The sequence below is a fragment of the Bubalus kerabau genome, chromosome 3 (genome assembly GCF_029407905.1).
Source record: "Bubalus kerabau isolate K-KA32 ecotype Philippines breed swamp buffalo chromosome 3, PCC_UOA_SB_1v2, whole genome shotgun sequence".
Lineage (NCBI taxonomy): Eukaryota > Metazoa > Chordata > Mammalia > Artiodactyla > Bovidae > Bubalus > Bubalus kerabau.
This window is the reverse complement of record NC_073626.1, coordinates 70,475,280-70,597,175: the sequence shown is the minus strand read 5'-3', so window position 1 is coordinate 70,597,175 and position 121,896 is coordinate 70,475,280. Positions and strand designations below refer to the sequence as shown.

General features: G+C 40.1%; 1 protein-coding gene, 1 long non-coding RNA gene and 1 other non-coding gene across 10 annotated transcripts; 1 reads left to right on the top strand and 2 right to left on the bottom strand.

Annotated features, from left to right (window-relative positions):
* Positions 1-824: 824 nt before the first annotated feature.
* On the bottom strand, positions 825-62,788 carry LOC129646202 (collagen alpha-1(I) chain-like). 8 transcript variants are annotated; one of them, XM_055572060.1, is made up of 4 exons: positions 61,155-62,788; positions 49,638-49,819; positions 49,031-49,307; positions 43,712-44,106 (listed from the first exon to the last, which is right to left on the bottom strand). In XM_055572060.1, the coding sequence occupies exons 1-2, from the start codon at positions 61,804-61,806 to the stop codon at positions 49,803-49,805; spliced, it is 669 nt and encodes a 222-aa protein (XP_055428035.1). In that variant the 5' UTR covers positions 61,807-62,788; the 3' UTR covers positions 43,712-44,106; positions 49,031-49,307; positions 49,638-49,802. The 8 variants fall into 8 exon arrangements, 6 of the variants coding, with proteins under 6 accessions (XP_055428033.1, XP_055428035.1, XP_055428034.1 ...); XM_055572061.1 differs by lacking the exon at positions 43,712-44,106 and adding an exon at positions 44,766-47,101; XR_008711753.1 differs by lacking the exons at positions 49,031-49,307; positions 61,155-62,788 and adding an exon at positions 60,655-61,040.
* On the bottom strand, positions 53,423-53,558 carry LOC129648075 (U8 small nucleolar RNA). Its single transcript, XR_008712669.1, has one exon. It is a non-coding gene; the product is annotated as a U8 small nucleolar RNA (small nucleolar RNA).
* Positions 62,789-67,906: 5,118 nt separating the features above from the next.
* Positions 67,907-77,828, top strand: LOC129647688 (uncharacterized). The gene is made up of 3 exons (XR_008712437.1): positions 67,907-67,991; positions 76,301-76,419; positions 76,777-77,828. It is a non-coding gene; the product is annotated as an uncharacterized LOC129647688 (long non-coding RNA).
* Positions 77,829-121,896: the final 44,068 nt, after the last annotated feature.

Genomic DNA, 121,896 nt, shown 5'->3' with positions numbered 1-121,896 from the left:
CAATTCTTTTCAACCCAATGGACCAGGCTTCTCTGTCCACGGGATTCTCCAGGCAAGAATACTGCCATGGGTTGCCATGCCCTCCTTGAGAAGAATGATAAGGGTTATGAAAGCACAAGGGGAGAGGGAGCTAATTAAAAATAGTGAGAAGAACTGCCCTGGTATTTCTGTGAATACCTAAAAACGTGCTGTGATCATCAAATTATTTAGTTCTATTTGTTCATCAGAGAAAAAAAGTCTATTAACGGAGGAGCCCCTGCAGTTTATGGGGTCGCTAAGAGTCAGACACGACTGAGCGACTTCACTTTCACTTTTCACTTTCATGCATTGGAGAAGGAAATGGCAACCCACTCCAGTGTTCTTGCCTGGAGAATCCCAGGGACGGGGGAGCCTGGTGGGCTGCCATCTATGGGGTCGCACAGAGTCGGACACGACTGAAGCGACTTAGCAGCAGCAGCAGCAGCAGCATGCTATATCTTCACTGATTGATTCTGATTTTGTTATCCATTTAATATCACTCAAAACTTAACATTCAAAAAACTAAGATTATGGCATCTGGTCCCATCACTTCATGGCAAACAGAGGGGAAGAAGTAGAAACAGTGATAGATTTTCTTTTCTTGGGCTCCAAAATCACTGCAGACAGTGACTGCAGTCATGTAATTAAAAGACAATTGCTCCTTGGAAGGAAAGCTGTGAAAAACCTAGACGGGTATTAAAAAGCCGAGACATCACTTTTCCAACAAAGGTCCATATAGTCAAAGCAATCATTTTTCCAGTAGTCATGTACAGATGTGAGAGCTTGACCATAAAGAAGGCTGAGCACTGAAGAAGTAATGCTTTTGAATTGTGGTGCTGGAGAAGACGCAAAAGTCCCTTGAACAGCAAGGAAATCAGGCCTGAATATTCACCAGAAGGACTGATGCTGAAGCTGAAGCTCCAATACTTTGGCCACCTGATGTGAGGAAAGATGGAGGGCAGGAGGAGAAGGGGGCAACAGAAGATGAGATGGTTAGGTAGCATCACTGACTCAACAGACAGAAGTTTGAGCAAACTCCAGGAAATAGTCAAGGACAGAGAAGCCTGGTGTGCTGCAGTCCATAGGGTCATAAAGAGTCAGACACGACTGAGCAACTGAACAACAATAAGCCCTTAACCAACCAAATCACGAATGCCCTGCACATTTGCAAATTCAGTGATCAATTCACAGTCCTCAGGTTGTTTGACATTTTATCAGTTTACGACACATTCAGGGGGTTCCCTGGTAGCTCAGCTGGTAAAGAGCCCACCTGCAATGCAGGAGACCCTGGTTTGATTCCTGGGTCAGGAAGATCTGCTGGAGAAGGGATAGGCTACCCACTCCAGTATTCTTGGGCTTTCCAGGTAGCTCAGACCTTAAAGAATCCACCTGTAATGTAGGAGACCTGGGTTCAATCCCTGGGTTAGAAAGATCCCCTGAAGAAGGGAACAGCTACTGACTCCAGTATTCTGGCCTGGAGAATTCCATGGACAGAGGAGCCTGGGAGGTTACAGTCCATAGGGTTGCAAAGTGTTAGTCACTCAGTCATGTCTGACTCTTTGTGATGCTATGAACTATATAGCCCACTAGGCTCCTCTGTCCAAGTAATTCTCCAGGCAAAAATATTGGAGTGGGTAGCCATTATCTTCTCCAGGGGATCTTCCTGACCCAGGGATTAAAACCAGGTCTCCCGCATTGCAGGCAGATTCTTTACCATCTGAGCACCAGGGAAGCCTATGACACATTTAGGAAATCCTCATTCTTAAAAATTATAATTCATTGGCTTGTAGGACACCACATTCCCTTATTTCTACTGTAAGGGTTAACCTTTCATAGACTTTGAAAATATTCAAGTGCTCCAAGGCTCAAACTTTGTACCTCTTCCCTTTATGCACTCATTTGCAGGATAATCCCATGCAGGTTCTTGGCTTTAAGCACTTTTCATACACCAACAACTTACCTATATATTAAATTACACACACTCAATAATTTACCTGAACTTCAAACTCATGCAGACCTGCTTATTCCACATAAACCTCTATCAAGTTGTCCACAAGCAAATTCCAAATTATTCTTTATCCCCAATTACTTGCCCATTTAACTAAACGTAAATTCCATTCGTCTAGTTGTTCAAGCTAAAAACTTAGGAGTCATCATTAGGGTCTCCATCTCTTTTTGCCTTCTACTAATAGACTTACAAATCCTATTTACTCTATTTTCAAATCATACCAGGATCTGATCATATCTCACCAATTTCATTCTAATTCAAGCAGGTCTTTTACCTGGAATGCCTTGGTTTCCCAAGGAACATTCTCTCTCATCTCCTAACCCCCTCAGTCTGTTCTCCCCATAGTAACGAGAGTGATTCTTTAAAACATGAACATCAGATCATACCTCTCCTCTGCTCACAATTCTCTGATGATTCCCCATTTCTTTCAAAGTAAAAACTAAAATCCTTATGACTAAGGCCATAAAGTCCAAGGTCTACCAAACCCCTGCAAATGTCTACAGACCTTCAATCTTCCACATTTCTCTCCTTCACTTAACATGCCAAGCATCTTTATGCTATTCACCCTTTGAGTATTTGCATCTGCTATTCCTTCTATTTGGAGCACTCTTTTCCCAGGTTTTCCCAGGAGTCCCCACATCAGCCTCTGAGAAGGAAGGCCTCCTCTGAGAGGTCTTCCATGACTGCCCTATAGAAAAGCCTAGCAACCCATCCCCCATCTTGCTTTATTTACTTTAATGTATTTTTTTCCATAGCACACATACCCACCTAATATGCATTTGAGTATTTGTCTATTTTCACACCCAAATAAAAGCCTCAGAACCAGATATATTTGTTTTATTTACTATGATAATCTCAAGGCCTATTATGTAGCAGGTGTTCATAAATATCTGAATATTTAGATGAAGCAGTGAATAAAGTATTTTTTAATACTAACTATGTGCCAGGTTACTGTACTGGGTGCTGAAATAGGAAATTAAGTATTTCACTCTGAAATTTTCTATGTAACTCAGGGTTCTTAGTTGTAAATAACAGGAACCAAGCTGGTGTAACTTTTTTAAAAAGGAAGTTATTGGCATGGTCAAGGAGAGTTTTCCAGTCTGAATGGGGAAAGAGAGGCAGAGAGCAAGAGGTACTTCCCTCTGCTTAGGTTTCTATATAGGAGATGAATAATTTCTCAAAAGACCATACTAAGTAAGAACGTCCCCAAGTACAAGTTCAATGTCTGTCCAAGGCACATTTTCCCAAATGTTTCTTATCTACCTACCAATACCAAGAAAGTGATCAAACAAAATATTAATACATATCTAAATAAAAGTTCATATTTTTTAAATATGAAATTTCATATTTTTTAAATATGAAATACTGATACCCTCCAGATATATGTGCTGTGCTGTGCTTAGTCACTTAGTCATGTCCAACTCTTTGTGACCCCATGGACTGCAGCCTGCCAGGCTCCTCTGTCCATGAGAATTCTCCAGGCCAGAATACTAGAGTGGGTTGCCATGCCTTCCTCCACGGGATCTTCCAAACCCAGGGATGAACCCAGGTCTCCTGCACTGCAGGCAGATTCTTTACCAACTTAGCCACCAGGGAACCCCAGATATAATATATTATACTCTATTTGTCATTCTCTGATTTCCATTTTTACAAGAAATGGACCAGGTATAATTTATGGAAGATTTTCTTTTTCTTTCTCTTCTTCATTAGTAACAAAATCTCAGAAGTATAATTTCCAGATTCTCTTGGAGAAACATGAACATATGATGTGTCCCAGATGGCACTTTCCAATCTTTTATGCACAAAAATGAAGCCTTCGCTGTGAAGAACAGTGGGCATTTCCAACTCTGTTGAAAGCATAATGACACATATCTGTCCTTCTAGATTCACAAACAGAAAGCTCTCAATGTCAAAATGACAAGTCAACTTCCCACCTTTCCATTCAGTTTTCCATCAAAATACTAATTTTTTTTCCTATTTGGTTGCACATTATTTCATAATTGGTCAACTATCACGATTGCTGAAAGTAATAAAAAGTAGTACAAAGTGCACAGAAAGAACATTTCCCTTCAACACAGCAAAATAAAAAGTTGTTTCTTGAATTTCATGATATATTCTTTGCCAGCTTCTCATCTGACCCTGTCGACTCAAGAAACATGTATGAAAAAAAAAAGAAATATGTATGAAAGGCAATTTTCTCATCTACTTACATAATCTCCTCAATATTCACTTTTGCATGTGAAATCACAGTAAGTTCATGAAGTGCCTTCTCTTAAACTTACATACAAATAATAAAAATCAGCCCATATCAAAATCATCAGTCTCACTCCAAATGCAATTATGTGAAGTAATTGGTTTGAGTCACCCACATCTAAGTCAAAGATCAAGAGAATATAAACTGAAGACAGAAAAGTCAGACATTAGCAGTGGAGAGAAAGAGAATGAGAGCTTAACTATATATATACACAAGCATTACCCTGTATTTGTGTATGTATATATGTGCATGTGAATTTGAACGGGTCTATATGTCAGATGGTGATTGCAGCCATGAAATTAAAAGACTCTTACTCCTTGGAAGGAAAGTTATGACCAACCTAGACAGCATATTGAAAAGCAGAGACATTACTGTGTCAACAAAGGTCCGTCTAGTCAAGGCTATGGTTTTTCCAGTGGTCATGTATGGATGTGACAGTTGGACTATAAAGAAAGCTGAGCACTGAAGAATTGATGCTTTTGAACTGAGGTGTTGGAGAAGACTCTTGCGAGTGCCTTGGAATGCAAGGAGATCCAACCAGTCCATCCTAAATGAGATCAGTCCTGGGTGTTCATTGGAAGGACTGATGTTGAAGCTGAAACTCCAATACTTTGGCCACCAGATGAGAAGAGCTGACTCATTTGAAAAGACTCTGATGCTGGGAAAGATTGAGGGCAGGAGGAGAAGGGGACGACAGAGGATGAGATAGTTGGATGGCATCACCGACTCAATGGACATGAGTTTGAGTAAACTCTGGGAGTTGGTGATGGACAGGAAGGCCTGGCGTGCTGTGGTTCATGGGGTCACAAGGAGTCAGACACGACTGAGCGACTGAACTGAACTGAATTGATATGTCTGTGTACCTTTTGGCCTGAGCAAAAAAAAGGAGACTATGTATACGTGTGTCCACCATGCAAGAGAAAGAAAATGTATGTGTTTATCTACCTGAGCATGAATGTCTGTTTGTGCCCGAGGAAGCAAATGTATATGGGAGGCAAGGAAAGAATGGTATACATGTGTGGCAGAATAAATGAGTATGTGTGAGTATGTGAGTGTGTGTGATAGGCAGGAAGAACTAGAATCTTTTCATTTCCTTATATACTGTGTAATAGAAATATTTTCCTAAAATCATGAAAGCACAGATAAAACTTTTTTACATAAGGGCAGGTACCTTCAAATGTCTAAATTAATAGAAATTAGATGTGAAGAATATCCTAAAACAATCTAGTGGAAAGACATGAAAAATTCAGTCATTTTAAACATTACCACTTTATAAGCTAACAGAGTGCTATTTTCCTTTCCGTTTAAAATAACCCTATATAATGAACTAATTTTTCCTTCACTTAATGGCTCTTTAAATCCGTATTACAATTGATTAATGTCTCTTGATTAAACATCACTTTATTTTAAATTAGGGTTTAACAGATAAATTATTTCTGAATGGTCACAATTAAATCCCTTGGTAGTATGTTAGCGTTTTATACGTAAACATAAAATGCACCCTTGCCAGAAATATTTCAACGTTTGAAACTGGGTACCACGTAGCACTGATGCAGTATGCTGGGTTATAACTGAATTTTGATTAGCCCAGCACGCTTCAGGTCAGTTCACTCTGCCTTGCTCCCCAGGGCTGACTGGAAGGGGACATACACACACAGGCCAATGAAAAAGATAGAAATGTTTCATCTTCAACTCTGGCCTCATGTTTGTCAGGTCTCAAACATCCCGAGATAAACCCGGAAGAACATCAAACTCATCCAGGGGAACTGCTCTTCCCCAAAATTTCAGTTCTTCAGTAGATGAAAGGTAACAAAGGTAGGTTTCCTTTTTAGAACTCAGCTACTATTTCAGTGCGTTTTCTGCCAGCATCTCATACACACACTACATAACTATATGCACATTTATAAATACACGCACACACGTGTAAAAATTGTCTCCATGATCTAATGTCATCTAATGCCACATTGTTTTATTTTTCTCAATCAAATAAAGCCTAGTTCCAAGTAGGTATTTACTAACAATATTTGTTATTTCATACTTCTTCCTGCCCTGGTCTTATAAGAGCACCAAGAAATTCAGCCAATTTATGGATGGGCTTACTCCTTGGAAGGAAAGTTATGACCAACGTAGACAGCATATTAAAAAGCAGAGACATTACTTTGCCAACAAAGGTCTATCTAGTCAAGGCTATGGTTTTTCCATTAGTCATGTATGGATGTGAATTGAACCATAAAGAAAGCTGAGCACTGAAAAATTGATGCTTTTGAACTGTGGTGTTGGAGAAGACTCTTGAGAGTCCCTTGGACTGCAAGGAGATCCAACCAGTCCATCCTAAAGGTCAGTCCTAAGTGTTCATTGGAAGGACTGATGTTGAAGCTAAAACTCCAATACTTTGGCCACCTCATGCGAAGAGCTGACTCATTTGAAAAGACCCTGATTCTGGGAAAGATTGAAGGTGGGAGGAGGAGGGGATGACAGAGGATGAGATGGTTGGATGGCATCACTGGCTTGATGGACATGAGTTTGAGTAAACTCCGGGAATTGGTGATGGACAGGGAGGCCTGGCATGCTGCAATTCATGGGGTTGCAAAGAGTCTGACATGACTGAGTGACTGAACTGAACTGAAATGAAGGCTTTCATTCTATGTGCACACTACTGAGATGCTGGTGTCTAAACTACAGACTTTCCTGTGGCTATGTAGGGGCTGCAGAATCTGCCTGCGATGCAGGAAACCACGGTTTGATCCCTGGGTTGGGAAGTTCCTCTGGAGAAGGGAATGGCAACCCACTCTAGTATTCTTGCCTGGAGAATTCCATGGACAGAGAAGCCTGGTGGGCTTCAGTCCATGGGGTTGCAAAGAGTTGGCCATGACTGAGCGACTAACACACACACACATAAATCTCAAAGAGAAAGGCAGGTGAGCTGCACTCCCTCCATGCCAGTGTAGATCCTGGCATCTCTAAGTGCCTAAAACACAATGGCCTCCCTCGTGATACCACTTCCCCCTCCACCACATCATCTAGCCATCACCCAGCAAGGTCTTATCACCTCTGAGGATTTCCCCCATGGGAGCAAGAGTGGACCCCTGTCACTTTCCTTTCTGTTTCATAACCCATAACTCTAAGGTGGGACCCTTCAGATTCTTTCAGGTCTCAAAAGCTCATTCTCTCTTGGGCAACCTAACTTAATGCTCTCTCTGAGGGTAAAATCCAAAGGTTCTTTAGTAGTCCCCCTGTAAAGGAGAAATATGAGATGCTCAGACGCTTTTCAAAAAATAATTTTGGCCTCCCCTTCCCGGGAAAAAATGGAAAATAGGAATGTTTTGTCAACAGCAGCCAAAATTTCTGAGATTCTATTAATCTACTATTTTTGCCTGTGTTTACAGATGTATGGATACTCTGTAGTATACTAATTGTACTGTTTTCAAATTAACAATTAGACATGTTGCTTCAGGTACTTATCCTGAAAATGTATCTAGAGGTTAAGGAAAAACGTACTGAAAATATTTTTTTAAGTGTAACTAGCATATTGTTGAAAACAAGTTTACTTCATGTCTCTAGACTTTTCAAACATCCTGAGAGAATAAATACCTGTATATGTATGTGAATGTGTGTAAGTATGTTTATATATCACTCAAAATTTTCCACTAATGTGTTTTCCTGAGGTGCAAGAGCTATGTTATAAAAACTTTGATATTTTTCTATAATATTTACTTAAAGTATCTTTTCCACTTTACTATGTAGCTTTGATTTTGTTAATGAGAATTAACATGCAGAAAGCTTCACCAAGATTTTCAAGTATATCTGTATAAAGTTACACAGGGTATTGGCATAACTCTTAATCTCTTTGGACTGTAGTCACTGTCTTTTCATTATTCTTAAATGTATTTATTTGTGTTTTTCTCACTCACTCCTTTTTACTCCATTGACTAAACATTTATTTCATTGTTTAAGTCTTAGATTCACCAATGCTACTATTTCCCTGCTTTCTGACATTAAATTCTATGTTTTTATTTATTAGTAATTTATTTTTATTGAATAATTTCAGTTTATTATTGTCTCTGCTTCAGGACTTTTTCCCCTCCCAAATATCTAGAGTTAAATGTTTCACTCATATATGTTCAAAATTTCTTAGGTTTTATGAAATTATCTATAAATATGTTTTTGGCTCACAGCATAACTGATGCACAATTTTCTTTTTTAATTACTTTCTTAAAAGTCTGTAGTTGTGTTTTTAATTTTTTCTTTGATATAGGGGAATGTTTTCTTATTCTGTGAATATTTTAAGTTTGGAAAAGAGTTTTGTGAATTGAGGGGGGGTCTCCATCTAAATGGCACCCCACTCCAGTACTCTTGCCTGGAAAATCCCATGGATGGAGGAGCCTGATAGGCTGCAGCCATGGGGTCGCTAAGAGTCAGACACGACTGAGCGACTTCACTTTCACTTTTCACTTTCATGCATTGGAGAGGAAATGGAAACCCACTCCAGTGTTCTTGCCTGGAGAATCCCAGGGACGGGGGAGCCTGGTGGGCTGCAGTCTATGGGGTCGCACAGGGTCGGACACGACTGAAGTGACTTAGTAGCAGCAGCAGCAGCTCCATCTAAAATATTAAAACCTTAATGATATGATTAGCCATTGATAAGCCTCAATTTATTACCCCATGTCTCTTTTCCATATTTCTAACCTAGAAATTGGGCTTCCCACATGGTGTTAGTGGTAAAGAACCTCCTGTCAATGCAGGAGATATGAGAGACTTGGGTTTTGATCACTGGGTCAGGAAGATTCCCCTGGAGGAGGGAATGGCAACCCACTCCAGTATTCTTGCCTGGAGAATCCCATGGACAGAGGAGCCAAAGCGTCAGACTCGACTGAAGCAACTTAGCAGGCGCGCAACCTAGAAATAAATACAAAATTTCCTATTTGTGCACTTCAGTCCAATCTATCAAAACAAATAGAAGATCTTAAACAGAACTTTTAGCACAAGATTTCTACATTTTTTTTTCTTTTTCACTCAAAGTACTTATTGAATGAAAGACTGTTCATCTTTGCTGGAAGCTCCTGCATGGTGCCATAACTGGCGAGTAGATCCAACTCCAGCTCGTCAGAGAATACCATTCTCACCCCCTGGAACACCCTCCTTCTTTTTCCATCTATCGTTTAAAGCAATGACCACAAGCTGAGTCATTTGGGGTAATTAATAAGATCCTCATGGGATAATTGGGGTAATTAATTAGATTAATAAAATTTGGGGTAATTTAATGCCATTTAATATTAGAAATCTTCATGTTAATCATTTAAAATATCCTGTTAGGTTTTTGTGTTTCCTCCACCAAAGAAGAATGGGGAGTTTAGGAGGGTGAACAGGGTTAAGACCACTGAGAAAATAAGCAAAGTCTCCAACTCAGTGGCCAGTTATTTTTACATCTTATACCCCTTGACTTAAAAACCACTCTAAAAACAATACTCTTGTCAAATGACTTCTACTTTTTGTGAGAACATGTCACAGCTTCACACATGATTCTTCAGTCCCCTGACAGAGATAGAAATAAAGAGCAATTTTAACATGTCATTCCTTAACCAGGAATTTTATTAAGATATACTTTAGCTGAGATAGACTAAATGACAACTTGTTTTCCCCCTGGGTATGTGTCAGATAAGCTAGCCTTCTCAGATCAGCCGTAACTATAGTTCTTATAGAATATGATTAATGATATATTCCAAGCAGAAGTCCCCAAGGAAAACATCTTCTCTTAATTCTTACTATCCTAATGAAATGGCATAGTTCATAATTCATTAATCTGACGGGAGTGACAAAACAGACTGCAAGGAAAAAACAGTGCCTCTATTGTGTCCAAAGAGATGAAGCTGAGATAATTCATCACTGATAACATATGCTCAAAATTCACTATGTTCTGCTGAATAATACAGGTTTCCTGTAGAAAAATAACAGCAGTACACATATTAAATTCCTCTTTTTGAGGAAAATGGTCACCTCCAAAGAAGCCTATATGATTCTATTAAGTAATTAATATTCTGGGTTGCCATGAAAGAAAATTTCCTAAACAATGGATTTATGAAATGCATATTATATGCTTTCCCAATGACTAAGCAGTAAAGAATCCGCCGGCAATGCAGGAAATGTGGGTTCCATCCTTGAGTCGAGAAGATCCCCTGTAAAAAGGAAGTGGCAACCCACTCCAATACTCTTGCCTGGACAATCCCACGGACAGAGGAGCTGAGGGCTATAATCCATGGGGTCACAGAAGAGCTGGAGATGACTGAGTAAACAACAACAAATGAGTTAAATAAAAATTGACCGAGCACAGTGATTCACTAAGGACAGTGTAGGAGGGTGGGTCAATACGATTTTGTCCTTCTCCGTCTTTCTTATGTCCCTTCCTCAAAGAGGATTGCCTGTCACTCCTGTTAATCATGTATCTTCCAAGTGTGAGGCCATTGCATGATTCATAGTTATTAAGAGATCTGGATACCAGTTTATTCAAAACTAGCTTTTCAATAAAGGCAACAGACTACCATGGAAAACCACTTTCTTTTGGCACTGTACTTTAAAGTCCAAAAATAGCATAGAGATATTGATGGAAATCAAAATAGTCTGTCTCATTCAGGCAGACATATAGAACAGACTGACAGACATGGTGGGGAGCAGGGAGGAAGGAGAGGGAGGAATAAATGGATCGAGTAACATGGAAACATATTCTGTCTCATTAGTGTAATCCTAATTAGCAGCAGCAGCAACATAGACATTGGTGGAGTCCTGTACTCATGGAAGGTACCATTCTTAAGTCTTGAAGGATATTTGTGTTCTGAATGTCATTTCTACCTACTGAACCCAACTTTTGTAGTTTTTTTAACTTTAATCAATAATTGAAGCTCACAAGTGAATACCACATGGCTATTAATATACAACAGAGTGCTAGACACCTTCTCCTGAAGTAAGAGCCCAAAGATCCCAAATCATTAATCCTTAAAAAGATCAGGTCATTGGAATATGTTTTCCATTCTAAATGATTATTCTCTTGCACACAAAAATAAACACATCAAAATAGGAATTCTAGACTTCTAGGAGCAAACCATCTATTATCTATAAAGCGTGACACCAATCTTAGACTTTTGGTAAAAAGTTTCTGAGAAAAGGACTGTGAAGTTTTGTGGTTACATAATGTTAGAAGTTGCAAGAGGAAAAAGCAAGTTCTAGCCTGTATATGGAAAATTTCCTCTACAGATGGGTTCTCTCCATTTGGGAAGGGGAAAAAAAAAAGACAATAAAAATAATCTAGTGTTCAAGAGCTCAAAATTCACAGTGAATCAAAAGATAACTGTGCACTGGTCATAAAGCCCTAGCCAAAGAAGTATTTCAATTTACTAACGTTGACTTCATAAGAGAGATAAAGTAGTTGAGGTAACGAGAGTAAAACCCATTCTTCTGCCTGGATCTTGTCCCCACAAATCAAATTCTTCAGTTACCATAGAATACTGGATACAACTGCAATGCTCCATTGCACGGCTGCAGGGCAAGCCTCACAAATAGGTGAATTTTAATTACAGATAAAAGGGGCTTCTCTTGTAGCTCCATCTGTAGAGAATCTGCCTGCAGTGCAGGAGACCCAGGTTTGATCCCTTGGTTGGGAGGACCCCCTGGAGAAGGAAATGGCAAACCATTCCAGTATCCTTGCATGGAAAATCCCATGAACAGAGGAGCCTGGTGGGCTGCAGTCCATGGGGTCCCAAAGAGTCGGGCCCGACTGAGCAACTAACACTTCACAATTACAGATAAAAAGATGAGGGACTTGCTAATTACAGATAAAAAGATGAGGGACTACACCTTTTATACCTGACTATCTTGTCTAGGCCACCCAAAGCCGCAAAGGTGAGTTCAATTTTTAACTACTTCTTAGCTTTTTGTCAAAATTGGTTCACTATCAAGTATGTCTGTAACATTTTTCTTAACACTCCTTTCTCCTTGTAACACGCCTTTCTCTTTGTTCCCATTGTTTCTCTTTGTACTGAATTATCCTGACTAGGGCGATTTTTCTTGCAGTTTTCACTCTTTATCTTGTCTCTTCTTCCCTAAACCAATATGCAGACTCAAAGACCTTCCTATATCAATCACAAAAATAGCCTGCCAGTCCTCTTCTCAAATAATGGTCCCAAATATTTGCAAATTAAATGGTTTTCAATTAATTTTAAATCTAGTATTAGTTAGGAAGCCTTTGGTTGCAAGTAACTGAAACTCCAACTCCAACTTCTTAAGCAACGGAAGTTATTAATAAAAGTTACTGCAGCAAGAATTATTTTCTACAAAGAAAAGTTATTGCTTTCTGGGACCAAAAACCCCAGGGACAGAATTTGGCTTTATCCAGAAGCTGAACAATATCACTAATACTGTGTTTACACCAGCACTTTAGGGTGTTGTACTCACTCTAAGGCTTGATCTGATATTCAGAGGATCTGCAGTACCTCCTAAAGCTACAGCTTCAATTACTTCCAGTAGGAAAGTCAGAGTCTGTTTCCAGTAGCTCAGTTAAAATGCCAGTACCCAATCCAGTTGTTCATGCCTGCACCATGAGAGGATCACTAATAAAAATAATGATAACAATGTGGCTAATGGGATGGGAAACACTGATTGTTTAAGCTAATCAAGGCCCTTTTTGGAAGCTGATGTAGAGCTCTACTTTGGTCTATGTTAATCAAACTTTATGGTTAGGGAACTAGGGGCACTGTGTTTGGAAGAGAGAAGAGTCAACCAACAAATGTTGACTCTAAAATTAAATCTTTCATAGTTATCAAGTTCTTCTTATCCTACACAGAACAGCATGACAGTCTCTGTCAGTTCAGTTCAATTCAGTTGCTCAGTCATGTCCGACTCTGCAACCCTATGGACTGCAGCACATCAGGCCTCCCTGTCCATCACCAATTCCCGGAGCTTACTCAAACTCATGTCCATTGAGTCAGTGATACCATCCAACCATCTCATCCTCTGTCATCCCCTTCTCCTCCTGTCTTCAATCTTTCCCAGTATCAGGGTCTTTTCAAATGAGTCAGCTCTTTGCATCAGGTGGCCAAAGTATTGAAGTTTCAGCTTCAGCATCATTTCTTCCAATGAATATTCAGGACTGATTTCCTTTAGGATGGACTGGTTGTATCTCCTCACAGTCCAAGGGACTCTCAAAAATCTTCTCCAACACCACAGTCCAAAAGCATCAATTCTTCAGCACTCAGCTTTCTTTATAGTCCAACTCTCACATCTATACATGACTACTGGAAAAACCATAGCCTTGACTAGATGGACCTTTGTTGGCAAAGTAATGTCTCTGCTTTTGAATATGCTGTCTAGGTTGGTTATAACTTTCCTTCCAAGGGGCAAGCATCTTTTAATTTCATGTCTGCAGTCACTATCTGCAGTGATTTTGGAGCTCCAAAAAATAAAGTCTGTCACTGTTTCCACTGTTTCCCCATCTATTTCCCATGAAGTGATGGGACCGGATGCCATGATCTTCATTTTCTGAATGTTGAACTTTAAGCCAACTTTTTCACTCTCCTCTTTCACTTTCATCAAGAGGCTCTTTAGTTCTTCTTCACTTTCTGCCATAAGGGTGGTGTCATCTGCATATCTAAGGTTATTGATAGTTCTCCTTGATTCCAGCTTGTGCTTCATCCAGCCCAGCATTTCTCATGATGTACTCTGCATATAAGTTAAATAAGCAGGGTGACAATACACAGGGCTTGACGTACTCCTTTCCCTATTTGGAACCAGTCTGTTGTACCACAGACAGTCTCCATACCATAGGTGAAATATGAATAGTGATATCAGTGAAACACAAACATACAGAGTATAAATGATGAGTATGTGTTTGCTAAACAATACACTTGAGAATCACAAGGTGAGAAGAAAATACAGTTTATGCATCAGATTTAAGCAAGTTTCACATTTAGAGAAACTGATTGTGACCACAGACCCATATTTTGCTTTTTGTTATTGTTTTTATATTCTTTTTTTTCACTACTAAAGAACCATACATTTTGAATGACATTTGGAAAGGACATTCGGTTCTCTAATACCCTAATTGTGATTTTACAATTTTATTGGAGGATATAAAATAAAAGTTAAAAAATATGACTTTTAAGTAGGGTGGTCATCCATGCTGGTTTACCCAGAAGAATCCTGGTTTATGCCTTTTCCCTGGGTAACTATTAATAATACCCACTTTTATCCTCCATATGTCCTGCTCTGGATAATAAATTATATAGTCAGTTTAATTTTAAATAAAAGTCAAACATCTATATTATATTCTAAAGAAATCTGGGACAAGAAAACTACCTAATTAAATAACAGTAAAGTTAAATAGGCATTCTTTGTGGGAGTTAAAAAAAGAAAAAAGACTTCAATTTATCATGTTGTTAGAAATACAGCATCACTTCTAAAGTCTGAAAGGAAACTCATTTTCAGCCACAACTGCTGTGCTTTAGGGATCTGGATTAAAACTCATCATTATCTTTCTATTAATATCCTTCCCCAGACCAGTCAGTGGTCATATGGTATTTACAGACGCTGGACACTGAGCTGTCTTGAATGGCCTTTGTATTGCAATACAATCAGATTATGCTTAATCTAAATGCTGTGTGTCCTTTATAGGACAGACAAATCCTAATCCCCCATTTACAAAAGCAAAGCCAGTCCAGTCTCTGATGGTTAGCTATTCATTTTTTCCTCTTTAAAAAAAAAAAAAAATTGAAGTGATGGAAGTTAAAATAAATTTTAAATTCACTAGTTTAAATTAGTCTAAAAATAAGTATTTGGAAGTTTTGAGCATCAGTTCAAGCGCTGTTTTGCTAGCCTAACATATGTTATTACAAAAACACAATTCTTTTCCTTCTAAAGAATGTAGATTAAAAAAATAAACTACTCCTACTATTCTAAAACAATAAAGAAAGCTTAAAACGCATCTTATTTCCTCTTCTAAATCACATGAGAGTTAATCTTGAAGCTCAGATTAGTTAGCCATACTTTATCAGTTAAACGGTAATGATGTTTTAAAGCAGAAGTCCCCACAAGATGACTCACCAAACCATTCTGAAATGAGCCCTTTGCCATTTTATTACACTGTAGTCCAGTCCTGCCTTCCCAGGAGCCTTTTGAGATCTGCTGTCATTTTCAAGGAAGTGCAGGGGAGCGGGGGATAAAGTGCAACTGAAGGCGACATTCCGTCCCTTCCTTAACGCACGGCTTTCACCATCTGCCAGCCCAACTTTCTTTTTTTTCACTTCTTTTTTTTCATCCCCTTCCTCCCTGGATCCCAGAATTCACTGTCAAAATCCCGATGCCATCTCCTCTCACAGCTTTGTGAGACTTCAGTGAGACTACATTTGGGGGAACGTTCCTTTCTAAATTTTACCTTGTCTCTGTGAGTCAGTCACATGACCTGGAAATGCGAGCCTAAAGTTAGTAAAGGATAGGTAGATAAAGAAGTAACTGAAGTACAAAACCCAGCTATCCAAAAGGTAGCTACCACCCTCACATATGACAGAGTTTGGAGTTTGGAATTGTCTCACAGGAATAGAGTTCAATGTTTAAATTAATATGGGAATAATGTTTTCTAAAGGCATTAGGAAGGGAAAGAGTGTTTCCACCAAGGCTGATAGCACACTAGCTCTTAAAATGCAACTCTGTGAAGCCACAAATATAACAACAAAACAGGCAAGGGCTTTGATGTACTCCTGGGTTTTCTTCAGGGTTGGATGTGAAAGACAGGCTTGTTAACAACAACAAAAAGATGGCATTTCAACTCTAACTTGATGACTGATTTCACTCCTGCTAAAATACTCAGACATCCATTCCCCAGCCCCATCCATCTCTACGAAGCAAAGGTTCTACGGAGAGCTCTGCTGAAAAGCAAATATACTCTTGCAAGGCGACTTTAGAATATGCAGCACCCTTCCTTAAAACAGGGGGTCACTGCAAAATATTTCTCCAATGCAAACAAGAGATCCGTATCTAAAATAAGCTGATGGTTAGTTTTGTTTTGTTTTAATCCACTTTAAAAATTATTGAGAATAAAATCTCTGCCTTGATTCCTCTCACTGGCTAGCACCTACTCAAAAATTGTATACTAAAAATAAATATCAACTGCTTTTGTATCTATAAATAATGCAATAAGAAAGGTAAATTTTGAAGCTAGAAATTCATAAGATATACATCAAAGAAAATTTTAGTTGACTTCTGGTTTATGGATCAATTCAAAACATTCAAATCCTTCAACCATTCAACACTTATTATGTTCCCCTCATGTTCTAAGCACTACAGTGGACAAGACAAATTGGAAACTCACCCTACCTTTATTGATATGAAAAGCTAATAGAGAGACATCTAATTAAGGTGATAAAATGATACAGCATACCATAAGTGGGGCTTCCCAGGTGGCTCAGTGGTAAAGAACCCACCGGCCAATGCAGGAAATGCAGTTTGACTCTAGTGTTGGGAAGATCCCCTGGAAAGGAAATGGCAACCTATTCCAGGATTCTTGCCTGGAGAACTCCAAAGATAGAGGCGTCTAGAGGACTAGAGTCCATGGGGTCGCAGAGTTGAACACAGCCAAGCATGCATGCACACTCTGAGAGCCTGATAAATGCTTCAAGCCACCCTTAATTTATTAACAGCCTGTTAGATGTGCCTGTTTTTAAGCTTCCTAAAAGTGAAATTATGCAGTATTTATTCTTTTGTGAGTTTTGTTGATTTTGTTGTGTGTATTTATAAATCATTCATTTCTATTGATCTATGGTATTCTATGAATACCTCACAGCTTATTTATCTAGTCTACTATAAATTGACATTTGAGTACTTTTCAGTTCACTCTACTACAAATGATGCTACAATGAACACCCTATGTACTGGAGACAAAGGTACATCACTTGTGGAATTGCCAGGTCTGACTTATATACTTATTGTTTGTAACATAGATACTTTCAAACAAAGCATATTTAAGATAGGTCTAGGTAGGAAATCACAAAAGAACAGAGTAAAAATACATCCACAGCTGGACCAAATGCAAACATTATTTATTAAATTGATTATTAATTCTTTCACTGTGAGTGCATCATACCATCATACCACATTCCATTTAGGAACAAAGGCCTTCTCACTAAAAACTCTTTATTAAAAGTACAACATAAACCTATTTCTACTTTTCAGTTTAAGTAAAATTTTAAAAAGAATAAACCCTTTATTTAATTTTATCTTTCAGATGATTTCTTTAACATTAAGCAAACCATCATACTGTGAGTGGCTACAGTAATGCTAAAAAGAAGGTAGAAAAGAACCTAAGAGGAAACATTTGGAGAAGAAATGGCTTAGTTTTCATGAAGTCTGAGAGTTTTAAAAACACATCAAGTACTTGAAAACCTGTCCTTTAAATGGGCCTACATAACCAAATTACTGGCAACTATATTTCTGAAAATGTTTCACAAAGCTTGCATGATTTGAAATATATGGGTTTTGTGGATTGTCTGGACTCTGTGCCTGGAATTTTTCCCAGTGATCATCTCACGTTTTTATTCCTAGGATCAATAATGTCAGATGATGTTAAGGCGTGTTAGCCGAGTACAGCGACTTAGAAGGAAAGAAAGAGAAAGGACGGGGAAGAGGGAGAAAGGGAAGGTGAGAGCAGGAAGGAAAGAAGAAAAGGGAGGGAGGGAGGGAGGGAGGGAGGGAGGCATTTCAACAATCCCCAAACCAGTAACTCAAACAATAGATAGATTAAAAAAAAAAAAAAGAAGAAGTTGCAAAAGAGTGAAAGCACTTCAACAATAACTATACATTCTATTGAATAACTAGGTTTTACTTAAGAAATACAACCAGCTTTAAATCATATGCACCATTCCATTGTCTTTCCAAAGCATCCTAAAATATAATAAAAGACCAAATACCAAAACACTTCACTGATAAACAATTCTGTATTGTTGATAATATTGCTCCAGATAGGTTAAGAGACTGTTTGCTGAAAAGGAATAAAATATTATTCCTGGTTTTCAGTGATTAAAATATATTTCTTAGGAATAATGATAATTTACTTACTAGAGAAAAATTAAATGAACTAGCAACTGGAAATCCACGTTAAAAAAATAAATCTAGATAATACCTTTCACAAAAATTAACTCAAAAGGTATCATAGATATAACTGTAAATCACAGAACAATGAGACTTCTAGCAGATAAGAGAAAATCCCAGTGATCACGGATTTGACGGTAGTTCTTAGATGCAGCACCAGAAGCAGGATCCATGAGGGAAAAACCTGATAAGTGGAACTTCATCGAACTGAAAAAAAAGTCTTCTCTGTGAAAATACTGCTAAGGGAATAAAAAGCAAGTCACGGATTGGGAGAAAATATTTGCAAAACACTTATCTAATAAAGAATTTGTATCTAAAATGTACTAAAAACTCTCTTAAAACTCAACAATAAGAAACAACACAATTTAAAAAAGGGTAAAAGATCTGAATAGACACTCTCAACCAAGAAGATATATGGATGGCAAATACGAATATGAAATGATGCTCCACAGCATATGTAACCAGGGAATTGCAAATTAAAACTACAAGATACCTATTAGAATGGCCAGATCTGGAACACTGACAATATCAAATGCTGGTGAGGATGTGGAACGATAGGAACTCTCATTCATTGCCAGTATCCGACTCTTAGCGACCCCATGGACTGCAGCCTACCAGGCTCCTCCATCCATGGGATTTTCCAGGCAAGAGTGCTGGAGTGGGGTGCCATTGCCTTCTCCGATATAAAATGGTAAGCTACTGAAAAACACAGACAGTTCTTGCACAGTCAAACACAGTCTTACCATATGATGCAGTATTTGTGCTTCTGGGTATTTGCCCAAATAAGTTGAAAACTTATGTTCACCCCAAAACCTGTATATAGATGATTGTAGCAGCTTTATGCATAATTGCCAAAACTTGGAAGCAACTAAGACGTCTTTCAATTAGTGAATGGATAAAGAAACTGGGGCATATCCACACAATGGAGTATTATTTGGCAACAAAAAGAAATGTGCTACTAAGCCACAAAAAGACATGCAGGAATTTTAAATGAATACTGTTAAATGGGAAAAAAAAAGAGTCTGAAAAGGCCACATACTCTATGACTCCAACTATAAGATATTCTAGAAAAGGCAAAACTATAGAAACAGTAAAAAAAATCAGTGGTTTTCAGTGGTTGGGAAGGGGAGAGAGAGATGAATTGGTAGAGCACAGAAGATTTTTAGGTCAGTGTAACTATTATATTTGATATGGCAAAGGTGGATAACAATATGCATTTGGCAAAACCCATAGAACAGTACAATACAAACTGTCAACCCTAATGTATACTATGAACCTTAGTTAATAGTAATGTATCAATATTGGCTTATCAATTGTAAGAAATATACCATACAAATGCAAGGTGTTAAGAATGGGGAAACTGAGGAGTGAAAGTATATTTAGGGAACTCTAATTTCTCCTTGATTTTTCTATAAGCCTAAAACTTTATAAAAATAGTCTGTTGATAGAAGAAAATTAAATGAACTGATTTAAGCTTTAATGCAGTTTAAATATCTGAAAATATAGTATGACATGATGAAATAGAAAACAAGAGAAAAGCACTTGAGTCCTGAATTTAAGAGGCCTGGTCTGTACAGACTTTCTTTTCCAGGCACTGTCAATAATAATAATAATAATAATGACAATAATGACGATGATGGCGGCGGTAGTGAATAACAGTTATTTTACATTTACAAAGTGCCAGGCACTATGCTATACATTTTATGCATTTTCTAATGTAATCCTCACATAACCTGATGAGATATGTACTGTTACCCTGGTTTTTCAAATAAGGAAGGAGGAGCTTTTCCAGTTCACATAGCTAGTAAACGGTGAGCAGGCACACATCCCACTGTGCACTCTTAACCACAGGGCTACTTCACATTTTACTGCAAAGGGAAGAGGCAATGAAATTATATGAATGTGCACCCAAGTTTCCAAATTTATCAGATTAGGTCATGTGAAAAAACACAGGGTAAAAAATGGGCTTATCATCTAAATTGTGTGTATTTTTTTTAAAAAAAACCTGTGACCTACATATACTTAACCATACTTGCATAAAATGAAACTATGATCTCTAATTTTCTACAAGTAGTCTTTCTTGAAAGCAGATACCAATGCTTTCATGGCCCAGAAATTTCCTCAAATGTTCCTTTCAAGAGAAAAAGAGAGGTCAGTTCAGTTACAGTAAATCATAGGTGTGTGGGCAAGGAAGTAAGCCCTGGGCTGAGAGGGGAGAGACCTGAATTGTGGTCCAAGCCCTGTCACTCCTGTGCCAAACATGTCTGTCTCTTGGGAACTGGACTTAAAGAGACTAATAATGAAAATCTCTGGGTACCTTCTAGTGCTCTGATTCATGTACATGTGACCTTGAAGATTATTAATTCTTCTGATGGAAAAACTCAGTCATAAGGCATGAAGAAATTATGATAGACCGGGGAGCCTGGTGGGCTGCCGTCTACGGGGTCGCACAGAGTTGGACACGACTGAAGTGACTTAGCAGTTAGCATAGAGTTTCATCTCAATTTAGGCAAGCCTGCCTTAGTGTAGCAGCATCCAGAGGTGGATCTGAGGTTCGGTGGAATAGCCTCTTTCCATAGGCAAATCTCAAAGGAGCAGAATAGTCAGATTAATTACACTGTGTCTGTAGTAGGAAGATCAGTTCCTGCTGGATTCTGGATAACCAGGCCCCTGTGCAAAACTGAAAAATAGAAAAAAAATTCTGGCCTGTGCTATGTTTACAAAGGAATCTCCCTCCTCGTAACAATGCACTCTACCCCTCCACTGCCAAATCCCTGCCCCTCTTCATTTCCACACCTCACGGGGCATTCCTCCCAGGACAGTCCTTGAAGTTCCCTAGGTGCTACAAGATATTCACCTCTTCTTCTAAAACTGCAGTCTTGCTGCAGCTCCTCTAGGATTTAGAAGGAAAATAAACAGATTAAAATGAATCAGACTACAGTATAAATGGCTGAAAGGAGCTTAACCCTTCCAGAGTCAGTATTCGAATCTTTTAATATACATAAACCTTTCAAAAGTGAAATTTGGATAAGAGGAAGTTTTGTGGGCTTTTAAAATTGATTAATTTTTAGGAGAGGAAATCATGCCATTCTGGGACCTCCTGTCTTTATCACCGACTGGACTTTAGATTAGCAAATCAGAAAAACAAAAGGAGACCCCAAGCAACCCAGCGCTCCACTTCTGAAAGACTGCTAATTCAAACCCAATCCACTCCACAAGATGCCAGGAAGTACATGTTCTGTGGGCTAACACTGAAATTGCTCACCTAAATTGTCAAATATACATTTTATGATGACCATCACACTCAACACTAATAATCAAAGCATCCAAGAATTACAGATATGCTGAGAGAAAATATTCAAGACATAATTGCAATTAATTTTTGTTTCATGAGTAAACAAACCATGCCAAGAGAAGTGATTTTGCTGCCATTACCTTCAACAAGAAACTTTTTATTCATTTGAAGTTTCTCTGGCTTGGGCCCCAAATAACAATGTTATATAAAAAGTTTTTCAAAGTTACTATACGGCTTCTCTAAAGTCTGTACAATCCATTATTTCACATTTCTCTAAGTATATCACGCTGGACAAAAAGCTGAAATATACATGTATATTTACATATATGTACAAAAATATTAAACAACCACCTGGTGTAATTTTAATTAATTTAGACCCAATTGAACATACCCTTTTCACTTTTTCACCCTTTTGTTTCCCCAAATGTGCTCATATTTTAAGTATTTCAGGAGAACACAAAGGAGAATCATATAAATAAAATGATCTTTTTCTTTTTCTTTGCAACTATTTTAGACCTCACAAATAAGACACATGAAAACCACTGCTCTATAGAAGATGACTACCAAAAAAAAAAAAAAAAAACAATGAAAACACACACATCAATATTCTCTCTCTCTCTCTCTCTCACACACACACACACAGACACAGACACACACACGGTATCCTGATAAAAATATATATATATAATTCTCAGCTATAAAGTTAGAAGATTAACAAGAGGGGAAAGTACTAATGCTAGAATCAAAGCAAGAAGAATTATTATTGCATGGTCCTTTAAAGTTCTCTGAGTGTATCGATGCCCATTATGTCACATTGATGAAGCTGCCCTATTTACTAATGGTAAGTACCTACCCTGCTGTCTCATAAGAGCTTAAAGTTAAAGATGACTAATGGTGTTTTTAAAGCTTGGAAGTACTGAATACATCTTTCTATACAGTTTTGACTTTTAAACCATGTTAATGCTTTATATATTAATAATTTAAATTTAAATAAGGATGGAAGAAACTGAATTTGGTTTGAAACACAAATAAATCTAATTGTATGTCAGACAGACAAGATAACCATACGAAAGAATGGAGGTAACTTCTGAATGCAGTATATGACTTACATCCTCAATGATATATTTTCTGTGGGCAAAAAGAAGAGTGGCATGACCTTGGACTTAATGAGTTTATTGCTGGTACTGGGATTGATATCACAATTTTAAAATTTGGGGGAAGGGGTTAATGTAACTACAAATTAGTAAATATTAATACATTGATATTGTTGGGAACCAGGAATTTCTCTGTGGGAGAAAGGAGATACAGAAACAGAATGGGAGAAGGAGAAAATATGCTGTCATGTTGGATTGGAATTCAAGGTATTAGTAAGAACTTACGATTCTCTGCATGTATCTACTAGCTCTGTCCACTGAATGCTTCCAGAAGCAAAAACACCCTCCCTCTGAAAACAATGATACGCTGGTAGCAATAAACACGTCTAGTTCCAAGATACCGGTTTCTAAATATCATTCTCCACTAAAATAAACCAGGACATTTGGGAGAAATCACTGATTCTTAGTCTAGGGAAGAAAATGCACAAAGTATTGCCTAAAATCTGTTTCTATACTGGAGAAAAAAAAAGTACTCAAAAATGGATCAAAATTGTTAGCTTGAAGGGGCGATCACTAGTTAAATTTGGGACAATTATAGCATCAAGATGTCTAATGACATGACTGGATTATAATGTGATTTAAAAAAAAAAATCCTGGAATCCATACTGATTTTTTTTTTAATGGGGATAGGAGGAGGAAAAGTTTTCTTTACAGAAGCCAACTAATAACTATAGAATGAACAAGAGAAAGTCATCATTTTCACAATCACCATAGTAACAACCAGTTCGAGAAAGATGCATCTGAAGATGCTAATATCATTAAGTGAAAGGCAATTAGGAAACAAGATAGTCATAGAGTCTCAAAGTATCTTGCCACAGATTACTTATTGATTGCAAAGGGAAAAGATACCCTTATAGTGCAGAAATCTGGCAGAGACACCTTTACCAGTGATTGAGTTTGATGTCATCAACATTAGGACAAACCACCATCATGAGCCACTTGATACACACCTATGGAGCATTCTCGACAAATATATTTAACCTGAATCTAATCATGAGGAAACACCAGACAAATCCAATTGAGAGAGATTCTGAAGAACTGGCTTATACTCTTCAAAAATATCGATACTGTTCTAAAAATCAGCTACAAAGGCCATGATTGGAACAATCTGAAAATTTTCAATATAGGCTACATAGTAGGTAAAAGTATTATATTGTTAAATTTCTTGGACATGATCAGATAGATGCTGAAGTATTTAAGTTCATGGTGAAAAGTTATAATGTCCCCAACAAACATTGAAATGCTTCAGCAAACCAAACAAAACCCAAGTGTGCACACAGAGAGAAAGGGATAAAGTGAAAGTGACAAATTACTGCCAACCGGTGACTACATGAGTGGTTTTGCAACTTTTCTGCATATTGCAATTTTTCAAAATAAAAAATTATTGGGAGAGGGTGGGAATCCTTAATGTATTTAATGGGATACTTTGCTACATGCTTTGACCCCAGAAGTCTATACTCTCTGTTATTCAAGTAGGACCACGTCTTCTTGGGGTATGCAGAAATAACAGGGGCACGACAGTGCCTGTGGGGTGCTGGTGAGCACAGAGGCTGGGAGAACCTCAGAAGAGCCTTCGGAGTGTGACACTTGCTGGAACGCAGGGCCTTCCTTACTGTGCCCTGCCGGGCCCTGCACCACCTGCCCCCTTCAGTTCTCAGCTCCTACTTCTCCTGCTCATGTACATGTTCCTCATCCCTACTTCCCTTTTTCTATTCCTCATGACCACCGAGCTCCCTCCTCCTTGGACTTGTGTTCTCCGTGCTTCCTGCTCAAGAGCGCTGCCTCCAGACCCTCATGCGCTGTAAACATCGTATCATGCAGGTCTTAGCCGGAGCATCCTTCCCGCCATCACCAGCTCTAGGGTGACCCTGCACTCCCTGCATGCACCCTGAGAGCATCTTTTTAAAGTTTCTCTGCATTCACTCACCCCATGGCACAAGTTAGAAATGATCATACTTATGCATTTATTTATTGGTTTGTTAGCCATCCTCCCATGAAGCAGCCTCATCTCTCCTGGCTACTGCTGTAACCCAGGGCCTCTATCAGTACCTAGTGTACTCCATAAACACTTAGGGACTTAATGGACCGGTGGTGCTAACACACTGCACAACCCTGTGGATTAAACACTGTATTCCTTCCCCACAGTATCTGCATTTAGAGCAATAAAATAAAAATGCAAAATGAAAATTTGAGTTGATAGCCTCTCTCATATTTCTCTTAAGACTAATTCAAGATACCTGAATCAATGCTCTTGTTTTCTAATGAAACATAAGAATATTTGCAAGCAATCACATATCATAGCAGAAATGAATCTTCCAGTCCTTGCAAGGATAAATGAATGAGGGGATGTAACTGCTGCTTCATCTGTCCACAGCACTCTAGTCACCAGCCAGAGGAGATCATTAAACAATTGAAGGTGGGAATCTATTCTGCCTTTTCACTTCATTAAATCATACATCATTTTTATATGTGAGCCACCAGGCTATAAATCATGTAAGACAGAATGAGAGCTAATTAAAGGGTCAGCTGAGCATATAATTTTGAATTCCTAGGTACCCAAAAACTGAGATTGACAATAAATATGATGAAACCCTGAATCATTTGCTAAGTAATAAAGCAAGGATTTTCAAGCTGCCAACTTCCTATAACAAATTTTCATATTTAAAAAACTCCATATTGAATGTAAGTCTTATATGGTAATGAACTTTCATTTATCCGGAGTACTTCATTAAAATATACTTAGATTTTATTTATTTTTTTTTTTTTGGTAAGGATTACAAGGTCAGAAAATACCAGTGAATTGCATTCTCATTTCAGATTGAAGTTCACTCCTGAGATAAGCAATATTATTGTTAATTGATATTTATACAACATCTTTCCTCCAAAGTATGTTCAGGGAAAGCAGGTTAGTATAAAGAAATTCCATGTGTCAAGAGGGAAAATGAAAATGGAGTTAGATCACGATGGCCAAGGTCACTAAACAAGTCAGAAGCCATTCTGAGAGTAGAACCTGAAGAGACACATGGCTTACAGTGGTTTTCCCTCCTCCAAATACACAGCTTCACCTAAACGGTGAGGGTGTTCAAGTTTTATGCATTTTACATTTGCATTCCTTACAACAGAGAACTTCCACATTAGAAAAAATCTCACTATCTTACTTAACCACTGTGATAAACATCAAGACTATTTTCCTACTTTTAAAGATCTTCATGGTTATAAAATAGACCTTCAGCTCTAACACACTGAGACAGCACAGTCAGGTATAAATAGTAGGCTACAGTTTTTAAAAGAAGAAAGGTACTAACCTTCTATCAGTACAATAATTTAAAACCTATAAAAATAAGGTACTTTTTGACAGTCTTGCATTATGATTAGGACTTTGCCAACTTTAAGTCTACTTCAGAATCACAGCTAAAAGAAACTAAAATGTTAAATAGACCAACAGTTTATTTACTAATTCTTTAACAATATAAATCTCCAATATTTCCTATTCAAGTCCCAGAGTAGAAAAAAAAGTTTCCCTCTGTGAATACAGAGGCAAACAGGTGGGAACTGATGAGGTATACAGTTCGAGGTTTCACAGCTGTACCTGTTTTTCAATCCTCTTTCCAAATAACATGATACACATTTCTCTCTGTGATCAAATAAGCACCAAAAAGGAAGAAAGAAAAACGTAGCTTGGACAACATATTCAAAAGATTACTTGGATCTTTTCTAATCTTATGCTCCACCATGAACCACTAATTACAACAACATTGGTACTTCAGTATGTACAAAACAAGAAAAACCTCACAGCAAACCCTGCTTGCACAATAGTGCGTCTTTTTCACCTCAGTCTTCAAGTATATGGAGTACCTCACTTCTGATCACATGGAAAGTGTGGCAAGTATTCTTTGCTACTCCTCACCCCAGCATCACTGTTATAATTCATAAGGTCCCATCCCGTCTGCAACTACAAAGGAAATGCTTATTGCTCTGCCATTTTCAAAAGAAGATTCCTCAGGAAAAGAAAAGCACATGCTTCCATGGGATGTAAAGCTATATATAGATAGATGTATAAATATCTATATGGCTAGATCTACAAGCAAAAAATAGCAAACAAGAATACTGGGAGCTTCAGGATATCTCTAGTCTATCACATTTGAGCACTATTCACTCTTTCCTAACAAAGAATCAGTAATTTGATTTTTTTTTCATGGCTAAATTATGGAAAGTAAAATTAACTTATATAAACTTACCTTTAAAGTATATATATATATATATATATATATATATAAAAACACACACATATTTATGTATACATGTTTTTGCTTCAAAGAATATTAACCAAAAAGAAACAGACTGAACTAAATATAAGTTATTATTGTAAATAGAAAAAATAGCATTTTGCTGTTCTTTGCGAATTTCACACTGAAGTCCTTTTTAGCTTCAGTGCAACATATTCTGCCCTAATTTAAAGAACACAGTGTACTATAAACCAACTGGAGGAGGAAGGCTTTCTAGAAATGACATTTCTACCTGGATTCTTCATGAAGACTCCTTCTCCTAGAGAAGATTCTCCCCTGACTCTAGAAGAGAACTGCTTACCTTGCAGTCAGTTAAAAGATTCTTTTACTTGAAAATCTGGGGGGCGCGGGTGGGCTCATTAAAGACCAGCTGCCAAAGCCATAGTCACTGAGCCATCTCAAGATTCTTACCTCTGTTGCCACTATTAACCTTTCAACACACCTAACCCTGTGGACCTCACCAGAGAGAACCATGTGTAGATGGAGTTTTTCCCACCACCCAAACCAACTCAAAGCTCTTGTCCATTAACTTTTATGGAAAATCATTAGCCAATGAAATGGAAATTTTTCCACACAATAAGTCACAAAAGAAATGGCCTTTCTTGAGGAAGTCTGAAGATGGGAGGTTCAAAAAGGAATGAAACAATAACAGCTTCAGAAAAATCGCTGTCTTTGAGGAGAACAGAGAATGAGGCAGGAAAAGTCTTCAACTAGATCAAGCCCTGAGCCTTTGGAGTGGGAGCACTGACTCCAAGAGCCTAGACTACCAGAGAACTAACCCTAGGGAGTATCAGATATGAGAACTCACACAAAAGAAACCACTTAAATACAAGACCCAGCATCGAAAACTGGTCAACCACTTGTAAAAGAATGAAACTAGAACACTTTCTAACACCGTACACAAAAATAAACTCAAAATGGATTAAAGATCTCAACGTAAGACCAGAAACTATAAAACTAGAGGAGAACATAGGCAAAACACTCTCTGACATACATCACAGCAGGATCCTCTATGACCCACCTCCCAGAATATCGGAAAGAAAAGCAAAAATAAACAAATGGGACCTAATTAAACTTAAAAGCTTCTGCACAACAAAGGAAACTATTAGCAAGGTGAAAAGGCAGCCTTCAGAATGGGAGAAAATAATAGCAAATGAAGCAACTGACAAACAACTAATCTCAAAAATATACAAGCAACTCTTGCAGCTCAACTCCAGAAAAATAAATGACCCAATCAAAAAATGGGCCAAAGAACTAAATAGACATTTCTCCAAAGAAGACATACAGATGGCTAACAAACACATGAAAAGATGCTCAACATCACTCATTATCAGAGAAATGCAAATCAAAACCACTATGAGGTACCATTTCATGCCAGTCACAATGGCTGTGACCCAAAAGTCTACAAGCAATAAATGCTGGAGAGGGTGTGGAGAAAAGGGAACCCTCTTACACTGTTGGTAGGAATGCAAACTAGTACAGCCACTATGGAGAACAGTGTGGAGATTCCTTAAAAAACTGGAAATAAAACTGCCTTATGATCCAGCAATCCCACTGCTGGGCATACACACTGAGGAAACCAGTAGGGAAAGAGACACGTGTACCCCAATGTTCATCACAGCACTGTTTATAATAGCCAGGACATGGAAGCAACCTAGATGCCCATCAGCAGATGAATGGATAAGAAAGCTGTGGTACATATACACAATGGAGTATTACTCAGCCATTCAAAAGAATACATTTGAATCAGTTCTAATGAGGTGGATGAAACTGGAGCCTATTATACAGAGTGAAGTAAGCCAGAAAGAAAAACACCAATACAGTATACTAACGCATATATATGGAATTTAGAAAGATGGTAACAATAACCCTGTGTTCGAGACCGCAAAAGAGACACTGATGTATAGATCAGTCTTATGGACTCTGTGGGAGAGGGAGAGGGTGGGGAGATTTGGGAGAATGGCATTGAAACATGTAAAATATCATGTATGAAACGAGTCGCCAGTCCAGGTTCGATGCACAATACTGGATGCTTGGGGCTGGTGCACTGGGACGACCCAGAGGGATGGTATGGGGAGGGAGGAGGGAGGAGGGTTCAGGATGGGGAACACACGTATACCTGTGGCGGACTCATTTCGAGATTTGGCAAAACTAATACAATATTGTAAAGTTTAAAAATAAAATAAAAATTAAAAAAATGTAAAAGAAAAAAAAAAAGACCCAGCATCACCCAACTACCAGCAGCACCCTGGGCAGGATGCCTCATCTAAACGACAAACAAAACAAAAATACAAACCCAACCATCAGGGTTTGTACACAGGATTACCACTTCACTCAGCCTTGCCCATCAGAGGAAAAACAAACAAACAAACGAAAACTCAGCACAAATCTCACCCTATAGGAAGCTCACACAAACCACTGGACCAACCTTAGGAGGGCAGAAACCAAAAGGAAGAAAGAATTCAACCTTCTTCAAGGAAAGAATTCAACTTTCCTTGAAGACTGGGAAAAGGAGATTTCAAACAATAAGCTAAAAAGAAAAGAAAAGAAAAGGCAGAGAAATACTGCACAAATGAAGGAACAAATGAGAAAAACAGAAGTCCAAATAAATGAAGAGGAAATAGGCAAACTACCTGCAAAAGAATTCACAATAATGATAGTAAAGATGATCAAAACATTGAAAAAAAAATGGAGGAAATGCAAGAATCAATTAACAAAGACCGAGAAGAGTTAAAGAATAAACATACAGAAGCAAAAAACACAATTACTGAAATTAAAAATACTCTAGAAGGAATCAATAGCAGAATATCTGAAGCAGAAGAAACAATCAGTGAGCTGGAAGATAAAATGTTAGAAATAACTTCTGAAGAACAGAAGAAGTAAAAGAATGAAAAGAACTGAGGACAGTCTCAGAGACCTCTGGGACCATATCAAATGCACCAACATTCGAATTATAGGAGTCCCAGAAGAAGAAGAGAAAAAAAAGGGTATGAGAAAATTTTTGAAGAGATTATAGGTGAAAATTTCCCCAACATGGAAAAGGAAATAGTCAATCAAGTCCAAGAGGCACAAAGAGTCCCATACAGGATAAACCCAAGGAGAAACACACCAAAACACATACTAATCAAACTAACAAAAACTAAACCAGTCCATCCTAAAGGAAATCAGTTCTGAATGTTCATTGGAAGGACTGATGCTGAAGCTGAAACTCCAACACTTTGGCCACCTGATGCGAAGAACGGACTCATTTGAAAAGACCCTTATGTGGGGAAAGATTGAAGGCAGGAGGAGAAGGGGACAACAGAGGATGAGATGGTTGGATGGCATCACCGACTCAATGGACATGAGTTTGAGTAAACTCTGGGAGTTGGTGACAGACAGGGAGCCCTGGCATGCTGCAGTCCATGAGGTTGCAAAGAGTCAGACACGACTGAGTGACTGAACTGAAATAAACTGAAACACAAAGAAAGATTGTTAAAAGCAGCAAGGAAGAAACAACAAGTGACATACAAGGAAAACTTCATACACTTAACAGCTGATCTTTCAGCAGAAACTGTGCAGGCCAGAAGGGAATGGCAGGATATATTTAAAGTATGGAAAGGGGAAAATCTACAATCAAGATTACTGTACCCTGGAAGGATCTCATTCAACACACAATCAAAAGTTAAGAGAATTCAGTACCACCAAATCAGCTTTACAACAAATGTTAAAGGGACTTACATAGTCAAGAAATACAAGAGAAGAAAAGAGATCTACAAAATCAATCCCAAACAATTAAAAAAATGGCAATAGGAACACATATATCAATAATTACTTTAAATGTAAATAGATTAAATGCTCCAACCAAAAGACACAGACTGGCTGAATGGCTACAAAAACAAGACCTATATATATGCTGTCTACAAGAAACCCACTTCAGACCTCAAGACACATACAAACTGAAAGTGAGAGGATGGAAAAATATACTCCATGCAAATGGGAAGCAAAAGAAAGCTGGAGTAGCAATCTTCATGTCAGACAAAATAGACCTTAAAATAAAGATTACAAGAGATAAGAAGGACATTTCATAATGATCAAGGGATCAACCCAAGAGGAAGACATAACAATTGTAAACATATGCACCCAACATAGGAGCACCTCAATACATAAGACAAACACTAACAGACATAAAAGGAGAAATGAACAGTCACACAATAATAGTAGGAGACTTTAACACCCCACTCATACCAATGGACAGATCATCAAAACAGAAAATAAGGAAACACAAGTCTTAAATGATACATGAGATGAGATCGATTTCATTGATATCTTCAGAACATTCCATCCAAATCCAGAAGAATACACCTTATTCTCAAGTGCACATGGAACATTCTCCAGGACAGACCACATCTTGGGTCACAAATCAAACCTCAGTAAATTTAAGAAAACTGAAATCATATCAAGCATCTTCTGGGATCATAATGCTATGAAACTAGATACCAATTATAAGAAAAAAAGTGTAAGAAACACAAATACATGGAGACTGAACAACACATTTCTAAATAACCAACAGGTTACTGAAGATATCAAAAGGGAAATCAAAAAATTTCTAGAAACAAATGACAATGAAAAAAATGACAACTCAAAACCTATGGGATGCAGCAAAAGCAGTTCTAAGAGGGAAGTTTATAGAAATACAATCCTACCTCAAGAAACAAGAGAAACATTGAATAGACAGCCTAACTTTACACCTAAAACAACTGGAAAAAGAAGAACAGAAAAACCCCAAAATCAGTAGAAGGAAGGAAATCAAAAAGATCTGAGCAGAAATAAATGAAAAAGAAATGAAAGAAACAACAGTAAAGATTAATAAAACTAAAAGCTGGTTATTGGAGAAGATAAACAAAATTGACAAACCTTTAGCCAGACTCATCAAGAAAAAGAGAGAGAAGAATCAAATCAACAAAATTAGAAATGAAAAAGGGGAGGTTACAACAGACAATGCAAAAATACAAAGGATTATAAGAGACTATTATGAACAACTATATGGCAATAAAACGGATAACCTGGAAGAAATGGACAGATCCTTAGAAAAGTTCACTCTTCCAAGACTGAACCAGGAAGAAATACCCAATTACAAGCACTGAAATTGAAGCTGTGATCAAAAATGTCCAAAAAAAGAAAAACCCAAGACCAGATGGCTTCACAGAACAATTATTTCAAACATTTAGAGAAGAGCTAATGCCTATCCTTCTAAAATGCTTTCAAAAAATTTCAGAGGAAGGAACACTTCAAAACTCATTCTATGAGGCCACCATCACCCTGTCACCAAAACCAGACAAAGACAACACAAAAAAAGAAAACTACAGGCCAATATCACTGATGAACATAGATGCAAAAATCCTCAACAAAATTTTAGCAAACAGAATTCAGCAACACATCAAAAAACTCATACACCATGATCTAGTTGGGTTTATTCCACGGACGCAAGGATTCTTCAATATACAGAAATCAATCAATGTGATACACCATATTAACAAATCAAAAGATAAAAACTATATGATAATCAATAGATGCAAAAAAGCCTTTGACAAAATTCAGCATCCATTTATGATTAAAACTTCAAAAAATGGGCATAGAAGGAACCTACCACAACATAGTAAAGGCCATATATGATAAGCCTACAGCAAACATTTGGAGAAGGAAATGGCAACCCACTCCAGTATTCTTGTCTGGAGAATTCATGTACAGAGGAACCTAGCAGGCTATATAGTCCATGGGGTCACAAAGAGTCGAACATGACTGAGCGGCTATCACACACACACACAGCAAACATTATTCTCAATGGTAAAAAATCGAAAGCATTCCCTCTAAGATCAGAAATAAGATGAGGGTGTCCATTTTTGCCACTATTATTCAACATAGTTCTGGAAGTCCTAGCTGCAGCAATCAGAGAAGAAAAAGAAATAAAAGGAATCTAGATTGGAAAAGAAGTAAAGCTCTCACTGTTCACAGATGACATGATACTGTGCATTGAAAACCCTAAAGATAGTATCAGAAAATTACTAGAGCTAATCAGTGAATTTTGCAAAGTTGCAGGATACAAAATCAATACACAGAAATCACTTGCATTTCTATATACTAACAATGAAAAATTATAAAGGGAAATTAAGGAATCAATCCCATTCAACATTGCAACAAAAAAGAATTAAATATCTAGGAATAATCTACAGATTCAATGTGATCCCTATCAAATTACCCATGGCCTTTTTCACAGAACTAGAACAAAAAATTTCACAATTCATATTGAAATACAAAAGACCCCAAATAGCCAAAGCAGTCTTGAAAAAGAAGAATGGAGCTGGAGGCATCAACCTTCCTGACTTCAGATTATACTACAAAGCTACAGTCATCAAGGCAGTATGGTACTGGCACAAAAACAGACATATAGACCAATGGAACAAGATAGAAAGCCCATAAATAAACCCATGCACCTATGGGTACCTTATTTTTGACAAAAGAGGCAAGAATATATGATGGGGCAAAGACAGCCTCTTCAATAAATGGTGCTGGGAAAACTGGACAGCTACATGTAAAAGAATGAAATCAGAACACTTCCTAACACCATACACAAAGATAAACTCAAAATGGATTAAAGACCTAAATGGAAGACCAGAAACTATAAAACCCTTAGAGGAAAACATAGGCAGAACACTCAATGACATAAATCAAAGCAAGATCCTATATAACCCACCTCCTAGAGTAACGGAAATAAAAATAAAACTAAATTTCAAGTGGGACCTGATTAAACTTAAATGCTTTTGCACAGCAAAGAAAACTATAAGCAAGGTGAAAAGACAACCCTCAGAATGGGAGAAAATGATAGCAAATGAAACAACTGACAAAGCATTAATTTCCAAAATATACAAGCAGCTCAACAACTCAATACCAGAAAAACAAACCCAATCAAACAGTGGGAAAAAGACCTAAACAGACATTTCTCCAAAGAAGACATACAGATGGCTAACAAACACATGAAAAGATGCTCAACATTGTTCATTATCAGAGAAATGCAAAGCAAAACCACAATGAGATATCACCTCACACTGGTCAGAATGGCCATCATCAAAAAGTCTACAAACAATAAATGCCGGGGAGGCTGTGGAGTAAAGGGAACGCTCTTGCACTGTTAGTGGGAATGTAAATGGATACAGCCACTATGGAAGACAGTATGGAGATTCCTTAAAAAACTAGGAATAAAACCACCATATGCCCAGGAATCCCACTCCTAGGCATATACCCTGAGGAAACCAAAATTGAAAAAGACACATGCATCCCATTGTTCATTGCAGCACTATAATAGCTAGAACATGGAAGCAACCTAGATGACCATTGACAGATGAATGGATAAAGAAGGTGTGGTACATATACACAATGGAATATTACTCAGCCGCAAAAAGGAATGCATTTGAGTCAGAGGTGGATGAACCTAGAACCTATTATAGAGAGTGAAGTGAGTCAGAAAGAGAAAGATAAACACTGTATTCTAATGCATATATACGGAATCTCGAAAAATGGAACTGAAGAATTTATTTACAGGGCAATAACGGAGAAACAGACATAGAAAATAGACTCATGGACACAGGGAGAGGGTAAGATGTATAGAAAGAGTAACATGGAAACTTACATTACCATGTGTAAAATAGATAGTCAACGGGAATTTGCTGTACAGCTCAGGAAACTCACACAGGGGCTCTGTACCAACCTAGAGGGGTGCGATGGGGAGGCAGATGGGAGGGAGGTTCAAAAGGGAGGGTATATATGTATACCTATGGCTGATTCATGTTGAGGTTTGACAGAAAACAGCAAAATTCTGTAAAGCAATTATCCTTCAATAAAAAATAAATAAATTTTAAAAAAGAAATGGCCTTTCTTGACCAGAAAATGAATATTATCCTTATTCAAAGTTACTTTTAAATTTAATATTCCATTTTATAATTTATGGTACCATTTGAAATGATGAGGTAAAATACAAAAAATGGACATTTTATGATATGTCTTTGTCTAATTCCTTGCCACGTAAATCTTTACCATTCACAGACACTCAAAAATCTAAGTGTTTCAGATGGTCAACTGCATCAATTAGGGTCCCAATGGGACAGAAATGCACCTTTTAGTTTGGGGAAATATTTGAAGAAGATTCACTTTTAAGGGACTACTTATACGTATATAATCTGGGCATAGTGGAACCATAAGGATATGCAGGAAGCAGGAGTTAAAGCAGAAGGGATGTTACCCCCACCAGGGAGAGAGCAGCTTCCCCAGCCTGGAGAGGAAGACCATGGGGTAGACCGCCTGGAGAGAAGCACTGGCCAGCACAGGACACGGCCAGACTGTGGGGCCCTTGAGAGAGGGATCCAGGGGATGTGCACTCTCATGTCACTCTACTCCCTCTCTCCTGTCTCCTGTTGGGATTTTCCACTAACAAAGCCCAACTGTAAGACAGAAAGCCAAGGGATACCATAGATTCAGTCCACTCAGGTCAGCCTCCCAGTGTAGAGAAACAAGTGAATAAGGGTGAAAGTGGATCTGGAGGGACAAAGAGAAGACCCCCACATGGGCAGAGACGGGAACACACATGCTCCCACTCTAAGATTAAATTATGATATATTTATAGGGCTTCCCTGATAGCTCAGTTGGTAAAGAATCCGCCTGCAATGCAGGAGACCTGGGTGCGATCTCTGGGTTGGGACGATCCCCTGGAAAAGGAAAGGCTACCCACTCCAGTCTTCTGGCCTGGAGAATTCCATGGACTATAGAGTCCATGGGGTTGCAAAGAGTCAGACACAACTGAACGACTTTCACTTTCACTTTTCATGATAGATGTATAAAACATACAGAAGTGAGGCATCCACATGAGGCAGGAGCAGATGCAAGGGCCCCAGGACAGCCTGCCTTGTCCCCCAGAGTCCCCAAAAGCACACAGCACATAGGTACTGGCTGTGCAAGGCAAGATCTGTTTAATAAGAGCTGCTGCTCATTTCTCACCACTCCATGGTAAATCCATATTCAAGAAGATTTTAACAAGGGCCTCTGAACACTATGAAAAGGAATCTGGGTTGTCTCTGTGCAAAACTGAGTCATAGAGGTTTTTTGATCACAGCAATGCCATGATTACATCTGTGTTTAGAAAGGCTCCTTTGGTCATTTTGTGATGTTGAGATTAGAAGACGCGCTGAAAGAAATGTAGGGGACCATTTAGAAAGCCATTACAGTAATTCAGGAGGGAGATAAGTCCAGGACTGTCATTTTGTGATTTGCACTTTTTAAAATCTCTGGTGCCTAGTACTTGGCGATATATAAAGAATGATACAAAATTTGTTCCTTCAATCTTGAAATTTCTATTATTCTCTCAATGATTTCTCCTGCTTCTTTACCTCCCAGGACCATTCATTTATCAAGTCTTGTTGAGTCTAACTTCTAACATCTCTAGGACTGTCCTCTTTTCTCCACCAATGCTTTGAGATAAAGGTCACACTTATCACACAGACTAGCATTTCTCAAAATTATGTAAGCCGTTCTTAGGGACTTCATGAAAAAGAAAAGCTTTCTGGTCAAATGCTTTGTGGAAGTTGTGGAATAAACAAATGTAAATGGTTTGTTTATACCCATGTGTGGATTCTTAGACAGGAGGGAATACATGCATTAGTTCTTCCTTTTCATAAAAAATCTAGTAACTTCTCTCCAGGGACAGTGGGATACCTCAGAATATAGACTGCAAAATGCTGACATGGACAAACAAAGGTTTTCCTTGCATTTCTGTAAAATTTCATTCAGCCTGCTGACTTTTCTGTATTTATTGCCCCCAGGACAGAGATCACACAGCATAAAGCAGAGGAAAAGGTAATCAATTCTCACAGTTTGTTTCAAATGTTAGGGGAACTCATGGGCAACAGATTTGGAAAAATATGATGAATAAGAGCAAAACTTCTTACATTCAGACTAGATAAAAGGAAGGGAGAGGGAAACAGCCAAAAGGTAAGCAGAGTGTTTCAACTTAAGTGGGTACCTGAAAAGGGGGCCACGTCCCAGCCCACTTAACAGCCCCAAACTGAGCCATGGTGGAGGGGAAAGTCACAACAGACACAGAAGGTCTGGAGGACCTAAGAACCAAGGGAGTCTATGCCTTACTGGGAAGATGGAGGGTTGGGAATAAAGCATGACTTTAAACGAAATGGCTGAAATGTAATTTCACATCTATGCTGCAGTTTCTCAACCTTGGTACTGTGAACATTTTGTCCCCACTAATTCTTTGTTGTGGGGACTGTCCTGTGTATGGTGGGATGTTTACTAGCATCCCTGGCCTCTACCCACTAGATTCCAGGAATGTAATCCCCACCCTCAGTTTGGGCAACCAACAACGTTTCCAGGCCCTGCCAAATGTCCCTGGGGGCAAAACTGCAGTTGAGACCACTGCTCTCAGTAGATGCAGTCCTAGACAGCCTCAACGAGTCTCTTACAAGTGTGGTACAGATTGTGAATAGCTGAATGAATCCTTCCGGAAGATCCAGAGCAACCTACATGAATGATGTCCGAGAACCAGATGGGATGAAGGAAAAAAATGCAACAGCAAGAGTTGCCAGAGAGGACTGATCATACTCAAGGACAAAATGGCACCCTCCCCATGGATGCTTCCACATCATAACTTCACTGGCTAAGAACAAAGATACTGGCACACCCTAGGAGGCAGGCTGTCTGGGTTCCACTCCTGCTGCCACTGCTGCTAAGTTGCTTTAGTCATGCCTGACTCTGTGCGACCCCATAGATGGTGGCCCACCAGGCCCCCCATCCTTGGGATTCTCCAGGCAAGAACACTGGAGTGGGTTGCCATTTCCTTCTCCAATGCATGAAAGGGAAAAGTGAAAGTGAAGTCGCTCAGTCGTGTCCGACTCTTTGCGACCCCATGGTCTGCAGCCTACCAGGCTCCTCTGTCCATGGAATTTTCCAGGCAAGAGTACTGGAGTGGGGTGCCATTGCCTTCTCCGGGTTCCACTCCTAGCTCTAATCATTAAGAGCTATTTGACTCTGGCAAAGTGCTCAATTTTATAGACCTAATACATAAGATAGAGATAATAATGGTACAGGTTATACAGGATTACTACAGTAATTAAATGCGTGAAATGATTAAAAGTCCTGCTCTCTCCATAATTAAGCATTGAGTAAGAAGTGGTTTTTATTATGTATAAAAACACTCCCCTGAAATTTGGTCTAATTCAGAGTAGGAGAGTAACCATGAATTAAAACTAAATTTTGACCATCAAATCAAATAAGGTTCACAATAAAAGCTGAAATTCATAGGTAAATGAAGCTATTTTTACATTTCCAATTTGTTTTTTTTAATTTATTTTTATTTATTTGTTTGGCTGTGCCAGGTCTCAGTTGCAGCATGTGGGATGTAATTCCCTGACAAAGGATCAAACCCTGGCCCCCTGCTTCAGGAACACAGAGTCTTAACCACTGGACCTACCGATTTGCATTCACAAATTTCTTCTCACTACCTTGGTTTCTTTGCATCCAGTCTGACATTCTCCATCTCTACCGCTCGATGCATATTCATACCACCATTATGGTCATCATTTTAAATCCCAAATCTGATCAGATACTGGGTTCCCAATTATCCATAGTCATGGTCACACAGAGACACCTCAAGAGTTCAAGGCTATGTAGGGGAGGGCATGGCTTGAGAGTTCATGGTTTCTCTGCAAGATTTGTATTATTTTAAAAATTATGTATGCTCCTAAGAAAACATTTGAAAACACTGGCCTATGGAGACTCCACCAGATGGCAGTCAAGACCACCCATGAAGGCCCTCGCCCATCCCTCCAGCTGCTCAACAACCTTGCTATCCAGATGAAGAAAGTCACCTGTGCAGAGTACATGTGCCATCAACTTCATAGTTTTACACAGGCAATTTTGACTGCCTGGAATAATTTTCTGCGTCTCCTACAGACAGGAAGTCACTGAAGGAACCTTTTTCTGGGAAACATGCTTAGATTTGCATTTTTGAAAGAAGTCTCATGGGTTTCCCTGGTGGCTCAGACGGTAAAGCATCTGCCCGCAATGCAGGAGACTCGGGTTCAATTCCTGGGTCAGGAAGACCACCTGGAGAAGGAAATGGCAATCCACTCCAGCACTCTTGCCTGGAAAACCCCATGGACGGAGGAGCCTGATAGGCTACAGTCCATGGGGTCGCAAAGAGACACACACGACTGGGCGACTTCACTTTCACTTTCACTCAAGAACTCTGGTGCTGGGGGACCTGCTTCACATACTTCAGGATTCCTTATAAGGCTGGTAAGGAAAATACCTTGGGCTTCCCTGGTGGCTCAGGCAGTAAAGAATTTGCCTGCAATGCAAAAGACCTGGGTTCGATCCCCGGGTTGGGAAGATCCCTTGGAGGAGAGCATGGCAATCCACTTCAGTATTCTTGCCTGGAGAATCCCCATGGACAGAGAAGCCTGGCAGGCTACAGTCTAAGGGGTCTCAAAGAGTTGGACATGAGTGAGCAACTAAATACAGCACACAGCAAGGAAAATACTTAGCTTCCCTATGATCAAATTCCACTACAAAGTCCTGGAGTGCTCCAAAAAAAAAATCAGAGCATTGAATCCACTAACCTTAGAAATCAACCTCTCTTTTTCTGTTCTTTTACATTGTCCTGCTTATCCTTTCCCAAGGTCCCTACACTCTTCCTTAGAGGATCTAGTCCCTTCTAAGAGCTTTTAGAACACTGGAGCCAGTCTCTCCTCTTGTTTGGGCAACTTCTGCTATCGTCTCTACTGTACAACTGTGCCCTGAGGCAAAGACAGCACAGAGGTCTGGAAAGGGAAGGGAAATGTATGTCTAGAGTAAAACAAGTGATCCACCAATGGATCAAGTGAACCACCATTCCATCTAGATGTGTGTCTCAGTGAATCGCAACTTCTTTCCTCATACTTTTCTTGAATCAGTTTAGTTTTGTGGTCAGAAAAATATACTGTTAAAAACAAGTCCAACTGGGACACACATCTATGCTGAAGACCCTTCTACAAGTTAAATCATGATCTAGAAAGCAATACCTTACCCAGTAGCTGTCTTTTCCCTTTTCCAAACCTTCAAGATGGTTCCTTCAGTAGTGAAAAATAGCACTCTTTCCTCAGGAGGGTCACCATTCACTGCCTTCATTTGTGCATCGATGTTCTACACTTTCAGTTTAATGCCACAACCCATCAGATCACTGCCTCTTCTGTCCCATTTGGCAGCCAGTCTCAGGACTGCTGCTGGTTTTCCATCTGTCAAACTCAATCTACCTTCAACCTAGAGGCAGGGCATGGAGGGTGGACTGAGCAAAGAACAACGAAGGCAGATTGGTTTGCCCCTGGATTTGCTCTGCTTTGAATGGAGAAGCGCATGCTAAGTCGCCTCAGTCATGTCCGACTGCTCGCGACCCCATGGACGGTAACCTGCCAGGCTCCTCTGTCCATGGGATTCTCCAGGCAAGTATTCTAGAGTGGGTTGCCATTTCCTCCTCCAGGGGATCTTTCCAACCCAGGGATCAAATTGGCGTCCCATTATGTCTCCTGTATTGGCAGGAAGGTTCGTTAGCACTAGCACCACCTAGGAAGCCCAGAATGGAGAAGGGGGGGGTCCTAATAACATAGAATATTCCTTAGTGGGGACTTGCTTCCTGACTTTGAGGGAATCTGGCTAGAAACAGGCTTACAGCCTAGAAGACAACATAAACAGTGATACTATTTATGTATCTTCCCAGCTGTAAGGACTCCTCTTAACCCGGCAGCAAGAGGAGCATGAGGGAGCAGCCACGTTGAACCATTCTGATCAGTGAGCCCATACTCCTTGCTACCGTGCATTGGTCCAGAGAGGACGTGGTCCAAGCTATCCTATCAGATAGAGTGGAATATGCTTACATAGCCTCCTTGAAAATGGACACCAACTGAAGCTGCCTCTTTCACTTGCTAGCTGTATGACCTAGCGTGGGGCATGTAACCTCTCTTGACCTATTTCTTCATCTGCGTAAAGAATAATTTGAACTAGATGATGTTTTGATTTCCTTTCTGCTCTTGCATTATGGTTGTCATAAAGAAGGTAGATTCTAGAGTCACTGAGGCCTGGATTCAAGACCATGTTCTATCAGTCACGAGCCTTATGACCTAGAAAAGTTCCTGGAATTCTAAGCATGAGTTTCATCATCTGTAAAATGGGGATGATGCTAGTGCCTTTCTTGGTGTTAAGCAAAATAGTGCATGTAAAGTGCTTAAATGCTATCACACAAAGTAAAGCAGACTCCGGCCTCTGGTTGCTATAGCTATTGTTATTCCTACATAGAATATAAAGTGAATTTCTTTAAAAAAAAAAAAAAAAAAAGGAGGGAAAGAAGAAAAAGGAAGCAAACCAAGGTGAAAACATCATAATTATTCAGTTAAAGGAATGGTTTGAATAAGAAGATCAAACTATATGGCTTAATATCAGTGCAAAGAGGACAAGGAAACAGCAACCCACTCTAGTATTCATGCCTGGAGAATCCCATGGAAAGAGGATCCTGGTAGGCTATAGTCCATGGGGGTCACAAAGAGTCAGACACGACTAAAGTGACTTAGCAGCAGCAGTGCAAAGAAGTGAGGGGAGAAAGGACAAAGAATCAATATGACTTCACAGGCATGTAAACATGTACAGCCCTGGAGGAGGGCATGGCAACCCACTCCAGTAATTTTGCCTGGAGAATCCCATGGACAGAAGAGCCTGGCAGGCTAGGGTCCATAGGGTTGCAAAGAGTCAGACACGACTGAAGCGACTTAGCATGCAAACATGTACAGGATGTTCAATTATGGTCTTAAAGAATGTAACACTATTTATGCCAAGCCTTTTCACTCTCAGAATTTAAATAAAAATGTGATAACAAAGAATACTCCAAATACAAACAGCACTGGGTAAAATTATAACTCTCACGAATGAGAGAGTCTGTAAACTATTCAACTTGAAGAACCATATTGAAGACATATATTCCACAGTCTTTCTTTATAACCTTCTTTTAGTGACATGTACAATATCTATACACCTGAGATATTCCTTTTTTATGTCAAAAGTATACTAACTACTCCAACACCACACATGATTAATTATCTCCACTCTGATTATCTCAATCTAGAAACCACCCTAACACCCTTAAAGGTGGTAATATTTTGAAACTCTCAAGGAATAAACTAGGATGTCTATTATAGAATATTTTTGTCTACATGAACGGTATGCTCTGGCAGCCACTGACTGACATAGAGTCTATTTCTTTGGGGAGTCACATTATCTGACTGGGTACCATGCAATCTAAAGAACGATGAGAGAGAATATAAGACAGGTAAGAGAGAAAAACAAAAATAATAAAGGAACCAGGGCTGCATACTGTGGCATAATATAATGCCAGCCTCAAGAGATAGGAAATCTCAGCAGGGGAGGGGCTGCAGTCAGCGAAGGCTGTCAACCCAGCATACTCCAGCCAAAACAACAATGTCATTCTACCTGTAAAGCTGGGAGCAAGTGCCACAAAAAATGACAGGGACAGGAATGAAAGATAAAGCCATCACACAAAGGGCATGTCACATCTGCCTCTCACATAAAAGAACTATATGGATCACACACACCATATCTTTCACATCAGATTTGTAAAGATTTACAGCCCTGTTCCATTTCCTAGGCTTCCATGAATGATGTAACATGTGCACAAGTGACCCTTTCAGATGGTCACACTAGGGAACTGGCAAGAGTTTCCCTGTGGGGGGGGGATCCTAGAGACCTCCTGAGGAACGCAACAACTGAGGCATCCATTATCCCATATTTATGACGGTGCCCCAGAATTCAAAAAATGTTAAGGTGGTTGGTCCTGGATATCTCAGAACAAATGACTCACTCTCATCTGCCCCATTCAATTATCTTGGCACTATCAAGAGTTGTCATGTCGTGTGCCTGGCAGGACTTTTTCAAAGTCAGCGGTTCTTTTGCAAGATGTGAAAGACAAAGAGAAGAGCTCAAAGATTTTCCTCTTAGACAGTATCTTCTCCATTGACTGCACTCAGTTGAAACTAAATGCATTCTTTTATTTGACTGTGGAAAGTTATCTTCTTGGATGAGTTAATGATTTGCTGACTACCAAAACAGTAATGAGAACATGTTTATTTCCCAAATTTGGTGTTAATCGGTTACTCTGATGTTTGCACTTTAAAGCCATATTCTTGTAAAACATCTAGAATGGCTATTTCCAGAATTTGGAAACTAGGGGGTCTAACAGCTTTAGAATCCTATAGTCATTTTAGAGACAGAGATACAAGATTTAACTTAAATCACTCTAATCACTCAGATGTCTAATCAGATATGCTGCTTACTTGTCCTGTTATATTTACATACTTTCACATGGGACTCTGTAGATATAAGGTATTAGAAGGGAGTTTGCTCAGGGACCAACTTAGAAAGCCTTAAACTGAAATATAAGTATTTCATATCCTGCTTATCTATTTATATTTGTCTAAATAAGCCCTCAAAATGATGGTGAGGGCTAAATACCTCTATTTTATTTCACATATAAAATCCAGGAAGCTGTCCCATGGCACCTTGGGCATGCTTCTCCCTTTATCGATTGGCTTCTCCATGAACCCAGAGGGCCTGTGCCAGGTTCAGAAGCGTGGAGCTAAAAAAGAACTTTCGGTAGACGGGAAGATTACACTTCATGACTGTCCTTCTCCGACTTTAATGTGCAAATGCAGCAAACGAGAGGTTTAAGATGGAGATTCAGGTTCAGCAGATCTGAGTAAGGCTGCTGGTCGACGGCCCAACCTGAAGCCGCTGGGAGCCCTGTCCTCGCTGACTGCCCTGTGCGGCTCCTCCTCTACAGGGCGGGACCACGCTGTGCTTTTCTCAGGGCTTCAGCTTCCTCCCCTATGAAGCTAGACAAGAAATAGATAAACAACAGCATTTACTGTATAACACAAGGAACAGTGTTCAATATCTTATAATAACCTATAATGGAAAATAACCTGGAAATATATATATATATATATATATATATGTTTGTAACTGAAAAAAAGAAAGAAATAGAGGCTATGAACAAATTCAAGAGTTGAAGAGAAGGTGAATGAATACATTCAGGTGAAAGCATTCTGAAAAAAAAGTTTAAGGAGCTCCGTGATGAACTGTCTTTAAAAATCACTGAAGGACATGAAGATAACTCTTCCCCTAAAACTAACAAACTGGATGCCATTGACGTCGCCAGTTTCCTGTCCCACAGAGCACTCGCTTTTTGTATTCTGCATCAAACTGCTACTCTAGATCCCTGCTCCTTGTCCAGGCTGTTACAACTGTGAACCAGCCTTCTATACAACCTCACTTCTGAGTGACGCTCAACCTACATCCTGCGGGGTGGCATAATGCCCTTGATAACTCTTCTCCCAAAGTCCCAGGTCCATTAACATAATCTTGTGACAATAAGTTGTTAAATTGTAGGGAGGAAGAGAAGACAATTTTCCATGTCTGTATAATTTATAATTCATAGAATTTTCTCTCCTAAAAGGTGCCGTTGCTACTGCTTGTTTTATACATGACAGAAGTGAGGGCCAATGAAAATAAATCCCTTGGTCAATATCGCAAAAATAATTAAGAGTGGAATCGGGACTGGAAATGATGTGCTTAATTCCCAGTTCAATCTGATAACCTCAACTCCACCTTGGAGGAAATTTTCCTACACATTTTTTTTTCCTAAGCTCCTTAAAAGTTACCTGCAGCCATTCTTGGTTTTGCAGCAGCATTTGATGGTGGTGCCACTGAACCAATACAATGCTGAGGTGAAGGAAAGAGAGACAGCCTGGGAGTGATGGAGAGGCATTCCTCATAGATGAGGTGGAAGGGACCGGGATAAAGAAACCAGCTGTGTTAGTCGCAGCTCCTCCGTCCCCTCGGAGAAGACTCAGGAAAGCCCAGCTCAAATACTCACTGGACCTACTGGACCCATCTCTGAGGTGTCCTCAGAGATGTTATCTATTTTAATCTATTTTAAACAGAATATCTTTTTGAAAGTATATTGCAGCAGGGCTTCCCTGGTGGCTCAGTGGTAAAGAATCTGCCTGACAATGCAGGAGACACAGGTTTGATCCCTGATCTGGGAAGATCCCACACACTACGGAGCAACCACGCCCATGAGCCACAGCTACTGAGCCTGTAGGACCCAGGAGTCACAACTACTGAACCCATGTGCCACAGCTACTGAAGCCCTCGCACCCTAGAGCTCATGCTTTGCAACAAGAGAAGTTGCTCTACTGAGAAGTCCACATAAAGCAACTAGACGGTAGTCCCTGCTTGCTACAACTAGAGAAAAGTCCAACAGCGATGAAGACCCAGCACAGCCAAAAACACTAGAAGAATAAAATTAAAAAGTATACTGTAAACAAATAGGCCACCTTATAGCCAGAGCACGATTAGGAACATCTTGGGCTCCTGATGGCACACGGCTCTCGAAAAACACCCAGAAGTGGTAGAGCATGCCGAGAGAGAGATGCAGTCTGGATCGAGGAGGAGGTACTGGACTTGAGGTGGCGCTAGTGGTAAAGAACCCACCTCCCAGTGCAGGAGATGTAAGAGATACGGGTTTGATCCCTGAGTTGGAAAGATCCCCTGGAGGAGGACATGGCAACCCGCTCCAGTATTCTTGCCTGGAGAATCCCATGGACAGAGGAGCCTGGGGAGCTACAGTCCATGGAATCACAAAGAATCGGACACAACTGAGCGACAGCATGCACGCACCCTGCACTTGAGAGAAGCCAGCCTGAATACAGACTGATTAGCCGTGAAAAAGTGGTCATGGGTACCAAGCAGAGAATGAATTATGGGGCTGTGTGGAGAGAAATGGGCTCAGGGCAGATTTATTACACTCCATTTCCACTCTGCTAGCAGGCTGCACAGAGTCTCTGAGGTACAGATTTACTCAGGATTGAAATTTTACATCCTGGGACACTATCTCAAATAATCTAATTTGGTGAGATGAGAAAATCATATCTCATAAAACTATCATCCCTTTTCAAAAGCCCATATAAAAGTTTACAGGCTGTTGAGGTATCTAGCCATGGCACAAGCTTCTATTATAGGCGACATGAAGACAACGAACTTAAAATTATTTTAATAAGAAATGCTACTGCTCGCTGTGTGTGGTTTGTTTTTTACAACCTGAACTTCATAAATTTTTATAAGGTGTCTCTTTATTGTCAGACTTTGGAGCTGCTGTGTCACTGTTGCTCAGTCAAAGCTTTTTAAAATAAAAGAATCTCAACCTGAGTGTGATATTATACCTGATATTACGATAGCTGACCCCACACCTAATTCCAGCAACATTCCTGTCTTCTATGCAAATGTTAAAATAAATATATTCCCCATCACTGTGAAATGGGTTATTCATTTGGCCATTATACACGTAGGAGCAGGCTGCCCCAGCAGGAAGGGACCTTGACTGTCCTCTACTAATTCTAGACAGAAGAGAAATGATGCTTAGGAACACACACACACACACACAGAAAACCTATGCCCAGTAACTTCTTTAGGACTTGTGTGTGGGTATCTTTCAGGGGTTGGACAGAAGAGGAAGAAAGAGAGGTGGCTACTTTCGAATAAGAACTACTATCATCTTCCAAGAGCTCGTTATGTTTGTGGTATAGAATCAGCACTTCATATCCATTATTTCACTGAGTCCTGCAATCCTAGGAAATGTAGAATAGCATGCCTATTTTATAGGACACGAATCTTCAGCTTGGAGATGATTATAATTTGCCCAAAGTCACACAGCAGGGATTCAATTTAGATGCGTCAGCTCTCTCAATATTGTTTTTCATCAATATCATTCTGTATTCTTGATTATTCAGGAGAATACTATGAAGAGGAAAAGAACTTCAGAAAACCCTGGAAGGGAAAAGACATTATGATTTACAGTGTATTGGAGCGGAATAGGGGCTTCCCAGGTGGCACTAGTGGTCGAGAACCCACCTGCAATGCAGGAGACAGGGGTTCGATCCCTGGGTCGGGAAGATCCCCTGGCGGACAGCATGGCAGCCCACTCCAGCATTCTTGCCTGGAGAATCCCATGGACAGCGGAGCCTGGCGGGCTACAGGCCACTGGGTCTCAAAGAGTCAGAGCACAACTGAAGCAACTTTGCGTGCAGGCATGGACCAGAATGAGCCCCTGAAAACTGCCTGGGCAAACTCTTCATTTTACTGAGAAGAAATAGCAAGGTGGTCACAGGACTAGTGCTGGGTCACACAGCCGGTTAACATCAGGAGCAGGATTTTCTCCCCATCCTACCTACCGCTAGTGCTGCTGAAGGCAATACACATAGTTGAGTTGATATAGGAGTTACACAAAAAGTGATTTTCCCCATCTCTAATCTTGGGCATATTTTTCTACCTCATTCTCTTTAGTACCTTCTGCTCTTCCCCTGGAATAGAATGAATGGGATAGGCACTTAGGATGTGATTAGAACTGGAAAGGAAGGGCCAGGAGAATCAAGCGTATTCTGGTATTTTTCCTCTTAGGTCCTTAACTTGAGGATAAAATTCCTCCTAGATATTTCTTTTGGGAACAGGATGAAATAAGAGGAGTAATCAAATACTCAGTCAACAGATACTAGAATTCACTATTTCTAGATAATCAGTCATTAATTGGATGACTAAGGATCTGCTTTCAAAGACATTACTGTCTAGTGAGGAAAAAATCAATACAATCAGTACAAACTGACTGTTAAAATCTAATGTTGCAAGCACCACGAGAGACACAGAAAATACGATATGAGAACATAAAAAGATCTTCAAGGAGTTTAGTTCAGATATGCTGAGTACTCAGGGCAGCCCACGGGAAGTCACTGAGGATGACCACAGGGCTTGACCTTCATGTGAGAGGCAGAAAAACAATTGCAGAACTCTAGCTAAGAGGGGACACACAGGGATCTTGGACCTTTTGGCTCTTAAATGATACAGTGTTCTGGCACATGGTGAAAGTGAAAGTCTCTCAGTGGAGTCCGACTCTTGGTGACCCCATGGACTACAGAGCCCATGGAATTCTCCAAGCCAGACTACTGAAGTACGTAGCTGTTCCCTTCTCCAGGGGATATTCCCAACCCGAGGGGTCGAATGAAGGTCTCCAGCATTGCAGGTGGATTCTTTACCAGCTGAGCCACCAGGGAAGCCCTGGCACATAGCAGATGCTCAATACAAGTAATGTGCTTAATAATCTGGGGCAAAAAGACATCGCAACGATTCTTTCCCATCTCTTTTACCTTTTTTCTTATATGTCCCCCTCCACTGCCTATAGTTAAATGGTTTATCAATAGTGCCAAGAAGGGTACTGATGGCAGTGATCAACCCATTCCAGTTTCCGTGCAGTGCCAGATCTCCTTTACTGCTGTTTCTTTCTTTTTTTAAAAAAAAAAGCTCCTTGCAGCTACCCTTAGGTATGTTTTTTATTTACTTATTTGGCTGTGCTGGGTCTTAGCTGCAGCACATGAAATCCTCAATGTTCATAATGGCAAGTGGGGTCCTTAGCTGCAGCACGTGGGATCTTTTTACTTGTAACGTATGAACTCTTAGTTGAGGCATGTGAGACCTAGTTCCTTGACTAGGAATCGAACCCGTGCCCCCTGCACCGGAAGCATAGAGTCTTAGCCACTGGACCACCAAAGACGTTCCCATTTTTTTGTTGTTGTTGTTTCTGGTGGCTGGTCTTCTCACCCACTGCACACTGACACCTGGAGCGAGCATGACACTTCAAGGCCATTACGGGACAGTTGGAATCCTTGGCAAGTTCTTCCCGTGTTAATTTCAAACCTGCCTCCTTACCGTCCTGCCCACTGAATCTGGTCGTGGCTGCTGGAACTTTGGAACAATGAATCTACTCTGTGCACGTCATCCCTTCAAGTGTTTGCAGACAGCCGCCAAGTTTGTTCAAAGCCGCCTATTCTGGCGCCAGCCGGAGCTAAAGGAGGTTGGGAAACAGCGGTCGTGGGGGTGGGGCGAGGGGCTCACAGAGATTCTGCTCCGTGCCTTTCTTCATGCTGGGCTGCTGAGAGTGGCTTCACCAGTGCTGAAATCGTGCTCCTAGTGTCCTCATAAGAACCTGACAGAAAGAACTGGGCTAGTCTGAGAGGCCTCGGGTGCGGCACCACCTTCCCAACTAAGCACGCGCCCCAGAGACAGTTAAAACTCCATCATGCAGAGAGGGAGCACCTCTCCAACAACCACCACGATTAGCCAGACGGAACAGTTCAGAGGTTACCTTTTAACTCTTTTCCCCTAGTGTGAGAAAATAAACTGCCAGAAGACCAATAATTACCTCTGGAGAAGACCTATAACACTGCGCTCTCCCATACGCATAATTCCCTTTCTCATCTACTTTGATTGGTGATATCATTTTCCAGGTAGGTATATCTTTTCGCCAATCACTCACCTTCAACAAACCTTGCTCCCTTAAGTTACCAGTGAGCTTGTCCTATCGTTGAGGAAAGAAGTGGTCATCTAGGAGCGCTGCGTCAGGCTGGATGCAGGGCTCCATCATAACACGATCTTGCAATGAGAAGATGTTAAACCTAACCCTCAATCACTCCCTGGGGTTCTATAGATTTTGTTTTTCTAAAAAAACAAACAAACAAACAAACAAAAAACAGGTTATTTGGGACTTCCCTGGTGGCCCAGCGATTAAGAATATGCCTGCCAATGCAGAGGAGGTGGGTTTGATCCAGGAAGATCCCACAGGCTGAGGAGCAACTAAGCCTGTGTGCGGCAGCTATAGAGCCCATGTGCCACAACCACTGAAGCCCCAGAGCTCATGTTCCACAATAAGAGAACTTGTTGTGGAACTACAATGAGAAGCCCAAATTGCACAAGGAGTAGCCCCTGCTCGCTGCAAACAGAGCAAGTCTGAAGCAATGAAGACCCAGCACAGCCAAAAATTAAATAAATAAAATTAAAATTAAAAAGCTATTTAACAAGACAGAACACTATTGCTGGCTTTTCAAATAACCAGCAATAGAGTTGCTCATCATCTTTAATGTCACTTTCTAAAAATTTATTTATTTTTAATTAGAGGATAGTTGCTTTGCAATATGGTGCTGGTTTCTGTCATACAGCAATATGAATTAGCCATAGGTATACATATGCCCCCTCCCTCCTTTCACTATTTTATACAGTTTCTTTATTGTTTTATACAGCAACATTAAAACATTCTATAATTTGCATTTTTAAATGGGTCTATTGAAGTACACACACTGAAGACTCAAAACTACTACCCAAACACAGTAAACATTTTTCTTGCTTTAATTCTTGATAATTCAGAAACATTTCAAAAAATCAGATATTTCTAAAGACCAGATTGCCTCATCCCCCTGCCAGCCAAGGGTATGTTATACTGTTCCTTTGCCAATGCAGTGTAAGAAGAAGACAGTAGATCCGAGAGCCTGTGGAATTCTCAACAAATTTAAACCTTACTTAGGTAAGCTCTATACAAGGAGGCAAGAAAGACTTCAAGGGTATAAAGGGCTTACAGAGGCCCTTGTCCGGTAGTTTGAACATGTGCCATCACGTCCGCATACTTGGCATAGTCATCTGGCCTCTACCTGGCAGTTGTGGAAGAGGGTGGTGGACAAGAAGAGACCAGAGAGAAGGAGCCTGTGTTTCCCACCAGAAAACCACAAGGACAAGGGAAGCGGCATTCCCAGGAGGCAAAGAAGGGAGAGGCCTGGAGCTGTGCAAGGGAGAGACACTGCTGACATTCAGCAGTCGTGGTGGTCTCTGTATCGACCACACGGTCACCACACTCCAGGTGGGTACCACAGCCCCTGGGGTTGTCTGGAGCGCCATAGAGACCTGGCTAGAGAACTCCACCAAAGCACGACTGTCATCTGGGGAACAGGGGAGAAATTCTGGCTCCAGCACCTTACCTCCCATCATTTCTTTTTGGACTTTGGAGTGTTACGTTTGGACCCTGGAATCTGAGTACAACAAGTGAGCTCACAGGGATACTGAGGTGGTGGCCAGTGGCCCATATCACCATGGAGAATCACAGTGGATGAAAACCTGTGGGTAAAGGCCAGTGGATAGCCAATGAGAGAACACAGCCTGGTTCTCTAGAATTCACACATGACAGACTCCACACGGATGGCTCACAGCAGTGGTTAATGCAGCGTGGAGGGACAGAGCTGAGCATATTGCACTGGACTTCACTTAGAGCCACAGTAATTCTGATATGCATCCCAGGTTGAAACTAGTGCTCCTCTAGAAAAGTAGTACTGATTTCCAAGTGTGGTCTGTGAGTCAACTGTGATTCTTATAAAATATTTGGATAAAAAGTTTAGATTCAAGAGTTTGGGATTAATATATACACACTACTATATGTAAAACAGGTAAACAATAAGGATCTACTGTATAGCATAGGGAACTATACTCAATATCTTATATAAGAATCTGAAAAAAAAATATGTGTGTGTATATTATATATATATAAACTGAATCGCTTTGATGTATACTTGAAATTAATATAACATTGTAAATTAACTGCACTTCAACTTAAAAAAATATTTGTATTCCTGGATCCTACCCTCCGACTTCTGAGTCAGAAACTTCAAGGATGAATTCCAGGAATCTGCATTTCTTGCAAGCTCTCTAGGCTTTCTTTCATGCTAGAAGTCCAAAAGTCACTGCAATAGACAGGTCTTAGGACCAGCCTGGTGGCTACACGTTGGGCTTGCTCCTTGGAAGAAAAGCTATGACCAACATAGACAGCATATTAAAAAGCAGAAACATTACTTTGCCAACAAAGGTCTGTCTAGTCAAAGTTATGGTTTTTTAGTCATGTATGGATGTGAGAGTTGGACTATAAAGAAACCTGAGTGCCAAATAATTGATGCTTTTGAACTGTGGTGTTGGAGAAGACTCTTGAGAGTCCCTTGGACTGCAAGGAGATCCAACCAGTCCATCCTAAAGGAAATCAGTCCTGAAACAAGTCCTGAAACAAGACTAAGATTTTACCTTCCACACTCTGAGTCCTGACACTTATTTCTGTGGAAGTGAGACTGAGCATGAAGAATCATACATGTAGTAATTAGGTATATACAGACTTAAACTCTTCGGTAAGGCTATGTAGTTCACCAATTATGTCTTTTTCTTGCTAATTGTTTTGTTGTCTAAATTCCAATACAGAAAATCCAATTCAGGTCTTAAAATCAATGTCTGTGAACCTAGGAGGATCCAGGTGACTATTCAACTACAACTCGGGTGCCTGAGAAGAGACTGTCCTTGAATGAGTCCGCCCTGGTTACACAGACACTGGTTACATAACCTGGCTCCTGTACCTGGATCTCGGTCTGATTTGGGTCACTTCCAAACATTCCAGGTTTATACATGCGTACAGGGTTCACAAAGCACATTCATGCAGAAGCAACGTTTTAAGTCACTTGGTCTTTCCAAAAATCTAAAACCCAAGTTATATATTTTGCTGTTAAAAATCTGCCTGCATTTCACACGGTTACATGATTTCAAGAGTTCCTGTAGTGCTTACAATTCCACCTCTGTTCTCCCTTCCATTTCATTGTTCTCCTAAAGTCAATAAGGAAAAATAGACAAGTGAACAAAGACATATATAATTTTAAAAATAAGAAGTCAGTTTCAAACAGAAGGCTCAAAAATCAGAGTTGCAAAAATTCTCTTGGCAAAGAAATTAGTGTATCTATGAAGTAGTTGATATTAATATTAAACTGTATAATTTATAATAATGGCTAGCTTTGTGAGTGCTGTAGAACTTCATGTAGTTCTGTAGCAAAGAACTTTGCTAAGTGTGTTATGTGTATTATCCCATTTTTACCTGACAATAATCCCTTTAAAGTTTCCTTTATTGTCTCCTAGACTTGGGAAACTAAAGCACAGATACGTTGATTAACTTGGTCAAAAATCACACAGCTAATGACTGGAGAAGCTGGAATTTGCGTTCACAAAGCCTGACTCCAGAAGCTGAACTTAACCATTGTGCTAGACTACCCCCCACCTTCAATAGTGTAACAAGTGTGGGAAGCTGTGTTTAATCATCAGCATCTCCAAATATTATTCAAGACCATGCATAACAACCAACTGATTAAGGTAAAATCATCTCATATATATATAATCAAAATATACTGGTGCTTATATACAGGTATGTTTAGGTATACACAACCAATAGCATTTTATGCTATTCCTGTTCTCAGTATCATAATTTTCATGACATACAAGGTAATACCTCTCCCTAAGACTGCGAGGGAGCTTTCCCACCTCTAAAGTATCAAATAACATTCTATTCTGCCCTCCAAGAGGAGGAACAGGTAAGGATTATCCTACCTGACGCTTATTTAACTTATATTCTACCTGGTGCTTATTTAACTTACATGCAGAGCACATCATGAGAAATGCTGGGGCTGGATGAAGCACAGGCTGGAATCAAGATTGCTGGGCGAAATATCAATAACCTCAGATATGCAGATGACACCACCTTTATGGCAGAAAGTAAAGAAGAACTAAAGAGCCTCTTGATGAAAGTGAAAGAGGAGAGTGAAAAAGTTGGCTTAAAGCTCAACATTCAGAAAATGAAGATCATGGCATCTGGTCCCATCACTTCATGCCAAATACATAGGGAAACAATGGAAACAGTGAGAGAATTTCTTTTCTTGGGCTCCAAAATTACTGCAGCTGGTGACTGCAGCCCTGAAATTAAAAGACGCTTGCTCCTTAGAAGTAAAGCTATGCCCAACCTAAACAGCATATTAAAAAGCAGAGACATTACTTTGCCAACAAAGGTCTGTCTAGTCAAAGCTATGGTTTTTCCAGCAGTCATGCATGGATGTGAGAGTTAGACTAGAAAGAAACCCGAGTGCCAAATAATTGATGCTTTTGAACTGTGGTGTTGGAGAAGACTCTTGAGAGTCCCTTGGACTGCAAGGAGATCCAACCAGTCCATCCTAAAGGAAATCAGTCCTGAATATTCATTGGAAGGACTGATGCTAAAGCTGAAGCTCCAATACTTTGGCCATCTGATTCTGGGAAAGATTGAAGGCAGGAGGAGAAGGGGATGACAAAGGATGAGATGGTTGGATGGCATCACCAGCTCGATGAACATGAGTTTAAATAAGCTCCAGGAGTTAGTGATGGACAGAGAAGCCTGGCATGCTGCAGTCCATGGGGTTGCTCAGGGTTGGACACGACTAAGCAACTGAACTGAACTGAAAGTATCAAATGGAAGGACATCATAGAGTCCACACAATTTCTGGGTGAAATTTAAATTCTAGTGTTAATATCAGCATAAGTTTTCTACCTTTATTTGTAACCTTTATCTTTCCTAGGCTCAGATTTTAAATTTCCTAGATTCTATACAGGTCTCACTTCTCTAATTTATCGAGGATAAATATTGCAAAAAAATTCCTTTTAACCCAAGACACACAATAATTTTCTCTGACTGAACAGTAGTCATTTCCACATCCCTAATATTTCACAGAAATAGCAATGTATTAAGCCTGAGATGAATTAGAATCTGAACTCTAATGATTAGTGAACAGTTTAAGTTGACTAAGAGTCCAGGTCTATAGATTCTGAATACCATATGTAATAGACCAAATACTTTAACACACATCAAAAATCACAACTCTATGTAGAATTTTATACAATTTTAACATGAGTATATTAAAACAAAGATTTAAAAGAATTAGCTAATCATTTCTCACAATGGTCCTTTCCCTAGAGTGACTCAAAAGTTCTTTAAAAAATTTCATAGTATCTTCTAACTTGTGTTATTTTCTAAAGTACAATGACAACATGGAGAATAAACATTAGTGAAGATTTCATTGAAAAATGCTCTTACTGATCAAAAAGCAAATAATGCAGAGATAAAACATTCTATTCCAAGAGAAAAAGATGAAAAATAGTACCCATCTACATCTCTTTCAAACCCAAAGTCCATTAGCCTAACCACTGCTGATATTCATGATTGAGTCCCTATGCCAGGCCCACTGGAACTAGTGAATACCCCATTTATTTTCAGATGTGTCCAGGAAAAAAGGGGGGATATAGGTTCTCAATTAATATTGGTTATGTCCAATTTTGATTGGCTGATGACACAACAGTATATTCTGGCTATTTCAGAATCTCAGCCAAAAAGAGAAGAAAAAGTTGACTAGCTTCAGCTTGCATAAGACAGGCTCTCTCTGTGTGTGCTTTTATTTTTAAATTTCATTTTGCATTATAAACTTAGACATGTAAACGTTTAGCACATTCATATTTATTTCTAAAATAAAATTCTCTCTAAGACTCATGATATTCAATCCTTTCTATTTGTTGATGATAGAACTGTCTTTATTAAAGGGCTAAGTCATTTTTCAGGAAGTATGTATGAAAGCCTGGTCATCTTTTTGTATCAGTTTGTATGTATTTTAGTTCAGCTCTACTATTTATGAGATCATACAGTTGATGTGGCATACCAAATGCATCAAATATAAAAAAGTGGTTGGTTTTATTAATATGTACGCCTTCTGCTGTATTTTTTCCACTTCTGAAAAATATGCTCATAAATTTCCTTTCAAAGTGATTATACTGTGCTGAGTATCCTAAAGTTGAGCAGAGGGTGAGAGTATTAACTGTTAAGGCAAGATGACTGACCCTTAGTGATTCAACAGATAGAAATGTAATAGAATAACTGGCATGACAAGCCACCACAATCACACAGTACTGCAGCTCTGACTCTCACATATTCCTCACAAGAACCAAGTCAACCCACTTCACAGATCCAGAAATCAAGGGCCTGAGTTTAAGTAACATTCCCACGCTCTCAAAGCTGGTGAGGAACAAAGCCAGGGTTTGACTCAGCACGACGCTATGTTCTTGAGCGCCACTCCTCACTGCCCTCGGATCCTGTAGTTCTCCACCCAGGCTGCAGATTGGAATCACTTGGGGAGACTTAAAAAAAAAAATACTGATAAATTAAATCATTCCCTTGAGGTAGGCTAAGAACGCCAGTACTTTTTTTTTTCAAGGACTTCTCCGTTTAGTGTGAAGCCACAGTTGAAAACAACTGGATTAGCAAAGGCCAGAGAAGAGTTATTTTCTTAATATGAGTCTTTCTCTGAGTAGTGAGAGAATGACACAAGTTCAAATTGTTTATCTGGAACAGAAACACTGGCTGGGAGCAGGCACCAGCACCAGCATCACCAGAATATCCTTATTTCCTCCCTCAACCTGCGCTTCTGCCCCACGTGAGGATCCCACATGGCATCTGGTGCTGAAGCAGACCTAGGAAGCCGTGTAACCCACACAGTCCATCCACAGGGAGGAGTCCAGAAAGAAACAGCTTTGCCAATGTCTCGTGTGAGCAGTAAAGGCAGACCAAGAGCTGGAATCTGCCCCCCTGTGTCAGTGCTCCTTTCATAGGAAAAAAAAAAAAAAATTGGAAGCAGTTGGAAAACAGTTGGGGCAGGGAGTCAGCCAAGGCATCCAAGGAGAATTTCAAGAACCAGGGAGAGCAAAGGAACAACAACAATAAAAAGCATAGCGGAATGAGAAAGGAGAACAGGCATAAGCTGAAAACAATGGAAAATGAGAAGAAATATATAACAAAGCAAAGGAACTGGCCAGAAAAAATAAAATAGGGAGAACTAGCCACCGTGACATTTTATCAACACAATAAGGGGGAAATACAAGGGAATAGTGGCACCTTCCATTCAGCTATGAGAAGCATGGCGAGACTTAAAAGTATTTTCAAAATCATCTAATATCAAAGCAAACAGTAGCTGCAGCAAAATCACTTGGCAGGGAGGGAGGGCCAGAAACCCCCAAACTCAGGAAGCATGACCTACTACCTTGCTACTCAAAGTGTGATTTGAGGATCAGCTCTTTCAATATCATCAAGAAATGTGTCGATATGCAGCCTCTCGGCCCTGCCAAATCTGCTGAACCAAAAGCTGCATTTTAATTAGATCCCCTCATGATTTAGACGCATATTTAAGTTTGCAAAGCACTGGCTCTACTGTAAGAAGCAAACTGACGCATAAAAAACAAACAACTGTTACAGGCAGAAGACGGACTAAAGAACTAAGTAGCCAAGCAGACATCAATCTGACTAAATTATTTGTTGCGGCCCCCTGAGCTGGGTTTTTCTGGAAATGAAGGATTGAGGCCAGGTATGGTTAGCCTGATGCCCTTAGGGCAGAAAACAAAAAGGCTTGCGCCTAAGGAAGACCAGGACTTGTGCTCCAAGGGGAGACCAAGCAAAGTGTAACTAGGTTTGGAAGAGCAGAAGCTGAAGTTTAGAGGGAGATCAGGAACCATGTAGCAATTGCAGGGACTCTCTGACAGATGGAAATGGTAATGGGGAAGCGGAAAGGTCTGTTCCAGGCAGAAAAACAGCACAAGCAAAGATGCAGAACTCAGAAGACTGCTGTGTACTGAGGGAACACTGCCTTCATCTAGAAAGGGATTCTCCAATTACTTCACAGAGACTCACGAGTCTGTGATGATGCCTCAGAGACTAAGGGAAGGGAGGCCAGTGGGATTACCGGGGCCCCTTATCAACCACGTAAGATATTCTTACAGTGGACCCCACCAGTGAAAAATAAAATATGAAGCATATCACTGAGCAATATACAAGGTATACTGTATTGCTTCTAAAATTATTACCTATAGCTCTGCCTGGCATGTAGTCAGTACTCAAATATCTACTGAATAAATTAAATAATGAATGAATCTATGAGATCAAAGTAAAAAATGTGGAGCTACTCTGGGGCTAGACTGCAAATGACCTGAAATGTCAGACAAGAGAGAGGTTTATATATCACTTGGTAGAGAAGTTTATTAGCCAGTGACTGAGCTTGGCTCTGCTTTAAGGAGCTTATTCTGCAAACCGAGTGTAAAATGGATTGAAAATGAGAGAGGCTGGAGACGGGAAACTAGTCAGGAAGACATCCTGGTAGTCTCTAGAAGGAGATAAGTGAAGTCTGAACAAAGACAGTCACAGTGGCAATAAAAAGGTAGAGAAGTTGGCATTGCGAGGCATCGTGGAGACCGCATTTGTCTGTGAATTATGTATGGGAAGAAAATAAATTGGAAAGGTTCTAGGTGACTGAGAAGTATAGAAATTGACAGAGTCACCCTTGTTCATGTAAGGAGAACCATGTTGATTAGAGCTACACCTGTTAGATTTGAAGCACCTGAGAATAATATAAAGGCCCCTCCTGGGTGGTTCAAATGTCAATATGAAATTTAGGAGAGAAAGTGGAAATAACCTAGCACTAATAAGAGGACACCACTGAATAAAAAGTCACATGCAAAAGAGTAAAAAGAGGTCATCTATACGGAAAAGAAGATCAAGAAAAATCTGCAGAAGAAAAAAACAGAAAAAGGAGGATAAAAAGTCTGTGTGAGACGCTCAGGAACAGAGACGGAGTCGGGAAGGTGATAAAATATAGTGAAATGGTGGGGTGGTGGGGGGGTCCCAATAAAAACCCAGAAGCAAATAATAAGCAGTGGGACAAACTCTCCTCCCTCTTTAGCTCTTCAAAGACATGGGATTTTATAGGCACAGCAGAAAGCCAATTTTGCTCTTTATTTCTGTGAACAAAGATTTTCACAAATAAAGCAGTCACTCCAGTGAGAAGTAAACTCATTGCTCATTTTTTTAAAATATAAATTGTTCGTGTTTAAAACTGAGCAATGATATCTTTAAACTCAGCTGGAAGAAAAAAAAAATCTAAAGCTGGGGAGGTAGTCCATGGATTTTATATTCTTCCATGGTGGGAGCTCCACAAAGCATTATCTATGTAGACATTTCACCTTTTGGAATTGTGTTTGTTTTGGAGGATTTTTTTTTTGGTTTTCTTGTCTCCGAGCCAGGTCACCAGAATGAGAGAAAAAAAGTGCTGAGAACACCTGATATACTTTAATAAATCCTCACATAATAGTTGCACTTTATACAGTTACCCTCCAACTGCTGACAGGTCTCACTAATTGGCCATGTTTGGGTGACAAGTACTAACGACAGTTCCTTCTCTGGTTTGACTGTAGAGGAGACACCTCCCTTGATTGCCTCAATTCAAGAGGAACACATAAAATTCACTGTTCTTTTTTTTTTCTGTTTGCTATGTGAATCTATGTATTGGTAAAATACTGCAAAATATCAACATTATTTTAATATAGATGCTACTTAATGGTTATTAAATTTCTTTAAAGAGATCATCACTTACATAATGTAAAACAATACAATGCAAATGGAATACATAAGGAATTATACTGCAAAACATTTATATCACGAGGATGGCTCCAGAGAGAACAGTAATTTTTCCTTTATTAGGAGAATTCACCTTCTCAAACGTGTTTTTACTACAAATGTACCCAAGGGAGGTCAAGCAGATCTATAAGAACAGCTTTTTGATTTGTGGTTTTCATTCCAAGCTTCCTCAAATCACTTCTGGAAACTAGTAGGAGTGTAAATTATAAATCTACAAATACTTGATTTATAAGAATATAAAATTTGAACTACAGCCAACACTTTAGTCAAATATTTTTTACACCTTAAGAACCTAAGGCAACAACGTAACTTTCAATGCCTATTTGCATGCTAAGGGCATTTATCTGTTACAGGGAAGAGAAGAGGTAGCCCATACACTCACTGCACATATGGCATCAAAATAAGACGAAAGGACTCTGAAAACCTGAGAAATTGGGCCCTGAAATACTCAAGGGAGTTCTTTCCAGCCAAATCCCTTATCTAACACATAGTTTACTTTGTGAAAAACCCTCCTTTTTAATTTGACAAATGCATTTTTTTTTTTTACAGCTTCTTGCACTATTCTGTAGCTGCCAGTTTCTAAGCTTTAAGCTGGGCCCTGCAACACAAATGTTTTATTTCTTCTGTTTGAGCATCTTTTGCCACATCTTAACTAAGTTTGCATTCACCTTGGTGAGATGCTCTTGAGCAAAGCAAAACCAAAGAGAACTGCAAACCACATTTCTGCATGAAAATGAAGAAAATGAAGATGCATTCCCTAATGCAAGAACTTTTGAGAGTATTCCAAAACTGTTTATTTTGCATTTATGGGCGTAGGGGCTTGAAGGCAATTTATTTTCCTTGAAGGACCACAGCATCCCCGCCCACCCCCCACCCACCCCACCACCAGGTTCATCATAAAAACTGTATGTCCTCCAGAGCCTGTGGAAGGAGTCAGGGAATCAGGGTCCTGCCAGCTCTCCTTCTCCCCACGGGCCCCCGCAAACAACCGTGGCAAAGCAGATGGTCCTCCCCCTGCCCTTCTCCTTGTCCCTTCCGCAGTCCCACAGTGTCCTCCCATCCCGTGCTGACACCTTCACCTACAGCTTGGTAACCGAACCTCCCCACCCCCACTCTTCCTAGGGCTCCCAGCAAGTACAAACTTTGGAGACCTTCTGCTTCGCCGCCCCCATTTCACCTTCATTCATCTGGAGAAGTCTTTCTGGATCCCAAGCTTCAATTGCGATCTTCCTCCCACACCTCTGTCCCCAAACTACCCATTTCCCTGTACTAAAGGGAGAGGCGTCCAGCCCAGGTGGCGGAGGCACTGCGGCTAACCACAGAAGGGTGCTCTCCTCTGCCCTGCTCCATCCTCCTTCCGTCTGGGTGCACTGGAGCCCAAGAGCCCACACTGGGGACGCCTCCACTCCTCCGGCTTCCACGACCCAGTCCTAACTCCAGAAGCTCACTGGAGCCTCAGCCTACAGCCCAGGCAAGCGGCGGCTGGGCATCCTCCTCTACAAGTGGGACCGCGGGACAAAGTGCAAACTCCATCGGGAGGGGGGCTCCCGGCGGCCCTTCCCTCGGGCGGCGCGCCCAGGTGCCGGCTCGCCCAGTGGAGGCGGGCGGGGACCCGTGGGAAGGCGGTGCCCGTTCGGGGGGCTCCCGGCCCGGCTGGGCTGGGCGCCCGGAGCTTACCTTCGCGCGCGGGCCGCTGGTGCGTGGGGGCAGTGGCTCTTCCAGCCCAGAAGCTGTTGCTCGCTCTCGGGCGGCGGCGGCGGTCCCGCCCGGGCTGCGCTGGGGCTTCGCGCAGACGCTCTCCCGCGGTCTGCGGCAGCCCAGGCGGCGGCGGCGACAGCTCGGCCGGGTGCGGCCCCGGAACTGTCCAACTCGGGCGGGCGCGGGGCTGAGGCTCCCGCCGCGGCCCCCGCGCTGAGCGCCTGCGCGCCCTGCCTCGCCCAGGTGAGGGGCGTGTGCCCGGAGCCCGCGGAACGCGCCGGGCCGGGGCTGGGCTCGGGCCTGGCTCGGCAGACGCCGGGCGTCCGGCCTGGCCGCGGACCCCCGGGGTCGGACCCGTCAACGCCTCTCCCGCGCACCGGAGCTGGCGACGGTTCACCAGGCGGGGACTTGCGAGGCACACACCCTGGGGCGAATAAGGCGGGACCATTCGGGAGACTGCAGAGTCTCCCGCAGCATCGCCGCCTTTAAATCCCGCCTTTCCAGGCGTGCGCGCACCGCGAGGGAGAGGAGTCCCGGTCCCGATGAGGGGGTCCTCGCGGTTTTCGGCCTCGGGGCCCTGGTCCCTGAAAAAAATTTCTTGACAACTGCAGAGGTCCCAAAACCGGGGCATCCAGCGGCGCGGTGGGAGTGGGGGCCGGGATCTTTCAAATACTACCAGAGTGAAACTCTCTTCTTGGAGATCATCAGAACAACTATTTGTTTTCCCTCTTTGACCTGCTCTCGGCTGTAAGACACACCGAGCAGCCTCCGCGTTTTTGGCGGAGCCGGGAAGGCCCGCAGGGCTAAAGTCATCGCAGGCTCGCCGCGGATCTAAAGGGCTCTTTTCTTAAAAGGGGGACTCTTGCTCCTCTGTATTTCTCTTCCGTGCTAGAGTTATCAAAACTATACAGTATCATCGGTTCCCCTGATGTAGGGCATCTTGCGAAAAGAATGCGAACATAGCAAGTGCTGGGTTCTGAAAGGGAGAGCGCTAGGACAGAAAACGTTTAAGGGGATAGGAAAAATAATTTTAGAAGAGCGGTTTTCTGAGATTAATCCTTTGGCTGGAGAAGTTCAAGAGGAATAAATGACAAGAGAGTTGTGTTTTACAACAGATTTTTTTTTTTCTTTTTTGGACCAGATGATTTTAAAATATTATTCTTTAATTCTCTTCTCAGATGATTGACACTAACTCCATCAATAATTAAGCCAGCAGCTGTTAATGCCTTGGCGTAACAGCACAGGGTAAATATGTGAACGTCCAGTCAAATCAGTGCTATTCTCCAGGGTGGGTTTGGGATTTGACAAGCACACATGCGCATCGTCTAACAGCTTTGAAGGAGCGGTTTATGCCTGCCTCGGAATTAAGGGTTATTGCAGGCACCTGAGGTACCAGTGTGAGAAGGAGCATGATCTGACAGAAGTTTTTCTATTTTTAGAATTCTAAATATCTTCACGTCCAGGTAGGCATTCTCACTTCCTCATTACTAAGAGCAGGCACTTATTTGGTATGTTTATTCTGAAAATTTTACCCTATTTGAAATTACAACAGGAAGCCAGCACCAAAATTAAACCATTGTAACCCAGAAGACGGTGAGCTATGCTAATTCCTTAAACTGATTCTTACAAAATCATGGTTGTAAAGTCTCTCCTTGTTGTGAAGGATATATAGAAAACAAGTCTTTCATGAGTCCCTGAAGGTCAGTAAGGTGGGGTTCTGGCAAACTGGGACTGGCAGGAAATTCCAGAGGCAAAAGCCTTCCATGAGGAAAACACCCAATTTCCAACGCCCTGCACTTCAGAGCCGGGAACAGTGTGGTTTCTACTGAGCCTAGATAAGTATTGGTGTCTCCAGGTACCTCAAGCATAGGGCAAGGGGGAGGGGGCCTTTGAAACCTTAAGCCAACACCTGAGATTGCACTTGGAGGCAAATGAGTAGCCTCTGCAGAGTGGAACACCTGTGAGAAGTGTTCCCTGCGGTTTGTGCAATTTAGCAGCATGTGCCTTTTTTATGTCCTGCAAACTGCAAGGATATCCTTCTCTCCTCCCTGTCTATTTTTAATCTAGACCTAGAGCAAAGACTTATGGTGGAGAACAGTTTGAGGACTGCATTTCCTAACAACAGCTGAAAGAAGCATAAAATATGTACAGATAACTCTCAATTTTTCACCTGTGACGTAACTAAAAGCTGTGCCTTAATGTCCTTAGCCAGAGCAGGATTTAGGCCTCTGGCCTAAATAATTGCAATGCCTCCTTTCGAAATGTACTTCAACTGGAAACAACAGTAAACTAGAAAAAAAAAAAAAACACAAGATTTAAATACACAAAAACAACAGCTCTCTAGAGATTTTCTGATTGCATGTTTGTGCCTACTGCATATCTTGGCATTGCCTATGCCTTTCCAGTGAGATCTGATGTAGGGGGTCCTGCTATCCTCAAACTCTCTCACCATCATTTTCCTAGAACCGTTATTGCCCATTCCTGGCAGCAGTGAAGTAAACCAACTCAGAGAGTGTTAGCCCTAGGATAGCTGCAACACAGAGGGATTGTGCAGCAAGAAGTGGTCCCTAAACCTTGAGAAGAAATATAGCAGAAAGGGATTAATTTGAGCCTGTTTCTACTGTTTGTGTCAATGAGGTGTGTGATGCATTGCTTCCTATACATTGATGAACTTATGCAGACAAACTCCTTTTAACTGTTTATAAATCTATACTTTCCAGTGGATACAGAACTTGGTATTAGCAAGAAAAGTATCAACACATTTGAAGACTTCATCAATCACATAGTTTTATTTTCTAAGAAATGAATAAATAAGATGTTATAAAACAAGGCCCTATAGACATTTTATTGAGATTGCTTTGCAGCCATCAGCAATTTTCTGGTCTCAGAACTGGGGGCCGTATTTTGAAAACCACATGATGGACACACAAAAAAACTGAAGGAAGAGTGTGTGTGTGTGTTAGTCACTCAGTCATGTCCGACTCTTTGCAACCCCATGGACTGTAGCCCGCCAGGCTCCTCTGTCCGTGGAATTCTCCAGGCAGGAATACTGGAGTGGGTTGCCATTCCCTTTTCCAAGAGATTTTCCCAACCCAGGGATTGAACCCGGGTCTCCCGTATCGTGGGCAGATTTTTTACCATCTGAGCCACCAAGGAAGCCCAGAAGTTTCAAATTCCAAATTCAGCTCTCACTTTCAAACCTAGAAACCTTAGTTTCTTCATCCATAAGACAGGGCTTCCCAGGTGGTGCTAGTGGTAAAAAAGCTACCTGCCAATGCAGGAGATGTGGGTTCAATCCCTGGGTCAGGAAGATACCCTGGAGTAGGAGATGGCAATCTGCTCCAATATTCTTTTTTTCTTCTTTAATAATGTTAGCCATTTATTTTGGCTGTGCTGGGTCTTCCCTGCTGCTCGGACCTTTCTCTGGTGCAGTGAGTAGGGGCTGCTCTTTCTTGCAGTGCCTTTCCTGTTGCAGAGCATAGGCTCTAGCTGTGTGGGCTTCAGGAGCTGTGGCACATGGGCTCAGTAGTTGTGGCTTTCAGGTTTTAGAGCATAGGCTCAGTAGATGTGGCACCTGGGCTTAGTTGTTCTGTGGCATGTAGGACCTTCCTGGATCAGGATCGAACCCGTAGGTCCTGCATTGGCAGGCAGATTCTTTACCACTGACCACCAGGGAAGCCTCTGCTCCAGGATTCTTGCCTGGAAAATTCCATGAACAGAGGAGCCTGGCGAGCTACCATCCATGGGGCTGCAAAAAGTCAGACATGATTGAGCACACAAGACAGGGCTAGTTATAACAGCCTTGTCTCAATGGGCTGCTGTAAAGATGTAATGTATACGAAACACTCTGAAAACTACACGGGTACCATTGGTTGAGAACTGTCTTCCTCATAGTTTGCTTTTCTTCTACTGCTTTTGAGGTATTCTGCAAACTTTCCTTCAAAGTGCCTTATAACTCCTGTTGAGCTCTTCAATAATCTCCACTATGAATCTTTCCTGATAACTCTACTTGAAGGTGGCTCCAGGGTCATATAATGGAGATAGAACAAGTTCTAGTGCTAAATGAGTATGACTTAAGCTCTGGCTTAGTACTGACCCACTAGCTGCCTGATATTCTTCATTCCTTCTAACCTTCCATTTCCTCATCTGTAACATGGGAAAATAAATATATCTTCATCTTAGGAGTTATCCTGAGGATCAAAGCAAACAGGAAAGTATTTTTCAAACTATAAAAACACCTGACAAATGTTCATTGTGATTTATTTAACTGCTATTTGGGAAGTAAATAGATTTATCTCCATATTAGGCAATAAGATCTAAAATGTCTTAGAAATACCAGAAAAATTGTATATTTTTTGTGTGTGTGTATATATATATATGGGATTTTCAGAGCAACTTACAACTAGATTGAAGATTATGCAATGTTTTAAAAAAATAGGCTGCTAAATTATATTTATATACAAAGGTACATGAATATTGCAAATACCATAAAATCTTTCAGCTTCCACATATTATCAGAAATTAATGGAATGAATGTGACATTTGTTCTTAAAAGCTCCAACTCACGTTCAACAAAAAATTCTGTTTTTGTTCAAAACCACTGATGTGACTTACCTTAAGATGTCTGCCTACTCAAGATAGATAACAGTGAGTTGAAACACGAAATGTTGAGGTTGTTTTTATCAGATAATTTTCATTCTCATTTTCTCAAACATTTGATGAAACATATGAGATGGGACAGATAGCTCTTTAAGGCTAATGAATTGGTTTCATGCAGAAATTCCACATTTGACCCAGACATTTATATCTAAAAAAATGAGTATAAAAAAGTGGAGGAAGTTGTTTTAAATGAAAATCTTAAGGCTATTTCTGAATTGTGAATTTGTGTTTTACATTTATCCCATTTCTAAACCTAACTGTATTATCTTTTAAATCTAATTGAAGTATCTGCCTTTAGAAGAAGGGATATAAAACTCATTGCTAAATCTCAGACATCCTTGAGGAGATATGCTAGCCTTTTTTTCTCCCTCTTCTAGGGAATTGTTTTATGTGACTCACTAGTGTTCTATTCTGTGAGAAAGAATTGTCTTTTTAGCCTACAATTATTTTTTAATTAAAGATTGAGTTCCCTTTCATCTTTCTTTTCTACCTGAATATTCTTAGCAGAGAATAGCCATGTATTGAAATTCCTTTCTCACTAATATGCATCCTCCCTTTTCACATTGAGCACATTATGATTTATCTTGATATTTTAAAATTAATTATTTTTCCTATGTGTGACCAAGATCTGTCTGTTTTTACCTTTTCCTCATAAAAGCTTATTTTCTTGATATCTAGTGGGATTGGTGCTTTGCTGTGGCACTGTGCCCCCTTCTCTGAGGAAATAACATTTTTATGTCCAGAAGTGATCTATACTGTAAAAGTGTTCCTCCTGCACCCTAACCCCAGATTTGAGGAAGTAACTGTGACTCTCCTTATGCATCTGTCCCTCTGAAACTTAATCCAGCACTGCCTTGGGACCCGAGATAAAGGTTGCATGACTTCACGTTACTCCCAAATCCTTCCCTGATGACGTTGCAAGATTATTACCTCAGTTAGCACAGATTCCCCTTTGACTCTTTGCTCTGAAATGGATATAAAATAATTAATCTTCTTTGGACTGCATTTGCAATTATAATTTCCCTCCACTTTTTGTAAATCTGAAGATGTGATACTCCTTTCAAAAACGTTGATCTATTTCTTAGTTTTAGCTTTTCATCCATGCCCTTGTGCATTTAACTCATAACCACCTGATAACTGGGGAAGCTCCCTGATGATTAAAACTTTTTGATTTAAAGTTGAATGGTTTCACGAGTTTCTGACTTTAACCTATGTCATAATTTTAGATAAATTATGAGTGTTGAACTTACTGTGTAGAATAATTTTCAAAAGCCTTCAGTGTCTAAAGAGCCAACACAGAGCTTACTGAGGAATACTGTGTCCCATATACTATAAACGCATTGTCCCATTTATTGTAGTAAGAATCCTATAAGGGGGAAATATTGATGTCATTTTACAGATGGGAAGAGCAATAAACCATACATTTGCAATATACACAAGGTCACACATTGGCAGAGCTAAAGTTCTAGTTCAAGTTCTTCTTATCTTTAAAAAGCTCTTTATATGCTGCTTCTTGAGGTTAATCAAAAGTATTGATTCGACTGTAAGCTCCACTGGGAGCAGAAATCATATCCTCCTTGCTCTGTAGTCCCGTATAAGACCTAACATATAGTTCCTTACAAAGAGAAGCTCAAAATCTGTGTGCAGAGTAAACGGTTTCTCATTTCTGCTTTTCACTGACTACAACTGCCATCTCTCCATCTTCTGAAGCAATTTTCAGCTTAGGAAACTTAAGGCAGGAAAATTTTCAGGAAAGGAATTGAGAGAGCTGAGGAGAAATACCCTATTTCTTCCCAAATTCCAAACACATTGTAGTCTTTGAGCTCTCAATATCCTTCTGGTTTGGACAACCATCTGAACCTCTCTAAACAAACTCCTTGCAAATGGTTGCTATCTCTTATCTTTTCCATACTATTGTCTGATTCTTAGAGCCCAAGACTGTTTCTGATATTTTGCATTCACCCCCTCCCCCAGTCCTAGGGGTTGCCTAGGACTGAATCAAACCAGTTGTAGGCACTCTATGCAAGCTTGAATGCAGCCAGTGATTTTCCATTCTTATTCTCACATTCACAGTGCAAAGAGCAAGACCTGACTCTCTGTTGCACAGAGGAAGTGATGCTCAAGAAGCCAGATTCACACTTTCACTCAATCATTTCAGTAAGTGAAGGTGAAATTCACTCAGTTGTGTCGGACTCTTTGTGACCCCATGGACTGTACAGCCCATGGAATTCTCCTGGCCAGAATACTGGAGTGGGTAGCCTTTCCCTTCTCCAGGGGATCTTCCCAACCCAGGAGTCAAACCCAGGTCTCCCGCATTGCAGACAGATTCAGGGGGTGGGGGGTGGGGTGTGGACATTATGAGTAGGAGTGGAAAGATTTGAATTCTTTCAAGTACCTCAACTATACTTTAGCTTGAAAAAAAAAAAGACTTGAATTCTATTATAGTCCCAGTTACTTGCAAAGCAAGCTTGGGCAGTTGAATTAAATTCCCTGAGCTGCATTTGTTTCCTTATCTGTTCTGCTTTAGCACTATCTTGAAATCTTCTAAATTGACCTCCATGAGCCTATTAACACTTTGCTCTCCAGCTTGAACTCATTGCACTTACTTCATATTTTTGAGTAAAGGTTTCTCACTTTAGATACAAACATTTGGACTTCCAAAACAGATCAACTAAATAGGCAGTTTACTACATTATTGAACATTTATTTGCTAAAAATAAGATTCTTCAGAAGGTCTGATTTTTTCCCAGTTGTATGATTCACAGTGTCTGGAGACATTTTTAGTTGTTATGAGTTAGGGGGTTGCGGGCATCTAGTATGTAGAGGACAGGAGTGCTGCTAGTGTGTGCTTAGTCGCTCAGTCGTGTCTGACTCTTTGCAGCCCCACGGACTGTAGCCTGCCAGGCTCCTCTGTCCATAGAATTTCCCAGACAAGAATACTGGAACAGGTTGTCATTTCCTATTTCAGGGAATGTTCCCAACCCAGGGATCGGACACATGTCTCTTGCATCTCCTGCATTGACAAAAAGTGGGTTCTTTATCACTAATGCCACCTGGGAAGCCTGGAATGCTGCTAAACAATCTGTAATTCACAGGTCATAGCCCACAGCAAAGGTTTATCCAACAATAACCAAGTTTGGTAAATTAAGGGACAATTTTTGTGTGGACAAAGGGCAGGGATATGCAATGTTCATGCTCACTAAAAATTAAAAACATTTATTTAAAACAGCATCCCATAACATCAGATTACTTGTTTTTCAGAGGTTATACAAAGGTAAAGCAATATGGCAAAGGTATGTTGAAATGGATGTCTTAGGCATTGGTGCAACTTTTTCTACAAGCAGTGTTTTGTCATATTTATCAAACTCTTAAAATGATTATTCCCATTGGTTTGGTAATTTTAATCTAGAACTATAGTTTAATGAAATAATGCTAAATGTGGAGAAAATGAGCCACACCAAAAAAAAAATGTTTATCAGGGCCTTACTAATGATAAGAACTGAAGACAACCTAAAGGGAGTAGTTAAACATATTCCATTAAAGGAATATTATGCAGTTATTTTTAATGATATTTGTTAGGACTTTGTATTAGTAACATGAGAAATTATTGATTGTGCTATAAAGAGGAAAGGAGAAAAGAAATGTAACATAGCATGATCACAACTAAGCAAGATAAGTCAATGCATGGCAAGGTTGAAGGAAAAGCAAAACCCATCCATAGCAATTGATTTACAAAAGTTATGGTTGATGCAACAGTTCAAGCACATTATATGTCACACAATATATATACTTGGATATATCTTCATTATTGTATTTTGCGGTTTGTACCATCTGATTTTCCTTTCAATGTGTTAAGTTTTCCTTGTTTAGAAGCCTGAGACAAAGAGTTTGCTTTTGATTCTCTACATCATACTAAAGATGTGGTTACATGTTATATGAGACTATCAAACAGCCATGCTTGCTCTCATGCACCATTGATGGTACTGTAAGTTGATACAACCTCTCAGGAAGTTACCTGATTCGTGTGCTCATCCTTCAACACAGAGGCCCTTCATTATTCTAGAGACATATCCAAGCAAAGCAGCATGTACAAAGATGTTTGTTACATTGTACTTTGAATAAGAAAAAATTGGAAATGGCAACCCACTCCAGTATTCTTGCCTGGGAAATCCCATGGATGGAGGAGCCTGACAGGCTACAATCCATGGGGTCACAAAGAATCAGACATGACTGAGTAATCAAAACTAGTAACAGAGGAATCTAAAATAAATTGCCTTGTTATACATTAACTAAACATTTTATAAGCATAAAGTATTCACATATTAACTTATTATAAAAGTAATAAATGCTTTTCAAAAATTAGTTGGCTGGGCATGAAGTAGCATACACTCATTTTTAGCAGTGATAATGCTCAAGAATGCCGTTCAAGCTTATCCCAAGAATCATGAAGTTAAATTTCATTTGTTTTAATCCAATCACTGCATCCTTTGACCTAGATGAGCTTCTGTACTGCTGGGAACTCATTCTCAAAACAACCCTGCCACCTCTAGAGGTCCAATTATGAAATATTTCTTCTTTAGCACAATTCTAAATTTATATATACATTTTCCTCATTTCTATTTCAAAAGCTTACTTCTAAGCAAGTTTTAAGTTGCACACAGGTTTCCTGCTTATCCTCTTCCATTGAAAGAAAAAAAATAATGTTTGGGTTGGTCCATCCAAGGGGAAAATTGGGCAAGGCACCAGCATACCGCTCTTGCCCTGCATATACACCAATAATAACAACTAAATATCCAGTCACTAAGCCCTCCCGGTCCATTTTTGCTAACCTGTAATTCACACCCAGTCTTCCTTTTCATCACTCCTGATATACTGATACCCTTACACCAGGTCCTTTTCAACTATCCATTACTAATCTCATACTAAATTCTTACGGAACATTCAACCATTTCAAAACCCACTCTCTTATCCAGAAGGAGAAGCTTAACTCTTGCATTCCTGGAAGGGAGAAACCCTCCGACTTGAGCATGTCAACTTTCTTCATCACCACAAGGAACACTTCAGAATTTCTCTAAATTTATCTCTCTGGGGTAAGGCCTCCTCCATGCACACTTGATGCCAATTTCTCTTCCTTTCTTCAGTGTGATCCCCTCTAGAGTCTTCATCTCATTTCCTTTCGCCTGTCTCCATCACTGGAGATAATATTTGATCTTTCCTACTTTATTCACACTTCCTTCTTACAATTAATGTATTCATGGGGTTCCTGTTTTCAAAATAAAAAGAACTAAAAAACAGAAAGGTTAATTTTCTTGACTTTGTTTCACCTAAAGCTATTGTCTTCTTTCATTTTTACTTTTTCATCAACATACATTTAATAATTTAAGTGACTATGTGTACAAGATACCCTGCTACTTAGCTCTGTTTAGAGTTGCTAATGCTAAGTCACTTCAGTCGTGTCCGACTCTGTGCGACCCCATAGACGGCAGCCCACCAGGCTCCCCCATCCCTGGGATTCTCCAGGCAAGAACACTGGAGAGGGTTGCCATTTCCTTCTCCAATGCATAAAAGTGAAAAGTAAAAGTGAAGTCGCTCAGTCGTGTCTGACTCTTAGCTACCCCATGGACTGCAGCCTACCAGGCTCCTCCGCCCATGGGATTTTCCAGGCAAGAGTACTGGAGTGGGGTGCCATTGCCTTCTCCGCTGTTTAGAGTTAGGGATATAGAAGTAAATAAGATACAAATCTCTGATTTCAAAGTCTAATCTATTTCAGGAGGCAAATACCCAAAAACCTCCTTGGAAAACATAGAGTCCAGTTGCTGTTTAAACTTTCTTACCTTCTCCTCAGTCAGATCCATTATCTCCTCAAAGTTCCACTTCCAATAAAATCAGTGGTTTATCGATTCCCAGATCTCAAGGATTTCCAGTTCTCATGTGCTTTGGTTTTTCTCATTTAAGATGATGCTAATGATTGCAAACATATTTTCACAAGCATGTTCAAAGTTAATTCTCACAATAACCCTAAAAGAGAGATATTCCATCACAACCCCAAACTCCCACCCTCATTCATCAGATGAGGCTCAGGAAGAGAAAACCACCAGTCCAGGATCACCCATGACAGAGCCTGGACTTGACCCCATATTGTTAGATTCTAAAGCTGGCATGCTTCTTTAACCCCGTACCTTCTGTGGATGACTTAATGGATGACTGGAAGCATCTTTATTAATCAACTGTGTGCCGTAGAGAACGCAGAATGTTTGAAAACCTTTTTCTTTCTCTGTCTTAACTTGACAGCTTGTCATGCAGCTCTAGGCATAGAATTACTGCCCAGTAATTGTTGCTGTCTAGGTTTCAACACAAAATACATGCTGACCTTAGGTACCTGGATGGGAAAGACGTTGCCTGGTTTTACTGAAGTGCTGTCCTCAGGATTCCTGTCACGAAAGTGCCTTATACCTGAACCAGTTTGGCAATAAGATCTTTTGGTGCCTAACTCAACAGCCCTAGGCTTAAGAGCAGATGAACTCCCCTTTTATTATATTTCACTACTAAAAGATAATGCTTTAGCAAAGTTTCAATTTACAAATAATCACCTTTATTCAAATATTTTCAAGTAATCAAAGAAATTGGAACATCTTAAATACTCAAACTAATTTCATTGTTGATTTCTCAACCTATAAAGTGTTAGTCACTCAGTCATGTCACTCTTCTCAACCTCATGGACTGTAAACTTCCAAGCTTCTCTGTCCATGGAATTCTTCCCCAGGCAAGAATACTAGAGTGGGTTGCCATTTCCTTCTCCAGGGGATCTTCCTGACCCAGGGATTGAACACCATTCTCTGGCGTTGCAGGCAGATACTTTACTGCCTGCCACCAGGGAAGCCCCCTTCTCAACCTATATGATCTTTAATTAATGGATTCATTCCCACATTGTTATATTCTAATCATTCTGAAACTGTTATGATCCTGGTACCGTCTAAAAATATCTAAATGAATGATTCGTCACTTTCTTCTTTTCTTATAAAAAATTATGAACACAGCCTATCTAGAATTGTTGTCTCATCTAATTTGTTTGCAGGTAACTTTTTTTAAACTGCCTACATCTGTTGTCCCAGGGGAAAAAAATGTTGTCTGATAAAGGTAGCTCTCCACCTGCTTTTTCTAAAGTAAGAGATATAAACACATCTGGGTTTTTATCTTCTGAACAATCGCTTGCTTATAGTCGTAATTAGCCTAGTCATTTACTTTTATCTGTTGCTATCCTATTTGAACGTTTATTTGCCATTCGAAGTGTTTTCTGAAACTTGCTGCTTATTTTCTTTCTCTACTCCAATATGTAATTTTTCCTTAATTTGGCTTGCTTACATTGTTTTATTCCTCCTTCACAATTTTTTCATAAATGGGTATTTTAAGATCTCTTCCATATGTCTCTATAACTGGTTTAAGATCCCTGTTAGGCTTTTATTTGTGTGAACTGCTGTCTTTTCTTTTTATTTCCTTGGATAAAACCACCTTTTGTTCTTTTTTTGGAAGGACTTATGATGAAATTGAGTAAAATCTTTATGTTTTCAATCAGCCAGCCACTTGCTGGGTATCCATCACGTGCACAGCATTGTGCTAAGCTGTGGGATGGAAAAGCCAGGCAGAAGGAAGGCCATGAAGAGTGAAAGACAAGAGTTCTTAAATTCAGGGAAAGTATAAAGGTATAAACTTTAACAGGATAAAAGGACCTCAAAAAATCAGAATCCAAAAAGATACATTTAAGTAAGGCAACCAAGTATAAATGGACTCTGTAAATTCTGAAAGAATAAGTGATGGTGAGCTGGAATCATCAAGGAAGGTTCTTGGGAGTGATGGACTTTGCTCAGGGAAGTGTATAGGCTGTCAGTGGTCCAGCTGGTGGCGGCCGTATTCCAGCTGAAGGAAATGGCACTGAGGTAGAAATGAACAACTCATTCAGACCACATCTAGTTGTTGCTGGCTGGATGAGGGAATCAGAGTCAGGGGAAAATGAGATATCAGTGGAAAGCTGGAAAGACTAGAAGGAAAGGGGCATGTTTATCCATTTTAATTAGAAGGACTGCTTCACATGATTTTGATTCTGATCTTTGTCAGTTATGTGAGCTGCAAATATTTCCACCCTGTTCCCTAGCTTGTCTTCTATCTTTTTTAAAGATGACCTGATGAGCACATGTTCTTAATTTTAGAGTAGTCAAATTTATCAGTCTCCTCCTTTATGGTTATTACATCTATATCTTGTTTAAGAAATACTTCTCTACCTGAGGTTAGAAAAATAGCCGCCTATGTTTTCTTCAAAAAGTTTTTAAGTAGGCTTTTGACATTTAAGTTCTTAATCCATGTACAGTTAATGTTGGTGATGCATATTTTTTCCTAGCTCAATTGATTCAATTGTCTTTCCTTTCCCCAGTGATCCACCATATCCCTTCTGACATACACAAAAAGTTGTACTAGTCTATTTCAGTTTTTCTGCTCTATTCCTCTGATCAATTAACAAGTAATTTTCCTTACCATAGACATTTTAAAATGCTGCCTCAATTACAATAACTTTGCAATTGATGTTTTATATTTGGTACAATATTCAGTCTATAGATCAACTGGGATATGGTAGGTAGGTAGATAGATGGATGAATCTTCAATGGGCCAATTATGACAGTTTTCATGAACCCAGAATTATGATTAACTCTATGCACTTGAGGTCCAAAAGTTGCCTTCGGTGGGGAGTAAATGAGATGCCACTAATTGCATTTTTGGTATTTTTTTTTTTTAAAGTTAGGGAGGAACTAAAAAGCCTCTTGATGAAAGTGAAAGTGCAGAGTGAAAAAGTTGGCTTAAAGCTCAACATTCAGAAAGCGAAGATCATGGCATCCGGTCCCATCACTTCATGGGAAATAGATGGGGAAACAGTGTCAGACTTTATTTTTCTGGGCTCCAAAATCACTGCAGATGGTGACTGCAGCCATGAAATTAAAAGACGCTTACTCCTTGGAAGGAAAGTTATGACCAACCTAGATAGCATATTCAAAAGCAGAGACATTACTTTGCCAACAAATGTTCGTCTAGTCAAGGCTATGGTTTTTCCTGTGGTCATGTATGGATGTGAGAGTTGGACTGTGAAGAAGGATGAGTGCCGAAGAATTGATGCTTTTGAACTGTGGTATTGGAGAAGACTCTTGAGAGTCCCTTGGACTGCAAGGAGATCCAACCAGTCCATTCTGAAGGAGATCAGCCCTGGGATTTCTTTGGAAGGAATGATGCTAAAGCTGAAACTCCAATACTTTGGCCACCTCATGTGAAGAGTTGACTCATTGGAGGGGACTCTGATGCTGGGAGGGATTGGGGGCAGGAGGAGACGGGGACGACAGAGGATGAGATGGCTGGATGGCATCACTGACTCAATGGACGTGAGTCTGAGTGAACTCCGGGAGTTGGTGATGGACAGGGAGGCCTGGCGTGCTGCGATTCGTGGGGTTGCAAAGAGTCAGACACGACTCAGCGACTGATCTGATCTGATACTTTCAAAAAGAATAATTTCAAGTAGAGTACATCCATGGCATATGCTGAAAATAGAAAATAAGTGTCAGCTTATAAGCTTTTATTTCGATGACCCTTATGGTTTTATACGTGTAGGTGAGTGTGTGTTTGTGTATGTGTGTGCAAGTGCTCAGTTGCTTCAGTTGTGTCCTATCCTTTGGGACGGTATAGACTGTAGCCTGCCAGGATCCTCAGTCCATGGGATTTTTCAGGCGATAATACTGGAGTGGGTTGCCATTCCCTTCTCTAGAGGATCTTCCCAACCCAGGGATCAAACCCACATCTCCCATATCTGCTGCACTGAAGGCAGATTCTTTTACCACTGAGCCACCAGGGAAGCCCATATAGGTGAGTGCTGGGTCATAATTTTTTACCCAGAAAATGGATCAGCAAAAGTGTCTGTGCAGCCAGCTGAAAAGCCAGTTTAAGAAAAACCACTGGCTTTTGTCCTGTCCACACACAGTAATGACTCTACAAGACCAGGCACTAGTCACTCACTCTATGATAGGCATAAATTTTGTTACCTTGTCTTCTCAGATTTGCAGCCAGGCAGCAATCTTTGTTTAAAAGAACTTACCATTTCTAACAGTTACTTGCAAGGCTAGGAATCCTGGTAGTGCTTCCCTGATATTTATAACTTTGTCATCAGTTTAGAGTCTTCCCAGTGGCTCAGAGGTAAAGAATTGCCTGCCAATGCAAGAGACATAGGAGACATGTGTTTGATCCCTGGGTTGGGAAAATCGCCTGGAGGAGGAACTGGCAATCTACTCCAGTATTCTTGCCTGGAGGATCCCATGGACAGAGGAGCCTGTGGGCTACAGTCCATGGGGTTGCAAACAGCTGGACACAACTTAGTAACTGACCACATGTGCATTGGTTTAGAAGTTGTCACATCTTCCAGATCTTTATCTACCTAGGCAACAGGGCAATGCTCTTCAGCAATAATGTGTGGATCCTATTGCTCCAGCCAGTTCATTTATCCCCAGTCTAGCAGAGCAGTGTCACGATGAGCCTACAGACAAGTGAATCTCACACTGTAAGTTCCAAACAGCATATGGTTTGCCTTAACTATATTATATAGAAGGAGTTAATATCATTTAATGTAATGCATGGGCAATTTGCTATCCTTTTTCTAAGAGTAAATCTGTAATTATGTAATTATTCTGTAACAACTGCCTTGCATCATTTATTTTCCAGATAAGCTCTATAAGTTTTTGAAACTGAGAAAATAACATTTGAACTAATAAAGTTGAAATTGTCAGCACTTTTCCTCTAGCACTCATTTGTCAAAAGTTCTTGAAACAATGAAAACTACATCTTGAAAGCAACAGGATAAATGGATTCTATCTATGGAGACCAATTGTGTGAGCTTTTTGTTTTGTTTTTTTTTTAGTGTCATTTTTTTTCGAGACAATCCAAGAATGAAGAAAAGGTCAGTTTTACAGCTCAATTCTGAATACATCAAATGAGCACATAACAGGAAACTACCGAGTGAAGAATAGCCTAGAAAAGAATCAGAGTTAGAAAACAGCCAACAAAAAGTAGTAGGCCAATAGGTTATAGACTGAGTACCCAATTTTTGCTATTGTTGAATGTCTTCTAACTTCGCTGTGAATTTTAAGTACCAACAGATTTCCTGTGCTCCCATACGAGAGAGAAACTGCGCCTGTAGGTGACAAGCACAACTTGAAGCTGCAGTATGTCACTTATCTGCTATCGTGACAATGCCAGAAGTAAACAGGACAAAAGATAACGGCTCTTAACCAAGGCTAATATTCCTGAGTAGCAAAAATGTGTTTTTCAGTTTGACTTGTTTTTCATAGAAAGAAACGGAGAAAACCAGGAGGCTCTGAAAATATTATATTTATTTTAGCCAAGCCAAATGGATTCACTGCATCGAAAGGTAACATTTTGAAGTTCAAAACAGAGACTGCTTCTTTCTAAGCATACATTTCATCCATGGAGGTTGGGTCCTGTCCTTTCCTTCGGTGGGTGAAGCTTATGAACATTCACGACAGAAGGTATTTCATAATTCTTTTTTATTGTTTTCCGTGCTCATCAGACATTTCATCATACGGTGATTTTCAAAGAGAGGTGCCCCTGGAAGTCCTCCAAATTGCCTTGGGATGGTCTCAAAATACCAATATTTGTAACTACATTTACACTTTCATTTCTGGAGAAATTTAACTTGTCAGCAATCTCTCAAAGGACATACCCCCTGAGCCTTTTATTATGTTAAGACACACGGTGGCCCATCTGAATTTGAGAAGTGTGGGATGCCCAGCAAAAACGCAAATTCAGTTCTCCACAAAATGAAGTAGGTTTGGTAAATTTGTTATTGGCACTAAATGTATAATGGCTTAAAGAAAGGACAACCTTCCCTATATGTGCTTTGTTGGTTTTACAGAGTATCTTCTCTTATTATGTAGAGATTATTGTATAGTTAAGAATTAAAATTATGTGATGTCATAAAATATGCCTTATCTCCTTCAGTCTACCTTATACCCTTTTCTCTGAAGCTTTTGAATTCCATGATGATGTTTCAGAGGAAACACAAGCTATCCTAATTTGGGATTTACCATATTAAGTGCATGAAGATGTAAAGAAATGTAATACCTGGCATGAAAAAATTGGTCTGGTGTTGCCATTAGTGCTGGAGAGTGTCGTGACCTCTGTGCTCAGAATCCAAAAGCGAAAGGAGCAGTGCCTACCAGGGCAGTTTTAGAAGTAAACTGGCAACTAACAGGCAGGTTAGCTTCTCGTTAATTAAGAGCCACTCAAGAATGGGTTCTTCACTTTCTGTAGAGTGTTGTAAATCTTCCTTATTTAGAGCGCAGGGTTGTTATTTTTAAAGAAAACACACATCTGTGTTTATACCAGATGGCACGTAGACATTTCCTATTATTATTCACTCTTCTGTCCATTGCTACAGATGTTACAAGTATCTTCTACACATCTCCCTTAAGGCTAAAAATGGAAGCTGGCATTAAACATAACAGTAAATAAAGAGGCAAAGAAAAGCTGAAATGAAAACCAGGTGCATAATTAGATTAATTTTGTTCTCGGTCACCTCAACTTCCATAAATTAGACTTTATATGATAATGTATGCATACAGAATTGCCCTTGGGTTAAAAATACTAGTTGTAGACTTCAAACCTGTTTGTCTAGTTGTAACTTAATTCTTTTTACAGCTTAACACCTGTACTAACCTTGTAATGAACAAACATTTGATATATTTCTGAAGCCACAACATGCAATCTTTACTTAAATTACATTATTTGGAGTCAAGTCAAAGGGTGCATATGCTGTTACCAGAGAATACACTGATGATATGCTATACAGAAATAAGCTTTAACAAAATGACCCTGTGTTAATCTAGCTACACAATGGTTCTAATCAGGACGTATTGTGGCCTTACCTGAGTATCCCCTGCCCCTTAACCATCCTCTTCTTTCTGGGGATAGGATGAGGACAGAGACCGTGTCCCAACTTCAACTCCACTGATTCACCAAACAGTATTTATGGAAGGTCTACCATATACACAGTTTCTCCTAAGAACTTTAATATCATGAGGACTTTATTGTAAGCATCCCTTTCTTTGGATAGCCTTAAGACTCTGAAGAACTTAAAAAAATTTTTTCATCACCAAAAAATTCGAGTAACCTAGATATGAGAATATATCTTAATCTATTCTCCAGAAAATCCTTTACAATAAAAAGGGACTCCTGTTTCTCTCTAGTCAGGAGGCCAAACCTAGAGATTCCTGAGGAACATAGAAGCCAAGTAGACTTTTGTTGAGCTGAGCTTTCATCTGCTTGGCCAGTGGAAAAGTAAAGATTAATTTTAAAATGATTTTATGTAACTAACATTTTCTGAGTTTTACTCTAAGAGGAGGAAAGGCAAATGACACCACGTCAGATCACAGAATAAAGGACTTGTGTCATTGGGGGGACTGTTCTTGGGAAATTAATAGGTTCCAAAAATCAAGCAAGATGATTAATACTGGCTTTCATTTGATCTATAAACCACAATGACAAGCACAGCGTGACCCTGACTTAGCCTGGCATTGTGATTTAATGAAAAGAGAAAGCTTAGAAGAAGACTATGAAGGAAAAAATAAAGCCTTCTGCAGTGGGTCAGAAACTTCTTGATTGATATACCCATCTTCTGATTTCTAAATTTTGATCATAGGGGTTCTGTATATGGTAGATAGTTTCTTTATCAAGAGAGCCGGGTTAAAAGTACTAGCTTCTTAAACACAAGTAACAATTTTATAGAAAGAAAGTGATACAGCCCCATACTTTCATAAAGGAAATGCCATTTGCAAAGCTATAGTGCTGAGGAAAGTCAGGGCAAGTAAATGTGCTAATTGGTGGCTGTGCTTTTATAATAAAATCGTCATGAAATTTTGGTTAGATAAAACCAGTTTTGGAGGACTGCAAAACTGAATTAGAAGATGGTTGAGGCCACAGAGTAAACTGGTTGGAGAGAATGTGCCAACAAGGCTCTATCGGGTCACAGTGGCTTCAACTGGGGTTGAAGAACGACTGTGTAGCTGAGAAAGACGGCATATCCAAAGCCCCATGCAAAAGCCTGAAGCCACTGTGAACCTGTGGGGCTGTCAGAACACCAACCTGGAGTCACTCTCACTGTTTTTCCTAAGACTCTCACCCTAGTTGTTGCTTCCCATAACTCAGCACTCTGCTTCAAGATGGTCTGCGTTTGCCACATCCCTGAACTTTCATCCCCCTGTCACTCTGGCTCCTGTAATGACCCTGCCCCGTTCTGTTACCTGGACACGTCTGTCTGCACTTGATCCAAAGCAGCTTACATTCCCTGCTGAATTTTGCTTCCAGAGATATCTTTAGAGACTTCTTTCCTACCCTGCTCATCACTCTCCGGAGGATTTCTTAAATAAAATTTCTTGAATAATAGCAAATACATCTTCACAGAGAAATTCTTTATTCTGTGATTGGCTATTCTCATCTGCCTTACTAGCTGGTCTTAGTGTTTTTGTATTTCCTTTCATTCACTCGTTGTTCTCCACATTTATTGAGCATCTGCTATATGTCCCAGGCCTCATCTCTGAGTTAAAGACATAATCTTCATTCCCCCTGCAGAGTTTAACCTGGTGAAGAGAACAGTCAGCTTATAAATAGATTATGGTACACAGATGACAAGTGCTTTGATAGATGTAAACACAGGGGCTACTGGGCCACTTAAACCATTTGGCTGCTTGATCTTTGGGAAATGTCTGGGGTGTCTAAAAACAGTAAGGAAGCCCTTGTGGCTTGAGATCAGAGAATGGATTAGTGAGGAATGCCTCTCCTTTTAAAGAAGAGAAGATGAACTCGCTCCCCAGCCCAGTTTCAGGACTTCATGAAAAGACGCAGCATTTGGAGGAGTAAACTGGTTCTCGAGGGCATCTGTGCGGGAGGACAGGGTCCTGTTTCCCAGGCCTGGAGTCACCCCTGTGATCTTCAGTCCTCCTCACGCCTTGCTCTCGGTAGAGCATTTGATGTCACATTTCTTCCAGGGAAGATAAATGTGGGCAGTAATCTTAACGGACAAGAATGAACTCAATCACCTCAGGTATATTTAAGGAAAGGTACAAAAGGCACGGTGCAGCCCGAGTATTTAGTTTTCTTTCTCCCCACGTGCATCTGCCCCTCCACCACACGGCCACCTCCGGCCAAGGACCTTTCTTAACCTGACATCATCTGACACAGAGAGTCACTGTTAAACTCGAATGGAAAAACTTTCTATAAGACCTAAATAAATTACAGTTAAGAGCTGAATCTCCAGAGATCTTTCAACCCCAAATTGGCTCACCATCTAGGAAAACATCATAGAAACTATCTGGCCTCAGAAAATTCAATATCAAAACACCCACACACCCAGCAAAAGACAAGTCAAAATTCTAGACAAAACAAAGAAACAACACTTTCATGACTGCCTCTGAAACAGTGCTTCTTAACCTTTCATCAATTATGGATCTTGTAGAATCAGATGAAAGATATAGTCTGTCTCAGGAAAATGGATACACATTCAATTGTTATTGGGGGAAGCCTAGCCATGGATGACTCTATAGAATTGGGATTCAGAATATCTGCTTTGAAAGGAAAAATTCTTTCTTTCTCAAAAAACATTTCGCATCTTTAGATTCATTAACATTCCTTAAAACTTTGAGAGTTCGGGCTCCACCATCTCCATTTACTATAAACACACTGTAGTTTACCTGTCAGTAATCAGAATCTAATCTCCCTCCTGACAAGAGAGCAGACATAAGACTGGAGCTGGGAAACACAGCTAGCAACAGAATTCAGTATTAGGGAGAGGGTTCATCTCGTTCAACCATCTGCCTTTGGCGATGCCACAAGCAGCATCCTCTGGGCACGGGATCCATGACCCCATGGCAGCCTCTCTGTGACCCAGCAATGCGCTCTAGCTCCCGGAGAAGCACTGAGTTAAACAAACAGATTTAGCAATGTTGGAAAGTAGGGTTTTTTCCGCCCCATCTTTGTATCAGTGGGTGTTCCTCTGTTCTACCATTTATTCACTGCACTCACCTGGAATGGCCTCTCAAATCTCTTTGTAAGCACGAAGGTCTGTTCCAGCATATAAAGGAGGATATTAAGGAGAGAGGAGGAGAAATATTCTGCTTGCTGATATTTTTCTCATCTGTATACCTGCGAACCTACCAACAGCCCTATGAATTTGAGCATAAACTCTGAGGTTAAAGAAAAACAAAACTATAAAATGATACATCTTTGCTGCCAGGAAATGGTCCAGAAGAAGGAAGAGTTTAAGCAGGTATATATGCATTGCTTTTTGTTTTTGTATGAAAAAAAGAGGTGCTGAGATCTTTATTTTAATAAAGTGTAAAATGCTTCTCCCACTCTTTTCCTGTTTCCACACACTCCTCTTAACTCGATTGGTTTGTGAACTTGTTGTTCTCACCCAAGGAGTTAGCTCAGAAAGAACTGGATAATTTGTGGAGGATGACTGAAATCAACACCGCTTTAACAAAGCCACATCCCTAACCCTAACTCATTCAGCATGAGACACGTTTGTAACCCATGGCACCGGGGGCGTGGGGACACTGTGCCTTCTGGGAGGGAAGTGTCATCAGCAGGCAGCCCCTGAAAATCAGAGGCAGCCCCTGCCAATCAGAGGCTAGGCTCTTAGGCAAAAGAAGTCTACCTCTCCTTTATTGGGGAGCCAGGGCTCAGCCTTGGAGAAAAGTGCTCGCCAGTGGCGAGAGAGCAGGGGATCCTCTGAGAAGGGCAGCCAGGGCTCCAATCTTCCCTACTCCCCAGCTCTGTGGAGAATCTTCTTGTATTTAATAAGGGCATCTTCATTCAGAGAAATTCTAAGCACACTACAGGAAAATGCGGCAGCCAAGTGACCAGGATAGGAACTTGTTAAGTTCCGCACTGTGCATAGGGAGAGGGTCTGGCCTTGCTGCAGACCTCTGTAAGGTGTTGCCCAGGTACTGTGCCTGAGGATGGGATAAGAGCAGGCAGACACTATAGATTGTACAGTCAGCCCCTGCCCTCAGAATGATCACACTAGAGCAGTGGGTCTGGAGTGGGGGCCATGTATGGAGCCAGTTTGCATTAGTATGACTCCGATAGGGGGTGCTTCTAGATGTAGAGGCCAGGAATGCCACTAAACATCCTCTAACGCTCAGGTCAGCCCCACCCCCCACCTCACCCCCAACAGAGACTGACTTGGCCCAAGGAGTCCGTCCACAGTGCCGAGGCTGAGAAACACTGCTAGTGAGAATGAGGGTGGGCCGCTTTGGGAGACAGGAGAGGTGAACGCAGCAGAGGGCCCTATAGGTGGCAGAAACTTGGACTTCTCAAGCGAACCTCAAAGGCTTTCAAAACTTCAAAATAGAGTGGAATATTTTTGGCTGGATATTTCACTTTGGAATCAGACAAGAGTATAAAATAGGAGTATTCTCCTGCTTGAAGTTAACAACCTCACCCTCCTGGTGAAGCCTTCCTTTTCTGTGTGTGCACGTGTGTAAGGAGCGGGACAATACAGATGCAGACACACACACCTAGAAGGAGGCAGGAGGCATGAATGCCACCTAGGTCCTTTGTGCTTCTCTTTGCATCTGACACGTTATTGACAACCGTGGGCTTAAGATAAATGAGCTGTCTCCTGTCCCTCAAGACCGAAAACACTGGATCTGAAAAAATGCCTCAAGGATTTCTCAGGAGTGACTTTTCAAAGATGGGTGCAGGTCCATGTAAAGCATTCTCACCTCTATCAACAGACACTTACGTTGTGGTCATACTGTGGCTGTTGTGAATAATGCTGCAATGAGCATGACAATGCAGATATCTCTCTAAGTGATTTTATTTCTTTTGTATATATACCCAAAGGTTGGATTGCTGGATCATATGGTAGTTTTATTTTTAACTTTTTGAGGAACCTCCATACTATTTTCCACAATGACTGTACCAATTTACATCTCTACCAACAGTCTATAAGGTTTTCCTTTTCTCTACATCCTTACCAAAAATAATATTCTCTGAAACATTTATACAGAGAAGATTATTGATGCTTTTGAACTATGGTGATGGAGAAGACTTTTAAAAGTCCCTTGGATTGCAAGGGGATTAAACCAATCAATCCTAAAGGAAATCAATCCTGAATGTTCATTGTAAGAATGGATGTTGAAGCTGAAGCTCCGATACTTTGGCCACCTGATATGAAGAGCTGGCTCATTGGAAAAGATCCAGTGGGTCTGATCCTGGAAAAAATTGAATATAGGAGAAGGGGATGACAGAGGATGAGATGGCTGGATGGCTAGGAGATGGTGAAGGGCAGGGAAACCTGGCAAGCTGTAGTCCATAGGGTTGCAAAGAGTCAGACATGACTGAGCTACAGAACAATAACAACAACATATATATAAGAAAACATTATCTACCCTTAAGAAAGAAGGAAATCATGTCATTTGGTGACAACATGGATGAACCTGGAGGACATTACACTAACTGAACTATGCTTAACAAAAATAGACAAATATTTTGTGATCTCACTTATATGTGAAATATAAACAAGTCAAACTCAGAGAGTAGCAGAGTGGTTACTGGGGGTGAAGAAATGAAAAATTCCCCCCAGTCAAAGGATATAGACTTTCAGTTATAGGATGAATAAGGTCTACGGACCTAATGGACAGGATAGTGACTGTGCTTAATAATACAGTGAGTACTTGAAACTTCCTGAGAGAATACACCTTTAGTATTCCCATCACACACACACAGAAAAGTAACTATGTGAGCTAATGGACATGTTAAGTAGCTTGACTGTAATCATTTCACAACATATCCATATATCAAAACATCATGTACACCTGAAACATATATACAATTTTTGTCAATCAGACTTTGATGAAGCTGGGAAAAAATAAGATAAAATACAAATATAAAGAGAAGAGCTCCCTCTTCTCCTGACGAGACTATCACCCTGGGAGAATTTACTGAGGACAGAGGGCCAGCAGTGTGTGAGCATGTGGGTGAGTGAGTGTGTGGTGTGTGTGTGTGCACGCCTTTGAATCAGTACTGAGCGTGTCACCTCCCCTTTGGACCTCAGCTTCCTCACAAAGAGAGTTGGATTCAGTGATCTCTAAGGCCCCTTTCCAGCTCTAACATTTCTGGATTCTGTGTCAACATTCATTCCATGCCTGCAGAAGGCTGCCAAATGCCTGCATCCTCTGCTGTCTTCAGCGGCCTTGTGCGAACTCATTACCACAGCAGGCTGCTCTGTGGGTGGCGAGCCCTGAGTGCCCTGGACATTCATTCCTCACCTCGCGTTCTTGCTCTCAAGAAACGCTTTATATTCCTCCTCAAGATTATGTGAGAGGGACTTTAATGGGGCTGATTTTATGTGAGGATCCAATGATAGAAAAACAGATTCTAGTCAGTGCTTTACTCAGAGGATCATTCCACAGAAGCTGAGCTGTTTCTAAAATAGTCCCCAAAGTAGCTTAAAAAATAATAGCAATTCTAAAACCAGATCGTTTCCTGATGAAAACTCTAGGCCTGTTCAATTTTTAATCCTTTCTGAAATCAGCATGGTTTTTCTTTTTCTCAGAAAGATGTTTAGAATGAAGTTCTTGAATCTGCCCCTTGGACACATTTACATGCTGTGTCTAATTTCTTAATTCTTTTAATCAAGGCTTTCCTAGTTTTAAATTGTAGCTAAGTGTTTTGGGGGGAATTGGAGTGCTTAGTCCTATTTGCCTGACAAATATACAGCATCAAATATTCATCATTTAAATGCAATTAAAATACAGAATCACAAAAACATCAGTGCAATGATTTAAATTGCTCCAGTTTTAATTACAGGATTAAGGCAATTTGGGATTAGAAACGTAATACAATACACAATCAAGAGGTCATATTCCTATAGGTTTTAAATAATTTAAAGCTCTTATGACTTTAAAGAGGAGAAGTATGTGGATGTATTTGCCAACAGTGAGTAATAATGACACTGGAGAAGAATAGGAAGATGTGCGTTAAAAATAAGAAAACTCAGCTGTGCTGAGAAATTTTAAAATCTGCCTGGTAAAATGTTCAACAGTCCTGAATTCTTCCAGGTTAAAAGCAGTAAGTCCAAATAAAACTTCATGTGTAAGTAGAACGTGTAATTCAGTAAAGTTCTTAGGAACCATATCTTCATTAAAAGAAATTCTTACATTTTATATTCCTATTTCAGCAGGATCATCTTAATTTCTTTATTGCTGTGGGACTTGTGGGACCATCTTAATCTGAATTCTTGGAATTGATCTAAAATGCGGTCTATGGATGATAAAACCTAGACACGTGGTTGAAAACTTTAAAATTAATTGACATTCTCATTATTCAGCTGGCCTCCAAAATGACTCCATATAAATTATATTGCCGTATATAAATCGTTTGAACTTTAGCTGCCACATTTTCCATATAAACCAACAGCAGCTATAAACAGTGTGAACTGAAGCGAGAACTGGTTTCCCTATGGAAGCAGGAAATGTGGAGCCTCTCATGATTTTTAGCCTCGTATACTTTCATAATCAACATTTTGTCACGTTTTTAATTAAAGTGGTATCAGTGTTTAATGCAATACCCAAGCTTGTTGGCTACCGAGGCATAGACACAGACCTCACATTCCAAGGCAGCAAGCTTTTTAGTTCTCACTTGGACAGACCTCAAATTGCTGATGGGACTTGAGCATCCATGTACTGGTTCCAATGGGCACTTGGACCTTTGGAAATTTTATGAACAAAAACACTTGGAAAAGCACTTGGTCCAACATCTGACTTCAGGCAGAAAAGTAATGAAGCTATCTGTGTAAGATAGTGATCTGGATCCCTATAGCCCAATAAAAATATAATAAAAGGCATCCATGGAACTTAAATTTTTCTAATAGCCACATTTTTAAAAGTAAAAGAAGGCAAAATTAATTCTAATAGTGTATTTCATTCAGTCAAAATCATATTTCAACAAGTAATATAAAATTATTGAAATATTTTATTTTTTCATGCCAAATCTTTGAAATTTCATATGTATTTTACACATACAGCATGTCTCAATTTGTCAGTCAGTTCAGTCACTCAGTCGTGTCTGACACTTTGCGACCCCAAGGACTGCAACACGCCAGGCTTCCCTGTCCATCACCAACTTCCAGAGTTTGCTTAAACTCATGTCCATTGAGTCAGTGATACCATCCAACCATCTCATCCTCTGCCACCCCTTTCTCCTTCTGCCTTCACTCTTTCCCAGCATCAGGGTCTTTTTCAATGAGTCAGTTCTTCACATCAGGTGGCCAAAGTATTGGAGCTTTTCCAATATTCAGGATTGATTTCCTTTAGGATTGACTGGTTTGATCTCCCTGTAGTCCAAGGGACTCTAAAGAGTCTTCTCTAACACCACAGTTCAAAAGCATCAATTCTTTGGCACTCAGCTTTCTTTATGGTCCAACTCTCACATCCATACGTGACTACTGGAAAAAACCATAGCTCTGACTAGACAGAATTTTGTCAGCAAAGTAATGTCTCTGCTTTTTAATATGTTGTCTAGGTTGGTCATAGCTTTTCTTCCAAGGAGCAAGCATCTTTTAATTTCATGACTGCAGTCACCATCTGCAGTAATTTGGGAGCCCAAGAAAATAAAGTTAGCCACTGTTTCCATTGTTTCTCCATCTATTTGCCATGATGTGATGGGACTGGATGTCATGATCTTAGTTTTTGAATGTTGATATTTAAGCCAGCTTTTTCACTCCTCTTTCACTTTCATCAAGAGGCTCTTTAGTTCTTCTTCACTTTCTGCCATAAGGGTGGTGTCATCTGCATATCTGAGGTTACTGATATTTCTTCCAGCAGTTTTGATTCTAGCTTGTGCTTGATCCAACCCAACATTTCACATGATGGACTCTGCATATATGTTAAATAAGCAGGGTGACAGTATACAGCCTTGACATACTCCTTTCCCAATTAGTTCCATGTCCAGTTCTAAATGTTGCTTCTTGACCTGCATACAGATTTCTTAGGAGGCAGGTAAGGGGGTCTGGTAGTCCCATCTCTTTCAGAATTTTCTACAATTTGTTGTGATCCACAGACAAAGGCTTTAGCATAGTCAATGAAGGAGAAGTAGATGTTTTTCTCAATTTGTACCAGCCACATTTCAAATATTCAGTAGTCACATGTCTGCTAGGAGCTCCTGTGTTAACAGTGTAGCTCTGTGCTATCAAAGTGGGCCAGGATGGCTTTTTGGCATTGAAGGGATGCAAAGCCTGGGAAAAGGTAGCCTCTCCCTTCAGAAAGCACTGTTTGGCCCCAGTTTTTGTTGTTGTGCAGTCGCTAAGTCCTGTATCACTCTTTGTGACCCCATGGACTGCAACTTGCCAGGTTCCTCTGTTCTCCCTGCTTCTCCTTTTCCCTTCAATCTTTCCCAGCATCAGAGTCTTTTCTAATGAGTTGGCTCTTTGCATCAGGTGGCCAAAGTACTGGAGCTTCAGCATCAGTCCTTCCAAAGAACATTCAGGGTTGATTTCTTTTGGGACTGACTAACTTGATCTCCTTGCTGTCCAAGGGACTCTCAAGAGTGTTCTCCAGCACCATAGTTTGAAAGCATCAATTCTTTGGCACTTGGTCTTCCTTATGGTCCAGCTCTCACATCTGTACATAACTACTGGCCCTAGAGATTCAGACAAAGCAATGGAAGTTAGATTTTTACCAGTTATAGTAACAGTGCTTCCAAAAGAATTATGTGCAAGTTGTGAAATATTCGTACAATGGAATGGTATGCAATAAGAATGAAAAGCTTACAAATACATGCAACAGTAAGGAAGAATCATACAAATAAAACATATAGTAAAAGAAACCAGATACAAAAGTTATAGAGCTATGCATCCAGTTACGTATACTACAAAAAAGCAGGAAAACCCAAGGAGTACAAAGTTAAGAAGTGAGGATCTTTGATAGACAGCAGTGACTGGAAAAGGAGGCAGAGGAATCTTCTGAGCACTGGCTTTGTTCTGTTTCTTTACCTGGTTGTGTTCCACTTTATCAAAACTCTGTAAAGAAGTATGGTGTCTGGAGTAGGCTGAAGGGGGAGAAATGAAATGAACAACATCTGACTCCTCTTTCAAGGAATAGGGGAAAGGAAGGCTGGGAACAAGCATATGTTGGCAATTTGCCAACACAGTGTTGATATCAGATTAGCCTCATCTTAGACTGGATTCCTGGAGAAAGAGACTCTAAGGCAGAGATGTGACTGGAAGAGGTTTACTGAGGAGAGCTCTTTGGAAGAACCCCTGTTAGAGAAGGAGGAAAGCAGGGTAACAGAACAGTGAGAAGCAATGTGAAGGGAGGCCCCCTGTTGTCCTCCAATGGAGCTTTGAAAGTGTGATGGTCCTTCAGGGTTGTCCTGAATCAGGACCAGGGGCCCAGGCCTTTGTACCCACTAACGGACAGTCAGTAGATACAGGTTGCGCCAGGAAGGGAGCATGACCTGGAGAAAGACAGCTTTCTTAGCAGAGGGTTGGGTAATCAGCTATAAGCTAACAGCAGCCAATGTCCCACACAGCTGAGGAGAAGAACACCTCAGCCCTGAAGAGGGCATCAAGGTGGCAAATAGCAGTATCCATGGCAATCGTTGTATGAAAAGCATTGTATGAAAGTTTTTATATCAGGTAACAGGAAATATCTGTCTTCCTGTGGCTTTCTATGATCATCATTCTTTTCATTATGATCTTTGGGACATCTTGTTCCTAATTATTGTTTTGGAAGGCCTCATATGAAATGAGTTTCCTTAGTCTGTTGTTTCAAACCAGGTAATGGCAATCCCTTACATGGAAATCGTTCTGTCAAATGTCTTTGGGAAGTTCTTTATGCTCAAGCCTCCTCCTATAAATGTTTCCCTTTAGCTTTCTGCACAGCAGTTCAGATCTCTTTTTGCCATTTACCCTCTCCACATTTTCAAGCCAAAAAGAGTTCATTTTCAGCAGTAAAACTGCAGTGTTGTTATGTAAGTTTGATGTTGGTGATGGTAAGTAGCTGGCACAAATGAAACAGCTCTAGAATTTAACTGCTCAATACTATATGCCAAAGTCTCCAGGGCCTTTAGAAAATTTGGTTTTCAGCACATCTCCAATCTGGCTTGAATTTCCCTGGTTATGTTGATGCCAATCCTGTCTCCAATCCATAGATTTGTTTGATTCTATTTTCTCCTTCCCAATCTATTTAGCATGTAGTTTGACTGGGATAGCAAAAATGTATTTTTGTTTCAGTTGAAATACTTATTTTACTTGTCAATGGTACATACCACGGACTATAACCTCAATTTCCTTCAGCCTGATATTCATTTAGCAGTGAGTCCATGCTTGTCCTAATATGTATTAACTTCCAGCATATAGATATGAACATAAAGGAGTCCTAAATTGCTTCCCAGCTAATGATTGAAAGAACCATGAATGCTAACTTAGATTCTTCTCACTGAATGTCTGGAACTTTAATTAGCAACCCTGACATGACAACCCACATTATCTTATCATATTTTAAAGGGCCTGTTTGAAATTTTCTGGTGAACAAACCTATTTTAGTAGCTGTTAGAATTACCTGAATGCCACTGGGTAACCTCTCTGGTCAACCATAACACTAGGCATTGCCTGGCACAGGTCAGTGGATGTTGCATCGTGGCAAGTTCTTTTTCCTTACTGTGCAGGCACAATCTAGTCAGTGGGAGGGATGTCAAAGTGTCAAACTCCAGGCCCTTTGATTGCAGTGGGTCACTAAGTCAGGCTGAACAGCTAGAACTGAGAGAAACGACACAGTTAGGTCCTAGCACAAGAATAAGTAGGATCAGAAGTTCAAAGCCAACCATGAATTTGAGGCTTAGGGGAATGAGAGGTCAGGGAAGAGGGAGTCTCTGGGGGTCAAATCAAGCTGAGGGAGGAAGTGGAAGCAAGGAGACTTTATGGCATGTCATAAACTCCTTTTTAGCGTCTCAACGTCATCGGCTCATTTAACTTTGGCTTCTACAACCAACCTTATTCCAAATCCCTCCAGTGGTTTACCTTTTGTATAAGGAGTTACAAAGAAGAGTCACTCTGTACAATTCAAGGATATAAGAACTAATCTTTTTTTTTCCTGCCATCACAGAGAGCTTTTAAAACTGACTAATTAAGCTTCACAGTATCTGTCAGTTAAGTAATCGCTTAAAAGAAAGTACAGCCCCCTACTGAAATAAAGTCCCATTTGGAACAGCAGCTTTTTTGTTTTTTGAACTATAACTAGACAGCAGGTTTAGACAGAGTGCCGAGGACAACATATGGGACAGAAATCCAAATGGATGGAAGCATGAAAATAGGCCAGGAAGCTAAAACAGATGCGTACCCCATTTCTTTAGTATAAATAGCATTGTCTGTAGTCTCAGGTGTATGATTCAGCAATTGTTAATGAAGTCATTTCCGGTATTGCAAATGGAAATATCATTTGCAACAGGTCCATGGATTCTTTTATAAAAGTGGGAGGGTCTCAAAAAGATTTGAAAACACTTGAAACAAATTCTAGTTTTTTTCCATTTGTTTACAATTATTGTAAACAAATAAAGAAAATTTCCATTTGTTTACAAGTAGCGTCCAAAATCTTCTAAAGTAAATAAACTTCTACCCACCTAGACAGTACGCTTTTTGATTGCTGATGGAAGACAATCTCAGTAAGGGTGGGTACAAAATACCACAAACCTATTGGCCTCATTACAAGCTCATGACCACCGCATTCACCAGGGCACCCATAAGTCTGCCCCTGGTCTACTCCTGCCAGGATAAATCCTGTTCCCATTACAGTGAAACTTCTTCTCCCCTTCTTTAGCTCTCAGCCCCCTCATTCAGTCCTCATTCTCAACATGATACCTCACTGTCTAACTTGAATTGGTCCCATTTCCTTCCCATTCATGTCAAACTTTAATTTTACCCATCCTTTCCTCAACTCTTTCTGCCTCAAAAAAGCAATGTCTTCATTCACTTCCAAGATCAATTCTTCCACTTGATCCTGTCTCCTTTCATCTTCTGTAGGGCCTTATTCCATCTCTCAAACCTCTCTAACATTAAGGGGGAAAAAAAAGCCACCTGTTGCAGTCATTTATTGTTGCATAATAATCACTCACAAACTTTAGTGGCTTAAAATAGCCAGTCATTTACTTACGCACAAGTCTAGTTTGAGCAGAGCAGGGGTGCTCAGTGATCCCTGTGGCGTCTTCTGGGGCAGGAAATCCCCAGATGGCTTCTACACTTACGTCTGGTGCGTCAGCTGGCTGGACATCTCTCTCTGCCCTTTTGACATTTTCACGTGGATAGTGTGGGCTTCCCGCCCAGCAGGATGGTTTCGGATTCAGACCTCTTACACAGCAGGCTGGCTTCTCCAGTGTCTAAAAGCAGAAGATGCCAGGTCTCCTTAATTCCTGGACTTGGAAGCCTATCCAAGGACATCACATTCTGTTGGTCACGAGGCCATCCCAGATTTGAGGAGAAGAGACCACACAAGGACATGAATGCTGAGAGACATAGCTCACTGGGGCTCACCAATTCTCCTTAGAATCAGCTTTCCTTATTCTAATACAATTTCCTTTCCAATCTTGTTCTCCCCAAAGAGATACTCCTCTCCCCTTTACACTTCATCACCTCTTCTCAAAAAATAATTCTCTACTCTTGTTTCCTCCAAGATAACAACTCTCCTTTATTGGTTTCCAATTTCATCACCTTAATAAAAACTAACAGCAACTTTCTGATTGTTAAATCGACATACTTCTTTATCTCAGTCTTAACTGTATTTCCCTGAATCATTTGTTTCTGTTGCCCTCCTTCTTGAAATCCTCTCCTCATCTGGTTTCTGAGATACTGTGGAGCTTTCCTCCAAACTTGCTCCTTATCATATTTCTTTCTCTTCCTCTGCATAAATGTGGGAGGTTTCTGCATCACCCCTACTCCCGTGCTACCCCGTCTGTCACTAGGTTATCACAATCCTACCCTGGTAAAATCTAGAAACCACCCTCTCTTTCCATTCCCATTGCTCCTACACAATTCAGAGCCTCATTTGCTTCTCATTAGGCAAGCGCAAGAGTCTTCTGTTTGATCTCCAACACTCCAGTTTCTGTCCCTTCTAATCCCACAAACTGGTCTAAGAGTTACCTTCCTTAAACAGAACCATCTACGTTCAAAACCTTTCCCCAGCTATCACAGCCAATTAGGAAGGTTCAGTTTTGTCTTATGTTGCCAAACCCTATAATTCTGGTCCCAGATCATATTTCCAAATACCATATTCCCATAGCCTAGGTTTTAGTCCCACAGGACATTTCACAATTCTCCAAGGACGTCTTGTGTTTTCCTCTCTCTGTATTCTTTCTTCAGAAAATTAACCCCCAACATCTTTGCCTATTGAAAAACCACCTCATCCTTTAAGGCTAGCCTTAAAAGCTACATTTTCTACAAAGACTTCTCAGAGCAAATCACTTTACTTGCTTTATACCCATGGAATTTTGTTTAGACATTACTTTTAGAATATATCACATTATAAGTTATATTATTTCAGTGTTCCTCACTAGATCATAAACTCCATGAAACTAGAGACTCAGTAATCTCTGTATCTAGCAGAGATGCTAAGAACTCAATATTTTTGAGTTGAATTGAATAAGCATTATGAAGTAGTTACTGGCTTTCAACCTTTAGCCAAAGAGTCGTGTAAAATGAGAGAGGCTTCCTTCAATACATGTGATTTAATTGCCAGTTTAGAACAAAAGCAGTCATGGATAGGGTTGCTAAAATTCAGCCCCGCTCCAATCACTCAGTGGTATAAATCTTAAATTAAATTCTAGAGGGACATTTAAAAAATATCTAGAAGCATTAAGTGAAGTACGTCTGTGCATTTTCCCAAATTACCTAGATAATTGCCTTACTTCACCATCATATTTTATGTTATGGCTATAAGATTTATCATTAACTGAAGCTCATTAAAGTTTAATAACTCTCTGGGATATATATGACAGTGGCACTGCATTTTCACAAGCAACTGCAGATATATAAACGTTTCAATTACGCATGTCAAATAGTATGCAGATAAATCCATAGACTGGAATAAGGAAACAATGGTAAGCATTTCCATTGTTGGAAGGAGGACACACTTGATTACCCCCTGTAGCAACACAACAAAATTATACTATGTGTGTGGTGAGGAGCAGTTAAGGCTCTATCTCACTTTCATAAATAGATTTATTCCTAAAATGTATAGATCAATAAATCAATTCTATTTTCCTATCTCCCTATAAATTTATTTAACATTCATTTCTCAGCTATCTTTGTCTAACAATTTCCAACTTTTGTACATTAGGCTGCTTAACCCACCCACAGATTCTCTGTCAAGTAGTTAATGGTCTGGAAACAAACAGTAAAAAAGTTCCTATTTTAAAGGAATCCTAGAGTAAATACTTCTGCAAACTGAGTCACTGGATGCTAATTTGTACTTTGAAAGACAGCTCATGAGATAGTTTGATAGTTTGAAAGGCAGTGTGAAAATTAATAAAAAATTAGAATAAAATCTTATCCTCTAATCATTTTAGTTAAATTCTCCAAAACGATACTTTTGAACTCTAATGCTGGTGACCTGTAGCACATTAGCACCATTCATAAGTAGTTCAATTTCAGGATTCTGGTGCCAGAGAGCATAGAATGTCACAGAAAGAAAGAGAACGGAGAACAGTTTCTTCTTTCACTCCTAGTTCAAAGCACTATTTCAAACCTGCAAGCTTTGTTATGAGTACTCTTTCGCATCTAATTTTCTTTTTTTTTCTTATCTATTTCTATCCTCAGGGTCTTGCTCTAAGGTTTTCTTTTTGTAGTCTCTTGCTTGAATGGCATTAAAATGTATATTTCAGGTTTCAAAATGACAGACTCATCATATCTCTTCCAAACTGCTCCCAATCCAGGTGAACCAAAAATGTAGGAAGGAGGCATGATGGTGGGGAGAAGAGAGAGGGTGGCAGTCTCATGAGGCCCATTTATACCAGGCCTAAAGATGACAGAAATGATTTGCATTTAAAAAAACAGTATCCGGCCATTCCTTGACAGCTTCCTTTAAAACATAGTGAAACAAACATGAGAAGGAAATGGCGAGAAGAGATCATGTCACAACCCTTGCAGAGAAAGGAATGGCATAGATCTACCAGCAGCCATGAGTATGAAGGAAAAGCAGGCGTCATGGGAGGACTCTTTAGTCAAGTCAGACAGATAGAAGAGCGATTTGTATGCCAGAGACAGTCACTGGTGAAAACTTGGTGACTTTTAAGAGATCCTCCTATTGGCAGCAAAAGCAAAGAAACCACCAGATCAATATTTTTCAATTTTTCAAATATATTAGGGGTAAATATTATAAATACCCAGCTTGGAAATTAAGAGAAAAATATTGAGGAACAAACAATTTTAAAACCTTGAGAGTTAAGTATTTTTCTTTAGAGTTTGAAATAATTGTTAACAATCTATGGAACATCCCCAAAGTTTAGTGTATTGCTAGTCAAATATCTTGTGATTTCTTGATTGTGGAAGTTATTTATAGAAAAACAAAAGTGTTCAACATATTTGCTGATCAAGGAAATGACTAACTGAATTTTATACCTTTGAGTGTAGAATTTATAAGTGCGAAATGTGGCACTTAACCCAGAATCGTGAAGGCAGAGTTTTATTTTCTAATCATCCATATGGCTCCTACATTTTCACAGAATTTTGCTTTGCCTAATGTACCATCACAATGAATTACGTGTTCCACTCGAAAACTAACCTTTCCACCTACCCCATCCCTTCTCACCTACTCAGTGATCGTGCTTCTACAGTTGTCTCCTCTAATCCGGATTATTCCTATTCATGTACAAATGAACTTCAATATGTCAAATTTAAAATAAATATTCTTCTCTTTGAAGAAATGGCTGATTCCAATATAAGTTAGGAGCTGTACAAGATGAGCCTAGAATACCACGTTATACCAGAAAGTAGGGAACTGTAAGACAAGGAACAGACGAAACTAGCGGGGTGGGGCAGAAGGACCCCGGGGACAATGGAAGAACCTCCCCTCGGGCACAAATGGCAGCGATCTGAGCATCAGTAGGGATAAAAACCACAACATATTGAAATGCATTAAATATATTTAAATCCATGAGTTCATATTATTAAAAAATTTTTCACTTTTAGAGGTTACTAGATAAATAACTTATTTTTAAAAACTATTAAAAAGAAAGAATCAAACATATATTCTATCTTTCCTAGACAAATTGTAACAGTAGGTAACCAAATAAGGAATGAGGAATGCATTCCATCCAATAAATATAGAAACAAGGATAGAAGTAGAATGCCACCATTTTTGCAATCTGTGAATTAAAAATTCTAGGTAGAGAGTGCCAATTGATGTTAACATCACAAAAAGAGACAACAAAGGATTATATTCTTCTTTATGGATCACCACACTATGAAATAATCTTGCCAAAAATTTTAAACCTGAATCTGATAAATCTTTTGGATCTAACTCTCAGTTTTTACAAAATACAAAAGAAGAACACGTTCAACAAAACTACAGAAGTTCAGTCGAACTGTAGGAAACTCTACAGGACAAACAACCCAGTTTCTTTGAAAATAAATAACAAGAGGGATAAAAGATGGAGACAGAATGTTTATTTTTTGTAGTGGTATTTTTTTAATTGCACATAATTGCTTTATAATGTTGTGTTAGTTTCTGCTCTACAACAAAGTGAATGAGCTATATGTATACATTTATCCCCTCCCTCTTGGAGAGAATTAAAGATATAACAATGCTGAACCAAAAGAAATTTTAACGTGTGAATATTATTTATAAATTAATTCAAACAAATTATTCATAAATATGTCACTCATGAGATAATTAGAACTTTGGACACTGGATATTTGATATTAAGGGATAAGGACCAGTTTTTTTAGGTTTCATAAAGATATTTTGATTATATTTCTTTGCAAACAGTCCTTATCTTTTAGAGCTACACTCTCAAATATTATAGATGAAAAAATGATATCTAGAATTTGCTTACAAACAATACGGGATAGATAAGTACATAGCAGTACATATTAACAAGATTTAGTTCAGTTCAGTTCAGTCACTCAGTCGTGTCCGACTCTTTGCAACCCCATGAATTGCAGCACACCAGGCCTCCCTGTCCATCGCCAACTCCCGGAGTTTACCCAAACTCATGTCCATCGAGTCAGTGATGCCATCCAGCCATCTCATCCTCTGTCATCCCCTTCTCCTCCTGCCCCCAATCCCTCCCAGCATCAGAGCCTTTTCCAATGAGTCAACTATTCGCATGAGGTGGCCAAAGTATTGGAGTTTCAGCTTCAGCATCAGTCCTTCCAATGAACACCCAGGACTGATCTCCTTTAGAATGGACTGGTTGGATCTCCTTGCAGTCCAACCACTCTCAAGAGTCTTCTCCAACACCATAGTTCAAAAGCATCAATTCTTCGGCGCTCAGCTTTCTTCACAGTCCAACTCTCACATTCATACATGACCACTGGAAAAACCATAGCCTTGACTAGATGACATTCATTGGTAAAGTAATGTCTGCTTTTTAATATGCTGTCTAGGTTGGTCATAACTTTCCTTCCAAGGAGAAAGTGTCTTTTAATTTCATGGCTGCAATCACCATCTGCAATGATTTTGGAGCCCCCCAAAATAAAGTCTGACACTGTTTCCACTGTTTCCCCATCTATTTCCCATGAAGTGATGTGACCAGATGCCATGATCTTAGTTTTCTAAATGATGAGCTTTAAGCCAACTTTTTCACTCTCCTCTTTCACTTTTATCAAGAGTCTTTTTAGTTCCTCTTCACTTTCTGCCATAAGGGTGGTGTCATCTGCGTATCTGAGGTTATTGATATTTCTCCTGGCAATCTTGATTCCAGCTTGTGCTTCATCCAGCCCAGCATTTCTCATGATGTACTCTGCATAGAAGTTAAATAACAAGATTGCTAATTCTTAAAGCAGTTGATGGGTACTGGAAGTCTATCATACTGTTGGGTCTACCATTTTATGTTTTAAAAATCATAAAAAATATTTTTAAAAGTTGTCTCTTGAGGTTGCAGGGGGAAGGGATAGCTAGGGAGTTTGGGATTGACTTGTATGCACTGCTATATTCAAAATGGATAACCAATAAGGTATAGCACATGGAACTCTGCTCAATGTTATGTGGCCTGGATCGGGGGGTGGGGGAGGGGAGTCTGGAAGAAAATGGATACACATATATGTATAGCTGAGTCCCTTCACTGTTCTCTTGAAACTATCACAACATTGTTAACTGGCTATACCCCAATACAAAATAAAAAGTTAAAAAAAAAAGTCCCTGAGCCTGCATCTCTCTGTAAGTCCATACTCATTCTTCTGCTCCTAATTTGAGCAAAATTCCACATAAGACTCATCTTTACTTTTTTACCTCTCATTCTCTTCTTTAGCCTTTTATCTTTTTACTTTCCACTACTTTACTGAAAGTTCTGTCATCTAAATGCCCTATGACCTCCATCTGCTGATCCAACCTTCAACCTCTGTTTTCATCTCACTTAACCTCTTGGCAGCACTTGGCAGTAACCTGACCATTCTTGATTTCTGGTGCTCTCCTTGTCGGTTTCTCTGTCTTTGATTCTTCTCAGACTGTTGCAATGCTTCCAGACTCCCACCAACAGATTTTGCTACATCATCTCACTCCATTCCACAGCTTTCAACTCAATATAAATGCTGGTGACATTCAACTTAGCATTTCCATCCCTGGGCCCCAACTTGGATGTCCAACTCTATCGCAATGTCTAACAGGCAGAAATCTTAAAATGAATAAGTATACAGTGAAATCCTGATCCTTCTTCCTCCCCCTCATGTACTCTCCTGACCCCACTCTTCTCATCTTAGGTAATGTATCACCATTCTCCCAGTCACTCAGGCAAAGAGCGTCAGTGTTATCATTGATCTTTTTCCCTCTACTCTGTACATTCAACTTCTCAGGAAGTCCTGTATGCTCCAATTTAAACTGATCTTAAACCTGATCATAGTCAGCTCGGGATGCCATAACAAAATACTATAGACTAAGTGACTTAAATGACAGAAATTTATCTTTTCATAAACCTGGAGGCTGGAAAGATCAAGGTGCTGCCCAGTTTGGTTTCTGATGAGAACTCTTTTCCCAGGTTATGGAAAACCACCTTCTCACATAGCTGGGAAAGAGACAGAACACATTAGGACACTAATCCCAGGCTACTGGGGCCTCCCCGTATGAGTTCACTTAAACCTAACTACCTCTTTGTAGGCATTGTCCCCCAATTTAGACACATGGAGGGTTCAGTTCAGTTCAGCCGCTCAGTCATGTCCGACTCTTTGCGACTCCATGAATCTCAGCACACCAGGCCTCCCTGTCCATCACCAACTCCCGGAGTTCACTCAAACTCATGTCCATCAAGTCGGTGATGGCATCCTGCCATCTCATCCTCTGTCATCCCCTTCTCCTCCTGCCCCCAATCCCTCCCAGCATCAGAGTCTTTGCCAAGGAGTCAACTCTTCGCATGAGGTGGCCAAAGTACTGGAGTTTCAGCTTTATCATCAGTCCTTCCAATGAACACCTGGGGCTGATCTCCTTTAGAATAGACTGGTTGGATCTCTTGCAGTCCAAGGGACTCTCAAGAGTCTTTTCCAGCACAACAGTTCAAAAGCATCAATTCTTCGGCGCTCAGCTTTCTTTATAGTCCAACTCGCACATCCATACATGACCACTGTAAAAACCATAGCCTTGACTAGACAGACCTTTGTGACAAAGTAATGTCTCTGCTTTTTAATAAGCTATCTAGGTTAGGGCTTCAAATATGAATTGAGGGGAGGGAGGGAATACAATTCTGTCCATGTCATCTGACCACACAATTTGGGCGCTCTTACATTTTTCCTTCTGCCTAGAATGTTCTTCTCTCCAATCTTCTCAGGGCTAGCACTTTCCAAGAAGTCCTTCTCTCCCTAAAATACTCATTTTTTCCTCCCTTTCTTAATGACTGTATAACTTCCAGCTTTCCAGATCTCAATGATTCTAAAGATGATTTTTAAAGTAAGTAAACTTATATTAAAAGAAAACATACACCCCAGGGACGGCAGAGCCTGGTGGGCTGCCGTTTATGGGGTCTCACAGAGTCAGATACAACTGAAGCGACTTAGCAGCAGCAGCAGCAGCATTCTAATAATCACTATATCAAGTTAAGCCATATCCTCTGAATTATTTATATTTCTCTATTTAATAAGTGTAAGTTTAACAAAATAAAAATTGCGGGGAGTTTCACTATCCAAATCTTACACTGCTTTTCATCTTTATACACACACACACACACACACACACACACACATACTTACACCCGTATATATATAAACACCCACTTTTTTCTAATAAAAACAGGATTATTCTATATACATATTGCTTCATAACTAATTTTATCACATAGAAATATACCCTGACCATCCTATGGGCTATGTAGATCTAGTTTGTTCTTTTTAAAATTTGCATTATATGCCATTGTCTGAACCACAGTTTCCTTATTCGTGCTTCTACAGATGGCATTGAGATTGTTTAAAATTATTTATTAATACAAAGTTCTTTGTGCAAGTGTACTTACAGATGTGTGCAATTATTTTTGTAGGCTAGATTCCCAATATTGAGATGACTCTCTTAAGTGAAATGAACATTTTCATTCTTGAATTCATATACCTATTTCAATTCTCATCAACAATGTATGCCACTCAAAATGCTCAAAATGTTATCAGATTTTTACATGTGTGCCAAACAGACAAAATTATCTTACAGTTTTAATTTGCATTTATTTAATCATCAACGAGGTAGAACATCTTTACATGTATCTATTGGCCTTTTGTATACTACAACTTTTATATTCATGTGGTTTTGTGTGTATATAACACAAATACCCTACTAAGGTTTGAGAATGCTTACAATAAAACACAAACAGAACTATTAGAAATGGACAAAATGAAATTTGGGGGGAGATTAAACTTATGTGTTGCATATAAGGGACAAACCCACTTTGCATATGTCCATTTCAATAAATGGTTGTGGGATACGTACTATGAAGCAGGCACTCCTCTAAGCACTTGGAAGCAAAGATTAATACGATCTTCCCCTGAACTTGTACTATTTCTGTATAATTAGCCAAACATCCTAACAGGTGAAACTAAAATATAAACATGACCAGTTTAGACATTTCAATTAAAAAATTGTAAATTTACAAATCCTTTAGGATACAGACCCACAAATTAGATCATCAATAGATATGCCAAGGGAAAACTTCTAAAGAGGCAAAAATATATACTGCAAGGTTTTCACCACCATGGGTAAACTGATTGCAGATTAGCATTAAACACATATTAGGTCTATATTATAAACATGTGCTGAGGTTTCAGGAGGTGAAAACAAATTTAATTTCCCTGGCAGTCAGAGAATATGCATGAAGAGTTGATGAAATGCTTCTCTCACTTCTTAAAACCTCCGCCTGTAGAATCCCTGACAGTTTTACAAATGGCTGCGTCCACTGGGAGACTGCGTTTGGATTCTCAGATGTATTCACTCATAAAGGAGTCATAGCTTGTAATAAAATCATTCCAGTCATTAAAAGAAAATGAGTGAGAACAATGAGTACAATTCTCTGTAAAGCTGAGAAACAAAATGCTCTCTCTTAAGACACCTTATCAAAGGAGTCAAAACTGAAAATAATTCAGCTCAGGATTTTACACTCAGCATACCAGATGCCCATGCAGTGGGAAAAGTGGGGCTGCCCTGATTCTGGCATGTTGTGGAGGTATTTATGAGTCAAAATGTAAATTCCTTCCACCCAAACTGCTGAAAGATTATACAGGGTCTGGAGGGATGGACCTTTAGGGATCGATCTTTCTGATCCAAACAGGACAGTAAATTAGCTGAAGAGTGAGACAGTCTGGTAAGGAGCCCTCCCTTCTTACCACAGGCCCCAGCCTATTCTATGAGAAGGAGGTTTATTTTGTAATTGTCATTTCCTTTCCAAGAAGAGTCAAAATCATCATGGGGGCAGTGTGGACACCAAAGATTAGATGAGGTAAGTTTGAGTAAGGAGAGAGGGAGAGATCCAAGGAGACTTGGGTCTCTAATGGGGAGGCAGTAAATGCTATCAGTAGAGCTGCTCCCAGGGATTGGTGCTTTCTGCCCCAGACACTTCCATCCTAGAGCAGCCTCAATGCCTTGTTGCTCTGGAAGGTTCTTTTATCATGGGAGAGAAAATGGGCATGTGCTCTACTCTGGACATTCCTGTGGTATCTTGCAGGGTCTTAGCACTACTTCATTAGCATCTGAAAGTGAAAGTGAAAGTTAGTCACATAGTCGTGTCCGACTCTTTGCGATCCCATGGACTGTAGCCCACCAGGCTCCTCCATCCATGGAATTCTCCAGGCAAGAGTACTGGAGTGGGTTGCCATTTCTAGGCAGCCTCAAATCTACCTTAGGGACTACACTTTGTTCCAGAGACCCTTCAGTTCAGTTCAATTCAGTCACTCAGTCGTGTCCGACTCTTTGCGACCCCATGAATCGCAGCACGCCAGGCCTCCCTGTCCATCACCAACTCCCGGATTTCACCCAAACTCATGTGCATCGAGTCAGTGATGCCATCCAGCCATCTCATCCTCTGTCGTCCCCTTCTCCTCCTGCCCCCAATCCCTCCCAGCATCAGGGTCCTTTCCAATGAATCAATTCTTCGCATGAGGTGGCTAAAGCATTGGAGTTTCAGCTTCAGCATCAGTCCTTCCAATGAACACCCAGGACTGGTCTCCTTTAGGATGGACTGGTTGGATCTCCTTGCAGTCCAAGGGACTCACAAGAGTCTTCTCCAACACCACAGTTCAAAAGCATCAATTCTTTGGCGCTCAGCTTTCTTCACAGTCCAACTCTCACATCCATACATGACCACTGGTAAAACCATAGCCTTGACTAGATGGACCTTTGTTGGCAAAGTAATATCTCTGCTTTTTAATATTCTGTTTAAGTTGGTCATAGCTTTCCTTCCAAGGAATAAGCGTCTTTTAATTTCACGGCTGCAGTCACCATCTACAGTGATTTTGGAGCCCCAAAAAATAAAGTCTGACACTGTTTCCACTGTTTCCCCATCTATTTCCCATGAAGTGATGGATTTTTTCACCAGAGACCCTTACAGACAGATTATAAAGTCAGGCAGCCTCCTTGGCCTGAGGCAAGGATTAGGTGGCCACATTGGTAATCCGATTCCAGTTCTAGCCTTGTTCCTAACAGATTGAGTTTTGGCATATGCTGAACTTATTTAACTTTTATGCAGAGTATATCATGAGAAACGCTGGGCTGGAGGAAGCATAAGCTGGAATCAAGATTGCCGGGAGAAATATCAATAACCTCAGATATGCAGATGACAACACCCTTATGGCAGAAAGTAAAGAGGAAATAAAAAGCCTCTTGATGAAAGTGAAAGAGGAGAGTGAAAAAGTTGGCTTAAGGCTCAACATTCAGAAAACTAAGATCATGGAAACCAGTCCCATCACTTCATGGCAAATAGATGGGGAAACAGTGGAAACAGTGGCTGACTTTATTTTTCTGGGCTCCAAAATCACTGCGGATGGTGAATGCAGCCATGAAACTAAAAGACACTTGCTCCTTGGAAGGAAAGTTATGACCAACCTACACAGCATATTAAAAAGCAGAGACATTACTTTGCCAAAAAATGTCCATCTAGTCAAGGCTATGGTTTTTCCAGTGGTCATATATGGATGTAAGAGTTGGACTATAAAGAAAGCTGAGCGCCGAAAAACTGATGCTTTTGAACTGTGGTGTTAGAGAAGACTCTTGAGAGTCCCTTGGACTGCAAGGAGATCCAACCAGTCCATCCTAAAGGAGATCAGTCCTGGGTGTGCATTGGAAGGACGAATGTTGAAGCTGAAACTCCAATACTTTGGCCACCTGCTGTGAAGAGCTGACTCATTTGAAAATACCCTGATGTTGGGAAAGATTGGGGGCAGGAGGAGAGGGGGACGACAGAGGATGAGATGGTTGGATGGAATCACCGACTCAACGGACGTGTGTTTGGGTGGACTCTGGGAGTTGGTGATGGACAGGGAGGCCTGGTGTGCTGTGGTTCATGGGGTCGCAAAGAGTTGGACACAACTGAGCGACTGAACTGAACTGAACTGAACTCTTGACTCAATGGAATTGATTACAATTAGAAGAGAAACAGAGAACTCTTTGTAATGAGATGTCTGTGCCTCTGCCTGCCTTCCCATGCATGCTGTGTCGCTTTAGTCGTGTCCAACTCTTTGTGACCCTATGGGCTGTAGCCTGGCAGGCTCCTCTGTCCATGGCATTTTCCAGGCAAGAATACTGGAGTGGATTGCTGTGCCCTCCTCCAGGAGATCTTTCCAACCCAGGGATCAAAACTGCATCTCCTGTGTCTCCTGCATTGGCAGGCAGGTTCTTTACCACTGGCACCACTTAAGAAGCCCGGCTACCTTCACAACCCCTGCCAAATATGTCCAACTCCTAATTCTAGGTAGCTGAAACTGTGACCTTATTTGAAAAAAGCATCTTTGCAGTTATAAAAAAGTTATTCTCAAGATAAAATTATCCTGGATTCTGGGCAGGCCTGAAATCAAATGACCAGTATACTTATAGGAGACAGAAGAGAAGACACAAAGACCAGAGGGAAAAGCCAGGTGAAGATGGATGCAGAGACTGGAGTGATGAGCCAAGGAATGCCAAGGGTTGCAAGCTGCCACCAGAAACTAAAAGAGGGCCATGGAAGGAGTTCTCAGAGTCTCCTGGACGAGCCAACTCTGCGAATGCCTTGATTTTAGATCTCTGTCCTCTAGAAATGTGAGAAACTAAATTTATATTGTTTTAAGCCATACAGTATGGTAATTTGTTATGGTAGCCCTAGAAACTAATACACCACACACTCCACATCCAGTGAGTTAGCGTGATCTGTTCTGGCAGACTGCATTGGGAATCCTGTGTCACCCTTTAGGGCACAGTTGGGATACAGTGGACAGAACACAGGGTTTGGAGTTGAACAGACCTTCATTAATTACCACTGTGTGTACTTGGCAAGTCCCTCTAGGCTTTTGTATCTTCATGTGAGATCAGGAAGGCAGCCTGGGAATATGAGACAGAAGTCAGGTAGCATAAGCCAAGAACATATTGGAGGTTAGCAACACTGACTGCATGCTAATATCGCCTGGGGAGGGTCTAAAAAATATTGTTTACAAGGCCTCACCTCAATTAAATCAGAGTCTCTAGGACTGATCCATAGGATACAGTAATTTTTAAAACTCCCTGCTGCTGCTACTGCTAAGTCGCTTCAGTCGTGTCCGACTCTGTGTGACCCATAGACGGCAGCCCACCAGGCTCCTCCGTCCCTGGGATTTTCCAGGCAAGAACACTGGAGTGGGTTGCCATTTCCTTCTCCAATGCATGAAAGTGAAAAGTGAAAGTGAAGTCGCTCAGTCGTGTCCGACTCTCTGCGACCCCAGGGACTGCAGCTCACCAGGCTCCTCCGTCCATGGGATTTTTCCAAGCAAGAGCACTGGAATGGGTTGCCATTGCCTTCTCCAAAACTTCCTGGGCACCAGTTTATATCCACTACCATAACTATTGTAAAAAAAAAAAAAACCCAGAAAATAACATACGTTGGCAAGGATGTGGAGAAACTGGAACCCTTGTGCGTTGCTGATGGCAGTGTAAAATGATGCAGCTGCTGTGTGAGACAGTATGGCACTTGTTAAATCTACAACACAGAATTACCACATGACCAGTGATTCCACTTCTAGCTATGGACACAAAGGATCGAAAGCAGGAACTCAAAAAGATATCTGTACAGCCACATACACAGCCACGTCATTCACAACAGCCAAAAAGTGCAAACAAGGCAAATGTCCCTCAGTGGGTGAGTGGATAAGCCAAGTGTGATGTATACATAGAATGGAATATTTGCTTTGCTTTGCTTAGTCACTTCAGTTGTGTCCAACCCTTTGTGACCCCATGGACCATGGCCCGCCAGGCCCCTCTGTTCCTGGGATTCTCCAGGCAAGAATACTGGAGCGGGTTGCCATTTCCTTCTCCAATGATAAAGAAGTGAGTGAAGTGAAGTCGCTCAGTTGTGTCCAACTCTACTACTCTGTCTAAAAAAAGGAGATTCTGACACATGCTACAACATATATGGAACCTGAAGACATTATGCTAAGTAACAGAACACCAGACACAGAAGGGCGAATATCATATGACTCCACTTGTATGAAGCACCTACAGTAATCACATACATAGAGACAGAAAGTAAGAGAGTGGTTTCCAGGGGCTGGGAGAGGAGAGAAGGAAGAGTCTGTGTTTAGCGGGCACAGAATTTCAGTTTAGGAAGATGAAAAAGCTCTGGAGATAGGTGCTAGCGGTGGTTACACAACACTGTATTTGATGCCACGGAATTGTACACTTAAAAGTGGTTAAAATGGTAAATCTTACATCATGTATACTGTCATCATAAAAAAACAAACAAAAAAGAATGTTAATTACACCTACTGTGGTAAGTCATTTCACAGTGTATGTAAATCAAGCCACCCATGCTGCACACCTTAAATTTATACAGTGATATATGTCAATTCTTTCTCAATAAAACGGGGAAAAGTATAAAAAGAACAAAAGCAAAAGCCCTTCCCGGGCAATGTTGATGAGCAACAGAGCTGAGAAACAGGATAAGCAATGCCCAAGTCCAAGAGGCTGAGGCAGGTGGGCAAGTCTCGGAAGAGATCACCTGGTCAGTGGCCAGGTAGGAGAACTGGGACAGAGCCTGCAGCACGGAATCACCTGGGCTCTAACTCCGGGAGACCCGGGACAGAGACTGCACCTAGGACTGAGATGCTGAGACTCCGTGGCAGGATCGCAGTCACTGCAAGCCTGGCTCACCAAACTCAGCTAAGGACCAACAGCATCAGGGCTTCCCTTGTGGCTCAGCAGTAAAGAACCTGCCTGCCGATGCAGGAGTCACGGGTTCAGTCCCTGTTCTGGGAAGATCCCGTATGCCATGGCGCAACCAAGTCTGTGCACCAGCTACTGAGCCCATGCTGTACAGCCTGTGCCCTACAACAAGAGAGGCCAGCACAATGGGAAGCCCGCACACTGCAACGAAGAGCAGACCCCCGCTCACCACAACTAGAGAAAGCCAGCTCGGTAACAAAGATGCAGCACAGCCAAAAAATAATAAAGAAATACAATGTTTTTAGAAAGGACCAACAGCGTCAGAGACGTGGTACTGAATCAGCATTATTTAAACGGGGTTCCTCCCCAACATTCTATATAGGACAAAAGGGGATTCACCTGTGGGACAAAGCTGGTGGGGCGCTGGGGGGGCTGGGGAGGGGCTGGGCGGGGCTGGGGGGGCGCTGGGGGACAACAGACCTGACCGGGAACTCAGGAAACGGAAAACCCAAAGGCTGTTATAGACCCAAACCTGCTTTGTTTTGTTAAGACCTCAACCCCACACATTTTCTTCGTGCATAGAGAAACCCTGTGAAACCTCAACTCTTAACCCCTTGGGCAAACTCCCACTCTGCACATCAGTCTGAGAGAGGTTTGAGGGCCTGTCAGCCTTGCCTAAGCCTGACAGAGCAGTCTATCGATCTATTTCCAGCACAGAGTGGGCTGCAGGTAAGAGTTGAGCAAGGGTGCGTGGGTGCGGGGTGAGGGCGTGTGTGAATAGATGTTGATTCTATTCAGTTCAGTCTCAGAGGCAGCCGCTTCTGACCGGGTCTCTAGGTCTGGGCATGTGCTCTCTTAGCACTGCTTTGGGACACTCTTCTTTTAAAAAGTGATAATAATACTGTCAAAACCAAATTTCAGCCCTTTCATTGGAAACATGTTCCAGTCTTGTTAGGACTGAAAGAAAACACAGAGCTTTGGTTTTAGCTGTTGTACCATTTACTGTAACCTGGGCCCGCTTCTTGCCAGCATAATGGCTGCATTTGTGTTCTCTCTGGCTTTGTCTCTGCTCAGCTATGCTGCCTCTGTGAGGAGACGTAGCCCTTAGCACACCTCAGGAAGAAAGTGTATGAGTGGGAAGTGGGGTTTCACCTGTCAAAAGCCATCCCTGCCAGCTGCTAACAGTAGCTCCTGTGTAGAAGGAAAGTACTCCACCTCTTCTCTATTTTAATGGAGTTATGCAGAACAATTCTAAACACTTTCTTCAAATAAGAGAAAACAAAAGGATAATATGTAGCCTTCCATGTTTCCAAGAACCTTTATAGTTCTGTTTGAACATCAGTTCAGTTCAGTTGCTCAGTCGGGTCCGACTCTGCGACCCCATGAATCACAGCACGCCAGGCCTCCCTGTCCATCACCAACTCCCGGAGTTCACTCAAACTCACATCCATCGAGTTGGTGATGCCATCCAGCCATCTCATCCTCTGTCGTCCCCTTCTCCTCCTGCCCCCAATCCCTCCCAGCATCAGAGTCTTTTCCAATGAGTCAACTCTTCACATGAGGTAGCCAAAGTATTGGAGTTTCAGCTTTAGCATCAGTCCTTCCAATAAACACCCAGGACTGATCTTTAGAATGGACTGGTTGGATCTCCTTGCAGTCCAACCACTCTCAAGAGTCTTCTCCAACACCACAGTTCAAAAGCATCAATTCTTTGGCGCTCAGCTTTCTTCACAGTCCAACTCTCACATCCATACATGACCACTGGGAAAACCATAGCCTTGACTAGATGGAACTTTGTTGGCAAAGTAATGTCTCTGCTTTTCAATATGCTATCTAGGTTGGTCATAACTTTTCTTCCAAGGAGTAAGTGTCTTTTAATTTCATGGCTGCAGTCACCATCTGCAGTGATTTTGGAGCCCCCCAAAATAAAGTCTGACACTGTTTCCACTGTTTCCCCATCTATTTCCCATGAAATGATGGGACCAGATGCCATGATGTTAGTTTTCTGAATGTTGAGCTTTAAGCCAACTTTTTCACTCTCCTCTTTCACTTTCATCAAGAGGCTTTTTAATTCTTCACTTTCTGCCATAAGGGTGGTGTCATCAGCATATATGAGGTTATTGATATTTAAATGGGTTTAATTTAGCTAGTGCTGTGCTCAGGGGTGGGGGGAGGGCAGGCCTCAGCAGCTGGTGCAGGATGGAGGGCCGGGGGAAGGCTGACTCAGGCCCCAGTAAGACTGCTTTCCCCTTGTTCTAAAAGCAAACAGAATGGGCAAGATGAAGGATGCACAATGGTGTGAGTAGATTTGGCTCCCACGGCTCCTTTGTTTACATGTTCCCAAAATTTGGAGTCCTGGCAGTCACGCAGAGAGAAATCCACCAGGTCCGAAGATCCCATAGGTGTGCTCCCTGCCTTTCATACTTTTATAAAAGGGGATGGCTGTGTGGGCGCTGCAGGGCCTAGCAGCCTTCAGCACTCAGGCCTCCTGTCCAGGCTCCAGGTTCAGGATTTCCAGATGTGCTGCAACTGCCTTATGGCAGTTATGCCTTAACTTTGCTTCTTTGCTTCTTGTTGAACCATAGGGTTACTTGGGACTTCAGTACAACTGGCCTGGCCAGGGGCTAAGCTTGTGAAGAACAAATGATATGATAAATAACTGACTCCAAATTCTTTGCCATTTCCACCAAAGACATTCTAAGGTGAAGAATAGCAATATGTCACAGTAAACATGCTGTGTCCCCAGTGACACCATTCAGAGGCAAGACTTGTTTGGTGAATTCAGAGATGGAATTCAGAGATCTGATTTGATCGTCGAAACTCTCTGGGTGTTCTGCAGTTTATTTCATCCACCCACTCCCTCATTTATACCACAAGGTGGACTTTGTGAGTGACTGGAATAGTCGTGTCTGCCAGGGGGAGCCTGGGCTAGCCTGGATGACAGCTACAATTCTAATTATCCACCCTACCTTCTCTTCCAGGTTTAGTGCAGGACCTAGCTCACTTCTGTAGCTTCTCACATTCTCCTGAATCAAGACTTCACCCTATGGTTTTGATATTTTAAATTTATCTTTTGGATCATATTCATTCAAATATTCACTAATTCACTTCTTCAAGAAACACATATGAAATATTTATAATTTTCCAAGCAGTGTTCTAGGTACTGAAGAAAACAACACAGGAAGAAAAGACACCATTTTTACCCTACAGGTATCCACATTAACTACTTGGGAAGGTAGACAAAGAAATCCCTGATAGATATCTACAAATGAGTCCAAAATCCAACTATGCTGCACATAATTTTTATTATTTTTAAAATTATTTGTTGAATCACACCTGATTTTGAAGATTGTTATATATTATTTTAAAATCATCCTCATTGCGGGTAGTCTTGTCTCAATCTCCAAGATGATTTCCAATGTCCTCACCTCCCGATCTCTATCCCACATTAAATGAGTGCTAGTCTGTGTGGCCAATAAAATACAGCAGAGTGACTTCTGAGGTTAGAAACGTTATTACTGCTTCCACTTTGGTCTCTTGGATTTCTCACTAAATAGCCACATAGTATGAGGACACTCGAGTGGCCCATGGAAAGACTAGTTGAAAAGGAATTAAGAACCCCGGCCATAGCTAGTATCAACCTACTAGTCACATGATTTGATCATCTTACAAGCATATACATCAACCTTAGTCAAACCTTGAGGTGAGTGCAACCCTGGTCAGGATGTGAATACAACCTTACAAGAGATCCCAAAGCAGAACCAGCCAGCCGAGCCAGTCCCAAATTCTTCATCCATAAATACCATGAGATATAACAAATGATTACAATAGTGTTAAGCAAGTAAGTTATGGAGGGATTTGTTACACAGCATTAGATGACTAACACAGACAGGCTATACTTGTGTCGTTTGTCTGAGCTTTCCTTCTGTGTGGACTCACTTTGTACATGTTCTCCCGTTGCAGCTTCCTCACCTTTTAAGGCACAGCACAAATATCACTTATTCTAATGCTTTTCTTAGTTGTATCCATCTCAGTCTGTCCAGTTACTTTGTACATTGCAAGTATTATGACTACTTGTCTACTTTTCATAATTATTCCTAGGTTATGAGCAATGTAAGGCCAGGCTGTGGTATATTCAAAGCTTACAACATCATAGCGCTATCCTAGGGTCTTATATATCTATTGTACAATAGCTATTTGTTAAATGAGTGATGGAGTGTGGTACATACACAAAATGTGCTACATTAATTTTTACATTTTAATGTTTCATTTCAAGAGCTCTTTTGTCTTTTACATTTATTTTTCCTGTACTGAAATTAGACCAGGGAATGAACCTCATCTATTATATCTTTTCTGCCTGTCTACAACATCTAATATAGTGCTGGATACTCAATGTGTGCTCAATAAAGGTTGACTGACTAAGCATTTAATACCTTAAAACAGAAATTCAATAAATGTAGTCGCAGTGACCTGAAAGAGTAATGTTTCTCCTTGTGTGTCTAATGGATTACCAAGGAGTATCTTAGAGCTATGATTTTAGAAACAATTGTCAGTGCCAAACTCAAGGACACAAATATTACTGGAAAGGACCTGCCTCAGAGATAGATAATTCCCAAAGAATAATAAAGAGTTAAGAAATCAGCCTGTACTTGGTCCATAGAAACTGTTTCCTTAGATGTAAAAGATTTCCTCTGACTTTTACACCCACACAGAAATCAAAGATTTCCTTTTAGGAGAGTGAATATCCCATCCTGTGTGCTGTGCTAAGTCGCTTCAGTCGTGTCCGACTCTCTGTGACCCTATGGACTGTAGCCCGCCAGGCTTCTCTGCCTATGCGATTCTCTAGGCAAGAATGCTGGAGTGGGTTGCCATGCCCTCCTCCATGGTCAGCCTAAAAGTCAGCATTAATGATGAGGCTACCTAAGAAATATCTGGACTGCCACAGTGAAAGGGGAGATCTCCACTGTGAGTTCCTGTCAAAGCAGCACCTACAGGGTCCAGTTATGGTGGCCAGTGCGGACTCTGCTCACTAAGACGGCTCCTTGCATTCTGCTCCTTGTCTGCACAATGTCCTGAAGAGTCTTTACTCTCTAGCACACAAAGCTCTTAGCTCCAGACCTGCCCACGACTGACTTAATTTTCTTCATTTTCCTTTACCTGTGCTGTGTCTTGACCCTGACTGATTGGTTTCTGTCTCCTGGATGAATTTCCTTTCATTCACATAAGTACCACTAATAAACTTGTGATTAATTAATTACTTCTCAGTTTCCCAAGCTTTATTAGTAGGAAAGTAAACGCTGACATTATCCAAACTTTTAAGAGTAATCCAGATTTTTTTTTTTAAAGAAAGGAGCTAAAGTTCTGATGATGAAATTATTCTTTAAAATAGCTTCTTTATGATATTAGGTACAGCCGGGGTTATGGAAATGATAATATTTTTTCTCAAATGAGAGAAAAATCCAAAAGTGGAAGGAATATAATGAATATTCAAGCCTTATATTATACTAATATTTACCATTGGATTTTCACTAATTTAATAGAACACCAATGAAGGTTTTATTATTCAACATATTTGCCTATGGATTATCCATCAGAGATGTAAATACCTCTAATTCAATCATGTTTATCTTGTAGGCATATTAATAACTGCATGTTGATGGCTTTTGTGTTTTGTATTCAACTGTGTAAGTGTTATTATGAGAACAATAAATATAATTTTAGAAAAAATACAAAATTATATAAAGTAGAATTATATCTAAAGGGAAAGGAATAAAGTAAAAACTATTAATAGAAACAGAGCTTTAGGAAATAAATTGATTTAAAAATTAACACTATGGTACAGAAGGTTTTTAAAAATTTGTGTACCCTACAAAGAATGAAAATGATTCATGGATGGCTTTTGGCTCTGAAACTTATTTAAATTCAATAATTTAGCCCTAAAAACCCTTGGTATTTTATTAAAAAGTTCAAAAAGAATAACAAAGTATGATCATCACAATCTTTATTAAACTCCCATCTTCTTCTTTTAAAATCACACCAAGTACATAAATAACAAAATAGGGCTCATTAAAAATTGATCTTTGTGTAGCTGCTATGTTCATTCTCCTTAACAGTTTTCATTTACAGCATTTTCTATATCACCACCACATTCATAAAGCAGCCAGCACAGGTCAAGAACTGCACTCATCATTCTAATGCACAGTCTTGCTAAACATTCCAGACAGCTCTATGGCTACTCCTCCTCATGGCACAGACAGGGGAACTAAAGAATGAAGAAGCTAAATAATTTGTTAGATGTGGCAGAGCCAGAATTCAAATCATTCCTATTTGACACTAAAGCCTCAGCTCTTCTCATTAAGAGTAACAGTTGAGTTATTAAGAGTGTTAAATCTCCTTCAAAAGACCTGCCTACTTCTCCAGCCCACACAAATTTCAGTCCCTTTTCTAAATCAGAGCTTTTCCCATGTATATCATGTTTAATTATATACTGCTTTATATTGTCAAGTACACGCTTAAAGTGTGTAAAACTTGCTCTTCAACTAGACTGTAAACTTCATGAAGGTAGGCTTATGACTAGTATCTCTCATATTAGAATCAAAAAACAAAAGATAACAAGTTACCAGTGAGGATATATAGAGAAGAGAACTCTTGTACAGTGTTGGTGGGGATAAAAATGGGTGAAGCTTTTAAGGAAAAAGTATGGAAGTTCTCTAAGAAACTAAATATAGATTGGTCAAAAGATTCAGCAATCCTTTCTCTGGGTATACAGGAAATGAAATCAAATAAAGGAAATGAAATCAATGCCTCAAAGAGATATCTGCACTCCCATGTTGATTGCAGCATAAGTCATATAGGCAAGATATGGAAACAACTCAAGTGTCCAGCAGTGAATGAATGGATAAAAATTTTGAGATTATCTGTGTATCTCCTACCTACCTAATGAATAGTACCCAGCTTAAAAAAAGAGAGCGAGCCTGCCATTCGCAACGAACCTGGAAAATTTTATGCTAAGTGAAATAAGCCAGACATTTACTAATATGCACTCTTAAAAAGTCAAATATACAGAAGCAGCAAATAGGATGGTGTTTATAGGGACTGTGGAACGGAGAAATAGGGGGATGCTAGTCTGTGAGTACAGAGTTGTAGTTATTTAGAATAGACATGTTTAGAGCTCTAATGTACAACTTGATGAGGATAGTTAATAATAATGTACTGAGCAACGGCAATTTGCTAAGACAGTAGATTTCAGGTACTCTCATGACACACACACAAAAGAATAACTATGTGAGGAGAATGCATGTTAATTGGCTTGACTACAGTAATCATTTCACTATATATATATATGTATATCATCCTGTTGTAAGTCTTAAGTGTATACAACTTTTATTAAAAATAAATATATTAAAAATGTGCCCTATACTCTTCTAGTTTACCAAACCACTATCTCATAACTAAGCACTCAGTACTAGGTAAATTCAGTTGAGTGTGACCATTTAAAATAGACGCTGATGGTTAATAAGGTATTTAGCACATTTATCTTAGTATTGTACTAGGTACTTTACATATGTTATCTCATTTAATCCTGAAGGTAACCTGGAAAGTAGAGTTCATCATGCCCATCTTACAAATAAAGAAATGGAAGAAATAATCAAATAATTTGGCCAAGGTCACAAAGATATCTAGTGACAGTGTAGTACTCAAATCTAAATCATCTTAAGAAAAATCTGCATTCTTATCATCTACTGCAATGTTACATCAGGACTTGGCTAGTGAGAGTGATATTAACAAGTTATTTTTGCTTCTGGGTAAAGGGTGAACAAGAATTGACTGAATAGACTATATATATCATTTATATATTATGGGAGAAGGCAATGGCACCCCACTCCAGTACTCTTGCCTGGAGAATCCCATGGACAGAGGAGCCTGGTAGGCTGCAGTCCATGGGGTCGCTAAGAGTCAGGCACGACTGAGCGACTTCACTTTCACTTTTCACTTTCATGCATTGGAGAAGGAAATGGCAACCCACTCCAGTATCCTTGCCTGGAGAATCCCAGGGACAGAGGAGCCTGGTGGACTGCTGTCTATGGGGTCGCACAGAGTCGGACACGACTGAAATGACTTAGCAGCAGCAGCATATATGTTATGTGTCTGAGTACATGGGGTTGAATATCAGCAATATGACTGACTAATATTTAATACTTACTATGGAATAGGGGAGAAAGAGTTGGGTAGAAGAGAGCTTTTCTAGGTATCTCATTCACTTTGGAGAATGGAAAACTGAATTTAGTCAAAAACATTATCTGCAATCCTTCTAGAACTAAAGTCTGACATTTAATAGCTTCTGATTTTATATGAGATTGCTAACTATTTCTATCAGAGAAGTGAGGCTGTTTTTATTTCCACAATTTGATTTTTTAGATGAATTAGCTTTAATACTCTACTCCAGTACTCTTGCCTGGAAAATTCCACGGACGGAGGAGCCTTGTAGGCTGCAGTCCATGGGTCGCTAAGAGTTAGACACGACTGAACGACTTCACTTTGACTTTTCACTTTCATGCATTGGAGGAGGAAATGGAAACCCACTCCAGTGTTCTTGCCTGGAGAATCCCATGGACAGAGGAGCCTGGTGGGCTGCCGTCTATGGGGTCACACAGAGTAGGACATGACTGAAGCGACTTAGCAGCAGCAGCAGCTTTAATACAAAATATATTCCAAAATCCATTATTATTGAGTTATTAAAAATAACAGTCTCGAATGTCCTTTTGACCACAGATCTCTTGGGAAATATGACCTACTCTTCCTACTTCAAGTTTGTGTTACATTAACTATTTTTTTGTTTTCTTTCCAGGGGTCAATATGGAATCATTCCTTTACTTCCTCCTGCTTTGTCCTTTCCTGATAGGTGATTTACCCCAAAAGAGAATCAGTGAAAACAAGTATCAGGGCAGCAGGAGAAATGCAGAGTGTTTAGTAAACAAGGACTGACCTCCATTGTAATTTCTCATAAAGTGATGACTCATTCCTTTTGTGGACACTGGCGTCACTGGCTGCTTCTGCTCTGCTGTCTCTGTACCTTTGCCAAACTGGCCACAATAGGCTGGTGATAGTTTTATTTGCTGAGAAGGAATACTTCTGATAGTTTACAAGGTGGCCATATCAATAGTTAATAGCACCATCAATATCCAGGAGCAAACCTGATTTTAGTGAACATAGAAATGGAAAAGATTTAGCAGATTTTTCCTTCAGCCTTCTAAAAAACTGCATTTAACTATATATCCCTTCATGGTACCATTTTTTTTTTAATGGTTAATATGTTTGGCTGACAAAGCAAAAATACAGATCTATAAAGAATTATTAATGATGAAGAATTAGAGATATAGCAGGAAAAAGTGAGCTGCTGCAGAATGAGGCGGGGCTGAGCAAGGCAGAAATAAGAAAAGAGAAAAATGGTCTAATATGACAGAGGAAGTATGTCTCAATTCCAAGATGGAAAAAAAATGCATTGCCTAGTGGAAAACGGAACTGACCAGAAGCACACTTCTTACTTTCCCTTCAGTGTTATTTATACTGGTCAAGACTTAGAAACAATTTAAATCACCTGCCATTATGGTTCACTCTCATGTGAGAGAACACTATGCAGTCATAAAAATGGGTTGCAGAGATATATTTAATGACACAAAATTCATTAAATATTATAAAGAAATAAAAATGAGCTTATAAAATGGTAGATACAGCATGATGGAAATTAGAAATAAACAGAGGTATGCACATGTACATTCATCATACAGGGACAGGAAAGATAAGTACCAAAAAGTTTAGCTCTGGATGATGAACATGTGGATGGTTTTAATATTTTTTCCCGCACTTTTGCTTACTATTCAAATTCTCGATAATTAACATGTATTATCTTTACAATTTCAGAATAAAAACAATACCTCATATTTTTAAAAGGGAATTAAACAGAATTTTATTTTTGGCAATAAAGCTGAACGTGTACCCTAAATATCCCTTTTATTGAAAAGAAATTCTGGGCTAAAATAAAAATAAAACCTCTCCTTTTAAAACACACTGCCAAACATGGAACTCTGCTCAATGTTCTGTGGCAGCCTGGATGGGAGGGGAGTCTGGGGGGAATGGGTACATGTATATTTATGGCTGAGTGCATTTACTATTCAACCGGAAACTGTCACAACCTTGTTAATCAGCTATATTCCAACACAAAATAAAAAGTTATATAAACCCAACATATTGCCAAGCTGGTAGAGATACACAGAAGCCTAAAACAAATTCAAAGAACTCCAATGAGGGAAGTAATTACTCAAATGTCTTCCACTTTGAGGGATATGCCAAACACTGGTGAACTGAGCTTCTTTTCAGAGCCATGTAGCAGTGGAGTGATGCCGCTGGCTACTATGCAACTTCAATAATTCCAACTTGGTAACTTGAAATCAGCCGTGAGAGTATTTATAATACAGAAACCAGGAAATGCTACAAATCAAGGAACTCTTTCTCAGAGAGCCAGTTCCTAGGAAGTTCCCAACACATTGCTGCTGCTGCTGCTGCTAAGTCACTTCAGTCGTGTCCGACTCCGTGTGACCCCATAGACGTTAGCCCACCAGGCTCCCCCATCCCTGGGATTCTCCAGGCAAGAACACTGGAGTGGGTTGCCATTTCCTTCTCCAATGCATGAAAGTGAAAAAGTGAAAGTGAAGTCACTCAGTCGTGTCCGACTCTTAGCGACCCCATGGACTGCAGCCCACCAGGCTCTTCCATCCATGGGATTTTCCAGGCAAGAGTACTGGAGTGGGGTGCCATTGCCTTCTCCGTCCCAACACATTACTGAGCATAAAATTTAGGAGACAAATCTTAGGGTCTATAGGACATAGTGAGTCTAATTTTAGACCCCCTGTAAAGCTGAGTTCCAGAGAACAGCATATTTAGTGTAAAAGAGAAGCAGAAATAAGCCTATTCCACAGTAGGAATCATCAAGAAAACAAACTGGGGACTTCTCTGGTAGACACGTGGTTAGGAATTCACCTGCCAGTGCAGGAGGTACGGGTTCAATCCCTGGTCCAGAAGATTCCACATGCTGCTGGGCCACTAAGCCCAAATGCCACAACTACTGAAGCCCGCACGACTTAAGAGCTGGTGCTCCAACAAGAGAAGCCACTGTAATGAGCCCTCCACTCGCTGAAACTAGAGAAAGCCATCACACAGCAACGAAGACCCAGTGTAACCAAAAACAAACAAGATATATAAAATTCTTTAAAAAAGACAGAAAACAAACTTCATACTAGGTGGGGGATAAAATATCTTCCCTGAAAATTTAACTGCAAGCTTACCCTCATGAAAATGGTAGGACCTGAAATACCTATTTTGAACTCAAATTCAAAAGTGGCCCCAGTTGGTAGTATTCCCAGACTTTTGGTTGATTCAAATACAAACCCTTTCTGTAGAAATACACTTACAACTAAGACTCAAAAATTAGCACAAGGAAAAAAAATATTAGCCTACATTTTAAACATCCAAGAAAATGAGACAGTAAATAACAACAGCAAAAACAGATTTGCAAAAATTTCAAATATATAAATTGGGCACAAAATAGAAAACAAATTTAATATATTTAAAGACATTAAATGGGGAACTATAAATATGAGAACAGAGTGAAGGTCTATTAAAATAGAAGAAAGAAACAGATTTGAGGAAAACAAATAGTATTTCTAGAAATAAAAAAATCAAGTAATGGAAATGAAAAACCCATTGAACAAGTTAAATAGAATATTAGACAGCTGAAGAAAGCATTAGAAAAATCAAAAGGCAGATCTAAAGAAAGTATCAAGGTTGCAGCAAGAAGTGTCAGAAGGAGTGGCAAATATGTGAGAGAGGTTGAGTAGTATGGTAGAATGTTGGGGAGAGGGAGACACACACGTGGTGAATCCATAAATAAAAACAGGGGAATAAGAAATATTAAATTCAGAATAATGGTTATCGGAGGGATGGAGAGGAGCATTGGCTCATGAAGATTCTTAAACTGAATTACTTCAGTTTCTTAATTATATTTAATGAAAAATTAACTAGAGATCTGGGACTGATAAAATTATAAGACTGCTGAGAATTAAACTTGCTGAAAACAGAGTCTGTGGCAAAAATAAGATTGATTTAATTTTGAATTAATGTGTTTATAGAAAGAAAAGATTAGAATATGGCCCATCCGTAAGAGAAACACTGAGAGTGGTATGTTTTTAGATAGAGAATTTTTAATAACTACTTGAATAATCAAATCCTAAAGAGAAGGGAAAAAGACTTCTTTAATGTGCCAAATTCAACTTACTATAAAAATTGGTTTTAGGAAACACAAACTTTAAATGATACAATAGACCAGTTAGACCTAACTGATATCTATAGGACATTTCATCCCAAAACAATGAATTTCACCTTTTCTCAAGTGCACATGGAACCTTCTCCAGGATAGATCACATCCTGGGCCATAAATCTAGCCTTGGTAAATTCAAAAAAACTGAAATCATTCCAAGCATCTTTTCTGACCACAATGCAGTAAGATTAGATTTCAATTACAGGAGAAAAACTATTAAAAATTCCAACATATGGAGGCTGAACAACACACTGCTGAATAACCAACAAATCACAGAAGAAATCAAAAAAGAAATCAAAATTTGCATAGAAACGAATGAAAATGAAAACACAACAATCCAAAACCTGTGGGACACGGTAAAAGCAGTCCTAAGGGGAAAGTTCATAGCAATACAGGCATACCTCAAGAAACAAGAAAAAAGTCAAATAAATAACCTAATGCTACACCTAAAGCAACTAGAAAAGGAAGAAATGAAGAACCCCAGGGTTAGTAGAAGGAAAGAAATCTTAAAAATTAGAGCAGAAATAAATGCAAAAGAAACAAAAGAGACCATCGCAAAAATCAACAAAGCCAAAAGCTGGTTCTTTGAAAGGATAAATAAAATTGACAAGCCATTAGCCAGACTCATCAAGAAACAAAGGGAGAAAAATCAAATCAATAAAATTAGAAATGAAAATGGAGAGATCACAACAGACAACACAGAAATACAAAGGATCATAAGAGACTACTATCAACAATTATATGCCAATAAAATGGACAACATGGAAGAAATGGACAAATTCTTAGAAAAGTACAACTTTCCAAAACTCGATCAGGAAGAAATAGAAAATCTTAACAGACCCATCACAAGCACGGAAATTGAAACTGTAATCAAAAATCTTCCAGCAAACAAAAGCCCAGGTCCAGACGGCTTCGCAGCTGAATTCTACCAAAAATTTAGAGAAGAGCTAACACCTATCCTGCTCAAACTCTTCCAGAAAATTGCAGAGGATGGTAAACTTCCAAACTCATTCTATGAGGCCACCATCACCCTAATACCAAAACCTGACAAAGATCCCACAAAAAAAGAAAACTACAGGCCAATATCACTGATGAACATAGATGCAAAAATCCTTAACAAAATTCTAGCAATCAGAATCCAACAACACATTAAAAAGATCATACACCATGACCAAGTGGGCTTTATCCCAGGGATGCAAGGATTCTTCAATATCCACAAATCAATCAATGTAATACACCACATTAACAATTGAAAAATAAAAACCATATGATTATCTCAATAGATGCAGAGAAAGCCTTTGACAAAATTCAACATCCATTTATGATAAAAACTCTCCAGAAAGCAGGAATAGAAGGCACATACCTCAACATAATAAAAGCTATATATGACAAACCCACAGCAAACATTATCCTCACTGGTGAAAAATTGAAAGCATTTCCTCTAAAGTCAGGACCAAGACAAGGGTGCCCACTTTCACCATTACTATTCAACATAGTTTTGGAAGTTTTGGCCACAGCAATCAGAGCAGAAAAAGAAATAAAAGGAATCCAAATTGGAAAAGAAGTAAAACTCTCACTATTTGCAGATGACATGATCCTCTACATAGAAAACCCTAAAGACTCCACCAGAAAATTACTAGAACTAATCAATGACTATAGTAAAGTTGCAGGATATAAATCAACACCCAGAAATCCCTTGCATTCCTATACACTAATAATGAGAAAACAGAAAGAGAAATTAAGGAAACAATTCCATTCACCATTGCAACGGAAAGAATAAAATACTTAGGAATATATCTACGTAAAGAAACTAAAGACCTATATATAGAAAACTATAAAACACTGGTGAAAGAAATCAAAGAGGACACTAATAGATGGAGAAATATACCATGTTCATGGATTGGAAGAATCAATATAGTGAAAATGAGTATACTACCCAAAGCAATCTATAGATTCAATGCAATCCCTATCAAGCTACCAACAGTATTCTTCACAGAGCTAGAACAAATAATTTCACAATTTGTATGGAAATACAAAAAACCTCGAATAGCCAAAGCGATCTTGAGAAAGAAGAATGGAACTGGAGGAATCAACCTACCTGACTTCAGGCTCTACTACAAAGCCACAGTTATCAAGACAGTATGGTACTGGCACAAAGACAGAAATATAGATCAATGGAACAAAATAGAAAGCCCAGAGATAAATGCATGCACATATGGACACCTTATCTTTGACAAAGCAGGCAAGAATATACAATGGATTAAAGACAATCTCTTTAACAAGTGGTGCTGGGAAATCTGGTCAACCACTTGTAAAAGAATGAAACTAGAACACTTTCTAACACCATACACAAAAATAGACTCAAAATGGATTAAAGATCTAAACCTAAGACCAGAAACTATAAAACTCGTAGAGGAGAACATAGGCAAAACACTCTCTGACATACATCACAGCTGGATCCTCTATGACCCACCTCCCATAATATTGGAAAGAAAAGCAAAAATAAACAAATGGGACCTAATTAAACTTAAAAGCTTCTGCACATCAAAGGAAACTATTAGCAAGGTGAAAAGACAGCCTTCAGAATGGGAGAGAA

Coding starts and splice junctions, on each gene's coding strand:
- LOC129646202 (XM_055572058.1), bottom strand. CDS start 61,806: ATGCCCCGGTTTTGGGACCTCTGCAGTTGTCAAGAAATTTTTTTCAGG. Junction 955..61,154: donor CCAGCGGCCCGCGCGCGAAG/GTAAGCTCCGGG, acceptor TCCTCACATCAG/GTGGCCAAAGTATTGGAGCT.